Here is a 143,411-nt window from a genome sequence, read left to right as displayed (position 1 = left end):
ACGCACCGCGCATGCGCCGGTTGGGACCGCCAGTTTAATCTCGAGGCGCTCGGCGACCTTCTGGATCATCCAGGGGACCTCTGGTTTCATCTCTATGCTCTGGACGACCTTCTCTATCGTCTGGGTCGACTTTCGCTGTCATCTCGATGGTCTGCGGAGCCGCTCTATACTCCGGGAGGACTTCTCCTTGCAGCTCTATGGTCTGAAGGACAGTCTTTCTCATCGGGGAGGACTTTCTGGCTCATCTCTATGCTCTGGAGGACCTTCTCTGTCATCCGGGAGGACTGTGTCGGCTAGTTTGGTGCTTTGGACGAGTTCGGTTTTTGCCGCGCTGGGTTTTGCTTTTTACACTTTTGTGTGCTGTGTACAATTTTGTTTGAATGATTGTGTTTGCATTTCTCGTTGTTTATTGTTTCTTTTGTTTTGTAGGGGGTGCCAGAGAAATGTAACTGCTTTGAATAATTAGTTGATTCAGTTTCATAACAAGATGGTAATTGCCCTTCCATGTGGGAGGAATGAATTGTTATAGGAAGATGTGGTGTTACTAGTTTAATCATTGCTTCCTCCCACCTGGGAGGGTGTATGTATGTATTTGTATACATATTTATATAGTACAAAGGAAAAAAAAACCAAATAACAAACACTATAAAAAAAATGAACTAAAAAAAAATTAAAAAATGGTAAGGCTGGTGCAGCAGTAGCAACCAGCTCCTACCCTGGGAGTAATTTTTTTTTTAATTTAAATTAATTATGACTCCCAGGGATAATTGTCATAATTGTCATTTTGTTTTCATTTCTACATGTCTGCAAAGGAAAAATTTCAATTCCACCTGGAACCTGCAAAGAAACAAAGCACCCCCACACCATCATAAAAGGTTAGATACATTCCAAACGCACCGCTCATTCAGCTACCACCCAAACCACGCCTCGGTCTCGGCCGATCCGTTCCACCACCAGCACGCCACAACGGACCGTCGCCCTGCCTCTGCGGCGCTCCCTGGGAACGGTGTTCCCGAGGGCCTCAAAAAAAAAAATCGCCCTGCCTGAGAAAACCCCGGCCCGAGCCTGACCTCCGCCCAAACCTTGGCGATGATCATCGCCTCGCAGAGCAGCCGGGACCGGGGGAAAAAAAAACGCAGCGGGGGGGAGGGAAATGCCCCAGCTGGGGTTTTTTTATTCTATAGTATATATGAAATAAATTACTCTCAACATTACATACGACCTGCAATAAAATACTTCACACGTACAAGGTTAGGCACATTCAGGAACCGAACAATCCTTCAACCACCGCTCACTCAAACCACTACACTTACACCACCCAGCTGCCACTGCAGCACAGCCCCCCGGTTCCAGAGCTATCCCTGCAACTGCCTCGCCGCGCACCTCTAAACAACCTTGGGCTCCGTACGATTCCCAAGTTTCACCTTCCGCTACGGCAAGGCGAAGAAGACGCTTCGCTACGTGCGCCGGTCCAGCCTCCGGCACCCGCAAAACACAACAGAAGTAACTGCGGCACCTGTCTACAGCTGCTTGCCTCGAGATGGCCCGTACAATCTTTGCCTACAGATACTGTACAAATGGACGTATCACCGTGAGGCTATGCTACCCCCAACTCCAATATCGCAACGCTCCTGGGCAGAGCGGCTCCAACCCCGACACACAGACAGACACTGCACACAGATGCCACAAACGACGTGACCTCGAGACCCGAGAAGATCACGAGCGGGAACGACTCCGGTAGGGAAGACGCCTCCGGCACGGAACCCCTACGGTGCCTGCCGTGGCCCAGGAGATAAAACTACCATCTAAAAAAGATAAATGGATGCATGACAAGCCAGGATTTAAGACCTAAGACCATTAAGGAACCAGGGATGAAACCCCTGAAGACGACCGTAGAAACGTAACTCTCAAAAGCAGACCTGCGGAGACCGCCCGGCCGGCCACCGCAACAGACGATCCCTCGGAAACATCTGGAACGCGACGCTTCCCGGACACGTCCGTGCTTTAAGCTACGACGGCAAGATAAGCAGGGCTCAAGAAACGCTATGCCGATGAGGCGATGCGTTCGAGACGCCCTCGAGGTAAGCCTCCCGAGGGGCCCGATGATCACAAAGAGCTACGGAAACATCGAGACCTGAGAAAGCCATGGTACGAGACACAGAAGACAGACAGACTACGCAAAAGCAAAACGCACAGACACAGGATGGAACTGCCCTGCTCAGCAAACGTCAGCAGCGCGCTAACAACAGTAACCCGCTCCTTTGCCCTTCCCAAAGGAGACTGCTCCTGGACAGGCCTCTCCCCGACACCAACTTTATAACCCCTCCCTGCAATTCCTATCCTTGTTACCTCCTCAGCCCTGATCCCGCAACTGAGCTTTCAGAGGGCCAGGGATCTGAATCCACCCTCAAAAAAAAAAGAAAACCACCACACACCTAACTAGAACATTCCTGCACTCACCCAGTTCCTCTTCGTCATCTAAAACAAAACAAAAAAAACACAAAAACCACACAACAAAAAAAACAAAAAAAACCAAACCAAAACAAAAAACCACAGAAACCACGGAAACCACGGAAACCACGGAAACCACGGAAACCACAGAAACCACAGAAACCACAGAAACCACAGAAACCACAGAAACCACGGAAACCACGGAAACCACGGAAACCACGGAAACCACGGAAACCACGGAAACCACGGAAACCACGGAAACCACGGAAACCACGGAAACCACGGAAACCACAGAAACCACAGAAACCACAGAAACCACAGAAACCACAGAAACCACAGAAACCACAGAAACCACAGAAACCACAGAAAAAAAAACAAAACAAAAAAAAAAAAAAAAACAAAAACAAACAAAAAAAACAAAAAAAACCAAAACAAACAAAAAAACCAACACCAAACTCCCAACCCACAAACCCACAACCCACTAACAAACTAAAACACAGCGCTGGTATTCAGCATCGGTCTGGTTACTGCCAACCGCTTCTGCGACACCCTCCTCCTCAAAAGCACCCTACCGCTCCGCTCACCTGCTCCACGCCTATTCTAAAGAAAGATGCTGCGACTGTCACTCGGTGCGCCTAGGATGCCAGGAGACACAAAGTGCCCGTGGCGCTCGGGTGAAATAGCCAGCCCCGGGTGCCTCCCCTCTACAACCCAGCTCACCTCAAATTCTCAGCTGATTCTAAAGGCAGCCAGCACAGCTCCCACAAAACCAAAAGGTAAATGATTAATCAACGTGCCATTTCATACTTTACTATTAAATGATGACCCGGCTGACAACCACCTCGCCTCCTCCAACCGCTCCTCAGCGGGAAGCTACGCCCCCTCCGAGGCTGTTAAAAGGGAGGACCCTAAGGAAAGAGAAGAACTAACTGCAAACTAAAGACAGGGAACGGGATAAAAGCAAAAAAAAATTCAAGAGTGACGGGAATTAGGGCAACAAAGAGAAAAAAATGAAAAACAGGGACAGTGAACTAAAAGAGAGACGTAGGAAGAAAACGGACAAAGCAAAGGTCCTAATAGAGACAAGGAAGAATTAAAAAAATGGAAACGGCAGACGGAATACAAGTCGACAGAAGCTTTTGTCGTGGTTTAACCCCAGCCAGCAGCCAAGCACCACGCAGCCGCTACGCGGGAGAAAATTGCAAGGGTGGAAGTCAGAAAACTCGGGGGTTAAGGTAAGAACAGTTTAACAATTGAAGGAAAAGACAACAGAATAGTAGTAACACTAGTAGTAGCAGTAGTAGCAGTAATAAACCAATAAGAGTATACAAAGCAAGCGCTTCACTAGACAGGGGCTCACCACTCGCCGACCGATGCCAAGCACGTCCCCGAGCTGCCATCGCTGACTCCTGGCCAACGCCCCCCCAGTTTCCATACCGAGCGTGACGTCCCACGGTAGGGAATAGCGCTGCGGCCGGTCTGGGGCAGCTGAGCTGCCTGTGGCGCCTCCCAGCTTCTTGCGCACCGGGCAGAGCACGGGAAGCTGAAAGGTCCTTGAGTGGTGTCAGCGCTACTTAGCGACAAACAAAACGTCAGCGCGTTACCAACATGATGCTCATCCGAAATCCAAACGGCAGCACTGTGCCAGCTACTAGGAAGAACCTTAACTCTCTGCCAGCCGAAAGCAGGACGTTTGAACAGCAAGGGCGACGGAAGAAATAAGGAAAAAACTTAATAAATAGCGACAGGGAGCTCCATCGGGGAAGGAAAATTTAGAAAGCGAGGGCACTGAGGGAACACTAAGGGAAGAGAAGAAACAATTAAACCCAGCTAAACCCCCAGGGGAAAAGTCAACCTAGAACATGGAAAAAGCCACAGGGATTAGGGAAATAAATGGGAAAATTAAAAAACAGGACAGCGAACTAGAGGGACGGAGAAGGAAGATTCAAAAAACGAGGGCCCTAAGGAAAGACAAGAAAGAATTAAAACAGAAATACAGGGGAATAAAGGCAGCAGCAAAGAGGAGAAAAGGAGTCAGGAAAGTGTTTAAAGGAAGCGGCGATTAAGAACATCGGGAAGTGATTTAAAAACCCGCATGGGTGAACTAAAACGGAGACGGAAAAAAGGGAAAAAGACAGAAAATTATTTTTTAATAATTTATATAATACAGCAGATACAGGTTTGTATTTTGAAATCCTCCTTTTTAAAAACTTATTGACTGAAAAAGCACACAGCTTTTATGACAAAAACAAAGCCTGTTTCTTCTGAACTCTTGCAAACATTGCCTTTCCTCTTTTCGGATAAAATTGTTTTCCCGATATCCTTTCCTAGTAAGCGCACAGAAACACAAGATTGCGCTTTCGGGAAGGCAAAATAAACGGAGGGAAGCCGACTTTGCACAGGCGTTAACACGCTCCAGCGCAGACCTTCTTTGACTTTTAGTATCTGCCTTAAAACAGTTCCTAGAAAAACTACAGAAGGAAGGAGAGCCGGCACATTCTTGACGTTAACTTTGAAGTCCGTACTACAAGCGCCTTAGGAAAAACGCGGACACGCATCGCGGACGTACCTTGTACTCGCAGACCGCTATGGAGCCTTTCCGTCCGTCTTGCACTTTCACGGCAGAAGAAAGGGCGACCACGGTGAAACGGCGGCAGCTGACACTCTGCTGAGAGAGGAAAAAAAAAAAACCCGTAGCATAAAGCTGGGTAGGAGTCCCAAGCTTCCTGGTTTTGTGAAGTTTTGCAAAGACTACAACCGAGGGAAGGAAAAAATAGCCGTTTGGAACATGTTGCCAAACAACATTTGGCCGTAAAACTCGGATGCGTTTGACACGCGCCCATTTTTTGGGAACTTGCTATTTGCTTCCCGTTATCGTTGTTCTTCCTTCAGAACCTCTGCTTGTAGCCAACTTGATTTGCTACCGGTTCAAGCGCTTCCCTTCCCGGTATTACTGGCACACGGACCCAGGCAAGTCACTGAACCGCTCTTCTGAACTTCTCCAAACGACAATTACAGCCACGAAAGAGGAGTTCAAGAGAGGAAAAGGAGAGGTCGGGCAGCAAAAGAGCCCTGCAGGCTGCCACCAGTCAACACTGCGCTCTTTTTTTTCTTTTAAATCCACCCCCCCCCCCGCCCCCAAATACAAACAAAACCAACCCCCACGACCTTGTATTTTTTGCCTTTGGGAGCTCATCCCTGTCTCAGCACGAAGCGCAGACGACCTGTATCCCGATTTGCACGTGACGAATCCGTGTTCGGAAGAAATAGGCCAGATCCGTAAGACTGGTGTTATTTTGCGGGTTTTAACAATCGCAACGCAATCGCATCGACCGACGCGTTTGTGACAAAACTCATTAACTTCTAAACGTAGCACCTCCTTGGGTAAAAAAACGTGTTTGAGACTGAAAACAAAATGATGATTCAGAGCTCCCGCTCCTGATGGAGCCGTGGGGGAAGGAAGGAAAGTGAAGACAAACAGCAGCAACATCAAGTGAAATTCGCCTCCAATTCCGAGCACGTGCCTAAGAGACTCTGCAAGTCCACACCTCAATCCTAGGAGCGACTAGCCCTTTTCTGGAAGGACAAACTTCCTTACTTCAAAGTCCTAGACCGAAGGCTCCACGGAACAGAACGTGGACCGAGCCACAGGACACCGTGCCATCCACGCCCGTACGGCAGAGAAAAATCACGGAAAACTAAATTTAAGTATCAGTTCCCATCGAGCTTCATTCCTTACGTTTCCACTGGCACCTGGGTGCTCAAAAATGAACTCTACTGACACCGCGTATTACTAACAATTGACTTCTGCGTATCAAAACAAAAGGCTATTTCCAGCTCGCCCATCCAATTAGCACGACCAACCAGAAGTGAAACACCGGACCCTAAAGAAGGGAACAGGCAGCTCTTCATTTCTCCTAAGGCAAAGTCTGTTCTTTTGCCTGGAAGGCAAACATCCGTAACTCCCAAGGGAGCACTGCAGGAACGAGGTGCGCTCTCTTACCTGCAGTTTGTCCTCGGCTTTTCTGCACGGGCAGCAGATTTGCCTTTCCTCTGGCTTTGATGTGGCGCACCCGTGGCGTCCTTGAACCGGCAAGTGTTTCTCCCCGCTCCCGCAGCCCCAGACGCGCCATTACCTGAGCAGCGAGCGGAATCAAGCACGCAGGATTTTCTGCACGGGACGCAGAAGGTGACACTGGAAAGGAGGAGGCAAAAAGAGAAGCGGTTTGCCCGGCAGCCACGACCATAGAAACTACACCTGCCGGCACGGCCCGGGGAACCAACGTGGCCGACCAAAAGCCCCGGGCTCCAAGATGCCGCGAGACGCAGCCCTCCCTGCTTTTGACCCTGCGGGGACACCGTTCCCCACGCCATCGCCGCACGTGGAAGCCCCGCCGAGCCCCCAGCGCGGCTCCGGGCAGCCCCCGCCACCGGCTCCGGCCGGCCTCCCACCACCGGCGCCGACCCGCCGACCCCCGCCGCCCGGCCCCGAAGCGGCGCGGTGCCCCCCGCCGCCCGGCCCCGGAGCGGCGCGGCGCAGCGCCTCCCCGCCGCCCGGCCCCGGAGCGGCGCGGCGCGGCGCCTCCCCGCCGCCCGGCCCCGGAGCGGCGCGGCGCGGCGCCCGGCCCCGGAGCGGCTCGGCGCGGCGCGGCGCCTCCCCGCCGCCCGGCCCCGGAGCGGCGCGGCCCCCCCCCCCGCCGCCCGGCCCCGGAGCGGCGCGGCTCGGCGCGGCGCCTCCCCGCCGCCCGGCCCCGGAGCGGCGCGGCTCGGCGCCCGGCCCCGGAGCGGCGCGGCTCGGCGCCCCCCCCGCCGCCCGGCCCCGGAGCGGCGCGGCTCGGCGCCCGGCCCCGGAGCGGCGCGGCGCCTCCCCGCCGCCCGGCCCCGGAGCGGCACGGCTCCCCCCCGCCGCCAGGCCCCGGAGCGGCACGGCTCCCCCCCCCGCCGCCAGGCCCCGGAGCGGCGCGGCTCGGCTCGGCGCCCCCCCGCCGCCCGGCCCCCGAGCGGAGCGGCGCGGCGCCCCCGGCCCCGACCGGCTCCAGGAAGCTCCGCCCGCCGGCTCCCACACGGCACCGCACCTTCCCCGCTCCGTGCCTCCCGCCGGCCCGGCCGCTCCCCCGCAGGCACCGCCGTCCTCCTCGGGGCTTTCCCCGCTCACCTCCTCGCTGCCTGCAGCCGCAGCCCAACGACCGCGCCGCTCCGCTCCGCGCGGGGAACCTCCGCCCACCGCCCCATGCCCGCCCCCGACGCACCGCGCATGCGCCGGTTGGGACCGCCAGTTTAATCTCGAGGCGCTCGGCGACCTTCTGGATCATCCAGGGGACCTCTGGTTTCATCTCTATGCTCTGGACGACCTTCTCTATCGTCTGGGTCGACTTTCGCTGTCATCTCGATGGTCTGCGGAGCCGCTCTATACTCCGGGAGGACTTCTCCTTGCAGCTCTATGGTCTGAAGGACAGTCTTTCTCATCGGGGAGGACTTTCTGGCTCATCTCTATGCTCTGGAGGACCTTCTCTGTCATCCGGGAGGACTGTGTCGGCTAGTTTGGTGCTTTGGACGAGTTCGGTTTTTGCCGCGCTGGGTTTTGCTTTTTACACTTTTGTGTGCTGTGTACAATTTTGTTTGAATGATTGTGTTTGCATTTCTCGTTGTTTATTGTTTCTTTTGTTTTGTAGGGGGTGCCAGAGAAATGTAACTGCTTTGAATAATTAGTTGATTCAGTTTCATAACAAGATGGTAATTGCCCTTCCATGTGGGAGGAATGAATTGTTATAGGAAGATGTGGTGTTACTAGTTTAATCATTGCTTCCTCCCACCTGGGAGGGTGTATGTATGTATTTGTATACATATTTATATAGTACAAAGGAAAAAAAAACCAAATAACAAACACTATAAAAAAAATGAACTAAAAAAAAATTAAAAAATGGTAAGGCTGGTGCAGCAGTAGCAACCAGCTCCTACCCTGGGAGTAATTTTTTTTTTAATTTAAATTAATTATGACTCCCAGGGATAATTGTCATAATTGTCATTTTGTTTTCATTTCTACATGTCTGCAAAGGAAAAATTTCAATTCCACCTGGAACCTGCAAAGAAACAAAGCACCCCCACACCATCATAAAAGGTTAGATACATTCCAAACGCACCGCTCATTCAGCTACCACCCAAACCACGCCTCGGTCTCGGCCGATCCATTCCACCACCAGCACGCCACAACGGACCGTCGCCCTGCCTCTGCGGCGCTCCCTGGGAACGGTGTTCCCGAGGGCCTCAAAAAAAAAAAAAAAAAAAAAAAAATCGCCCTGCCTGAGAAAACCCCGGCCCGAGCCTGACCTCCGCCCAAACCTTGGCGATGATCATCGCCTCGCAGAGCAGCCGGGACCGGGGGAAAAAAAACGCAGCGGGGGGGAGGGAAATGCCCCAGCTGGGGTTTTTTTATTCTATAGTATATATGAAATAAATTACTCTCAACATTACATACGACCTGCAATAAAATACTTCACACGTACAAGGTTAGGCACATTCAGGAACCGAACAATCCTTCAACCACCGCTCACTCAAACCACTACACTTACACCACCCAGCTGCCACTGCAGCACAGCCCCCCGGTTCCAGAGCTATCCCTGCAACTGCCTCGCCGCGCACCTCTAAACAACCTTGGGCTCCGTACGATTCCCAAGTTTCACCTTCCGCTACGGCAAGGCGAAGAAGACGCTTCGCTACGTGCGCCGGTCCAGCCTCCGGCACCCGCAAAACACAACAGAAGTAACTGCGGCACCTGTCTACAGCTGCTTGCCTTGAGATGGCCCGTACAATCTTTGCCTACAGATACTGTACAAATGGACGTATCACCGTGAGGCTATGCTACCCCCAACTCCAATATCGCAACGCTCCTGGGCAGAGCGGCTCCAACCCCGACACACAGACAGACACTGCACACAGATGCCACAAACGACGTGACCTCGAGACCCGAGAAGATCACGAGCGGGAACGACTCCGGTAGGGAAGACGCCTCCGGCACGGAACCCCTACGGTGCCTGCCGTGGCCCAGGAGATAAAACTACCATCTAAAAAAGATAAATGGATGCATGACAAGCCAGGATTTAAGACCTAAGACCATTAAGAAACCAGGGATGAAACCCCTGAAGACGACCGTAGAAACGTAACTCTCAAAAGCAGACCTGCGGAGACCGCCCGGCCGGCCACCGCAACAGACGATCCCTCGGAAACATCTGGAACGCGACGCTTCCCGGACACGTCCGTGCTTTAAGCTACGACGGCAAGATAAGCAGGACTCAAGAAACGCTATGCCGATGAGGCGATGCGTTCGAGACGCCCTCGAGGTAAGCCTCCCGAGGGGCCCGATGATCACAAAGAGCTACGGAAACATCGAGACCTGAGAAAGCCATGGTACGAGACACAGAAGACAGACAGACTACGCAAAAGCAAAACGCACAGACACAGGATGGAACTGCCCTGCTCAGCAAACGTCAGCAGCACGCTAACAACAGTAACCCGCTCCTTTGCCCTTCCCAAAGGAGACTGCTCCTGGACAGGCCTCTCCCCGACACCAACTTTATAACCCCTCCCTGCAATTCCTATCCTTGTTACCTCCTCAGCCCTGATCCCGCAACTGAGCTTTCAGAGGGCCAGGGATCTGAATCCACCCTCAAAAAAAAAAGAAAACCACCACACACCTAACTAGAACATTCCTGCACTCACCCAGTTCCTCTTCGTCATCTAAAACAAAACAAAAAAAACACAAAAACCACACAACAAAAAAAACAAAAAAAACCAAAACAAAAAACCACAGAAACCACAGAAACCACAGAAACCACAGAAACCACAGAAACCACAGAAACCACAGAAACCACAGAAAAAAAAAAAAAAAAAAAAACCAAAAAACAAACAAAAAACAAAAAAAAACAAAACAAACAAAAAAACCAACACCAAACTCCCAACCCACAAACCCACAACCCACTAACAAACTAAAACACAGCGCTGGTATTCAGCATCGGTCTGGTTACTGCCAACCGCTTCTGCGACACCCTCCTCCTCAAAAGCACCCTACCGCTCCGCTCACCTGCTCCACGCCTATTCTAAAGAAAGATGCTGCGACTGTCACTCGGTGCGCCTAGGATGCCAGGAGACACAAAGTGCCCGTGGCGCTCGGGTGAAATAGCCAGCCCTGGGTGCCTCCCCTCTACAACCCAGCTCACCTCAAATTCTCAGCTGATTCTAAAGGCAGCCAGCACAGCTCCCACAAAACCAAAAGGTAAATGATTAATCAACGTGCCATTTCATACTTTACTATTAAATGATGACCCGGCTGACAACCACCTCGCCTCCTCCAACCGCTCCTCAGCGGGAAGCTACGCCCCCTCCGAGGCTGTTAAAAGGGAGGACCCTAAGGAAAGAGAAGAACTAACTGCAAACTAAAGACAGGGAACGGGATAAAAGCAAAAAAAAATTCAAGAGTGACGGGAATTAGGGCAACAAAGAGAAAAAAATGAAAAACAGGGACAGTGAACTAAAAGAGAGACGTAGGAAGAAAACGGACAAAGCAAAGGTCCTAATAGAGACAAGGAAGAATTAAAAAAATGGAAACGGCAGACGGAATACAAGTCGACAGAAGCTTTTGTCGTGGTTTAACCCCAGCCAGCAGCCAAGCACCACGCAGCCGCTACGCGGGAGAAAATTGCAAGGGTCGAAGTCAGAAAACTCGGGGGTTAAGGTAAGAACAGTTTAACAATTGAAGGAAAAGACAACAGAATAGTAGTAACACTAGTAGTAGCAGTAGTAGCAGTAATAAACCAATAAGAGTATACAAAGCAAGCGCTTCACTAGACAGGGGCTCACCACTCGCCGACCGATGCCAAGCACGTCCCCGAGCTGCCATCGCTGACTCCTGGCCAACGCCCCCCCAGTTTCCATACCGAGCGTGACGTCCCACGGTAGGGAATAGCGCTGCGGCCGGTCTGGGGCAGCTGAGCTGCCTGTGGCGCCTCCCAGCTTCTTGCGCACCGGGCAGAGCACGGGAAGCTGAAAGGTCCTTGAGTGGTGTCAGCGCTACTTAGCGACAAACAAAACGTCAGCGCGTTACCAACATGATGCTCATCCGAAATCCAAACGGCAGCACTGTGCCAGCTACTAGGAAGAACCTTAACTCTCTGCCAGCCGAAAGCAGGACGTTTGAACAGCAAGGGCGACGGAAGAAATAAGGAAAAAACTTAATAAATAGCGACAGGGAGCTCCATCGGGGAAGGAAAATTTAGAAAGCGAGGGCACTGAGGGAACACTAAGGGAAGAGAAGAAACAATTAAACCCAGCTAAACCCCCAGGGGAAAAGTCAACCTAGAACATGGAAAAAGCCACAGGGATTAGGGAAATAAATGGGAAAATTAAAAAACAGGACAGCGAACTAGAGGGACGGAGAAGGAAGATTCAAAAAACGAGGGCCCTAAGGAAAGACAAGAAAGAATTAAAACAGAAATACAGGGGAATAAAGGCAGCAGCAAAGAGGAGAAAAGGAGTCAGGAAAGTGTTTAAAGGAAGCGGCGATTAAGAACATCGGGAAGTGATTTAAAAACCCGCATGGGTGAACTAAAACGGAGACGGAAAAAAGGGAAAAAGACAGAAAATTATTTTTTAATAATTTATATAATACAGCAGATACAGGTTTGTATTTTGAAATCCTCCTTTTTAAAAACTTATTGACTGAAAAAGCACACAGCTTTTATGACAAAAACAAAGCCTGTTTCTTCTGAACTCTTGCAAACATTGCCTTTCCTCTTTTCGGATAAAATTGTTTTCCCGATATCCTTTCCTAGTAAGCGCACAGAAACACAAGATTGCGCTTTCGGGAAGGCAAAATAAACGGAGGGAAGCCGACTTTGCACAGGCGTTAACACGCTCCAGCGCAGACCTTCTTTGACTTTTAGTATCTGCCTTAAAACAGTTCCTAGAAAAACTACAGAAGGAAGGAGAGCCGGCACATTCTTGACGTTAACTTTGAAGTCCGTACTACAAGCGCCTTCGGAAAAACGCGGACACGCATCGCGGACGTACCTTGTACTCGCAGACCGCTATGGAGCCTTTCCGTCCGTCTTGCACTTTCACGGCAGAAGAAAGGGCGACCACGGTGAAACGGCGGCAGCTGACACTCTGCTGAGAGAGGAAAAAAAAAAACCCGTAGCATAAAGCTGGGTAGGAGTCCCAAGCTTCCTGGTTTTGTGAAGTTTTGCAAAGACTACAACCGAGGGAAGGAAAAAATAGCCGTTTGGAACATATTGCCAAACAACATTTGGCCGTAAAACTCGGATGCGTTTGACACGCGCCCATTTTTTGGGAACTTGCTATTTGCTTCCCGTTATCGTTGTTCTTCCTTCAGAACCTCTGCTTGTAGCCAACTTGATTTGCTACCGGTTCAAGCGCTTCCCTTCCCGGTATTACTGGCACACGGACCCAGGCAAGTCACTGAACCGCTCTTCTGAACTTCTCCAAACGACAATTACAGCCACGAAAGAGGAGTTCAAGAGAGGAAAAGGAGAGGTCGGGCAGCAAAAGAGCCCTGCAGGCTGCCACCAATTTAAGTATCAGTTCCCATCGAGCTTCATTCCTTACGTTTCCACTGGCACCTGGGTGCTCAAAAATGAACTCTACTGACACCGCGTATTACTAACAATTGACTTCTGCGTATCAAAACAAAAGGCTATTTCCAGCTCGCCCATCCAATTAGCACGACCAACCAGAAGTGAAACACCGGACCCTAAAGAAGGGAACAGGCAGCTCTTCATTTCTCCTAAGGCAAAGTCTGTTCTTTTGCCTGGAAGGCAAACATCCGTAACGCCCAAGGGAGCACTGCAGGAACGAGGTGCGCTCTCTTACCTGCAGTTTGTCCTCGGCTTTTCTGCACGGGCAGCAGATTTGCCTTTCCTCTGGCTTTGATGTGGCGCACCCGTGGCGTCCTTGAACCGGCAAGTGTTTCTCCCCGCTCCCGCAGCCCCAGACGCGCCATTACCTGAGCAGCGAGCGGAATCAAGCACGCAGGATTTTCTGCACGGGACGCAGAAGGTGACACTGGAAAGGAGGAGGCAAAAGAGAAGCGGTTTGCCCGGCAGCCACGACCATAGAAACTACACCTGCCGGCACGGCCCGGGGAACCAACGTGGCCGACCAAAAGCCCCGGGCTCCAAAATGCCGCGAGACGCAGCCCTCCCTGCTTTTGGACCCTGCGGGGACACCGTTCCCCACGCCACCGCCGCACGTGGAAGCCCCGCCGAGCCCCCAGCACGGCTCCGGGCAGCCCCCGCCACCGGCTCCGGCCGGCCTCCCACCACCGGCGCCGACCCGCCGACCCCCGGCCCCAAAGCGGCGCGGTGCCCCCCGCCGCCCGGCCCCGGAGCGGCGCGGCGCAGCGCCCCCCCGCCGCCCGGCCCCGGAGCGGCGCGGCCCCCCCCCCCGCCGCCCGGCCCCGGAGCGGCGCGGCGCCTCCCCGCCGCCCGGCCCCGGAGCGGCACGGCTCCCCCCCGCCGCCAGGCCCCGGAGCGGCACGGCTCCCCCCCCGCCGCCAGGCCCCGGAGCGGCGCGGCTCGGCTCGGCGCCCCCCCCGCCGCCCGGCCCCCGAGCGGAGCGGCGCGGCGCCCCCGGCCCCGACCGGCTCCAGGAAGCTCCGCCCGCCGGCTCCCACACGGCACCGCACCTTCCCCGCTCCGTGCCTCCCGCCGGCCCGGCCGCTCCCCCGCAGGCACCGCCGTCCTCCTCGGGGCTTTCCCCGCTCACCTCCTCGCTGCCTGCAGCCGCAGCCCAACGACCGCGCCGCTCCGCTCCGCGCGGGGAACCTCCGCCCACCGCCCCATGCCCGCCCCCGACGCACCGCGCATGCGCCGGTTGGGACCGCCAGTTTAATCTCGAGGCGCTCGGCGACCTTCTGGATCATCCAGGGGACCTCTGGTTTCATCTCTATGCTCTGGACGACCTTCTCTATCGTCTGGGTCGACTTTCGCTGTCATCTCGATGGTCTGCGGAGCCGCTCTATACTCCGGGAGGACTTCTCCTTGCAGCTCTATGGTCTGAAGGACAGTCTTTCTCATCGGGGAGGACTTTCTGGCTCATCTCTATGCTCTGGAGGACCTTCTCTGTCATCCGGGAGGACTGTGTCGGCTAGTTTGGTGCTTTGGACGAGTTCGGTTTTTGCCGCGCTGGGTTTTGCTTTTTACACTTTTGTGTGCTGTGTACAATTTTGTTTGAATGATTGTGTTTGCATTTCTCGTTGTTTATTGTTTCTTTTGTTTTGTAGGGGGTGCCAGAGAAATGTAACTGCTTTGAATAATTAGTTGATTCAGTTTCATAACAAGATGGTAATTGCCCTTCCATGTGGGAGGAATGAATTGTTATAGGAAGATGTGGTGTTACTAGTTTAATCATTGCTTCCTCCCACCTGGGAGGGTGTATGTATGTATTTGTATACATATTTATATAGTACAAAGGAAAAAAAAACCAAATAACAAACACTATAAAAAAAATGAACTAAAAAAAAATTAAAAAATGGTAAGGCTGGTGCAGCAGTAGCAACCAGCTCCTACCCTGGGAGTAATTTTTTTTTTAATTTAAATTAATTATGACTCCCAGGGATAATTGTCATAATTGTCATTTTGTTTTCATTTCTACATGTCTGCAAAGGAAAAATTTCAATTCCACCTGGAACCTGCAAAGAAACAAAGCACCCCCACACCATCATAAAAGGTTAGATACATTCCAAACGCACCGCTCATTCAGCTACCACCCAAACCACGCCTCGGTCTCGGCCGATCCGTTCCACCACCAGCACGCCACAACGGACCGTCGCCCTGCCTCTGCGGCGCTCCCTGGGAACGGTGTTCCCGAGGGCCTCAAAAAAAAAAATCGCCCTGCCTGAGAAAACCCCGGCCCGAGCCTGACCTCCGCCCAAACCTTGGCGATGATCATCGCCTCGCAGAGCAGCCGGGACCGGGGGAAAAAAAACGCAGCGGGGGGGAGGGAAATGCCCCAGCTGGGGTTTTTTTATTCTATAGTATATATGAAATAAATTACTCTCAACATTACATACGACCTGCAATAAAATACTTCACACGTACAAGGTTAGGCACATTCAGGAACCGAACAATCCTTCAACCACCGCTCACTCAAACCACTACACTTACACCACCCAGCTGCCACTGCAGCACAGCCCCCCGGTTCCAGAGCTATCCCTGCAACTGCCTCGCCGCGCACCTCTAAACAACCTTGGGCTCCGTACGATTCCCAAGTTTCACCTTCCGCTACGGCAAGGCGAAGAAGACGCTTCGCTACGTGCGCCGGTCCAGCCTCCGGCACCCGCAAAACACAACAGAAGTAACTGCGGCACCTGTCTACAGCTGCTTGCCTCGAGATGGCCCGTACAATCTTTGCCTACAGATACTGTACAAATGGACGTATCACCGTGAGGCTATGCTACCCCCAACTCCAATATCGCAACGCTCCTGGGCAGAGCGGCTCCAACCCCGACACACAGACAGACACTGCACACAGATGCCACAAACGACGTGACCTCGAGACCCGAGAAGATCACGAGCGGGAACGACTCCGGTAGGGAAGACGCCTCCGGCACGGAACCCCTACGGTGCCTGCCGTGGCCCAGGAGATAAAACTACCATCTAAAAAAGATAAATGGATGCATGACAAGCCAGGATTTAAGACCTAAGACCATTAAGGAACCAGGGATGAAACCCCTGAAGACGACCGTAGAAACGTAACTCTCAAAAGCAGACCTGCGGAGACCGCCCGGCCGGCCACCGCAACAGACGATCCCTCGGACACATCTGGAACGCGACGCTTCCCGGACACGTCCGTGCTTTAAGCTACGACGGCAAGATAAGCAGGGCTCAAGAAACGCTATGCCGATGAGGCGATGCGTTCGAGACGCCCTCGAGGTAAGCCTCCCGAGGGGCCCGATGATCACAAAGAGCTACGGAAACATCGAGACCTGAGAAAGCCATGGTACGAGACACAGAAGACAGACAGACTACGCAAAAGCAAAACGCACAGACACAGGATGGAACTGCCCTGCTCAGCAAACGTCAGCAGCGCGCTAACAACAGTAACCCGCTCCTTTGCCCTTCCCAAAGGAGACTGCTCCTGGACAGGCCTCTCCCCGACACCAACTTTATAACCCCTCCCTGCAATTCCTACCCTTGTTACCTCCTCAGCCCTGATCCCGCAACTGAGCTTTCAGAGGGCCAGGGATCTGAATCCACCCTCAAAAAAAAAAGAAAACCACCACACACCTAACTACAACATTCCTGCACTCACCCAGTTCCTCTTCGTCATCTAAAACAAAACAAAAAAAACACAAAAACCACACAACAAAAAAAACAAAAAAAACCAAAACAAAAAACCACAGAAACCACAGAAACCACAGAAACCACAGAAACCACAGAAACCACAGAAACCACACAACAACAAAAAAAAAAAAAAAAAAAAAAAAAAAAAACCAAACAAAAAACAAAAAAAACCAAAACAAACAAAAAAACCAACACCAAACTCCCAACCCACAAACCCACAACCCACTAACAAACTAAAACACAGCGCTGGTATTCAGCATCGGTCTGGTTACTGCCAACCGCTTCTGCGACACCCTCCTCCTCAAAAGCACCCTACCGCTCCGCTCACCTGCTCCACGCCTATTCTAAAGAAAGATGCTGCGACTGTCACTCGGTGCACCTAGGATGCCAGGAGACACAAAGTGCCCGTGGCGCTCGGGTGAAATAGCCAGCCCTGGGTGCCTCCCCTCTACAACCCAGCTCACCTCAAATTCTCAGCTGATTCTAAAGGCAGCCAGCACAGCTCCCACAAAACCAAAAGGTAAATGATTAATCAACGTGCCATTTCATACTTTACTATTAAATGATGACCCGGCTGACAACCACCTCGCCTCCTCCAACCGCTCCTCAGCGGGAAGCTACGCCCCCTCCGAGGCTGTTAAAAGGGAGGACCCTAAGGAAAGAGAAGAACTAACTGCAAACTAAAGACAGGGAACGGGATAAAAGCAAAAAAAAATTCAAGAGTGACGGGAATTAGGGCAACAAAGAGAAAAAAATGAAAAACAGGGACAGTGAACTAAAAGAGAGACGTAGGAAGAAAACGGACAAAGCAAAGGTCCTAATAGAGACAAGGAAGAATTAAAAAAATGGAAACGGCAGACGGAATACAAGTCGACAGAAGCTTTTGTCGTGGTTTAACCCCAGCCAGCAGCCAAGCACCACGCAGCCGCTACGCGGGAGAAAATTGCAAGGGTCGAAGTCAGAAAACTCGGGGGTTAAGGTAAGAACAGTTTAACAATTGAAGGAAAAGACAACAGAATAGTAGTAACACTAGTAGTAGCAGTAGTAGCAGTAATAAACCAATAAGAGTATACAAAGCAAGCGCTTCACTAGACAGGGGCTCACCACTCGCCGACCGATGCCAAGCACGTCCCCGAGCTGCCATCGCTGACTCCTGGCCAACGCCCCCCCAGTTTCCATACCGAGCGTGACGTCCCACGGTAGGGAATAGCGCTGCGGCCGGTCTGGGGCAGCTGAGCTGCCTGTGGCGCCTCCCAGCTTCTTGCGCACCGGGCAGAGCACGGGAAGCTGAAAGGTCCTTGAGTGGTGTCAGCGCTACTTAGCGACAAACAAAACGTCAGCGCGTTACCAACATGATGCTCATCCGAAATCCAAACGGCAGCACTGTGCCAGCTACTAGGAAGAACCTTAACTCTCTGCCAGCCGAAAGCAGGACGTTTGAACAGCAAGGGCGACGGAAGAAATAAGGAAAAAACTTAATAAATAGCGACAGGGAGCTCCATCGGGGAAGGAAAATTTAGAAAGCGAGGGCACTGAGGGAACACTAAGGGAAGAGAAGAAACAATTAAACCCAGCTAAACCCCCAGGGGAAAAGTCAACCTAGAACATGGAAAAAGCCACAGGGATTAGGGAAATAAATGGGAAAATTAAAAAACAGGACAGCGAACTAGAGGGACGGAGAAGGAAGATTCAAAAAACGAGGGCCCTAAGGAAAGACAAGAAAGAATTAAAACAGAAATACAGGGGAATAAAGGCAGCAGCAAAGAGGAGAAAAGGAGTCAGGAAAGTGTTTAAAGGAAGCGGCGATTAAGAACATCGGGAAGTGATTTAAAAACCCGCATGGGTGAACTAAAACGGAGACGGAAAAAAGGGAAAAAGACAGAAAATTATTTTTTAATAATTTATATAATACAGCAGATACAGGTTTGTATTTTGAAATCCTCCTTTTTAAAAACTTATTGACTGAAAAAGCACACAGCTTTTATGACAAAAACAAAGCCTGTTTCTTCTGAACTCTTGCAAACATTGCCTTTCCTCTTTTCGGATAAAATTGTTTTCCCGATATCCTTTCCTAGTAAGCGCACAGAAACACAAGATTGCGCTTTCGGGAAGGCAAAATAAACGGAGGGAAGCCGACTTTGCACAGGCGTTAACACGCTCCAGCGCAGACCTTCTTTGACTTTTAGTATCTGCCTTAAAACAGTTCCTAGAAAAACTACAGAAGGAAGGAGAGCCGGCACATTCTTGACGTTAACTTTGAAGTCCGTACTACAAGCACCTTAGGAAAAACGCGGACACGCATCGCGGACGTACCTTGTACTCGCAGACCGCTATGGAGCCTTTCCGTCCGTCTTGCACTTTCACGGCAGAAGAAAGGGCGACCACGGTGAAACGGCGGCAGCTGACACTCTGCTGAGAGAGGAAAAAAAAAAAACCCGTAGCATAAAGTTGGGTAGGAGTCCCAAGCTTCCTGGTTTTGTGAAGTTTTGCAAAGACTACAACCGAGGGAAGGAAAAAATAGCCGTTTGGAACATGTTGCCAAACAACATTTGGCCGTAAAACTCGGATGCGTTTGACACGCGCCCATTTTTTGGGAACTTGCTATTTGCTTCCCGTTATCGTTGTTCTTCCTTCAGAACCTCTGCTTGTAGCCAACTTGATTTGCTACCGGTTCAAGCGCTTCCCTTCCCGGTATTACTGGCACACGGACCCAGGCAAGTCACTGAACCGCTCTTCTGAACTTCTCCAAACGACAATTACAGCCACGAAAGAGGAGTTCAAGAGAGGAAAAGGAGAGGTCGGGCAGCAAAAGAGCTCTGCAGGCTGCCACCAGTCAACACTGCGCTCTTTTTTTTCTTTTAAATCCACCCCCCCCCGCCCCCAAATACAAACAAAACCAACCCCCACGACCTTGTATTTTTTGCCTTTGGGAGCTCATCCCTGTCTCAGCACGAAGCGCAGACGACCCGTATCCCGATTTGCACGTGACGAATCCGTGTTCGGAAGAAATAGGCCAGATCCGTAAGACTGGTGTTATTTTGCGGGTTTTAACAATCGCAACGCAATCGCATCGACCGACGCGTTTGTGACAAAACTCATTAACTTCTAAACGTAGCACCTCCTTGGGTAAAAAAACGTGTTTGAGACTGAAAACAAAATGATGATTCAGAGCTCCCGCTCCTGATGGAGCCGTGGGGGAAGGAAGGAAAGTGAAGACAAACAGCAGCAACATCAAGTGAAATTCGCCTCCAATTCCGAGCACGTGCCTAAGAGACTCTGCAAGTCCACACCTCAATCCTAGGAGCGACTAGCCCTTTTCTGGAAGGACAAACTTCCTTACTTCAAAGTCCTAGACCGAAGGCTCCACGGAACAGAACGTGGACCGAGCCACAGGACACCGTGCCATCCACGCCCGAACGGCAGAGAAAAATCACGGAAAACTAAACTTAAGTATCAGTTCCCATCGAGCTTCATTCCTTACGTTTCCACTGGCACCTGGGTGCTCAAAAATGAACTCTACTGACACCGCGTATTACTAACAATTTACTTCTGCGTATCAAAACAAAAGGCTATTTCCAGCTCGCCCATCCAATTAGCACGACCAACCAGAAGTGAAACACCGGACCCTAAAGAAGGGAACAGGCAGCTCTTCATTTCTCCTAGAGCAAAGTCTGTTCTTTTGCCTGGAAGGCAAACATCCGTAACGCCCAAGGGAGCACTGCAGGAACGAGGTGCGCTCTCTTACCTGCAGTTTGTCCTCGGCTTTTCTGCACGGGCAGCAGATTTGCCTTTCCTCTGGCTTTGATGTGGCGCACCCGTGGCGTCCTTGAACCGGCAAGTGTTTCTCCCCGCTCCCGCAGCCCCAGACGCGCCATTACCTGAGCAGCGAGCGGAATCAAGCACGCAGGATTTTCTGCACGGGACGCAGAAGGTGACACTGGAAAGGAGGAGGCAAAAGAGAAGCGGTTTGCCCGGCAGCCACGACCATAGAAACTACACCTGCCGGCACGGCCCGGGGAACCAACGTGGCCGACCAAAAGCCCCGGGCTCCAAGATGCCGCGAGACGCAGCCCTCCCTGCTTTTGACCCTGCGGGGACACCGTTCCCCACGCCATCGCCGCACGTGGAAGCCCCGCCGAGCCCCCAGCACGGCTCCGGGCAGCCCCCGCCACCGGCTCCGGCCGGCCTCCCACCACCGGCGCCGACCCCCGCCGCCCGGCCCCGAAGCGGCGCGGTGCCCCCCGCCGCCCGGCCCCGGAGCGGCGCGGCGCAGCGCCTCCCCGCCGCCCGGCCCCGGAGCGGCGCGGCTCGGCGCCTCCCCGCCGCCCGGCCCCGGAGCGGCGCGGCCCCCCCCCCCGCCGCCCGGCCCCGGAGCGGCGCGGCCCCCCCCCCGCCGCCCGGCCCCGGAGCGGTGCGGCTCGGCACCCCCCCCGCCGCCCGGCCCCGGAGCGGCGCGGCGCGGCGCCCGGCCCCGGAGCGGCGCGGCGCGGCGCCTCCCCGCCACCCGGCCCCGGAGCGGCGCGGCCCCCCCCCCCGCCGCCCGGCCCCGGAGCGGCGCGGCCCCCCCCCCGCCGCCCGGCCCCGGAGCGGTGCGGCTCGGCACCCCCCCCGCCGCCCGGCCCCGGAGCGGCGCGGCTCGGCGCCCGGCCCCGGAGCGGCGCGGCGCCTCCCCGCCGCCCGGCCCCGGAGCGGCACGGCTCCCCCCCGCCGCCAGGCCCCGGAGCGGCACGGCTCCCCCCCCCGCCGCCAGGCCCCGGAGCGGCGCGGCTCGGCTCGGCGCCCCCCCCGCCGCCCGGCCCCCGAGCGGAGCGGCGCGGCGCCCCCGGCCCCGACCGGCTCCAGGAAGCTCCGCCCGCCGGCTCCCACACGGCACCGCACCTTCCCCGCTCCGTGCCTCCCGCCGGCCCGGCCGCTCCCCCGCAGGCACCGCCGTCCTCCTCGGGGCTTTCCCCGCTCACCTCCTCGCTGCCTGCAGCCGCAGCTCAACGACCGCGCCGCTCCGCTCCGCGCGGGGAACCTCCGCCCACCGCCCCATGCCCGCCCCCGGCGCACCGCGCATGCGCCGGTTGGGACCGCCAGTTTAATCTCGAGGCGCTCGGCGACCTTCTGGATCATCCAGGGGACCTCTGGTTTCATCTCTATGCTCTGGACGACCTTCTCTATCGTCTGGGTCGACTTTCGCTGTCATCTCGATGGTCTGCGGAGCCGCTCTATACTCCGGGAGGACTTCTCCTTGCAGCTCTATGGTCTGAAGGACAGTCTTTCTCATCGGGGAGGACTTTCTGGCTCATCTCTATGCTCTGGAGGACCTTCTCTGTCATCCGGGAGGACTGTGTCGGCTAGTTTGGTGCTTTGGACGAGTTCGGTTTTTGCCGCGCTGGGTTTTGCTTTTTACACTTTTGTGTGCTGTGTACAATTTTGTTTGAATGATTGTGTTTGCATTTCTCGTTGTTTATTGTTTCTTTTGTTTTGTAGGGGGTGCCAGAGAAATGTAACTGCTTTGAATAATTAGTTGATTCAGTTTCATAACAAGATGGTAATTGCCCTTCCATGTGGGAGGAATGAATTGTTATAGGAAGATGTGGTGTTACTAGTTTAATCATTGCTTCCTCCCACCTGGGAGGGTGTATGTATGTATTTGTATACATATTTATATAGTACAAAGGAAAAAAAAACCAAATAACAAACACTATAAAAAAAATGAACTAAAAAAAAATTAAAAAATGGTAAGGCTGGTGCAGCAGTAGCAACCAGCTCCTACCCTGGGAGTAATTTTTTTTTTAATTTAAATTAATTATGACTCCCAGGGATAATTGTCATAATTGTCATTTTGTTTTCATTTCTACATGTCTGCAAAGGAAAAATTTCAATTCCACCTGGAACCTGCAAAGAAACAAAGCACCCCCACACCATCATAAAAGGTTAGATACATTCCAAACGCACCGCTCATTCAGCTACCACCCAAACCACGCCTCGGTCTCGGCCGATCCGTTCCACCACCAGCACGCCACAACGGACCGTCGCCCTGCCTCTGCGGCGCTCCCTGGGAACGGTGTTCCCGAGGGCCTCAAAAAAAAAAATCGCCCTGCCTGAGAAAACCCCGGCCCGAGCCTGACCTCCGCCCAAACCTTGGCGATGATCATCGCCTCGCAGAGCAGCCGGGACCGGGGGAAAAAAAACGCAGCGGGGGGGAGGGAAATGCCCCAGCTGGGGTTTTTTTATTCTATAGTATATATGAAATAAATTACTCTCAACATTACATACGACCTGCAATAAAATACTTCACACGTACAAGGTTAGGCACATTCAGGAACCGAACAATCCTTCAACCACCGCTCACTCAAACCACTACACTTACACCACCCAGCTGCCACTGCAGCACAGCCCCCCGGTTCCAGAGCTATCCCTGCAACTGCCTCGCCGCGCACCTCTAAACAACCTTGGGCTCCGTACGATTCCCAAGTTTCACCTTCCGCTACGGCAAGGCGAAGAAGACGCTTCGCTACGTGCGCCGGTCCAGCCTCCGGCACCCGCAAAACACAACAGAAGTAACTGCGGCACCTGTCTACAGCTGCTTGCCTTGAGATGGCCCGTACAATCTTTGCCTACAGATACTGTACAAATGGACGTATCACCGTGAGGCTATGCTACCCCCAACTCCAATATCGCAACGCTCCTGGGCAGAGCGGCTCCAACCCCGACACACAGACAGACACTGCACACAGATGCCACAAACGACGTGACCTCGAGACCCGAGAAGATCACGAGCGGGAACGACTCCGGTAGGGAAGACGCCTCCGGCACGGAACCCCTACGGTGCCTGCCGTGGCCCAGGAGATAAAACTACCATCTAAAAAAGATAAATGGATGCATGACAAGCCAGGATTTAAGACCTAAGACCATTAAGGAACCAGGGATGAAACCCCTGAAGACGACCGTAGAAACGTAACTCTCAAAAGCAGACCTGCGGAGACCGCCCGGCCGGCCACCGCAACAGACGATCCCTCGGACACATCTGGAACGCGACGCTTCCCGGACACGTCCGTGCTTTAAGCTACGACGGCAAGATAAGCAGGGCTCAAGAAACGCTATGCCGATGAGGCGATGCGTTCGAGACGCCCTCGAGGTAAGCCTCCCGAGGGGCCCGATGATCACAAAGAGCTACGGAAACATCGAGACCTGAGAAAGCCATGGTACGAGACACAGAAGACAGACAGACTACGCAAAAGCAAAACGCACAGACACAGGATGGAACTGCCCTGCTCAGCAAACGTCAGCAGCGCGCTAACAACAGTAACCCGCTCCTTTGCCCTTCCCAAAGGAGACTGCTCCTGGACAGGCCTCTCCCCGACACCAACTTTATAACCCCTCCCTGCAATTCCTACCCTTGTTACCTCCTCAGCCCTGATCCCGCAACTGAGCTTTCAGAGGGCCAGGGATCTGAATCCACCCTCAAAAAAAAAAGAAAACCACCACACACCTAACTACAACATTCCTGCACTCACCCAGTTCCTCTTCGTCATCTAAAACAAAACAAAAAAAACACAAAAACCACACAACAAAAAAAACCAAAACAAAAAACCACAGAAGCCACAGAAGCCACAGAAGCCACAGAAGCCACAGAAGCCACAGAAGCCACAGAAGCCACAGAAAAAAAAAAAAACAAAAAAAAAAAAAACAAAAAAAAAAAAACAAAAAACAAACAAAAAAACAAAAAAAAACAAAACAAACAAAAAAACCAACACCAAACTCCCAACCCACAAACCCACAACCCACTAACAAACTAAAACACAGCGCTGGTATTCAGCATCGGTCTGGTTACTGCCAACCGCTTCTGCGACACCCTCCTCCTCAAAAGCACCGTACCGCTCCGCTCACCTGCTCCACGCCTATTCTAAAGAAAGATGCTGCGACTGTCACTCGGTGCACCTAGGATGCCAGGAGACACAAAGTGCCCGTGGCGCTCGGGTGAAATAGCCAGCCCTGGGTGCCTCCCCTCTACAACCCAGCTCACCTCAAATTCTCAGCTGATTCTAAAGGCAGCCAGCACAGCTCCCACAAAACCAAAAGGTAAATGATTAATCAACGTGCCATTTCATACTTTACTATTAAATGATGACCCGGCTGACAACCACCTCGCCTCCTCCAACCGCTCCTCAGCGGGAAGCTACGCCCCCTCCGAGGCTGTTAAAAGGGAGGACCCTAAGGAAAGAGAAGAACTAACTGCAAACTAAAGACAGGGAACGGGATAAAAGCAAAAAAAAATTCAAGAGTGACGGGAATTAGGGCAACAAAGAGAAAAAAATGAAAAACAGGGACAGTGAACTAAAAGAGAGACGTAGGAAGAAAACGGACAAAGCAAAGGTCCTAATAGAGACAAGGAAGAATTAAAAAAATGGAAACGGCAGACGGAATACAAGTCGACAGAAGCTTTTGTCGTGGTTTAACCCCAGCCAGCAGCCAAGCACCACGCAGCCGCTACGCGGGAGAAAATTGCAAGGGTCGAAGTCAGAAAACTCGGGGGTTAAGGTAAGAACAGTTTAACAATTGAAGGAAAAGACAACAGAATAGTAGTAACACTAGTAGTAGCAGTAGTAGCAGTAATAAACCAATAAGAGTATACAAAGCAAGCGCTTCACTAGACAGGGGCTCACCACTCGCCGACCGATGCCAAGCACGTCCCCGAGCTGCCATCGCTGACTCCTGGCCAACGCCCCCCCAGTTTCCATACCGAGCGTGACGTCCCACGGTAGGGAATAGCGCTGCGGCCGGTCTGGGGCAGCTGAGCTGCCTGTGGCGCCTCCCAGCTTCTTGCGCACCGGGCAGAGCACGGGAAGCTGAAAGGTCCTTGAGTGGTGTCAGCGCTACTTAGCGACAAACAAAACGTCAGCGCGTTACCAACATGATGCTCATCCGAAATCCAAACGGCAGCACTGTGCCAGCTACTAGGAAGAACCTTAACTCTCTGCCAGCCGAAAGCAGGACGTTTGAACAGCAAGGGCGACGGAAGAAATAAGGAAAAAACTTAATAAATAGCGACAGGGAGCTCCATCGGGGAAGGAAAATTTAGAAAGCGAGGGCACTGAGGGAACACTAAGGGAAGAGAAGAAACAATTAAACCCAGCTAAACCCCCAGGGGAAAAGTCAACCTAGAACATGGAAAAAGCCACAGGGATTAGGGAAATAAATGGGAAAATTAAAAAACAGGACAGCGAACTAGAGGGACGGAGAAGGAAGATTCAAAAAACGAGGGCCCTAAGGAAAGACAAGAAAGAATTAAAACAGAAATACAGGGGAATAAAGGCAGCAGCAAAGAGGAGAAAAGGAGTCAGGAAAGTGTTTAAAGGAAGCGGCGATTAAGAACATCGGGAAGTGATTTAAAAACCCGCATGGGTGAACTAAAACGGAGACGGAAAAAAGGGAAAAAGACAGAAAATTATTTTTTAATAATTTATATAATACAGCAGATACAGGTTTGTATTTTGAAATCCTCCTTTTTAAAAACTTATTGACTGAAAAAGCACACAGCTTTTATGACAAAAACAAAGCCTGTTTCTTCTGAACTCTTGCAAACATTGCCTTTCCTCTTTTCGGATAAAATTGTTTTCCCGATATCCTTTCCTAGTAAGCGCACAGAAACACAAGATTGCGCTTTCGGGAAGGCAAAATAAACGGAGGGAAGCCGACTTTGCACAGGCGTTAACACGCTCCAGCGCAGACCTTCTTTGACTTTTAGTATCTGCCTTAAAACAGTTCCTAGAAAAACTACAGAAGGAAGGAGAGCCGGCACATTCTTGACGTTAACTTTGAAGTCCGTACTACAAGCGCCTTAGGAAAAACGCGGACACGCATCGCGGACGTACCTTGTACTCGCAGACCGCTATGGAGCCTTTCCGTCCGTCTTGCACTTTCACGGCAGAAGAAAGGGCGACCACGGTGAAACGGCGGCAGCTGACACTCTGCTGAGAGAGGAAAAAAAAAAACCCGTAGCATAAAGCTGGGTAGGAGTCCCAAGCTTCCTGGTTTTGTGAAGTTTTGCAAAGACTACAACCGAGGGAAGGAAAAAATAGCCGTTTGGAACATGTTGCCAAACAACATTTGGCCGTAAAACTCGGATGCGTTTGACACGCGCCCATTTTTTGGGAACTTGCTATTTGCTTCCCGTTATCGTTGTTCTTCCTTCAGAACCTCTGCTTGTAGCCAACTTGATTTGCTACCGGTTCAAGCGCTTCCCTTCCCGGTATTACTGGCACACGGACCCAGGCAAGTCACTGAACCGCTCTTCTGAACTTCTCCAAACGACAATTACAGCCACGAAAGAGGAGTTCAAGAGAGGAAAAGGAGAGGTCGGGCAGCAAAAGAGCCCTGCAGGCTGCCACCAATTTAAGTATCAGTTCCCATCGAGCTTCATTCCTTACGTTTCCACTGGCACCTGGGTGCTCAAAAATGAACTCTACTGACACCGCGTATTACTAACAATTGACTTCTGCGTATCAAAACAAAAGGCTATTTCCAGCTCGCCCATCCAATTAGCACGACCAACCAGAAGTGAAACACCGGAGCCTAAAGAAGGGAACAGGCAGCTCTTCATTTCTCCTAGAGCAAAGTCTGTTCTTTTGCCTGGAAGGCAAACATCCGTAACGCCCAAGGGAGCACTGCAGGAACGAGGTGCGCTCTCTTACCTGCAGTTTGTCCTCGGCTTTTCTGCACGGGCAGCAGATTTGCCTTTCCTCTGGCTTTGATGTGGCGCACCCGTGGCGTCCTTGAACCGGCAAGTGTTTCTCCCCGCTCCCGCAGCCCCAGACGCGCCATTACCTGAGCAGCGAGCGGAATCAAGCACGCAGGATTTTCTGCACGGGACGCAGAAGGTGACACTGGAAAGGAGGAGGCAAAAGAGAAGCGGTTTGCCCGGCAGCCACGACCATAGAAACTACACCTGCCGGCACGGCCCGGGGAACCAACGTGGCCGACCAAAAGCCCCAGGCTCCAAAATGCCGCGAGACGCAGCCCTCCCTGCTTTTGGACCCTGCGGGGACACCGTTCCCCACGCCACCGCCGCACGTGGAAGCCCCGCCGAGCCCCCAGCGCGGCTCCGGGCAGCCCCCGCCACCGGCTCCGGCCGGCGCCCCCCCACCGGCACCGACCCGGCGCCCCCCCGCCGCGCGGCCCCGGAGCGGAGCGGCTCGGCGCGGCGCCCCCCCCGCCGCGCGGCCCCGGAGCGGAGCGGCTCGGCGCGGCGCCCCCCCCGCCGCGCGGCCCCGGAGCGGAGCGGCTCGGCGCGGCGCCCCCCCCGCCGCGCGGCACAAGCGGCGCGGCGCGGCGCGGCTCGGCGCCCCCCCCGCCGCGCGGCCCCGGAGCGGAGCGGCTCGGCGCGGCGCCCCCCCCGCCGCGCGGCCCCGGAGCGGAGCGGCTCGGCGCGGCGCCCCCCCGCCGCGCGGCCCCGGAGCGGAGCGGCTCGGCGCGGCGCCCCCCCCGCCGCCCGGCCCCGGAGCGGAGCGGCTCGGCGCGGCGCCCCCCCCGCCGCCCGGCCCCGGAGCGGAGCGGCTCGGCGCGGCGCCCCCCCGCCGCCCGGCCCCGGAGCGGAGCGGCTCGGCGCGGCGCCCCCCCGCCGCCCGGCCCCGGAGCGGAGCGGAGCGGCTCGGCGCGGCGCCCCCCCGCCGCCCGGCCCCGGAGCGGAGCGGAGCGGCTCGGCGCGGCGCCCCCCCCGCCGCCCGGCCCCGGAGCGGAGCGGAGCGGCTCGGCGCGGCGCCCCCCCCGCCGCCCGGCCCCGGAGCTCAGCGGCTCGGCGCGGCGCCCCCCCCGCCGCCCGGCCCCGGAGCTCAGCGGCTCGGCGCGGCGCCCCCCCGCCGCCCGGCCCCGGAGCTCAGCGGCTCGGCGCGGCGCCCCCCCGCCGCCCGGCCCCGGAGCTCAGCGGCTCGGCGCGGCGCCCCCCCGCCGCCCGGCCCCGGAGCTCAGCGGCTCGGCGCGGCGCCCCCCCCGCCGCCCGGCCCCGGAGCTCAGCGGCTCGGCGCGGCGCCCCCCCCGCCGCCCGGCCCCGGAGCTCAGCGGCTCGGCGCGGCGCCCCCCCCGCCGCCCGGCCCCGGAGCTCAGCGGCTCGGCGCGGCGCCCCCCCCGCCGCGCGGCCCCCGGAGCTCAGCGGCTCGGCGCGGCGCCCCCCCCGCCGCCCGGCCCCGGAGCTCAGCGGCTCGGCGCGGCGCCCCCCCCGCCGCCCGGCCCCGGAGCGGAGCGGCTCGGCGCGGCGCCCCCCCGCCGCCCGGCCCCGGAGCGGAGCGGCTCGGCGCGGCGCCCCCCCCGCCGCGCGGCCCCGGAGCGGAGCGGCTCGGCGCGGCGCCCCCCCCGCCGCGCGGCCCCGGAGCGGCGCGGCTCGGCGCGGCGCCCCCCCGCCGCCCGGCCCCGGAGCTCAGCGGCTCGGCGCGGCGCCCCCCCGCCGCCCGGCCCCGGAGCGGCGCGGCGCGGCGCCCCCCCGGACCGGCTCCAGGAAGCTCCGCCCGCCCGGCTCCCACACGGCACCGCACCCTCCCCGCTCCGTGCCTCCCGCCGCCCTCCTCGGGGCTTTCCCCGCTCACCTCCTCGCTGCCTGCAGCCGCAGCCCAACGACCGCTCCGCTCCCCTCCGCCCCGGGCTCACCCCGGCCCCTCCGCGCGGGGAACCTCCGCCCACCGTGCGATTCCCGCCCCCGACGCACCGCGCATGCGCTGGCGAAGCTCCGCCCTCCCCGCGGCAAACCCCGCCCTCTGCAGCAAAGCTCCGCCCTGCACACACCACGCATGCGCCAGCGAAGCTCCGCCCTCCCCGCGGCAAGGCTCCGCCCCACGCGGCAAAGCTCCGCCCTGACACATCGCGCATGCGCCCGTGGAGCTCCGCCCTCACACGGCAAAGCTCCGCCTTACCACCGCAACGCTCCGCCCCCCGCGGCTAAGCTCCGCCCCCGACACAGCACGCATGCGCCAGCGAAGCTCCGCCCTCCCCGCGGCAAGGCTCCGCCCCACGCCGCAAAGCTCCGCCCCGACACAGCGCGCATGCGCCCGTGGAGCTCCGCCCTCACACGGCAGCGCTCCGCCCCCCGCGGCTAAGCTCCGCCCCTGACACAGCACGCATGCTCGGCCAAAGCTCCGCCCTTCAGGGCAAAGCTCCGCCCTCCCACTGCAAAGCTCCGCCCCCCCATGCACTGCGCATGCGCTGGTGAGGCCCCGCCCCCACGCGGCAAAGCTCCGCCTTACCACCGCAAGGCTCCGCCCCCCGCGGCTAAGCCCCGCCCCTGACACAGCGCGCATGCTCGGCCAAAGCTCCGCCCTTCAGGGCAAAGCTCCGCCCTCCCACTGCAAAGCTCCGCCCCCCGTGCACTGCGCATGCGCCGGTGAGGCCCCGCCCCCACGCGGCAAAGCTCCGCCTTACCACCGCAAGGCCCCGCCCCACGCGGCTAAGCTCCGCCCCCGACACAGCGCGCATGCTCGGCCAAAGCTCCGCCCTTCAGGGCAAAGCTCCGCCCCCCCGCGGCAAGGCTCCGCCCCCTACGCACCGCGCATGCGCCGGTGAAGCTCCGCCCTCACATGGCAAAGCTCCGCCTTAGCACCGCAAGGCTCCGCCCCCCGCGGCTAAGCTCCGCCCTGACACACCGCACGGGGTGGTCTCCAGGGGCGGGGCCTGTCGCTAGGGGTGGTGCCCTTCCCCTGCCGGGGAGCTCCAGGGGCGGGGCCCGTCCCTAGGGGCGGGGCCGCTCCACACCAGGACGGGGGCGTGGGCCGGGGCGGGGCTGCAGCGGAGGCCGAGGCAGCCGTGCCAGCAGCAGCCAGCACCTCCCGGGCGGCGAGAGCGGCGCTTCCTTACCGGGAGGCAGCAACGGCTGCGGCGGCATCGCCCCGCGGGCGCCGCGCTGTCGCATGCCCGGTACCGGCCACCGGCACCGGGGATCACGTGCACGCCACCGCCCCTGCGCGGCTCCCGGCCTGCAGTACCCGCTTTTGGACGCCAGGCGGCAGCACCGAGGCACGGCCAAAACGCCCCACCGCCCCCGGGCGCCACCCGAGCTGCAGTACCCGCTTTTGGACGCCAGGCGGCAGCACCACACCGAGCCCCGCGCCCCGAGCGCTCCCCGCGGGGACAAAGGACTCGCACCCCGGCCCGCCTTGGGCCGCCCGCAGCCGCCGCCGCCGCCTTACGGGGGGGGGGGGGGGCCCCAAGCCTCGCCCTTCTCTGCCCCTGCTCCCGCTCACAGCCCACGCAGCCAGAGCCATTGCCTCGCCCCCAAAAAGCACCCAAGCGGCTCGAGCATTTCAGTCCTCTGCGCTTGACAGCTCGCAGAGGGCTGCTGGCCCTTTCTCTCCGCGCCCCTCACCCCAGGACCCAGCCGGGGGAAGCAGCGCAGGGAACCTGGTCAATACCTTTGCCTTGGCTCGGCTTTTTTGCCCCCAGAGTAAGCCCCCGGGATTGCTGGATTCATCTGCAGGTGGCATCAGGGGTGGGAGAGTGACACCAGCGAGCCAACAGACCCTGGAGAGATTTTATTAAAAAAAAAGAAAAAAAAAGCGACACTGATGACATCCTGAAGGCACGCGAGGAGATACTGAAAGCTGCTTTGTGTGAGAGGGGCAGCTACGATTATCAGGAAGCGGTGCACGCGAGCAGACCGCCGGCAAGCGCGCGATCTGCGAGCGAGCGATACGCCGGTGACCCTCGGGCTCTGCCGCGGTGCCCTCCGCTCATCCTGCGCCGCCCCGGGCTTCCCGCGCAGGGCTTGCCACTTAAATAAGACCTGCGCGATGTTACTTACCACCCTGCCCTGCGGCACGCAAAGGAATTAGACGTGAAACAGGGAAAGCAAAGAGGCCCGTCGGCTGGCCGCACCAGATGGCCCTAGAGCCCTGCCGGTTCCCTCGCCGCTCTGGACGGCAGCGCAGCTCTGCGCTCCCTGCCGCTCCCGCCAGCGAGCGCGGCGCCTGCGCTTTGACCGCCTGCGGCGCGCCAGACTCGGGAGGCTGGAGGGGCTGGTCCACCAAGGCAGCTGAGCCGCTCGCTTCCTTCGGCTGCCTCATTTGCCGCCTTCAAACAACCACTTCCACGCTCCCTGTCTTTGTTTCAGACCCCTCTCAACATCTCCTGGCCTGCAAGCCATTTGCAGCAAGCAACACGGCTGAAATACCGTGCTGCTAGAGACCTAGCTGTCATCTTGCTCCCACGTCCAAAGGCTTTGGGAACCTGAACCCCCTGCTTGTTTTGGCATCGAGACTGCGAGGCGAGAAACACGCCTGGACTCCAACAAGCCAGACGCCTGCCCCGTCGCTCAGCACAGTGCTACGCGGCTGCCCGACCGACACCTTCTGCCGCTAAAACCAGAGCGCGGTTCCCTTCTGAAGAGCCACCGGCAGCGCGGAGAGGCCCTCGCCTTTCCCTGCGCCAGGTCCCCCGGGAACAGCGTCTCGCTCGGACCAGAGCGTGCGGCAGCCTCCGGTCGTCCCAGCCCCTCGCCCGTCCAGAAAGCGCCTGCCTGTAGCAGCGGCAGAACCGCTGCTGCCCAGGGGGGAAAGGAACGGCTCGGGGTGAAGCTCCCCAGGCTGCCCGTGGCCCGTGCGGAGCTGGGGGTCCAGAAGCAAAGGGGTTAGGGGAGGGGTGGAGCAGGGGAGCGGGGGCGCGAGACTGGAGGGCAGGGGACGCGGGGGGCACGGCCCAGGGAAAAAAAAAAAAAAAAACCGCACGGGGGGAAAAACCTTGTGTGGGGGGACGTTCGGGTGGAGAGCACTCGGGAGGGCGGAGAGACACGCAGAGGAGGACAGGGGGGAGGAGACGGACACGGACGGACGGACGGACGGCGGCTATGTGTGGGTACAAAGGTGCACGGGGGGACACGGGTGGGGATGACCTACACCAGGGGGTCCACCCGGCATAATCCACAGCAGATAACTCACCTGGGATAACCCGCAACGGATATTCCGCTCCGGAGAAGGAATCCACGCCAGATAATCCCCAGCAATGCCCCTCAAACTGTCCGTGGTTCACCCCAGATTTGGCCCAAATTGGCGCCGGTTTTTCGTTTGGGGTTTTTTTGTTTGTTGTTGTTCTTCTTTTTTGTTTTTTCTTTTACGTCATACAAAACTTGGGGGTTTCTGCTTTTCCAAAATATTCAGTTCTGGGGTTCTCCGGCGCTTTTCCACATCATAACAATGGGTCATTTTTGGTTTTCTGCGTTAAAATGCGGGGGGGCGGGGGGGTGTGAGTGTGTGCGTGTGCGGTGTGGTGTGTTTGTGCTTGCTTTCCAGCTGCACAAATCCAGGCGGATCCAGCTTTCCTGGGAGCCCCAAACTGTGTTGCTCTTGGATATTGGATATTTTGCTCTTGGACTTGCATATTTTGACACTTTGATATCTTCGACTTCTCTCTTTAGACTTCGGTATCTACTTACAATCCTACCTCTTTAGACTTAGTTATCTGTTTACACTTCCATAGAACCTTTACTTCGATTACACGGGATACCTACTTAGGCTTACTCGGTGACACAGGGTAAGCGTAGGTACTTCTACCTATCCAGACTGACTTCTGGTTTAAATTCCTTCACCTACATCATCTCTTTTTGCATTTTAAACTCCTTTATTTCTTAACATAGAGACAAGTTCTTTTTTATTTTAAAACCCTATCTATCTCCATTGAGATTTTTTAATAATTTCTATAACATAGCAGGTACAGGTTTGTATTTTGAAATCCTTTTACATATATATATATACACACACATAAAAACGAATATTATTTTTCAATATATATATATATAAAGGCGAGAGATTTTTTTCTACTGCAATGCCTCGCACCCGTATTTCCAGTTCTTCACATGGTTAATCACACACACACACACACACACGAGTTTTCAGGCATTTTGGGACTGTGACCCCCCTTCTCTGGGGGGAAACCTCCCCGTGACACCTTCATCCCCCACTCACCTGCTCCTCTGTTTCATCATCACGCCCCCGCCCCCCGTGACGTTGGGGGGCCCCAAATGACATCATCACCCCCCAGGCCCCTCCACACTTTTTAATCACCCCCCCCAAAAAGGCACAGAACAAGGAAAACAGCTACTTTAATAATGCCATTTACATATGTAGGCGCCCCCCCGAAAAGGGGAGCTCCGCCAGAAAAATAAAATGGGGGCAGCCCCCCCAAACGGCTGCAGCCCCCCCCGGCCCCCGGCCCGCAAGCCGGCGGCTGCCCCACGCCGCGGGGGGAGCCTGCCGGGGGACGGTGCCGCACCTCTCGCTCAGGCTCTGCTCTGCCGTGCTCCCCCTCCGTTCCCGCGCTGGGACGGGCTCCCCGGGGCAACGAACCTCCCCGCTCCCTCTTGGCCCGGGACTCGCCCCACCACGCAGCCCTCGCTGCCGCACCCGCGGGGCACCCGCCGGAGACAGAGCCGGGAGCCTCCAGGCACGGGGCCGGCCCCTTACCCTCGGGACGCTTCACGACAGGCAGGCCAACCTGGGCCGGGGGGTACCTAGCAAGCACCACGAGACGCTTGCAACAAGACACCTGAAAAACAAAAAGCCCAAGCGATATTTCAGCATGTGAAAAAAATAGCACAGCAGCGAGTACAGGAATTCAGTCAGAGCAAGGGAGAGGAGAGCAGCTGAGCTCAAGGAGGATTCGAGGTAAGCAGGTCAGCTCCAAATACAAGACATCCTTTAAAAGCTAGAGCGACCTGAACGCTTCCCATCAGCATTAAGACTAACCGGTACGATTCCGAACATGTTCTTCGCATACAAGCACACGCTCTTGCCGGCGTTGGAAAACGTCTCACCCCTTCCTTACGGCACGGCTGCAGGGAGACGACCCTGCGAGGCTGCAGGACGAGGGCGTACCGCAATCAGAATCTACGCTTACAGGTCCGCCGCAACAGCTACGGCCCTCGCAGCTGCTGCTGCACATCTTGCTGGCTCGGTCGACAAAGCTGGAAGCGAAGCGTAACGCTTTCGAGGGGAAAAGGAAAAGCAAAGGACAAATCGCAGCAATTCGCTTCATACTAAAAAAGCTGTGCGTGTGTTTATAAACATCCAATAAAAATACTTCTGCTGGAGAAGGACTGGATTTTCCTTTGGCGTTAATTTAACTTGCACAGCTGTGAATCGATACCAGTAGATTATCTGTCTCCAAGATACGCAGTTATCATTTGACCAGGGGTTTTTTGCGCCTTACGTCATTAGGAGCAACATCTGGCCAGCCGCGCCGCCCAAGAGAGATGCTGCTGAACTGCCAGGGAAACGCACCCTTGAAAGCCAGACAGAAAGAAAGTACTTCAGAGCACTCCGTCAAAAGAGCGGGGGGGAAAACACCCCGTAACGTTCAGTTGCCTCTCCTGGTCAACGTTCAGAACAAATACCTAACTGCTTAAACACACCTAAGCAATTGTACGCCACAGCTAGTTGGCAGTTACAGCTGAAACAACGCAAGGCAGTTTGTAGATCCAATTTTAACTTTTTTTTCCTAAAGCTACATCTAGGAGAGAAAAATCCGTGAGAGAAGAGATCCCCCATACGGTTTTACTTTGGGGGCAGAATCCAATCCCCGGGGCTGCAACGCGTAAGGCTACCAAAAAGGACCGGCAGATTTGCTAACGCTTTTGGCTGCGCCGAAGCACGCAGAGGAACGCGTGTTGATGACATCTCGGCTGTTGCAACTGAGAACCAGCGATGCCATCAACTTCTGGAAGACGCGCTGTGCTCGGGTCTTTGGAAGCAAACGGACTTTTTTTTTTTTTTTTTTTTTTAAGAGAGTGGAAAGTCTTGCTGCTGCTGACTTCCACTGCCAAGCGCATCATCTCTGAAGATCCCCACTCTGATGGGGAGCTCATAAAACACAACTTCTTTGAATGAGAAAGATTTCCATTCTGGAAAATCTCTTTCCAGCTGAAGTAAGAAATCACACGCTGTAGGTTAAGAAAAAAGGATGCTGCCGAAGCAGTAACTCACCGAAACCACGTCAGGACTCGCTGTCGCTACTTACAAGGCTGGCAATGCTTCTCGGGAAAGCGACGCCGATTCCTCCTCTTTTGCCCACGTCTCTCCTTGGACCTTGATCGCTTTTAGTACGGACGCTAGTATCGCAGTAAGCTTTTCGAGACCTACTGTAAGATATTTTAAAAACTTATTGACTGAAAAAGCACACAGCTTTTATGACAAAAACAAAGCCTGTTTCTTCCGAACGCCTGAACTCTCACAAACATTGTCTTTCCTCTTTTAGGATAAAATTGTTTTCCCGATATCCTTTCCTAGTAAGCGCACAGAAACACAAGATTGCGCTTTCGGGAAGGCAAAATAAACGGAGGGAAGCCGACTTTGCACAGGCGTTAACACGCTCCAGCGCAGACCTTCTTTGACTTTTAGTATCTGCCTTAAAACAGTTCCTAGAAAAACTACAGAAGGAAGGAGAGCCGGCACATTCTTGACGTTAACTTTGAAGTCCGTACTACAAGCGCCTTAGGAAAAACGCGGACACGCATCGCGGACGTACCTTGTACTCGCAGACCGCTATGGAGCCTTTCCGTCCGTCTTGCACTTTCACGGCAGAAGAAAGGGCGACCACGGTGAAACGGCGGCAGCTGACACTCTGCTGAGAGAGGAAAAAAAAAAAACCCGTAGCATAAAGTTGGGTAGGAGTCCCAAGCTTCCTGGTTTTGTGAAGTTTTGCAAAGACTACAACCGAGGGAAGGAAAAAATAGCCGTTTGGAACATGTTGCCAAACAACATTTGGCCGTAAAACTCGGATGCGTTTGACACGCGCCCATTTTTTGGGAACTTGCTATTTGCTTCCCGTTATCGTTGTTCTTCCTTCAGAACCTCTGCTTGTAGCCAACTTGATTTGCTACCGGTTCAAGCGCTTCCCTTCCCGGTATTACTGGCACACGGACCCAGGCAAGTCACTGAACCGCTCTTCTGAACTTCTCCAAACGACAATTACAGCCACGAAAGAGGAGTTCAAGAGAGGAAAAGGAGAGGTCGGGCAGCAAAAGAGCCCTGCAGGCTGCCACCAGTCAACACTGCGCTCTTTTTTTTCTTTTAAATCCACCCCCCCCCCCGCCCCCAAATACAAACAAAACCAACCCCCACGACCTTGTATTTTTTGCCTTTGGGAGCTCATCCCTGTCTCAGCACGAAGCGCAGACGACCCGTATCCCGATTTGCACGTGACGAATCCGTGTTCGGAAGAAATAGGCCAGATCCGTAAGACTGGTGTTATTTTGCGGGTTTTAACAATCGCAACGCAATCGCATCGACCGACGCGTTTGTGACAAAACTCATTAACTTCTAAACGTAGCACCTCCTTGGGTAAAAAAACGTGTTTGAGACTGAAAACAAAATGATGATTCAGAGCTCCCGCTCCTGATGGAGCCGTGGGGGAAGGAAGGAAAGTGAAGACAAACAGCAGCAACATCAAGTGAAATTCGCCTCCAATTCCGAGCACGTGCCTAAGAGACTCTGCAAGTCCACACCTCAATCCTAGGAGCGACTAGCCCTTTTCTGGAAGGACAAACTTCCTTACTTCAAAGTCCTAGACCGAAGGCTCCACGGAACAGAACGTGGACCGAGCCACAGGACACCGTGCCATCCACGCCCGAACGGCAGAGAAAAATCACGGAAAACTAAATTTAAGTATCAGTTCCCATCGAGCTTCATTCCTTACGTTTCCACTGGCACCTAGGTGCTCAAAAATGAACTCTACTGACACCGCGTATTACTAACAATTTACTTCTGCGTATCAAAACAAAAGGCTATTTCCAGCTCGCCCATCCAATTAGCACGACCAACAGAAGTGAAACACCGGACCCTAAAGAAGGGAACAGGCAGCTCTTCATTTCTCCTAGAGCAAAGTCTGTTCTTTTGCCTGGAAGGCAAACATCCGTAACGCCCAAGGGAGCACTGCAGGAACGAGGTGCGCTCTCTTACCTGCAGTTTGTCCTCGGCTTTTCTGCACGGGCAGCAGATTTGCCTTTCCTCTGGCTTTGATGTGGCGCACCCGTGGCGTCCTTGAACCGGCAAGTGTTTCTCCCCGCTCCCGCAGCCCCAGACGCGCCATTACCTGAGCAGCGAGCGGAATCAAGCACGCAGGATTTTCTGCACGGGACGCAGAAGGTGACACTGGAAAGGAGGAGGCAAAAGAGAAGCGGTTTGCCCGGCAGCCACGACCATAGAAACTACACCTGCCGGCACGGCCCGGGGAACCAACGTGGCCGACCAAAAGCCCCGGGCTCCAAGATGCCGCGAGACGCAGCCCTCCCTGCTTTTGACCCTGCGGGGACACCGTTCCCCACGCCATCGCCGCACGTGGAAGCCCCGCCGAGCCCCCAGCACGGCTCCGGGCAGCCCCCGCCACCGGCTCCGGCCGGCCTCCCACCACCGGCGCCGACCCGCCGACCCCCGGCCCCAAAGCGGCGCGGTGCCCCCCGCCGCCCGGCCCCGGAGCGGCGCGGCGCAGCGCCTCCCCGCCGCCCGGCCCCGGAGCGGCGCGGCGCCTCCCCGCCGCCCGGCCCCGGAGCGGCGCGGCTCGGCGCCCGGCCCCGGAGCGGCTCGGCGCGGCGCGGCGCCTCCCCGCCGCCCGGCCCCGGAGCGGCGCGGCTCGGCGCGGCGCCTCCCCGCCGCGCGGCCCCGGAGCGGCGCGGCTCGGCGCCCCCAGCCCCGACCGGCTCCAGGAAGCTCCGCCCGCCGGCTCCCACACGGCACCGCACCTTCCCCGCTCCGTGCCTCCCGCCGGCCCGGCCGCTCCCCCGCAGGCACCGCCGTCCTCCTCGGGGCTTTCCCCGCTCACCTCCTCGCTGCCTGCAGCCGCAGCCCAACGACCGCGCCGCTCCGCTCCGCGCGGGGAACCTCCGCCCACCGCCCCATGCCCGCCCCCGGCGCACCGCGCATGCGCCGGTTGGGACCGCCAGTTTAATCTCGAGGCGCTCGGCGACCTTCTGGATCATCCAGGGGACCTCTGGTTCATCTCTATGCTCTGGACGACCTTCTCTATCGTCTGGGTCGACTTTCGCTGTCATCTCGATGGTCTGCGGAGCCGCTCTATACTCCGGGAGGACTTCTCCTTGCAGCTCTATGGTCTGAAGGACAGTCTTTCTCATCGGGGAGGACTTTCTGGCTCATCTCTATGCTCTGGAGGACCTTCTCTGTCATCCGGGAGGACTGTGTCGGCTAGTTTGGTGCTTTGGACGAGTTCGGTTTTTGCCGCGCTGGGTTTTGCTTTTTACACTTTTGTGTGCTGTGTACAATTTTGTTTGAATGATTGTGTTTGCATTTCTCGTTGTTTATTGTTTCTTTTGTTTTGTAGGGGGTGCCAGAGAAATGTAACTGCTTTGAATAATTAGTTGATTCAGTTTCATAACAAGATGGTAATTGCCCTTCCATGTGGGAGGAATGAATTGTTATAGGAATATGTGGTGTTACTATTTTAATCATTGCTTCCTCCCACCTGGGAGGGTGTATGTATGTATTTGTATACATATTTATATAGTACAAAGGAAAAAAAAAACCAAATAACAAACACTATAAAAAAAATGAACTAAAAAAAAATTAAAAAATGGTAAGGCTGGTGCAGCAGTAGCAACCAGCTCCTACCCTGGGAGTAATTTTTTTTTTAATTTAAATTAATTATGACTCCCAGGGATAATTGTCATAATTGTCATTTTGTTTTCATTTCTACATGTCTGCAAAGGAAAAATTTCAATTCCACCTGGAACCTGCAAAGAAACAAAGCACCCCCACACCATCATAAAAGGTTAGATACATTCCAAACGCACCGCTCATTCAGCTACCACCCAAACCACGCCTCGGTCTCGGCCGATCCATTCCACCACCAGCACGCCACAACGGACCGTCGCCCTGCCTCTGCGGCGCTCCCTGGGAACGGTGTTCCCGAGGGCCTCAAAAAAAAAAAAAAAAAAAAAAAATCGCCCTGCCTGAGAAAACCCCGGCCCGAGCCTGACCTCCGCCCAAACCTTGGCGATGATCATCGCCTCGCAGAGCAGCCGGGACCGGGGGAAAAAAAACGCAGCGGGGGGGAGGGAAATGCCCCAGCTGGGGTTTTTTTATTCTATAGTATATATGAAATAAATTACTCTCAACATTACATACGACCTGCAATAAAATACTTCACACGTACAAGGTTAGGCACATTCAGGAACCGAACAATCCTTCAACCACCGCTCACTCAAACCACTACACTTACACCACCCAGCTGCCACTGCAGCACAGCCCCCCGGTTCCAGAGCTATCCCTGCAACTGCCTCGCCGCGCACCTCTAAACAACCTTGGGCTCCGTACGATTCCCAAGTTTCACCTTCCGTAACGGCAAGGCGAAGAAGACGCTTCGCTACGTGCGCCGGTCCAGCCTCCGGCACCCGCAAAACACAACAGAAGTAACTGCGGCACCTGTCTACAGCTGCTTGCCTTGAGATGGCCCGTACAATCTTTGCCTACAGATACTGTACAAATGGACGTATCACCGTGAGGCTATGCTACCCCCAACTCCAATATCGCAACGCTCCTGGGCAGAGCGGCTCCAACCCCGACACACAGACAGACACTGCACACAGATGCCACAAACGACGTGACCTCGAGACCCGAGAAGATCACGAGCGGGAACGACTCCGGTAGGGAAGACGCCTCCGGCACGGAACCCCTACGGTGCCTGCCGTGGCCCAGGAGATAAAACTACCATCTAAAAAAGATAAATGGATGCATGACAAGCCAGGATTTAAGACCTAAGACCATTAAGGAACCAGGGATGAAACCCCTGAAGACGACCGTAGAAACGTAACTCTCAAAAGCAGACCTGCGGAGACCGCCCGGCCGGCCACCGCAACAGACGATCCCTCGGAAACATCTGGAACGCGACGCTTCCCGGACACGTCCGTGCTTTAAGCTACGACGGCAAGATAAGCAGGACTCAAGAAACGCTATGCCGATGAGGCGATGCGTTCGAGACGCCCTCGAGGTAAGCCTCCCGAGGGGCCCGATGATCACAAAGAGCTACGGAAACATCGAGACCTGAGAAAGCCATGGTACGAGACACAGAAGACAGACAGACTACGCAAAAGCAAAACGCACAGACACAGGATGGAACTGCCCTGCTCAGCAAACGTCAGCAGCGCGCTAACAACAGTAACCCGCTCCTTTGCCCTTCCCAAAGGAGACTGCTCCTGGACAGGCCTCTCCCCGACACCAACTTTATAACCCCTCCCTGCAATTCCTACCCTTGTTACCTCCTCAGCCCTGATCCCGCAACTGAGCTTTCAGAGGGCCAGGGATCTGAATCCACCCTCAAAAAAAAAAGAAAACCACCACACACCTAACTAGAACATTCCTGCACTCACCCAGTTCCTCTTCGTCATCTAAAACAAAACAAAAAAAACACAAAAACCACACAACAAAAAAAACAAAAAAAACCAAAACAAAAAACCACAGAAACCACAGAAACCACAGAAACCACAGAAACCACAGAAACCACAGAAACCACACAACAAAAAAAAAAAAAAAAAAAAAAAAAAAAAAAAAAAAAAACAAACAAACAAACAAAAAAAAACAAAACAAACAAAAAAACCAACACCAAACTCCCAACCCACAAACCCACAACCCACTAACAAACTAAAACACAGCGCTGGTATTCAGCATCGGTCTGGTTACTGCCAACCGCTTCTGCGACACCCTCCTCCTCAAAAGCACCCTACCGCTCCGCTCACCTGCTCCACGCCTATTCTAAAGAAAGATGCTGCGACTGTCACTCGGTGCGCCTAGGATGCCAGGAGACACAAAGTGCCCGTGGCGCTCGGGTGAAATAGCCAGCTCCGGGTGCCTCCCCTCTACAACCCAGCTCACCTCAAATTCTCAGCTGATTCTAAAGGCAGCCAGCACAGCTCCCACAAAACCAAAAGGTAAATGATTAATCAACGTGCCATTTCATACTTTACTATTAAATGATGACCTGGCTGACAACCACCTCGCCTCCTCCAACCGCTCCTCAGCGGGAAGCTACACCCCCTCCGAGGCTGTTAAAAGGGAGGACCCTAAGGAAAGAGAAGAACTAACTGCAAACTAAAGACAGGGAACGGGATAAAAGCAAAAAAAAATTCAAGAGTGACGGGAATTAGGGCAACAAAGAGAAAAAAATGAAAAACAGGGACAGTGAACTAAAAGAGAGACGTAGGAAGAAAACGGACAAAGCAAAGGTCCTAATAGAGACAAGGAAGAATTAAAAAATGGAAACGGCAGACGGAATACAAGTCGACAGAAGCTTTTGTCGTGGTTTAACCCCAGCCAGCAGCCAAGCACCACGCAGCCGCTACGCGGGAGAAAATTGCAAGGGTCGAAGTCAGAAAACTCGGGGGTTAAGGTAAGAACAGTTTAACAATTGAAGGAAAAGACAACAGAATAGTAGTAACACTAGTAGTAGCAGTAGTAGCAGTAATAAACCAATAAGAGTATACAAAGCAAGCGCTTCACTAGACAGGGGCTCACCACTCGCCGACCGATGCCAAGCACGTCCCCGAGCTGCCATCGCTGACTCCTGGCCAACGCCCCCCCAGTTTCCATACCGAGCGTGACGTCCCACGGTAGGGAATAGCGCTGCGGCCGGTCTGGGGCAGCTGAGCTGCCTGTGGCGCCTCCCAGCTTCTTGCGCACCGGGCAGAGCACGGGAAGCTGAAAGGTCCTTGAGTGGTGTCAGCGCTACTTAGCGACAAACAAAACGTCAGCGCGTTACCAACATGATGCTCATCCGAAATCCAAACGGCAGCACTGTGCCAGCTACTAGGAAGAACCTTAACTCTCTGCCAGCCGAAAGCAGGACGTTTGAACAGCAAGGGCGACGGAAGAAATAAGGAAAAAACTTAATAAATAGCGACAGGGAGCTCCATCGGGGAAGGAAAATTTAGAAAGCGAGGGCACTGAGGGAACACTAAGGGAAGAGAAGAAACAATTAAACCCAGCTAAACCCCCAGGGGAAAAGTCAACCTAGAACATGGAAAAAGCCACAGGGATTAGGGAAATAAATGGGAAAATTAAAAAACAGGACAGCGAACTAGAGGGACGGAGAAGGAAGATTCAAAAAACGAGGGCCCTAAGGAAAGACAAGAAAGAATTAAAACAGAAATACAGGGGAATAAAGGCAGCAGCAAAGAGGAGAAAAGGAGTCAGGAAAGTGTTTAAAGGAAGCGGCGATTAAGAACATCGGGAAGTGATTTAAAAACCCGCATGGGTGAACTAAAACGGAGACGGAAAAAAGGGAAAAAGACAGAAAATTATTTTTTAATAATTTATATAATACAGCAGATACAGGTTTGTATTTTGAAATCCTCCTTTTTAAAAACTTATTGACTGAAAAAGCACACAGCTTTTATGACAAAAACAAAGCCTGTTTCTTCTGAACTCTTGCAAACATTGCCTTTCCTCTTTTCGGATAAAATTGTTTTCCCGATATCCTTTCCTAGTAAGCGCACAGAAACACAAGATTGCGCTTTCGGGAAGGCAAAATAAACGGAGGGAAGCCGACTTTGCACAGGCGTTAACACGCTCCAGCGCAGACCTTCTTTGACTTTTAGTATCTGCCTTAAAACAGTTCCTAGAAAAACTACAGAAGGAAGGAGAGCCGGCACATTCTTGACGTTAACTTTGAAGTCCGTACTACAAGCGCCTTAGGAAAAACGCGGACACGCATCGCGGACGTACCTTGTACTCGCAGACCGCTATGGAGCCTTTCCGTCCGTCTTGCACTTTCACGGCAGAAGAAAGGGCGACCACGGTGAAACGGCGGCAGCTGACACTCTGCTGAGAGAGGAAAAAAAAAAAACCCGTAGCATAAAGTTGGGTAGGAGTCCCAAGCTTCCTGGTTTTGTGAAGTTTTGCAAAGACTACAACCGAGGGAAGGAAAAAATAGCCGTTTGGAACATGTTGCCAAACAACATTTGGCCGTAAAACTCGGATGCGTTTGACACGCGCCCATTTTTTGGGAACTTGCTATTTGCTTCCCGTTATCGTTGTTCTTCCTTCAGAACCTCTGCTTGTAGCCAACTTGATTTGCTACCGGTTCAAGCGCTTCCCTTCCCGGTATTACTGGCACACGGACCCAGGCAAGTCACTGAACCGCTCTTCTGAACTTCTCCAAACGACAATTACAGCCACGAAAGAGGAGTTCAAGAGAGGAAAAGGAGAGGTCGGGCAGCAAAAGAGCTCTGCAGGCTGCCACCAGTCAACACTGCGCTCTTTTTTTTCTTTTAAATCCACCCCCCCCCCCGCCCCCAAATACAAACAAAACCAACCCCCACGACCTTGTATTTTTTGCCTTTGGGAGCTCATCCCTGTCTCAGCACGAAGCGCAGACGACCCGTATCCCGATTTGCACGTGACGAATCCGTGTTCGGAAGAAATAGGCCAGATCCGTAAGACTGGTGTTATTTTGCGGGTTTTAACAATCGCAACGCAATCGCATCGACCGACGCGTTTGTGACAAAACTCATTAACTTCTAAACGTAGCACCTCCTTGGGTAAAAAAACGTGTTTGAGACTGAAAACAAAATGATGATTCAGAGCTCCCGCTCCTGATGGAGCCGTGGGGGAAGGAAGGAAAGTGAAGACAAACAGCAGCAACATCAAGTGAAATTCGCCTCCAATTCCGAGCACGTGCCTAAGAGACTCTGCAAGTCCACACCTCAATCCTAGGAGCGACTAGCCCTTTTCTGGAAGGACAAACTTCCTTACTTCAAAGTCCTAGACCGAAGGCTCCACGGAACAGAACGTGGACCGAGCCACAGGACACCGTGCCATCCACGCCCGAACGGCAGAGAAAAATCACGGAAAACTAAACTTAAGTATCAGTTCCCATCGAGCTTCATTCCTTACGTTTCCACTGGCACCTGGGTGCTCAAAAATGAACTCTACTGACACCGCGTATTACTAACAATTTACTTCTGCGTATCAAAACAAAAGGCTATTTCCAGCTCGCCCATCCAATTAGCACGACCAACCAGAAGTGAAACACCGGACCCTAAAGAAGGGAACAGGCAGCTCTTCATTTCTCCTAGAGCAAAGTCTGTTCTTTTGCCTGGAAGGCAAACATCCGTAACGCCCAAGGGAGCACTGCAGGAACGAGGTGCGCTCTCTTACCTGCAGTTTGTCCTCGGCTTTTCTGCACGGGCAGCAGATTTGCCTTTCCTCTGGCTTTGATGTGGCGCACCCGTGGCGTCCTTGAACCGGCAAGTGTTTCTCCCCGCTCCCGCAGCCCCAGACGCGCCATTACCTGAGCAGCGAGCGGAATCAAGCACGCAGGATTTTCTGCACGGGACGCAGAAGGTGACACTGGAAAGGAGGAGGCAAAAGAGAAGCGGTTTGCCCGGCAGCCACGACCATAGAAACTACACCTGCCGGCACGGCCCGGGGAACCAACGTGGCCGACCAAAAGCCCCGGGCTCCAAGATGCCGCGAGACGCAGCCCTCCCTGCTTTTGACCCTGCGGGGACACCGTTCCCCACGCCATCGCCGCACGTGGAAGCCCCGCCGAGCCCCCAGCACGGCTCCGGGCAGCCCCCGCCACCGGCTCCGGCCGGCCTCCCACCACCGGCGCCGACCCCCGCCGCCCGGCCCCGAAGCGGCGCGGTGCCCCCCGCCGCCCGGCCCCGGAGCGGCGCGGCGCAGCGCCTCCCCGCCGCCCGGCCCCGGAGCGGCGCGGCGCAGCGCCCCCCCGCCGCCCGGCCCCGGAGCGGCGCGGCCCCCCCCCCCGCCGCCCGGCCCCGGAGCGGCGCGGCGCCTCCCCGCCGCCCGGCCCCGGAGCGGCACGGCTCCCCCCCGCCGCCAGGCCCCGGAGCGGCACGGCTCCCCCCCCGCCGCCAGGCCCCGGAGCGGCGCGGCTCGGCTCGGCGCCCCCCCCGCCGCCCGGCCCCCGAGCGGAGCGGCGCGGCGCCCCCGGCCCCGACCGGCTCCAGGAAGCTCCGCCCGCCGGCTCCCACACGGCACCGCACCTTCCCCGCTCCGTGCCTCCCGCCGGCCCGGCCGCTCCCCCGCAGGCACCGCCGTCCTCCTCGGGGCTTTCCCCGCTCACCTCCTCGCTGCCTGCAGCCGCAGCTCAACGACCGCGCCGCTCCGCTCCGCGCGGGGAACCTCCGCCCACCGCCCCATGCCCGCCCCCGGCGCACCGCGCATGCGCCGGTTGGGACCGCCAGTTTAATCTCGAGGCGCTCGGCGACCTTCTGGATCATCCAGGGGACCTCTGGTTTCATCTCTATGCTCTGGACGACCTTCTCTATCGTCTGGGTCGACTTTCGCTGTCATCTCGATGGTCTGCGGAGCCGCTCTATACTCCGGGAGGACTTCTCCTTGCAGCTCTATGGTCTGAAGGACAGTCTTTCTCATCGGGGAGGACTTTCTGGCTCATCTCTATGCTCTGGAGGACCTTCTCTGTCATCCGGGAGGACTGTGTCGGCTAGTTTGGTGCTTTGGACGAGGTCGTTTTTTGCCGCGCTGGGTTTTGCTTTTTACACTTTTGTGTGCTGTGTACAATTTTGTTTGAATGATTGTGTTTGCATTTCTCGTTGTTTATTGTTTCTTTTGTTTTGTAGGGGGTGCCAGAGAAATGTAACTGCTTTGAATAATTAGTTGATTCAGTTTCATAACAAGATGGTAATTGCCCTTCCATGTGGGAGGAATGAATTGTTATAGGAAGATGTGGTGTTACTAGTTTAATCATTGCTTCCTCCCACCTGGGAGGGTGTATGTATGTATTTGTATACATATTTATATAGTACAAAGGAAAAAAAAACCAAATAACAAACACTATAAAAAAAATGAACTAAAAAAAAATTAAAAAATGGTAAGGCTGGTGCAGCAGTAGCAACCAGCTCCTACCCTGGGAGTAATTTTTTTTTTAATTTAAATTAATTATGACTCCCAGGGATAATTGTCATAATTGTCATTTTGTTTTCATTTCTACATGTCTGCAAAGGAAAAATTTCAATTCCACCTGGAACCTGCAAAGAAACAAAGCACCCCCACACCATCATAAAAGGTTAGATACATTCCAAACGCACCGCTCATTCAGCTACCACCCAAACCACGCCTCGGTCTCGGCCGATCCGTTCCACCACCAGCACGCCACAACGGACCGTCGCCCTGCCTCTGCGGCGCTCCCTGGGAACGGTGTTCCCGAGGGCCTCAAAAAAAAAAATCGCCCTGCCTGAGAAAACCCCGGCCCGAGCCTGACCTCCGCCCAAACCTTGGCGATGATCATCGCCTCGCAGAGCAGCCGGGACCGGGGGAAAAAAAACGCAGCGGGGGGGAGGGAAATGCCCCAGCTGGGGTTTTTTTATTCTATAGTATATATGAAATAAATTACTCTCAACATTACATACGACCTGCAATAAAATACTTCACACGTACAAGGTTAGGCACATTCAGGAACCGAACAATCCTTCAACCACCGCTCACTCAAACCACTACACTTACACCACCCAGCTGCCACTGCAGCACAGCCCCCCGGTTCCAGAGCTATCCCTGCAACTGCCTCGCCGCGCACCTCTAAACAACCTTGGGCTCCGTACGATTCCCAAGTTTCACCTTCCGCTACGGCAAGGCGAAGAAGACGCTTCGCTACGTGCGCCGGTCCAGCCTCCGGCACCCGCAAAACACAACAGAAGTAACTGCGGCACCTGTCTACAGCTGCTTGCCTTGAGATGGCCCGTACAATCTTTGCCTACAGATACTGTACAAATGGACGTATCACCGTGAGGCTATGCTACCCCCAACTCCAATATCGCAACGCTCCTGGGCAGAGCGGCTCCAACCCCGACACACAGACAGACACTGCACACAGATGCCACAAACGACGTGACCTCGAGACCCGAGAAGATCACGAGCGGGAACGACTCCGGTAGGGAAGACGCCTCCGGCACGGAACCCCTACGGTGCCTGCCGTGGCCCAGGAGATAAAACTACCATCTAAAAAAGATAAATGGATGCATGACAAGCCAGGATTTAAGACCTAAGACCATTAAGGAACCAGGGATGAAACCCCTGAAGACGACCGTAGAAACGTAACTCTCAAAAGCAGACCTGCGGAGACCGCCCGGCCGGCCACCGCAACAGACGATCCCTCGGACACATCTGGAACGCGACGCTTCCCGGACACGTCCGTGCTTTAAGCTACGACGGCAAGATAAGCAGGGCTCAAGAAACGCTATGCCGATGAGCCGATGCGTTCGAGACGCCCTCGAGGTAAGCCTCCCGAGGGGCCCGATGATCACAAAGAGCTACGGAAACATCGAGACCTGAGAAAGCCATGGTACGAGACACAGAAGACAGACAGACTACGCAAAAGCAAAACGCACAGACACAGGATGGAACTGCCCTGCTCAGCAAACGTCAGCAGCGCGCTAACAACAGTAACCCGCTCCTTTGCCCTTCCCAAAGGAGACTGCTCCTGGACAGGCCTCTCCCCGACACCAACTTTATAACCCCTCCCTGCAATTCCTACCCTTGTTACCTCCTCAGCCCTGATCCCGCAACTGAGCTTTCAGAGGGCCAGGGATCTGAATCCACCCTCAAAAAAAAAAGAAAACCACCACACACCTAACTACAACATTCCTGCACTCACCCAGTTCCTCTTCGTCATCTAAAACAAAACAAAAAAAACACAAAAACCACACAACAAAAAAAACAAAAAAAACCAAAACAAAAAACCACAGAAGCCACAGAAGCCACAGAAGCCACAGAAGCCACAGAAAAAAAAAAAAACAAAAAAAAAAAACAAAAAACAAACAAAAAAACAAAAAAAAACAAAACAAACAAAAAAACCAACACCAAACTCCCAACCCACAAACCCACAACCCACTAACAAACTAAAACACAGCGCTGGTATTCAGCATCGGTCTGGTTACTGCCAACCGCTTCTGCGACACCCTCCTCCTCAAAAGCACCGTACCGCTCCGCTCACCTGCTCCACGCCTATTCTAAAGAAAGATGCTGCGACTGTCACTCGGTGCACCTAGGATGCCAGGAGACACAAAGTGCCCGTGGCGCTCGGGTGAAATAGCCAGCCCTGGGTGCCTCCCCTCTACAACCCAGCTCACCTCAAATTCTCAGCTGATTCTAAAGGCAGCCAGCACAGCTCCCACAAAACCAAAAGGTAAATGATTAATCAACGTGCCATTTCATACTTTACTATTAAATGATGACCCGGCTGACAACCACCTCGCCTCCTCCAACCGCTCCTCAGCGGGAAGCTACGCCCCCTCCGAGGCTGTTAAAAGGGAGGACCCTAAGGAAAGAGAAGAACTAACTGCAAACTAAAGACAGGGAACGGGATAAAAGCAAAAAAAAATTCAAGAGTGACGGGAATTAGGGCAACAAAGAGAAAAAAATGAAAAACAGGGACAGTGAACTAAAAGAGAGACGTAGGAAGAAAACGGACAAAGCAAAGGTCCTAATAGAGACAAGGAAGAATTAAAAAAATGGAAACGGCAGACGGAATACAAGTCGACAGAAGCTTTTGTCGTGGTTTAACCCCAGCCAGCAGCCAAGCACCACGCAGCCGCTACGCGGGAGAAAATTGCAAGGGTCGAAGTCAGAAAACTCGGGGGTTAAGGTAAGAACAGTTTAACAATTGAAGGAAAAGACAACAGAATAGTAGTAACACTAGTAGTAGCAGTAGTAGCAGTAATAAACCAATAAGAGTATACAAAGCAAGCGCTTCACTAGACAGGGGCTCACCACTCGCCGACCGATGCCAAGCACGTCCCCGAGCTGCCATCGCTGACTCCTGGCCAACGCCCCCCCAGTTTCCATACCGAGCGTGACGTCCCACGGTAGGGAATAGCGCTGCGGCCGGTCTGGGGCAGCTGAGCTGCCTGTGGCGCCTCCCAGCTTCTTGCGCACCGGGCAGAGCACGGGAAGCTGAAAGGTCCTTGAGTGGTGTCAGCGCTACTTAGCGACAAACAAAACGTCAGCGCGTTACCAACATGATGCTCATCCGAAATCCAAACGGCAGCACTGTGCCAGCTACTAGGAAGAACCTTAACTCTCTGCCAGCCGAAAGCAGGACGTTTGAACAGCAAGGGCGACGGAAGAAATAAGGAAAAAACTTAATAAATAGCGACAGGGAGCTCCATCGGGGAAGGAAAATTTAGAAAGCGAGGGCACTGAGGGAACACTAAGGGAAGAGAAGAAACAATTAAACCCAGCTAAACCCCCAGGGGAAAAGTCAACCTAGAACATGGAAAAAGCCACAGGGATTAGGGAAATAAATGGGAAAATTAAAAAACAGGACAGCGAACTAGAGGGACGGAGAAGGAAGATTCAAAAAACGAGGGCCCTAAGGAAAGACAAGAAAGAATTAAAACAGAAATACAGGGGAATAAAGGCAGCAGCAAAGAGGAGAAAAGGAGTCAGGAAAGTGTTTAAAGGAAGCGGCGATTAAGAACATCGGGAAGTGATTTAAAAACCCGCATGGGTGAACTAAAACGGAGACGGAAAAAAGGGAAAAAGACAGAAAATTATTTTTTAATAATTTATATAATACAGCAGATACAGGTTTGTATTTTGAAATCCTCCTTTTTAAAAACTTATTGACTGAAAAAGCACACAGCTTTTATGACAAAAACAAAGCCTGTTTCTTCTGAACTCTTGCAAACATTGCCTTTCCTCTTTTCGGATAAAATTGTTTTCCCGATATCCTTTCCTAGTAAGCGCACAGAAACACAAGATTGCGCTTTCGGGAAGGCAAAATAAACGGAGGGAAGCCGACTTTGCACAGGCGTTAACACGCTCCAGCGCAGACCTTCTTTGACTTTTAGTATCTGCCTTAAAACAGTTCCTAGAAAAACTACAGAAGGAAGGAGAGCCGGCACATTCTTGACGTTAACTTTGAAGTCCGTACTACAAGCGCCTTAGGAAAAACGCGGACACGCATCGCGGACGTACCTTGTACTCGCAGACCGCTATGGAGCCTTTCCGTCCGTCTTGCACTTTCACGGCAGAAGAAAGGGCGACCACGGTGAAACGGCGGCAGCTGACACTCTGCTGAGAGAGGAAAAAAAAAAACCCGTAGCATAAAGCTGGGTAGGAGTCCCAAGCTTCCTGGTTTTGTGAAGTTTTGCAAAGACTACAACCGAGGGAAGGAAAAAATAGCCGTTTGGAACATGTTGCCAAACAACATTTGGCCGTAAAACTCGGATGCGTTTGACACGCGCCCATTTTTTGGGAACTTGCTATTTGCTTCCCGTTATCGTTGTTCTTCCTTCAGAACCTCTGCTTGTAGCCAACTTGATTTGCTACCGGTTCAAGCGCTTCCCTTCCCGGTATTACTGGCACACGGACCCAGGCAAGTCACTGAACCGCTCTTCTGAACTTCTCCAAACGACAATTACAGCCACGAAAGAGGAGTTCAAGAGAGGAAAAGGAGAGGTCGGGCAGCAAAAGAGCCCTGCAGGCTGCCACCAATTTAAGTATCAGTTCCCATCGAGCTTCATTCCTTACGTTTCCACTGGCACCTGGGTGCTCAAAAATGAACTCTACTGACACCGCGTATTACTAACAATTGACTTCTGCGTATCAAAACAAAAGGCTATTTCCAGCTCGCCCATCCAATTAGCACGACCAACCAGAAGTGAAACACCGGAGCCTAAAGAAGGGAACAGGCAGCTCTTCATTTCTCCTAGAGCAAAGTCTGTTCTTTTGCCTGGAAGGCAAACATCCGTAACGCCCAAGGGAGCACTGCAGGAACGAGGTGCGCTCTCTTACCTGCAGTTTGTCCTCGGCTTTTCTGCACGGGCAGCAGATTTGCCTTTCCTCTGGCTTTGATGTGGCGCACCCGTGGCGTCCTTGAACCGGCAAGTGTTTCTCCCCGCTCCCGCAGCCCCAGACGCGCCATTACCTGAGCAGCGAGCGGAATCAAGCACGCAGGATTTTCTGCACGGGACGCAGAAGGTGACACTGGAAAGGAGGAGGCAAAAGAGAAGCGGTTTGCCCGGCAGCCACGACCATAGAAACTACACCTGCCGGCACGGCCCGGGGAACCAACGTGGCCGACCAAAAGCCCCGGGCTCCAAAATGCCGCGAGACGCAGCCCTCCCTGCTTTTGGACCCTGCGGGGACACCGTTCCCCACGCCACCGCCGCACGTGGAAGCCCCGCCGAGCCCCCAGCGCGGCTCCGGGCAGCCCCCGCCACCGGCTCCGGCCGGCGCCCCCCCACCGGCACCGACCCGGCGCCCCCCCGCCGCGCGGCCCCGGAGCGGAGCGGCTCGGCGCGGCGCCCCCCCCGCCGCGCGGCCCCGGAGCGGAGCGGCTCGGCGCGGCGCCCCCCCGCCGCGCGGCCCCGGAGCGGAGCGGCTCGGCGCGGCGCCCCCCCGCCGCGCGGCACAAGCGGCGCGGCGCGGCGCGGCGCGGCTCGGCGCCCCCCCGCCGCGCGGCCCCGGAGCGGAGCGGCTCGGCGCGGCGCCCCCCCGCCGCGCGGCCCCGGAGCGGAGCGGCTCGGCGCGGCGCCCCCCCCGCCGCGCGGCCCCGGAGCGGAGCGGCTCGGCGCGGCGCCCCCCCCGCCGCCCGGCCCCGGAGCGGAGCGGCTCGGCGCGGCGCCCCCCCGCCGCCCGGCCCCGGAGCGGAGCGGCTCGGCGCGGCGCCCCCCCGCCGCCCGGCCCCGGAGCGGAGCGGCTCGGCGCGGCGCCCCCCCCGCCGCCCGGCCCCGGAGCGGAGCGGAGCGGCTCGGCGCGGCGCCCCCCCCGCCGCCCGGCCCCGGAGCGGAGCGGAGCGGCTCGGCGCGGCGCCCCCCCCGCCGCCCGGCCCCGGAGCGGAGCGGAGCGGCTCGGCGCGGCGCCCCCCCGCCGCCCGGCCCCGGAGCTCAGCGGCTCGGCGCGGCGCCCCCCCCGCCGCCCGGCCCCGGAGCTCAGCGGCTCGGCGCGGCGCCCCCCCCGCCGCCCGGCCCCGGAGCTCAGCGGCTCGGCGCGGCGCCCCCCCCGCCGCCCGGCCCCGGAGCTCAGCGGCTCGGCGCGGCGCCCCCCCCGCCGCGCGGCCCCGGAGCTCAGCGGCTCGGCGCGGCGCCCCCCCCGCCGCCCGGCCCCGGAGCTCAGCGGCTCGGCGCGGCGCCCCCCCGCCGCCCGGCCCCGGAGCGGAGCGGCTCGGCGCGGCGCCCCCCCCGCCGCGCGGCCCCGGAGCGGAGCGGCTCGGCGCGGCGCCCCCCCCGCCGCGCGGCCCCGGAGCGGAGCGGCTCGGCGCGGCGCCCCCCCCGCCGCGCGGCCCCGGAGCGGCGCGGCTCGGCGCGGCGCCCCCCCGCCGCCCGGCCCCGGAGCTCAGCGGCTCGGCGCGGCGCCCCCCCCGCCGCCCGGCCCCGGAGCGGCGCGGCGCGGCGCCCCCCCGGACCGGCTCCAGGAAGCTCCGCCCGCCCGGCTCCCACACGGCACCGCACCCTCCCCGCTCCGTGCCTCCCGCCGCCCTCCTCGGGGCTTTCCCCGCTCACCTCCTCGCTGCCTGCAGCCGCAGCCCAACGACCGCTCCGCTCCCCTCCGCCCCGGGCTCACCCCGGCCCCTCCGCGCGGGGAACCTCCGCCCACCGCGCGATTCCCGCCCCCGACGCACCGCGCATGCGCTGGCGAAGCTCCGCCCTCCCCGCGGCAAACCCCGCCCTCTGCAGCAAAGCTCCGCCCTGCACACACCACGCATGCGCCAGCGAAGCTCCGCCCTCCCCGCGGCAAGGCTCCGCCCCACGCGGCAAAGCTCCGCCCTGACACATCGCGCATGCGCCCGTGGAGCTCCGCCCTCACACGGCAAAGCTCCGCCTTACCACCGCAACGCTCCGCCCCCCGCGGCTAAGCTCCGCCCCCGACACAGCACGCATGCGCCAGCGAAGCTCCGCCCTCCCCGCGGCAAGGCTCCGCCCCACGCCGCAAAGCTCCGCCCCGACACAGCGCGCATGCGCCCGTGGAGCTCCGCCCTCACACGGCAGCGCTCCGCCCCCCGCGGCTAAGCTCCGCCCCTGACACAGCACGCATGCTCGGCCAAAGCTCCGCCCTTCAGGGCAAAGCTCCGCCCTCCCACTGCAAAGCTCCGCCCCCCATGCACTGCGCATGCGCTGGTGAGGCCCCGCCCCCACGCGGCAAAGCTCCGCCTTACCACCGCAAGGCTCCGCCCCCCGCGGCTAAGCCCCGCCCCTGACACAGCGCGCATGCTCGGCCAAAGCTCCGCCCTTCAGGGCAAAGCTCCGCCCTCCCACTGCAAAGCTCCGCCCCCCGTGCACTGCGCATGCGCCGGTGAGGCCCCGCCCCCACGCGGCAAAGCTCCGCCTTACCACCGCAAGGCCCCGCCCCACGCGGCTAAGCTCCGCCCCCGACACAGCGCGCATGCTCGGCCAAAGCTCCGCCCTTCAGGGCAAAGCTCCGCCCCCCCGCGGCAAGGCTCCGCCCCCTACGCACCGCGCATGCGCCGGTGAAGCTCCGCCCTCACATGGCAAAGCTCCGCCTTAGCACCGCAAGGCTCCGCCCCCCGCGGCTAAGCTCCGCCCTGACACACCGCACGGGGTGGTCTCCAGGGGCGGGGCCTGTCGCTAGGGGTGGTGCCCTTCCCCTGCCGGGGAGCTCCAGGGGCGGGGCCCGTCCCTAGGGGCGGGGCCGCTCCACACCAGGACGGGGGCGTGGGCCGGGGCGGGGCTGCAGCGGAGGCCGAGGCAGCCGTGCCAGCAGCAGCCAGCACCTCCCGGGCGGCGAGAGCGGCGCTTCCTTACCGGGAGGCAGCAACGGCTGCGGCGGCATCGCCCCGCGGGCGCCGCGCTGTCGCATGCCCGGTACCGGCCACCGGCACCGGGGATCACGTGCACGCCACCGCCCCTGCGCGGCTCCCGGCCTGCAGTACCCGCTTTTGGACGCCAGGCGGCAGCACCGAGGCACGGCCAAAACGCCCCACCGCCCCCGGGCGCCACCCGAGCTGCAGTACCCGCTTTTGGACGCCAGGCGGCAGCACCACACCGAGCCCCGCGCCCCGAGCGCTCCCCGCGGGGACAAAGGACTCGCACCCCGGCCCGCCTTGGGCCGCCCGCAGCCGCCGCCGCCGCCTTACGGGGGGGGGGGGGGGCCCCAAGCCTCGCCCTTCTCTGCCCCTGCTCCCGCTCACAGCCCACGCAGCCAGAGCCATTGCCTCGCCCCCAAAAAGCACCCAAGCGGCTCGAGCATTTCAGTCCTCTGCGCTTGACAGCTCGCAGAGGGCTGCTGGCCCTTTCTCTCCGCGCCCCTCACCCCAGGACCCAGCCGGGGGAAGCAGCGCAGGGAACCTGGTCAATACCTTTGCCTTGGCTCGGCTTTTTTGCCCCCAGAGTAAGCCCCCGGGATTGCTGGATTCATCTGCAGGTGGCATCAGGGGTGGGAGAGTGACACCAGCGAGCCAACAGACCCTGGAGAGATTTTATTAAAAAAAAAGAAAAAAAAAGCGACACTGATGACATCCTGAAGGCACGCGAGGAGATACTGAAAGCTGCTTTGTGTGAGAGGGGCAGCTACGATTATCAGGAAGCGGTGCACGCGAGCAGACCGCCGGCAAGCGCGCGATCTGCGAGCGAGCGATACGCCGGTGACCCTCGGGCTCTGCCGCGGTGCCCTCCGCTCATCCTGCGCCGCCCCGGGCTTCCCGCGCAGGGCTTGCCACTTAAATAAGACCTGCGCGATGTTACTTACCACCCTGCCCTGCGGCACGCAAAGGAATTAGACGTGAAACAGGGAAAGCAAAGAGGCCCGTCGGCTGGCCGCACCAGATGGCCCTAGAGCCCTGCCGGTTCCCTCGCCGCTCTGGACGGCAGCGCAGCTCTGCGCTCCCTGCCGCTCCCGCCAGCGAGCGCGGCGCCTGCGCTTTGACCGCCTGCGGCGCGCCAGACTCGGGAGGCTGGAGGGGCTGGTCCACCAAGGCAGCTGAGCCGCTCGCTTCCTTCGGCTGCCTCATTTGCCGCCTTCAAACAACCACTTCCACGCTCCCTGTCTTTGTTTCAGACCCCTCTCAACATCTCCTGGCCTGCAAGCCATTTGCAGCAAGCAACACGGCTGAAATACCGTGCTGCTAGAGACCTAGCTGTCATCTTGCTCCCACGTCCAAAGGCTTTGGGAACCTGAACCCCCTGCTTGTTTTGGCATCGAGACTGCGAGGCGAGAAACACGCCTGGACTCCAACAAGCCAGACGCCTGCCCCGTCGCTCAGCACAGTGCTACGCGGCTGCCCGACCGACACCTTCTGCCGCTAAAACCAGAGCGCGGTTCCCTTCTGAAGAGCCACCGGCAGCGCGGAGAGGCCCTCGCCTTTCCCTGCGCCAGGTCCCCCGGGAACAGCGTCTCGCTCGGACCAGAGCGTGCGGCAGCCTCCGGTCGTCCCAGCCCCTCGCCCGTCCAGAAAGCGCCTGCCTGTAGCAGCGGCAGAACCGCTGCTGCCCAGGGGGGAAAGGAACGGCTCGGGGTGAAGCTCCCCAGGCTGCCCGTGGCCCGTGCGGAGCTGGGGGTCCAGAAGCAAAGGGGTTAGGGGAGGGGTGGAGCAGGGGAGCGGGGGCGCGAGACTGGAGGGCAGGGGACGCGGGGGGCACGGCCCAGGGAAAAAAAAAAAAAAAAACCGCACGGGGGGAAAAACCTTGTGTGGGGGGACGTTCGGGTGGAGAGCACTCGGGAGGGCGGAGAGACACGCAGAGGAGGACAGGGGGGAGGAGACGGACACGGACGGACGGACGGACGGCGGCTATGTGTGGGTACAAAGGTGCACGGGGGGACACGGGTGGGGATGACCTACACCAGGGGGTCCACCCGGCATAATCCACAGCAGATAACTCACCTGGGATAACCCGCAACGGATATTCCGCTCCGGAGAAGGAATCCACGCCAGATAATCCCCAGCAATGCCCCTCAAACTGTCCGTGGTTCACCCCAGATTTGGCCCAAATTGGCGCCGGTTTTTCGTTTGGGGTTTTTTTGTTTGTTGTTGTTCTTCTTTTTTGTTTTTTCTTTTACGTCATACAAAACTTGGGGGTTTCTGCTTTTCCAAAATATTCAGTTCTGGGGTTCTCCGGCGCTTTTCCACATCATAACAATGGGTCATTTTTGGTTTTCTGCGTTAAAATGCGGGGGGGCGGGGGGGTGTGAGTGTGTGCGTGTGCGGTGTGGTGTGTTTGTGCTTGCTTTCCAGCTGCACAAATCCAGGCGGATCCAGCTTTCCTGGGAGCCCCAAACTGTGTTGCTCTTGGATATTGGATATTTTGCTCTTGGACTTGCATATTTTGACACTTTGATATCTTCGACTTCTCTCTTTAGACTTCGGTATCTACTTACAATCCTACCTCTTTAGACTTAGTTATCTGTTTACACTTCCATAGAACCTTTACTTCGATTACACGGGATACCTACTTAGGCTTACTCGGTGACACAGGGTAAGCGTAGGTACTTCTACCTATCCAGACTGACTTCTGGTTTAAATTCCTTCACCTACATCATCTCTTTTTGCATTTTAAACTCCTTTATTTCTTAACATAGAGACAAGTTCTTTTTTATTTTAAAACCCTATCTATCTCCATTGAGATTTTTTAATAATTTCTATAACATAGCAGGTACAGGTTTGTATTTTGAAATCCTTTTACATATATATATATACACACACATAAAAACGAATATTATTTTTCAATATATATATATATAAAGGCGAGAGATTTTTTTCTACTGCAATGCCTCGCACCCGTATTTCCAGTTCTTCACATGGTTAATCACACACACACACACACACACGAGTTTTCAGGCATTTTGGGACTGTGACCCCCCTTCTCTGGGGGGAAACCTCCCCGTGACACCTTCATCCCCCACTCACCTGCTCCTCTGTTTCATCATCACGCCCCCGCCCCCCGTGACGTTGGGGGGCCCCAAATGACATCATCACCCCCCAGGCCCCTCCACACTTTTTAATCACCCCCCCCAAAAAGGCACAGAACAAGGAAAACAGCTACTTTAATAATGCCATTTACATATGTAGGCGCCCCCCCGAAAAGGGGAGCTCCGCCAGAAAAATAAAATGGGGGCAGCCCCCCCAAACGGCTGCAGCCCCCCCCGGCCCCCGGCCCGCAAGCCGGCGGCTGCCCCACGCCGCGGGGGGAGCCTGCCGGGGGACGGTGCCGCACCTCTCGCTCAGGCTCTGCTCTGCCGTGCTCCCCCTCCGTTCCCGCGCTGGGACGGGCTCCCCGGGGCAACGAACCTCCCCGCTCCCTCTTGGCCCGGGACTCGCCCCACCACGCAGCCCTCGCTGCCGCACCCGCGGGGCACCCGCCGGAGACAGAGCCGGGAGCCTCCAGGCACGGGGCCGGCCCCTTACCCTCGGGACGCTTCACGACAGGCAGGCCAACCTGGGCCGGGGGGTACCTAGCGAGCACCACGAGACGCTTGCAACAAGACACCTGAAAAACAAAAAGCCCAAGCGATATTTCAGCATGTGAAAAAAATAGCACAGCAGCGAGTACAGGAATTCAGTCAGAGCAAGGGAGAGGAGAGCAGCTGAGCTCAAGGAGGATTCGAGGTAAGCAGGTCAGCTCCAAATACAAGACATCCTTTAAAAGCTAGAGCGACCTGAACGCTTCCCATCAGCATTAAGACTAACCGGTACGATTCCGAACATGTTCTTCGCATACAAGCACACGCTCTTGCCGGCGTTGGAAAACGTCTCACCCCTTCCTTACGGCACGGCTGCAGGGAGACGACCCTGCGAGGCTGCAGGACGAGGGCGTACCGCAATCAGAATCTACGCTTACAGGTCCGCCGCAACAGCTACGGCCCTCGCAGCTGCTGCTGCACATCTTGCTGGCTCGGTCGACAAAGCTGGAAGCGAAGCGTAACGCTTTCGAGGGGAAAAGGAAAAGCAAAGGACAAATCGCAGCAATTCGCTTCATACTAAAAAAGCTGTGCGTGTGTTTATAAACATCCAATAAAAATACTTCTGCTGGAGAAGGACTGGATTTTCCTTTGGCGTTAATTTAACTTGCACAGCTGTGAATCGATACCAGTAGATTATCTGTCTCCAAGATACGCAGTTATCATTTGACCAGGGGTTTTTTGCGCCTTACGTCATTAGGAGCAACATCTGGCCAGCCGCGCCGCCCAAGAGAGATGCTGCTGAACTGCCAGGGAAACGCACCCTTGAAAGCCAGACAGAAAGAAAGTACTTCAGAGCACTCCGTCAAAAGAGCGGGGGGGAAAACACCCCGTAACGTTCAGTTGCCTCTCCTGGTCAACGTTCAGAACAAATACCTAACTGCTTAAACACACCTAAGCAATTGTACGCCACAGCTAGTTGGCAGTTACAGCTGAAACAACGCAAGGCAGTTTGTAGATCCAATTTTAACTTTTTTTTCCTAAAGCTACATCTAGGAGAGAAAAATCCGTGAGAGAAGAGATCCCCCATACGGTTTTACTTTGGGGGCAGAATCCAATCCCCGGGGCTGCAACGCGTAAGGCTACCAAAAAGGACCGGCAGATTTGCTAACGCTTTTGGCTGCGCCGAAGCACGCAGAGGAACGCGTGTTGATGACATCTCGGCTGTTGCAACTGAGAACCAGCGATGCCATCAACTTCTGGAAGACGCGCTGTGCTCGGGTCTTTGGAAGCAAACGGACTTTTTTTTTTTTTTTTTTTTTTAAGAGAGTGGAAAGTCTTGCTGCTGCTGACTTCCACTGCCAAGCGCATCATCTCTGAAGATCCCCACTCTGATGGGGAGCTCATAAAACACAACTTCTTTGAATGAGAAAGATTTCCATTCTGGAAAATCTCTTTCCAGCTGAAGTAAGAAATCACACGCTGTAGGTTAAGAAAAAAGGATGCTGCCGAAGCAGTAACTCACCGAAACCACGTCAGGACTCGCTGTCGCTACTTACAAGGCTGGCAATGCTTCTCGGGAAAGCGACGCCGATTCCTCCTCTTTTGCCCACGTCTCTCCTTGGACCTTGATCGCTTTTAGTACGGACGCTAGTATCGCAGTAAGCTTTTCGAGACCTACTGTAAGATATTTTAAAAACTTATTGACTGAAAAAGCACACAGCTTTTATGACAAAAACAAAGCCTGTTTCTTCCGAACGCCTGAACTCTCACAAACATTGTCTTTCCTCTTTTAGGATAAAATTGTTTTCCCGATATCCTTTCCTAGTAAGCGCACAGAAACACAAGATTGCGCTTTCGGGAAGGCAAAATAAACGGAGGGAAGCCGACTTTGCACAGGCGTTAACACGCTCCAGCGCAGACCTTCTTTGACTTTTAGTATCTGCCTTAAAACAGTTCCTAGAAAAACTACAGAAGGAAGGAGAGCCGGCACATTCTTGACGTTAACTTTGAAGTCCGTACTACAAGCGCCTTAGGAAAAACGCGGACACGCATCGCGGACGTACCTTGTACTCGCAGACCGCTATGGAGCCTTTCCGTCCGTCTTGCACTTTCACGGCAGAAGAAAGGGCGACCACGGTGAAACGGCGGCAGCTGACACTCTGCTGAGAGAGGAAAAAAAAAAAACCCGTAGCATAAAGTTGGGTAGGAGTCCCAAGCTTCCTGGTTTTGTGAAGTTTTGCAAAGACTACAACCGAGGGAAGGAAAAAATAGCCGTTTGGAACATGTTGCCAAACAACATTTGGCCGTAAAACTCGGATGCGTTTGACACGCGCCCATTTTTTGGGAACTTGCTATTTGCTTCCCGTTATCGTTGTTCTTCCTTCAGAACCTCTGCTTGTAGCCAACTTGATTTGCTACCGGTTCAAGCGCTTCCCTTCCCGGTATTACTGGCACACGGACCCAGGCAAGTCACTGAACCGCTCTTCTGAACTTCTCCAAACGACAATTACAGCCACGAAAGAGGAGTTCAAGAGAGGAAAAGGAGAGGTCGGGCAGCAAAAGAGCCCTGCAGGCTGCCACCAGTCAACACTGCGCTCTTTTTTTTCTTTTAAATCCACCCCCCCCCCCGCCCCCAAATACAAACAAAACCAACCCCCACGACCTTGTATTTTTTGCCTTTGGGAGCTCATCCCTGTCTCAGCACGAAGCGCAGACGACCCGTATCCCGATTTGCACGTGACGAATCCGTGTTCGGAAGAAATAGGCCAGATCCGTAAGACTGGTGTTATTTTGCGGGTTTTAACAATCGCAACGCAATCGCATCGACCGACGCGTTTGTGACAAAACTCATTAACTTCTAAACGTAGCACCTCCTTGGGTAAAAAAACGTGTTTGAGACTGAAAACAAAATGATGATTCAGAGCTCCCGCTCCTGATGGAGCCGTGGGGGAAGGAAGGAAAGTGAAGACAAACAGCAGCAACATCAAGTGAAATTCGCCTCCAATTCCGAGCACGTGCCTAAGAGACTCTGCAAGTCCACACCTCAATCCTAGGAGCGACTAGCCCTTTTCTGGAAGGACAAACTTCCTTACTTCAAAGTCCTAGACCGAAGGCTCCACGGAACAGAACGTGGACCGAGCCACAGGACACCGTGCCATCCACGCCCGAACGGCAGAGAAAAATCACGGAAAACTAAATTTAAGTATCAGTTCCCATCGAGCTTCATTCCTTACGTTTCCACTGGCACCTAGGTGCTCAAAAATGAACTCTACTGACACCGCGTATTACTAACAATTTACTTCTGCGTATCAAAACAAAAGGCTATTTCCAGCTCGCCCATCCAATTAGCACGACCAACAGAAGTGAAACACCGGACCCTAAAGAAGGGAACAGGCAGCTCTTCATTTCTCCTAGAGCAAAGTCTGTTCTTTTGCCTGGAAGGCAAACATCCGTAACGCCCAAGGGAGCACTGCAGGAACGAGGTGCGCTCTCTTACCTGCAGTTTGTCCTCGGCTTTTCTGCACGGGCAGCAGATTTGCCTTTCCTCTGGCTTTGATGTGGCGCACCCGTGGCGTCCTTGAACCGGCAAGTGTTTCTCCCCGCTCCCGCAGCCCCAGACGCGCCATTACCTGAGCAGCGAGCGGAATCAAGCACGCAGGATTTTCTGCACGGGACGCAGAAGGTGACACTGGAAAGGAGGAGGCAAAAGAGAAGCGGTTTGCCCGGCAGCCACGACCATAGAAACTACACCTGCCGGCACGGCCCGGGGAACCAACGTGGCCGACCAAAAGCCCCGGGCTCCAAGATGCCGCGAGACGCAGCCCTCCCTGCTTTTGACCCTGCGGGGACACCGTTCCCCACGCCATCGCCGCACGTGGAAGCCCCGCCGAGCCCCCAGCACGGCTCCGGGCAGCCCCCGCCACCGGCTCCGGCCGGCCTCCCACCACCGGCGCCGACCCGCCGACCCCCGGCCCCAAAGCGGCGCGGTGCCCCCCGCCGCCCGGCCCCGGAGCGGCGCGGCGCAGCGCCTCCCCGCCGCCCGGCCCCGGAGCGGCGCGGCGCCTCCCCGCCGCCCGGCCCCGGAGCGGCGCGGCTCGGCGCCCGGCCCCGGAGCGGCTCGGCGCGGCGCGGCGCCTCCCCGCCGCCCGGCCCCGGAGCGGCGCGGCTCGGCGCGGCGCCTCCCCGCCGCGCGGCCCCGGAGCGGCGCGGCTCGGCGCCCCCAGCCCCGACCGGCTCCAGGAAGCTCCGCCCGCCGGCTCCCACACGGCACCGCACCTTCCCCGCTCCGTGCCTCCCGCCGGCCCGGCCGCTCCCCCGCAGGCACCGCCGTCCTCCTCGGGGCTTTCCCCGCTCACCTCCTCGCTGCCTGCAGCCGCAGCCCAACGACCGCGCCGCTCCGCTCCGCGCGGGGAACCTCCGCCCACCGCCCCATGCCCGCCCCCGGCGCACCGCGCATGCGCCGGTTGGGACCGCCAGTTTAATCTCGAGGCGCTCGGCGACCTTCTGGATCATCCAGGGGACCTCTGGTTCATCTCTATGCTCTGGACGACCTTCTCTATCGTCTGGGTCGACTTTCGCTGTCATCTCGATGGTCTGCGGAGCCGCTCTATACTCCGGGAGGACTTCTCCTTGCAGCTCTATGGTCTGAAGGACAGTCTTTCTCATCGGGGAGGACTTTCTGGCTCATCTCTATGCTCTGGAGGACCTTCTCTGTCATCCGGGAGGACTGTGTCGGCTAGTTTGGTGCTTTGGACGAGTTCGGTTTTTGCCGCGCTGGGTTTTGCTTTTTACACTTTTGTGTGCTGTGTACAATTTTGTTTGAATGATTGTGTTTGCATTTCTCGTTGTTTATTGTTTCTTTTGTTTTGTAGGGGGTGCCAGAGAAATGTAACTGCTTTGAATAATTAGTTGATTCAGTTTCATAACAAGATGGTAATTGCCCTTCCATGTGGGAGGAATGAATTGTTATAGGAATATGTGGTGTTACTATTTTAATCATTGCTTCCTCCCACCTGGGAGGGTGTATGTATGTATTTGTATACATATTTATATAGTACAAAGGAAAAAAAAAACCAAATAACAAACACTATAAAAAAAATGAACTAAAAAAAAATTAAAAAATGGTAAGGCTGGTGCAGCAGTAGCAACCAGCTCCTACCCTGGGAGTAATTTTTTTTTTAATTTAAATTAATTATGACTCCCAGGGATAATTGTCATAATTGTCATTTTGTTTTCATTTCTACATGTCTGCAAAGGAAAAATTTCAATTCCACCTGGAACCTGCAAAGAAACAAAGCACCCCCACACCATCATAAAAGGTTAGATACATTCCAAACGCACCGCTCATTCAGCTACCACCCAAACCACGCCTCGGTCTCGGCCGATCCATTCCACCACCAGCACGCCACAACGGACCGTCGCCCTGCCTCTGCGGCGCTCCCTGGGAACGGTGTTCCCGAGGGCCTCAAAAAAAAAAAAAAAAAAAAAAAATCGCCCTGCCTGAGAAAACCCCGGCCCGAGCCTGACCTCCGCCCAAACCTTGGCGATGATCATCGCCTCGCAGAGCAGCCGGGACCGGGGGAAAAAAAACGCAGCGGGGGGGAGGGAAATGCCCCAGCTGGGGTTTTTTTATTCTATAGTATATATGAAATAAATTACTCTCAACATTACATACGACCTGCAATAAAATACTTCACACGTACAAGGTTAGGCACATTCAGGAACCGAACAATCCTTCAACCACCGCTCACTCAAACCACTACACTTACACCACCCAGCTGCCACTGCAGCACAGCCCCCCGGTTCCAGAGCTATCCCTGCAACTGCCTCGCCGCGCACCTCTAAACAACCTTGGGCTCCGTACGATTCCCAAGTTTCACCTTCCGTAACGGCAAGGCGAAGAAGACGCTTCGCTACGTGCGCCGGTCCAGCCTCCGGCACCCGCAAAACACAACAGAAGTAACTGCGGCACCTGTCTACAGCTGCTTGCCTTGAGATGGCCCGTACAATCTTTGCCTACAGATACTGTACAAATGGACGTATCACCGTGAGGCTATGCTACCCCCAACTCCAATATCGCAACGCTCCTGGGCAGAGCGGCTCCAACCCCGACACACAGACAGACACTGCACACAGATGCCACAAACGACGTGACCTCGAGACCCGAGAAGATCACGAGCGGGAACGACTCCGGTAGGGAAGACGCCTCCGGCACGGAACCCCTACGGTGCCTGCCGTGGCCCAGGAGATAAAACTACCATCTAAAAAAGATAAATGGATGCATGACAAGCCAGGATTTAAGACCTAAGACCATTAAGGAACCAGGGATGAAACCCCTGAAGACGACCGTAGAAACGTAACTCTCAAAAGCAGACCTGCGGAGACCGCCCGGCCGGCCACCGCAACAGACGATCCCTCGGAAACATCTGGAACGCGACGCTTCCCGGACACGTCCGTGCTTTAAGCTACGACGGCAAGATAAGCAGGACTCAAGAAACGCTATGCCGATGAGGCGATGCGTTCGAGACGCCCTCGAGGTAAGCCTCCCGAGGGGCCCGATGATCACAAAGAGCTACGGAAACATCGAGACCTGAGAAAGCCATGGTACGAGACACAGAAGACAGACAGACTACGCAAAAGCAAAACGCACAGACACAGGATGGAACTGCCCTGCTCAGCAAACGTCAGCAGCGCGCTAACAACAGTAACCCGCTCCTTTGCCCTTCCCAAAGGAGACTGCTCCTGGACAGGCCTCTCCCCGACACCAACTTTATAACCCCTCCCTGCAATTCCTACCCTTGTTACCTCCTCAGCCCTGATCCCGCAACTGAGCTTTCAGAGGGCCAGGGATCTGAATCCACCCTCAAAAAAAAAAGAAAACCACCACACACCTAACTAGAACATTCCTGCACTCACCCAGTTCCTCTTCGTCATCTAAAACAAAACAAAAAAAACACAAAAACCACACAACAAAAAAAACAAAAAAAACCAAAACAAAAAACCACAGAAACCACAGAAACCACAGAAACCACAGAAACCACAGAAACCACAGAAACCACACAACAAAAAAAAAAAAAAAAAAAAAAAAAAAAAAAAAAAAAAAAAACAAACAAACAAACAAAAAAAAACAAAACAAACAAAAAAACCAACACCAAACTCCCAACCCACAAACCCACAACCCACTAACAAACTAAAACACAGCGCTGGTATTCAGCATCGGTCTGGTTACTGCCAACCGCTTCTGCGACACCCTCCTCCTCAAAAGCACCCTACCGCTCCGCTCACCTGCTCCACGCCTATTCTAAAGAAAGATGCTGCGACTGTCACTCGGTGCGCCTAGGATGCCAGGAGACACAAAGTGCCCGTGGCGCTCGGGTGAAATAGCCAGCTCCGGGTGCCTCCCCTCTACAACCCAGCTCACCTCAAATTCTCAGCTGATTCTAAAGGCAGCCAGCACAGCTCCCACAAAACCAAAAGGTAAATGATTAATCAACGTGCCATTTCATACTTTACTATTAAATGATGACCTGGCTGACAACCACCTCGCCTCCTCCAACCGCTCCTCAGCGGGAAGCTACACCCCCTCCGAGGCTGTTAAAAGGGAGGACCCTAAGGAAAGAGAAGAACTAACTGCAAACTAAAGACAGGGAACGGGATAAAAGCAAAAAAAAATTCAAGAGTGACGGGAATTAGGGCAACAAAGAGAAAAAAATGAAAAACAGGGACAGTGAACTAAAAGAGAGACGTAGGAAGAAAACGGACAAAGCAAAGGTCCTAATAGAGACAAGGAAGAATTAAAAAATGGAAACGGCAGACGGAATACAAGTCGACAGAAGCTTTTGTCGTGGTTTAACCCCAGCCAGCAGCCAAGCACCACGCAGCCGCTACGCGGGAGAAAATTGCAAGGGTCGAAGTCAGAAAACTCGGGGGTTAAGGTAAGAACAGTTTAACAATTGAAGGAAAAGACAACAGAATAGTAGTAACACTAGTAGTAGCAGTAGTAGCAGTAATAAACCAATAAGAGTATACAAAGCAAGCGCTTCACTAGACAGGGGCTCACCACTCGCCGACCGATGCCAAGCACGTCCCCGAGCTGCCATCGCTGACTCCTGGCCAACGCCCCCCCAGTTTCCATACCGAGCGTGACGTCCCACGGTAGGGAATAGCGCTGCGGCCGGTCTGGGGCAGCTGAGCTGCCTGTGGCGCCTCCCAGCTTCTTGCGCACCGGGCAGAGCACGGGAAGCTGAAAGGTCCTTGAGTGGTGTCAGCGCTACTTAGCGACAAACAAAACGTCAGCGCGTTACCAACATGATGCTCATCCGAAATCCAAACGGCAGCACTGTGCCAGCTACTAGGAAGAACCTTAACTCTCTGCCAGCCGAAAGCAGGACGTTTGAACAGCAAGGGCGACGGAAGAAATAAGGAAAAAACTTAATAAATAGCGACAGGGAGCTCCATCGGGGAAGGAAAATTTAGAAAGCGAGGGCACTGAGGGAACACTAAGGGAAGAGAAGAAACAATTAAACCCAGCTAAACCCCCAGGGGAAAAGTCAACCTAGAACATGGAAAAAGCCACAGGGATTAGGGAAATAAATGGGAAAATTAAAAAACAGGACAGCGAACTAGAGGGACGGAGAAGGAAGATTCAAAAAACGAGGGCCCTAAGGAAAGACAAGAAAGAATTAAAACAGAAATACAGGGGAATAAAGGCAGCAGCAAAGAGGAGAAAAGGAGTCAGGAAAGTGTTTAAAGGAAGCGGCGATTAAGAACATCGGGAAGTGATTTAAAAACCCGCATGGGTGAACTAAAACGGAGACGGAAAAAAGGGAAAAAGACAGAAAATTATTTTTTAATAATTTATATAATACAGCAGATACAGGTTTGTATTTTGAAATCCTCCTTTTTAAAAACTTATTGACTGAAAAAGCACACAGCTTTTATGACAAAAACAAAGCCTGTTTCTTCTGAACTCTTGCAAACATTGCCTTTCCTCTTTTCGGATAAAATTGTTTTCCCGATATCCTTTCCTAGTAAGCGCACAGAAACACAAGATTGCGCTTTCGGGAAGGCAAAATAAACGGAGGGAAGCCGACTTTGCACAGGCGTTAACACGCTCCAGCGCAGACCTTCTTTGACTTTTAGTATCTGCCTTAAAACAGTTCCTAGAAAAACTACAGAAGGAAGGAGAGCCGGCACATTCTTGACGTTAACTTTGAAGTCCGTACTACAAGCGCCTTAGGAAAAACGCGGACACGCATCGCGGACGTACCTTGTACTCGCAGACCGCTATGGAGCCTTTCCGTCCGTCTTGCACTTTCACGGCAGAAGAAAGGGCGACCACGGTGAAACGGCGGCAGCTGACACTCTGCTGAGAGAGGAAAAAAAAAAAACCCGTAGCATAAAGTTGGGTAGGAGTCCCAAGCTTCCTGGTTTTGTGAAGTTTTGCAAAGACTACAACCGAGGGAAGGAAAAAATAGCCGTTTGGAACATGTTGCCAAACAACATTTGGCCGTAAAACTCGGATGCGTTTGACACGCGCCCATTTTTTGGGAACTTGCTATTTGCTTCCCGTTATCGTTGTTCTTCCTTCAGAACCTCTGCTTGTAGCCAACTTGATTTGCTACCGGTTCAAGCGCTTCCCTTCCCGGTATTACTGGCACACGGACCCAGGCAAGTCACTGAACCGCTCTTCTGAACTTCTCCAAACGACAATTACAGCCACGAAAGAGGAGTTCAAGAGAGGAAAAGGAGAGGTCGGGCAGCAAAAGAGCTCTGCAGGCTGCCACCAGTCAACACTGCGCTCTTTTTTTTCTTTTAAATCCACCCCCCCCCCCGCCCCCAAATACAAACAAAACCAACCCCCACGACCTTGTATTTTTTGCCTTTGGGAGCTCATCCCTGTCTCAGCACGAAGCGCAGACGACCCGTATCCCGATTTGCACGTGACGAATCCGTGTTCGGAAGAAATAGGCCAGATCCGTAAGACTGGTGTTATTTTGCGGGTTTTAACAATCGCAACGCAATCGCATCGACCGACGCGTTTGTGACAAAACTCATTAACTTCTAAACGTAGCACCTCCTTGGGTAAAAAAACGTGTTTGAGACTGAAAACAAAATGATGATTCAGAGCTCCCGCTCCTGATGGAGCCGTGGGGGAAGGAAGGAAAGTGAAGACAAACAGCAGCAACATCAAGTGAAATTCGCCTCCAATTCCGAGCACGTGCCTAAGAGACTCTGCAAGTCCACACCTCAATCCTAGGAGCGACTAGCCCTTTTCTGGAAGGACAAACTTCCTTACTTCAAAGTCCTAGACCGAAGGCTCCACGGAACAGAACGTGGACCGAGCCACAGGACACCGTGCCATCCACGCCCGAACGGCAGAGAAAAATCACGGAAAACTAAACTTAAGTATCAGTTCCCATCGAGCTTCATTCCTTACGTTTCCACTGGCACCTGGGTGCTCAAAAATGAACTCTACTGACACCGCGTATTACTAACAATTTACTTCTGCGTATCAAAACAAAAGGCTATTTCCAGCTCGCCCATCCAATTAGCACGACCAACCAGAAGTGAAACACCGGACCCTAAAGAAGGGAACAGGCAGCTCTTCATTTCTCCTAGAGCAAAGTCTGTTCTTTTGCCTGGAAGGCAAACATCCGTAACGCCCAAGGGAGCACTGCAGGAACGAGGTGCGCTCTCTTACCTGCAGTTTGTCCTCGGCTTTTCTGCACGGGCAGCAGATTTGCCTTTCCTCTGGCTTTGATGTGGCGCACCCGTGGCGTCCTTGAACCGGCAAGTGTTTCTCCCCGCTCCCGCAGCCCCAGACGCGCCATTACCTGAGCAGCGAGCGGAATCAAGCACGCAGGATTTTCTGCACGGGACGCAGAAGGTGACACTGGAAAGGAGGAGGCAAAAGAGAAGCGGTTTGCCCGGCAGCCACGACCATAGAAACTACACCTGCCGGCACGGCCCGGGGAACCAACGTGGCCGACCAAAAGCCCCGGGCTCCAAGATGCCGCGAGACGCAGCCCTCCCTGCTTTTGACCCTGCGGGGACACCGTTCCCCACGCCATCGCCGCACGTGGAAGCCCCGCCGAGCCCCCAGCACGGCTCCGGGCAGCCCCCGCCACCGGCTCCGGCCGGCCTCCCACCACCGGCGCCGACCCCCGCCGCCCGGCCCCGAAGCGGCGCGGTGCCCCCCGCCGCCCGGCCCCGGAGCGGCGCGGCGCAGCGCCTCCCCGCCGCCCGGCCCCGGAGCGGCGCGGCTCGGCGCCTCCCCGCCGCCCGGCCCCGGAGCGGCGCGGCGCGGCGCCCGGCCCCGGAGCGGCGCGGCGCGGCGCCTCCCCGCCACCCGGCCCCGGAGCGGCGCGGCCCCCCCCCCCGCCGCCCGGCCCCGGAGCGGCGCGGCCCCCCCCCCCGCCGCCCGGCCCCGGAGCGGCGCGGCTCGGCGCCCGGCCCCGGAGCGGCGCGGCGCCTCCCCGCCGCCCGGCCCCGGAGCGGCACGGCTCCCCCCCGCCGCCAGGCCCCGGAGCGGCACGGCTCCCCCCCCGCCGCCAGGCCCCGGAGCGGCGCGGCTCGGCTCGGCGCCCCCCCGCCGCCCGGCCCCCGAGCGGAGCGGCGCGGCGCCCCCGGCCCCGACCGGCTCCAGGAAGCTCCGCCCGCCGGCTCCCACACGGCACCGCACCTTCCCCGCTCCGTGCCTCCCGCCGGCCCGGCCGCTCCCCCGCAGGCACCGCCGTCCTCCTCGGGGCTTTCCCCGCTCACCTCCTCGCTGCCTGCAGCCGCAGCTCAACGACCGCGCCGCTCCGCTCCGCGCGGGGAACCTCCGCCCACCGCCCCATGCCCGCCCCCGGCGCACCGCGCATGCGCCGGTTGGGACCGCCAGTTTAATCTCGAGGCGCTCGGCGACCTTCTGGATCATCCAGGGGACCTCTGGTTTCATCTCTATGCTCTGGACGACCTTCTCTATCGTCTGGGTCGACTTTCGCTGTCATCTCGATGGTCTGCGGAGCCGCTCTATACTCCGGGAGGACTTCTCCTTGCAGCTCTATGGTCTGAAGGACAGTCTTTCTCATCGGGGAGGACTTTCTGGCTCATCTCTATGCTCTGGAGGACCTTCTCTGTCATCCGGGAGGACTGTGTCGGCTAGTTTGGTGCTTTGGACGAGGTCGTTTTTTGCCGCGCTGGGTTTTGCTTTTTACACTTTTGTGTGCTGTGTACAATTTTGTTTGAATGATTGTGTTTGCATTTCTCGTTGTTTATTGTTTCTTTTGTTTTGTAGGGGGTGCCAGAGAAATGTAACTGCTTTGAATAATTAGTTGATTCAGTTTCATAACAAGATGGTAATTGCCCTTCCATGTGGGAGGAATGAATTGTTATAGGAAGATGTGGTGTTACTAGTTTAATCATTGCTTCCTCCCACCTGGGAGGGTGTATGTATGTATTTGTATACATATTTATATAGTACAAAGGAAAAAAAAACCAAATAACAAACACTATAAAAAAAATGAACTAAAAAAAAATTAAAAAATGGTAAGGCTGGTGCAGCAGTAGCAACCAGCTCCTACCCTGGGAGTAATTTTTTTTTTAATTTAAATTAATTATGACTCCCAGGGATAATTGTCATAATTGTCATTTTGTTTTCATTTCTACATGTCTGCAAAGGAAAAATTTCAATTCCACCTGGAACCTGCAAAGAAACAAAGCACCCCCACACCATCATAAAAGGTTAGATACATTCCAAACGCACCGCTCATTCAGCTACCACCCAAACCACGCCTCGGTCTCGGCCGATCCGTTCCACCACCAGCACGCCACAACGGACCGTCGCCCTGCCTCTGCGGCGCTCCCTGGGAACGGTGTTCCCGAGGGCCTCAAAAAAAAAAATCGCCCTGCCTGAGAAAACCCCGGCCCGAGCCTGACCTCCGCCCAAACCTTGGCGATGATCATCGCCTCGCAGAGCAGCCGGGACCGGGGGAAAAAAAACGCAGCGGGGGGGAGGGAAATGCCCCAGCTGGGGTTTTTTTATTCTATAGTATATATGAAATAAATTACTCTCAACATTACATACGACCTGCAATAAAATACTTCACACGTACAAGGTTAGGCACATTCAGGAACCGAACAATCCTTCAACCACCGCTCACTCAAACCACTACACTTACACCACCCAGCTGCCACTGCAGCACAGCCCCCCGGTTCCAGAGCTATCCCTGCAACTGCCTCGCCGCGCACCTCTAAACAACCTTGGGCTCCGTACGATTCCCAAGTTTCACCTTCCGCTACGGCAAGGCGAAGAAGACGCTTCGCTACGTGCGCCGGTCCAGCCTCCGGCACCCGCAAAACACAACAGAAGTAACTGCGGCACCTGTCTACAGCTGCTTGCCTTGAGATGGCCCGTACAATCTTTGCCTACAGATACTGTACAAATGGACGTATCACCGTGAGGCTATGCTACCCCCAACTCCAATATCGCAACGCTCCTGGGCAGAGCGGCTCCAACCCCGACACACAGACAGACACTGCACACAGATGCCACAAACGACGTGACCTCGAGACCCGAGAAGATCACGAGCGGGAACGACTCCGGTAGGGAAGACGCCTCCGGCACGGAACCCCTACGGTGCCTGCCGTGGCCCAGGAGATAAAACTACCATCTAAAAAAGATAAATGGATGCATGACAAGCCAGGATTTAAGACCTAAGACCATTAAGGAACCAGGGATGAAACCCCTGAAGACGACCGTAGAAACGTAACTCTCAAAAGCAGACCTGCGGAGACCGCCCGGCCGGCCACCGCAACAGACGATCCCTCGGACACATCTGGAACGCGACGCTTCCCGGACACGTCCGTGCTTTAAGCTACGACGGCAAGATAAGCAGGGCTCAAGAAACGCTATGCCGATGAGCCGATGCGTTCGAGACGCCCTCGAGGTAAGCCTCCCGAGGGGCCCGATGATCACAAAGAGCTACGGAAACATCGAGACCTGAGAAAGCCATGGTACGAGACACAGAAGACAGACAGACTACGCAAAAGCAAAACGCACAGACACAGGATGGAACTGCCCTGCTCAGCAAACGTCAGCAGCGCGCTAACAACAGTAACCCGCTCCTTTGCCCTTCCCAAAGGAGACTGCTCCTGGACAGGCCTCTCCCCGACACCAACTTTATAACCCCTCCCTGCAATTCCTACCCTTGTTACCTCCTCAGCCCTGATCCCGCAACTGAGCTTTCAGAGGGCCAGGGATCTGAATCCACCCTCAAAAAAAAAAGAAAACCACCACACACCTAACTACAACATTCCTGCACTCACCCAGTTCCTCTTCGTCATCTAAAACAAAACAAAAAAAACACAAAAACCACACAACAAAAAAAACAAAAAAAACCAAAACAAAAAACCACAGAAGCCACAGAAGCCACAGAAGCCACAGAAGCCACAGAAAAAAAAAAAAACAAAAAAAAAAAAACAAAAAACAAACAAAAAAACAAAAAAAAACAAAACAAACAAAAAAACCAACACCAAACTCCCAACCCACAAACCCACAACCCACTAACAAACTAAAACACAGCGCTGGTATTCAGCATCGGTCTGGTTACTGCCAACCGCTTCTGCGACACCCTCCTCCTCAAAAGCACCCTACCGCTCCGCTCACCTGCTCCACGCCTATTCTAAAGAAAGATGCTGCGACTGTCACTCGGTGCACCTAGGATGCCAGGAGACACAAAGTGCCCGTGGCGCTCGGGTGAAATAGCCAGCCCTGGGTGCCTCCCCTCTACAACCCAGCTCACCTCAAATTCTCAGCTGATTCTAAAGGCAGCCAGCACAGCTCCCACAAAACCAAAAGGTAAATGATTAATCAACGTGCCATTTCATACTTTACTATTAAATGATGACCCGGCTGACAACCACCTCGCCTCCTCCAACCGCTCCTCAGCGGGAAGCTACGCCCCCTCCGAGGCTGTTAAAAGGGAGGACCCTAAGGAAAGAGAAGAACTAACTGCAAACTAAAGACAGGGAACGGGATAAAAGCAAAAAAAAATTCAAGAGTGACGGGAATTAGGGCAACAAAGAGAAAAAAATGAAAAACAGGGACAGTGAACTAAAAGAGAGACGTAGGAAGAAAACGGACAAAGCAAAGGTCCTAATAGAGACAAGGAAGAATTAAAAAAATGGAAACGGCAGACGGAATACAAGTCGACAGAAGCTTTTGTCGTGGTTTAACCCCAGCCAGCAGCCAAGCACCACGCAGCCGCTACGCGGGAGAAAATTGCAAGGGTCGAAGTCAGAAAACTCGGGGGTTAAGGTAAGAACAGTTTAACAATTGAAGGAAAAGACAACAGAATAGTAGTAACACTAGTAGTAGCAGTAGTAGCAGTAATAAACCAATAAGAGTATACAAAGCAAGCGCTTCACTAGACAGGGGCTCACCACTCGCCGACCGATGCCAAGCACGTCCCCGAGCTGCCATCGCTGACTCCTGGCCAACGCCCCCCCAGTTTCCATACCGAGCGTGACGTCCCACGGTAGGGAATAGCGCTGCGGCCGGTCTGGGGCAGCTGAGCTGCCTGTGGCGCCTCCCAGCTTCTTGCGCACCGGGCAGAGCACGGGAAGCTGAAAGGTCCTTGAGTGGTGTCAGCGCTACTTAGCGACAAACAAAACGTCAGCGCGTTACCAACATGATGCTCATCCGAAATCCAAACGGCAGCACTGTGCCAGCTACTAGGAAGAACCTTAACTCTCTGCCAGCCGAAAGCAGGACGTTTGAACAGCAAGGGCGACGGAAGAAATAAGGAAAAAACTTAATAAATAGCGACAGGGAGCTCCATCGGGGAAGGAAAATTTAGAAAGCGAGGGCACTGAGGGAACACTAAGGGAAGAGAAGAAACAATTAAACCCAGCTAAACCCCCAGGGGAAAAGTCAACCTAGAACATGGAAAAAGCCACAGGGATTAGGGAAATAAATGGGAAAATTAAAAAACAGGACAGCGAACTAGAGGGACGGAGAAGGAAGATTCAAAAAACGAGGGCCCTAAGGAAAGACAAGAAAGAATTAAAACAGAAATACAGGGGAATAAAGGCAGCAGCAAAGAGGAGAAAAGGAGTCAGGAAAGTGTTTAAAGGAAGCGGCGATTAAGAACATCGGGAAGTGATTTAAAAACCCGCATGGGTGAACTAAAACGGAGACGGAAAAAAGGGAAAAAGACAGAAAATTATTTTTTAATAATTTATATAATACAGCAGATACAGGTTTGTATTTTGAAATCCTCCTTTTTAAAAACTTATTGACTGAAAAAGCACACAGCTTTTATGACAAAAACAAAGCCTGTTTCTTCTGAACTCTTGCAAACATTGCCTTTCCTCTTTTCGGATAAAATTGTTTTCCCGATATCCTTTCCTAGTAAGCGCACAGAAACACAAGATTGCGCTTTCGGGAAGGCAAAATAAACGGAGGGAAGCCGACTTTGCACAGGCGTTAACACGCTCCAGCGCAGACCTTCTTTGACTTTTAGTATCTGCCTTAAAACAGTTCCTAGAAAAACTACAGAAGGAAGGAGAGCCGGCACATTCTTGACGTTAACTTTGAAGTCCGTACTACAAGCGCCTTAGGAAAAACGCGGACACGCATCGCGGACGTACCTTGTACTCGCAGACCGCTATGGAGCCTTTCCGTCCGTCTTGCACTTTCACGGCAGAAGAAAGGGCGACCACGGTGAAACGGCGGCAGCTGACACTCTGCTGAGAGAGGAAAAAAAAAAACCCGTAGCATAAAGCTGGGTAGGAGTCCCAAGCTTCCTGGTTTTGTGAAGTTTTGCAAAGACTACAACCGAGGGAAGGAAAAAATAGCCGTTTGGAACATGTTGCCAAACAACATTTGGCCGTAAAACTCGGATGCGTTTGACACGCGCCCATTTTTTGGGAACTTGCTATTTGCTTCCCGTTATCGTTGTTCTTCCTTCAGAACCTCTGCTTGTAGCCAACTTGATTTGCTACCGGTTCAAGCGCTTCCCTTCCCGGTATTACTGGCACACGGACCCAGGCAAGTCACTGAACCGCTCTTCTGAACTTCTCCAAACGACAATTACAGCCACGAAAGAGGAGTTCAAGAGAGGAAAAGGAGAGGTCGGGCAGCAAAAGAGCCCTGCAGGCTGCCACCAATTTAAGTATCAGTTCCCATCGAGCTTCATTCCTTACGTTTCCACTGGCACCTGGGTGCTCAAAAATGAACTCTACTGACACCGCGTATTACTAACAATTGACTTCTGCGTATCAAAACAAAAGGCTATTTCCAGCTCGCCCATCCAATTAGCACGACCAACCAGAAGTGAAACACCGGAGCCTAAAGAAGGGAACAGGCAGCTCTTCATTTCTCCTAGAGCAAAGTCTGTTCTTTTGCCTGGAAGGCAAACATCCGTAACGCCCAAGGGAGCACTGCAGGAACGAGGTGCGCTCTCTTACCTGCAGTTTGTCCTCGGCTTTTCTGCACGGGCAGCAGATTTGCCTTTCCTCTGGCTTTGATGTGGCGCACCCGTGGCGTCCTTGAACCGGCAAGTGTTTCTCCCCGCTCCCGCAGCCCCAGACGCGCCATTACCTGAGCAGCGAGCGGAATCAAGCACGCAGGATTTTCTGCACGGGACGCAGAAGGTGACACTGGAAAGGAGGAGGCAAAAGAGAAGCGGTTTGCCCGGCAGCCACGACCATAGAAACTACACCTGCCGGCACGGCCCGGGGAACCAACGTGGCCGACCAAAAGCCCCGGGCTCCAAAATGCCGCGAGACGCAGCCCTCCCTGCTTTTGGACCCTGCGGGGACACCGTTCCCCACGCCACCGCCGCACGTGGAAGCCCCGCCGAGCCCCCAGCGCGGCTCCGGGCAGCCCCCGCCACCGGCTCCGGCCGGCGCCCCCCCACCGGCACCGACCCGGCGCCCCCCCCGCCGCGCGGCCCCGGAGCGGAGCGGCTCGGCGCGGCGCCCCCCCCGCCGCGCGGCCCCGGAGCGGAGCGGCTCGGCGCGGCGCCCCCCCCGCCGCGCGGCACAAGCGGCGCGGCGCGGCGCGGCGCGGCTCGGCGCCCCCCCCGCCGCGCGGCCCCGGAGCGGAGCGGCTCGGCGCGGCGCCCCCCCCGCCGCGCGGCCCCGGAGCGGAGCGGCTCGGCGCGGCGCCCCCCCCGCCGCGCGGCCCCGGAGCGGAGCGGCTCGGCGCGGCGCCCCCCCCGCCGCCCGGCCCCGGAGCGGAGCGGCTCGGCGCGGCGCCCCCCCCGCCGCCCGGCCCCGGAGCGGAGCGGCTCGGCGCGGCGCCCCCCCCGCCGCCCGGCCCCGGAGCGGAGCGGCTCGGCGCGGCGCCCCCCCCGCCGCCCGGCCCCGGAGCGGAGCGGAGCGGCTCGGCGCGGCGCCCCCCCCGCCGCCCGGCCCCGGAGCGGAGCGGAGCGGCTCGGCGCGGCGCCCCCCCCGCCGCCCGGCCCCGGAGCGGAGCGGAGCGGCTCGGCGCGGCGCCCCCCCGCCGCCCGGCCCCGGAGCTCAGCGGCTCGGCGCGGCGCCCCCCCCGCCGCCCGGCCCCGGAGCTCAGCGGCTCGGCGCGGCGCCCCCCCCGCCGCCCGGCCCCGGAGCTCAGCGGCTCGGCGCGGCGCCCCCCCCGCCGCCCGGCCCCGGAGCTCAGCGGCTCGGCGCGGCGCCCCCCCCGCCGCGCGGCCCCGGAGCTCAGCGGCTCGGCGCGGCGCCCCCCCCGCCGCCCGGCCCCGGAGCTCAGCGGCTCGGCGCGGCGCCCCCCCGCCGCCCGGCCCCGGAGCGGAGCGGCTCGGCGCGGCGCCCCCCCCGCCGCGCGGCCCCGGAGCGGAGCGGCTCGGCGCGGCGCCCCCCCCGCCGCGCGGCCCCGGAGCGGAGCGGCTCGGCGCGGCGCCCCCCCCGCCGCGCGGCCCCGGAGCGGCGCGGCTCGGCGCGGCGCCCCCCCGCCGCCCGGCCCCGGAGCTCAGCGGCTCGGCGCGGCGCCCCCCCGCCGCCCGGCCCCGGAGCGGCGCGGCGCGGCGCCCCCCCGGACCGGCTCCAGGAAGCTCCGCCCGCCCGGCTCCCACACGGCACCGCACCCTCCCCGCTCCGTGCCTCCCGCCGCCCTCCTCGGGGCTTTCCCCGCTCACCTCCTCGCTGCCTGCAGCCGCAGCCCAACGACCGCTCCGCTCCCCTCCGCCCCGGGCTCACCCCGGCCCCTCCGCGCGGGGAACCTCCGCCCACCGCGCGATTCCCGCCCCCGACGCACCGCGCATGCGCTGGCGAAGCTCCGCCCTCCCCGCGGCAAACCCCGCCCTCTGCAGCAAAGCTCCGCCCTGCACACACCACGCATGCGCCAGCGAAGCTCCGCCCTCCCCGCGGCAAGGCTCCGCCCCACGCGGCAAAGCTCCGCCCTGACACATCGCGCATGCGCCCGTGGAGCTCCGCCCTCACACGGCAAAGCTCCGCCTTACCACCGCAACGCTCCGCCCCCCGCGGCTAAGCTCCGCCCCCGACACAGCACGCATGCGCCAGCGAAGCTCCGCCCTCCCCGCGGCAAGGCTCCGCCCCACGCCGCAAAGCTCCGCCCCGACACAGCGCGCATGCGCCCGTGGAGCTCCGCCCTCACACGGCAGCGCTCCGCCCCCCGCGGCTAAGCTCCGCCCCTGACACAGCACGCATGCTCGGCCAAAGCTCCGCCCTTCAGGGCAAAGCTCCGCCCTCCCACTGCAAAGCTCCGCCCCCCCATGCACTGCGCATGCGCTGGTGAGGCCCCGCCCCCACGCGGCAAAGCTCCGCCTTACCACCGCAAGGCTCCGCCCCCCGCGGCTAAGCCCCGCCCCTGACACAGCGCGCATGCTCGGCCAAAGCTCCGCCCTTCAGGGCAAAGCTCCGCCCTCCCACTGCAAAGCTCCGCCCCCCGTGCACTGCGCATGCGCCGGTGAGGCCCCGCCCCCACGCGGCAAAGCTCCGCCTTACCACCGCAAGGCCCCGCCCCACGCGGCTAAGCTCCGCCCCCGACACAGCGCGCATGCTCGGCCAAAGCTCCGCCCTTCAGGGCAAAGCTCCGCCCCCCCGCGGCAAGGCTCCGCCCCCTACGCACCGCGCATGCGCCGGTGAAGCTCCGCCCTCACATGGCAAAGCTCCGCCTTACCACCGCAAGGCTCCGCCCCCCGCGGCTAAGCTCCGCCCTGACACACCGCACGGGGTGGTCTCCAGGGGCGGGGCCTGTCGCTAGGGGTGGTGCCCTTCCCCTGCCGGGGAGCTCCAGGGGCGGGGCCCGTCCCTAGGGGCGGGGCCGCTCCACACCAGGACGGGGGCGTGGGCCGGGGCGGGGCTGCAGCGGAGGCCGAGGCAGCCGTGCCAGCAGCAGCCAGCACCTCCCGGGCGGCGAGAGCGGCGCTTCCTTACCGGGAGGCAGCAACGGCTGCGGCGGCATCGCCCCGCGGGCGCCGCGCTGTCGCATGCCCGGTACCGGCCACCGGCACCGGGGATCACGTGCACGCCACCGCCCCTGCGCGGCTCCCGGCCTGCAGTACCCGCTTTTGGACGCCAGGCGGCAGCACCGAGGCACGGCCAAAACGCCCCACCGCCCCCGGGCGCCACCCGAGCTGCAGTACCCGCTTTTGGACGCCAGGCGGCAGCACCACACCGAGCCCCGCGCCCCGAGCGCTCCCCGCGGGGACAAAGGACTCGCACCCCGGCCCGCCTTGGGCCGCCCGCAGCCGCCGCCGCCGCCTTACGGGGGGGGGGGGGGGCCCCAAGCCTCGCCCTTCTCTGCCCCTGCTCCCGCTCACAGCCCACGCAGCCAGAGCCATTGCCTCGCCCCCAAAAAGCACCCAAGCGGCTCGAGCATTTCAGTCCTCTGCGCTTGACAGCTCGCAGAGGGCTGCTGGCCCTTTCTCTCCGCGCCCCTCACCCCAGGACCCAGCCGGGGGAAGCAGCGCAGGGAACCTGGTCAATACCTTTGCCTTGGCTCGGCTTTTTTGCCCCCAGAGTAAGCCCCCGGGATTGCTGGATTCATCTGCAGGTGGCATCAGGGGTGGGAGAGTGACACCAGCGAGCCAACAGACCCTGGAGAGATTTTATTAAAAAAAAAGAAAAAAAAAGCGACACTGATGACATCCTGAAGGCACGCGAGGAGATACTGAAAGCTGCTTTGTGTGAGAGGGGCAGCTACGATTATCAGGAAGCGGTGCACGCGAGCAGACCGCCGGCAAGCGCGCGATCTGCGAGCGAGCGATACGCCGGTGACCCTCGGGCTCTGCCGCGGTGCCCTCCGCTCATCCTGCGCCGCCCCGGGCTTCCCGCGCAGGGCTTGCCACTTAAATAAGACCTGCGCGATGTTACTTACCACCCTGCCCTGCGGCACGCAAAGGAATTAGACGTGAAACAGGGAAAGCAAAGAGGCCCGTCGGCTGGCCGCACCAGATGGCCCTAGAGCCCTGCCGGTTCCCTCGCCGCTCTGGACGGCAGCGCAGCTCTGCGCTCCCTGCCGCTCCCGCCAGCGAGCGCGGCGCCTGCGCTTTGACCGCCTGCGGCGCGCCAGACTCGGGAGGCTGGAGGGGCTGGTCCACCAAGGCAGCTGAGCCGCTCGCTTCCTTCGGCTGCCTCATTTGCCGCCTTCAAACAACCACTTCCACGCTCCCTGTCTTTGTTTCAGACCCCTCTCAACATCTCCTGGCCTGCAAGCCATTTGCAGCAAGCAACACGGCTGAAATACCGTGCTGCTAGAGACCTAGCTGTCATCTTGCTCCCACGTCCAAAGGCTTTGGGAACCTGAACCCCCTGCTTGTTTTGGCATCGAGACTGCGAGGCGAGAAACACGCCTGGACTCCAACAAGCCAGACGCCTGCCCCGTCGCTCAGCACAGTGCTACGCGGCTGCCCGACCGACACCTTCTGCCGCTAAAACCAGAGCGCGGTTCCCTTCTGAAGAGCCACCGGCAGCGCGGAGAGGCCCTCGCCTTTCCCTGCGCCAGGTCCCCCGGGAACAGCGTCTCGCTCGGACCAGAGCGTGCGGCAGCCTCCGGTCGTCCCAGCCCCTCGCCCGTCCAGAAAGCGCCTGCCTGTAGCAGCGGCAGAACCGCTGCTGCCCAGGGGGGAAAGGAACGGCTCGGGGTGAAGCTCCCCAGGCTGCCCGTGGCCCGTGCGGAGCTGGGGGTCCAGAAGCAAAGGGGTTAGGGGAGGGGTGGAGCAGGGGAGCGGGGGCGCGAGACTGGAGGGCAGGGGACGCGGGGGGCACGGCCCAGGGAAAAAAAAAAAAAAAAACCGCACGGGGGGAAAAACCTTGTGTGGGGGGACGTTCGGGTGGAGAGCACTCGGGAGGGCGGAGAGACACGCAGAGGAGGACAGGGGGGAGGAGACGGACACGGACGGACGGACGGACGGCGGCTATGTGTGGGTACAAAGGTGCACGGGGGGACACGGGTGGGGATGACCTACACCAGGGGGTCCACCCGGCATAATCCACAGCAGATAACTCACCTGGGATAACCCGCAACGGATATTCCGCTCCGGAGAAGGAATCCACGCCAGATAATCCCCAGCAATGCCCCTCAAACTGTCCGTGGTTCACCCCAGATTTGGCCCAAATTGGCGCCGGTTTTTCGTTTGGGGTTTTTTTGTTTGTTGTTGTTCTTCTTTTTTGTTTTTTCTTTTACGTCATACAAAACTTGGGGGTTTCTGCTTTTCCAAAATATTCAGTTCTGGGGTTCTCCGGCGCTTTTCCACATCATAACAATGGGTCATTTTTGGTTTTCTGCGTTAAAATGCGGGGGGGCGGGGGGGTGTGAGTGTGTGCGTGTGCGGTGTGGTGTGTTTGTGCTTGCTTTCCAGCTGCACAAATCCAGGCGGATCCAGCTTTCCTGGGAGCCCCAAACTGTGTTGCTCTTGGATATTGGATATTTTGCTCTTGGACTTGCATATTTTGACACTTTGATATCTTCGACTTCTCTCTTTAGACTTCGGTATCTACTTACAATCCTACCTCTTTAGACTTAGTTATCTGTTTACACTTCCATAGAACCTTTACTTCGATTACACGGGATACCTACTTAGGCTTACTCGGTGACACAGGGTAAGCGTAGGTACTTCTACCTATCCAGACTGACTTCTGGTTTAAATTCCTTCACCTACATCATCTCTTTTTGCATTTTAAACTCCTTTATTTCTTAACATAGAGACAAGTTCTTTTTTATTTTAAAACCCTATCTATCTCCATTGAGATTTTTTAATAATTTCTATAACATAGCAGGTACAGGTTTGTATTTTGAAATCCTTTTACATATATATATATACACACACATAAAAACGAATATTATTTTTCAATATATATATATATAAAGGCGAGAGATTTTTTTCTACTGCAATGCCTCGCACCCGTATTTCCAGTTCTTCACATGGTTAATCACACACACACACACACACACGAGTTTTCAGGCATTTTGGGACTGTGACCCCCCTTCTCTGGGGGGAAACCTCCCCGTGACACCTTCATCCCCCACTCACCTGCTCCTCTGTTTCATCATCACGCCCCCGCCCCCCGTGACGTTGGGGGGCCCCAAATGACATCATCACCCCCCAGGCCCCTCCACACTTTTTAATCACCCCCCCCAAAAAGGCACAGAACAAGGAAAACAGCTACTTTAATAATGCCATTTACATATGTAGGCGCCCCCCCGAAAAGGGGAGCTCCGCCAGAAAAATAAAATGGGGGCAGCCCCCCCAAACGGCTGCAGCCCCCCCCGGCCCCCGGCCCGCAAGCCGGCGGCTGCCCCACGCCGCGGGGGGAGCCTGCCGGGGGACGGTGCCGCACCTCTCGCTCAGGCTCTGCTCTGCCGTGCTCCCCCTCCGTTCCCGCGCTGGGACGGGCTCCCCGGGGCAACGAACCTCCCCGCTCCCTCTTGGCCCGGGACTCGCCCCACCACGCAGCCCTCGCTGCCGCACCCGCGGGGCACCCGCCGGAGACAGAGCCGGGAGCCTCCAGGCACGGGGCCGGCCCCTTACCCTCGGGACGCTTCACGACAGGCAGGCCAACCTGGGCCGGGGGGTACCTAGCGAGCACCACGAGACGCTTGCAACAAGACACCTGAAAAACAAAAAGCCCAAGCGATATTTCAGCATGTGAAAAAAATAGCACAGCAGCGAGTACAGGAATTCAGTCAGAGCAAGGGAGAGGAGAGCAGCTGAGCTCAAGGAGGATTCGAGGTAAGCAGGTCAGCTCCAAATACAAGACATCCTTTAAAAGCTAGAGCGACCTGAACGCTTCCCATCAGCATTAAGACTAACCGGTACGATTCCGAACATGTTCTTCGCATACAAGCACACGCTCTTGCCGGCGTTGGAAAACGTCTCACCCCTTCCTTACGGCACGGCTGCAGGGAGACGACCCTGCGAGGCTGCAGGACGAGGGCGTACCGCAATCAGAATCTACGCTTACAGGTCCGCCGCAACAGCTACGGCCCTCGCAGCTGCTGCTGCACATCTTGCTGGCTCGGTCGACAAAGCTGGAAGCGAAGCGTAACGCTTTCGAGGGGAAAAGGAAAAGCAAAGGACAAATCGCAGCAATTCGCTTCATACTAAAAAAGCTGTGCGTGTGTTTATAAACATCCAATAAAAATACTTCTGCTGGAGAAGGACTGGATTTTCCTTTGGCGTTAATTTAACTTGCACAGCTGTGAATCGATACCAGTAGATTATCTGTCTCCAAGATACGCAGTTATCATTTGACCAGGGGTTTTTTGCGCCTTACGTCATTAGGAGCAACATCTGGCCAGCCGCGCCGCCCAAGAGAGATGCTGCTGAACTGCCAGGGAAACGCACCCTTGAAAGCCAGACAGAAAGAAAGTACTTCAGAGCACTCCGTCAAAAGAGCGGGGGGGAAAACACCCCGTAACGTTCAGTTGCCTCTCCTGGTCAACGTTCAGAACAAATACCTAACTGCTTAAACACACCTAAGCAATTGTACGCCACAGCTAGTTGGCAGTTACAGCTGAAACAACGCAAGGCAGTTTGTAGATCCAATTTTAACTTTTTTTTCCTAAAGCTACATCTAGGAGAGAAAAATCCGTGAGAGAAGAGATCCCCCATACGGTTTTACTTTGGGGGCAGAATCCAATCCCCGGGGCTGCAACGCGTAAGGCTACCAAAAAGGACCGGCAGATTTGCTAACGCTTTTGGCTGCGCCGAAGCACGCAGAGGAACGCGTGTTGATGACATCTCGGCTGTTGCAACTGAGAACCAGCGATGCCATCAACTTCTGGAAGACGCGCTGTGCTCGGGTCTTTGGAAGCAAACGGACTTTTTTTTTTTTTTTTTTTTTTAAGAGAGTGGAAAGTCTTGCTGCTGCTGACTTCCACTGCCAAGCGCATCATCTCTGAAGATCCCCACTCTGATGGGGAGCTCATAAAACACAACTTCTTTGAATGAGAAAGATTTCCATTCTGGAAAATCTCTTTCCAGCTGAAGTAAGAAATCACACGCTGTAGGTTAAGAAAAAAGGATGCTGCCGAAGCAGTAACTCACCGAAACCACGTCAGGACTCGCTGTCGCTACTTACAAGGCTGGCAATGCTTCTCGGGAAAGCGACGCCGATTCCTCCTCTTTTGCCCACGTCTCTCCTTGGACCTTGATCGCTTTTAGTACGGACGCTAGTATCGCAGTAAGCTTTTCGAGACCTACTGTAAGATATTTTAAAAACTTATTGACTGAAAAAGCACACAGCTTTTATGACAAAAACAAAGCCTGTTTCTTCCGAACGCCTGAACTCTCACAAACATTGTCTTTCCTCTTTTAGGATAAAATTGTTTTCCCGATATCCTTTCCTAGTAAGCGCACAGAAACACAAGATTGCGCTTTCGGGAAGGCAAAATAAACGGAGGGAAGCCGACTTTGCACAGGCGTTAACACGCTCCAGCGCAGACCTTCTTTGACTTTTAGTATCTGCCTTAAAACAGTTCCTAGAAAAACTACAGAAGGAAGGAGAGCCGGCACATTCTTGACGTTAACTTTGAAGTCCGTACTACAAGCGCCTTAGGAAAAACGCGGACACGCATCGCGGACGTACCTTGTACTCGCAGACCGCTATGGAGCCTTTCCGTCCGTCTTGCACTTTCACGGCAGAAGAAAGGGCGACCACGGTGAAACGGCGGCAGCTGACACTCTGCTGAGAGAGGAAAAAAAAAAAACCCGTAGCATAAAGTTGGGTAGGAGTCCCAAGCTTCCTGGTTTTGTGAAGTTTTGCAAATACTACAACCGAGGGAAGGAAAAAATAGCCGTTTGGAACATGTTGCCAAACAACATTTGGCCGTAAAACTCGGATGCGTTTGACACGCGCCCATTTTTTGGGAACTTGCTATTTGCTTCCCGTTATCGTTGTTCTTCCTTCAGAACCTCTGCTTGTAGCCAACTTGATTTGCTACCGGTTCAAGCGCTTCCCTTCCCGGTATTACTGGCACACGGACCCAGGCAAGTCACTGAACCGCTCTTCTGAACTTCTCCAAACGACAATTACAGCCACGAAAGAGGAGTTCAAGAGAGGAAAAGGAGAGGTCGGGCAGCAAAAGAGCCCTGCAGGCTGCCACCAGTCAACACTGCGCTCTTTTTTTTCTTTTAAATCCACCCCCCCCCCCGCCCCCAAATACAAACAAAACCAACCCCCACGACCTTGTATTTTTTGCCTTTGGGAGCTCATCCCTGTCTCAGCACGAAGCGCAGACGACCCGTATCCCGATTTGCACGTGACGAATCCGTGTTCGGAAGAAATAGGCCAGATCCGTAAGACTGGTGTTATTTTGCGGGTTTTAACAATCGCAACGCAATCGCATCGACCGACGCGTTTGTGACAAAACTCATTAACTTCTAAACGTAGCACCTCCTTGGGTAAAAAAACGTGTTTGAGACTGAAAACAAAATGATGATTCAGAGCTCCCGCTCCTGATGGAGCCGTGGGGGAAGGAAGGAAAGTGAAGACAAACAGCAGCAACATCAAGTGAAATTCGCCTCCAATTCCGAGCACGTGCCTAAGAGACTCTGCAAGTCCACACCTCAATCCTAGGAGCGACTAGCCCTTTTCTGGAAGGACAAACTTCCTTACTTCAAAGTCCTAGACCGAAGGCTCCACGGAACAGAACGTGGACCGAGCCACAGGACACCGTGCCATCCACGCCCGAACGGCAGAGAAAAATCACGGAAAACTAAATTTAAGTATCAGTTCCCATCGAGCTTCATTCCTTACGTTTCCACTGGCACCTAGGTGCTCAAAAATGAACTCTACTGACACCGCGTATTACTAACAATTTACTTCTGCGTATCAAAACAAAAGGCTATTTCCAGCTCGCCCATCCAATTAGCACGACCAACAGAAGTGAAACACCGGAGCCTAAAGAAGGGAACAGGCAGCTCTTCATTTCTCCTAGAGCAAAGTCTGTTCTTTTGCCTGGAAGGCAAACATCCGTAACGCCCAAGGGAGCACTGCAGGAACGAGGTGCGCTCTCTTACCTGCAGTTTGTCCTCGGCTTTTCTGCACGGGCAGCAGATTTGCCTTTCCTCTGGCTTTGATGTGGCGCACCCGTGGCGTCCTTGAACCGGCAAGTGTTTCTCCCCGCTCCCGCAGCCCCAGACGCGCCATTACCTGAGCAGCGAGCGGAATCAAGCACGCAGGATTTTCTGCACGGGACGCAGAAGGTGACACTGGAAAGGAGGAGGCAAAAGAGAAGCGGTTTGCCCGGCAGCCACGACCATAGAAACTACACCTGCCGGCACGGCCCGGGGAACCAACGTGGCCGACCAAAAGCCCCGGGCTCCAAGATGCCGCGAGACGCAGCCCTCCCTGCTTTTGACCCTGCGGGGACACCGTTCCCCACGCCATCGCCGCACGTGGAAGCCCCGCCGAGCCCCCAGCACGGCTCCGGGCAGCCCCCGCCACCGGCTCCGGCCGGCCTCCCACCACCGGCGCCGACCCGCCGACCCCCGGCCCCAAAGCGGCGCGGTGCCCCCCGCCGCCCGGCCCCGGAGCGGCGCGGCGCAGCGCCTCCCCGCCGCCCGGCCCCGGAGCGGCGCGGCGCCTCCCCGCCGCCCGGCCCCGGAGCGGCGCGGCTCGGCGCCCGGCCCCGGAGCGGCTCGGCGCGGCGCGGCGCCTCCCCGCCGCCCGGCCCCGGAGCGGCGCGGCTCGGCGCGGCGCCTCCCCGCCGCGCGGCCCCGGAGCGGCGCGGCTCGGCGCCCCCAGCCCCGACCGGCTCCAGGAAGCTCCGCCCGCCGGCTCCCACACGGCACCGCACCTTCCCCGCTCCGTGCCTCCCGCCGGCCCGGCCGCTCCCCCGCAGGCACCGCCGTCCTCCTCGGGGCTTTCCCCGCTCACCTCCTCGCTGCCTGCAGCCGCAGCCCAACGACCGCGCCGCTCCGCTCCGCGCGGGGAACCTCCGCCCACCGCCCCATGCCCGCCCCCGGCGCACCGCGCATACGCCGGTTGGGACCGCCAGTTTAATCTCGAGGCGCTCGGCGACCTTCTGGATCATCCAGGGGACCTCTGGTTCATCTCTATGCTCTGGACGACCTTCTCTATCGTCTGGGTCGACTTTCGCTGTCATCTCGATGGTCTGCGGAGCCGCTCTATACTCCGGGAGGACTTCTCCTTGCAGCTCTATGGTCTGAAGGACAGTCTTTCTCATCGGGGAGGACTTTCTGGCTCATCTCTATGCTCTGGAGGACCTTCTCTGTCATCCGGGAGGACTGTGTCGGCTAGTTTGGTGCTTTGGACGAGTTCGGTTTTTGCCGCGCTGGGTTTTGCTTTTTACACTTTTGTGTGCTGTGTACAATTTTGTTTGAATGATTGTGTTTGCATTTCTCGTTGTTTATTGTTTCTTTTGTTTTGTAGGGGGTGCCAGAGAAATGTAACTGCTTTGAATAATTAGTTGATTCAGTTTCATAACAAGATGGTAATTGCCCTTCCATGTGGGAGGAATGAATTGTTATAGGAATATGTGGTGTTACTATTTTAATCATTGCTTCCTCCCACCTGGGAGGGTGTATGTATGTATTTGTATACATATTTATATAGTACAAAGGAAAAAAAAAACCAAATAACAAACACTATAAAAAAAATGAACTAAAAAAAAATTAAAAAATGGTAAGGCTGGTGCAGCAGTAGCAACCAGCTCCTACCCTGGGAGTAATTTTTTTTTTAATTTAAATTAATTATGACTCCCAGGGATAATTGTCATAATTGTCATTTTGTTTTCATTTCTACATGTCTGCAAAGGAAAAATTTCAATTCCACCTGGAACCTGCAAAGAAACAAAGCACCCCCACACCATCATAAAAGGTTAGATACATTCCAAACGCACCGCTCATTCAGCTACCACCCAAACCACGCCTCGGTCTCGGCCGATCCATTCCACCACCAGCACGCCACAACGGACCGTCGCCCTGCCTCTGCGGCGCTCCCTGGGAACGGTGTTCCCGAGGGCCTCAAAAAAAAAAAAAAAAAAAAAAAATCGCCCTGCCTGAGAAAACCCCGGCCCGAGCCTGACCTCCGCCCAAACCTTGGCGATGATCATCGCCTCGCAGAGCAGCCGGGACCGGGGGAAAAAAAACGCAGCGGGGGGGAGGGAAATGCCCCAGCTGGGGTTTTTTTATTCTATAGTATATATGAAATAAATTACTCTCAACATTACATACGACCTGCAATAAAATACTTCACACGTACAAGGTTAGGCACATTCAGGAACCGAACAATCCTTCAACCACCGCTCACTCAAACCACTACACTTACACCACCCAGCTGCCACTGCAGCACAGCCCCCCGGTTCCAGAGCTATCCCTGCAACTGCCTCGCCGCGCACCTCTAAACAACCTTGGGCTCCGTACGATTCCCAAGTTTCACCTTCCGTAACGGCAAGGCGAAGAAGACGCTTCGCTACGTGCGCCGGTCCAGCCTCCGGCACCCGCAAAACACAACAGAAGTAACTGCGGCACCTGTCTACAGCTGCTTGCCTTGAGATGGCCCGTACAATCTTTGCCTACAGATACTGTACAAATGGACGTATCACCGTGAGGCTATGCTACCCCCAACTCCAATATCGCAACGCTCCTGGGCAGAGCGGCTCCAACCCCGACACACAGACAGACACTGCACACAGATGCCACAAACGACGTGACCTCGAGACCCGAGAAGATCACGAGCGGGAACGACTCCGGTAGGGAAGACGCCTCCGGCACGGAACCCCTACGGTGCCTGCCGTGGCCCAGGAGATAAAACTACCATCTAAAAAAGATAAATGGATGCATGACAAGCCAGGATTTAAGACCTAAGACCATTAAGGAACCAGGGATGAAACCCCTGAAGACGACCGTAGAAACGTAACTCTCAAAAGCAGACCTGCGGAGACCGCCCGGCCGGCCACCGCAACAGACGATCCCTCGGAAACATCTGGAACGCGACGCTTCCCGGACACGTCCGTGCTTTAAGCTACGACGGCAAGATAAGCAGGACTCAAGAAACGCTATGCCGATGAGGCGATGCGTTCGAGACGCCCTCGAGGTAAGCCTCCCGAGGGGCCCGATGATCACAAAGAGCTACGGAAACATCGAGACCTGAGAAAGCCATGGTACGAGACACAGAAGACAGACAGACTACGCAAAAGCAAAACGCACAGACACAGGATGGAACTGCCCTGCTCAGCAAACGTCAGCAGCGCGCTAACAACAGTAACCCGCTCCTTTGCCCTTCCCAAAGGAGACTGCTCCTGGACAGGCCTCTCCCCGACACCAACTTTATAACCCCTCCCTGCAATTCCTACCCTTGTTACCTCCTCAGCCCTGATCCCGCAACTGAGCTTTCAGAGGGCCAGGGATCTGAATCCACCCTCAAAAAAAAAAGAAAACCACCACACACCTAACTAGAACATTCCTGCACTCACCCAGTTCCTCTTCGTCATCTAAAACAAAACAAAAAAAACACAAAAACCACACAACAAAAAAAACAAAAAAAACCAAACCAAAACAAAAAACCACAGAAACCACAGAAACCACAGAAACCACACAACAAAAAAAAAACAAAAAAAAAAAAAAAAAAAACAAAAAACAAACAAAAAAAAACAAAAAAAAACAAAACAAACAAAAAAACCAACACCAAACTCCCAACCCACAAACCCACAACCCACTAACAAACTAAAACACAGCGCTGGTATTCAGCATCGGTCTGGTTACTGCCAACCGCTTCTGCGACACCCTCCTCCTCAAAAGCACCCTACCGCTCCGCTCACCTGCTCCACGCCTATTCTAAAGAAAGATGCTGCGACTGTCACTCGGTGCACCTAGGATGCCAGGAGACACAAAGTGCCCGTGGCGCTCGGGTGAAATAGCCAGCCCCGGGTGCCTCCCCTCTACAACCCAGCTCACCTCAAATTCTCAGCTGATTCTAAAGGCAGCCAGCACAGCTCCCACAAAACCAAAAGGTAAATGATTAATCAACGTGCCATTTCATACTTTACTATTAAATGATGACCCGGCTGACAACCACCTCGCCTCCTCCAACCGCTCCTCAGCGGGAAGCTACGCCCCCTCCGAGGCTGTTAAAAGGGAGGACCCTAAGGAAAGAGAAGAACTAACTGCAAACTAAAGACAGGGAACGGGATAAAAGCAAAAAAAAATTCAAGAGTGACGGGAATTAGGGCAACAAAGAGAAAAAAATGAAAAACAGGGACAGTGAACTAAAAGAGAGACGTAGGAAGAAAACGGACAAAGCAAAGGTCCTAATAGAGACAAGGAAGAATTAAAAAATGGAAACGGCAGACGGAATACAAGTCGACAGAAGCTTTTGTCGTGGTTTAACCCCAGCCAGCAGCCAAGCACCACGCAGCCGCTACGCGGGAGAAAATTGCAAGGGTGGAAGTCAGAAAACTCGGGGGTTAAGGTAAGAACAGTTTAACAATTGAAGGAAAAGACAACAGAATAGTAGTAACACTAGTAGTAGCAGTAGTAGCAGTAATAAACCAATAAGAGTATACAAAGCAAGCGCTTCACTAGACAGGGGCTCACCACTCGCCGACCGATGCCAAGCACGTCCCCGAGCTGCCATCGCTGACTCCTGGCCAACGCCCCCCCAGTTTCCATACCGAGCGTGACGTCCCACGGTAGGGAATAGCGCTGCGGCCGGTCTGGGGCAGCTGAGCTGCCTGTGGCGCCTCCCAGCTTCTTGCGCACCGGGCAGAGCACGGGAAGCTGAAAGGTCCTTGAGTGGTGTCAGCGCTACTTAGCGACAAACAAAACGTCAGCGCGTTACCAACATGATGCTCATCCGAAATCCAAACGGCAGCACTGTGCCAGCTACTAGGAAGAACCTTAACTCTCTGCCAGCCGAAAGCAGGACGTTTGAACAGCAAGGGCGACGGAAGAAATAAGGAAAAAACTTAATAAATAGCGACAGGGAGCTCCATCGGGGAAGGAAAATTTAGAAAGCGAGGGCACTGAGGGAACACTAAGGGAAGAGAAGAAACAATTAAACCCAGCTAAACCCCCAGGGGAAAAGTCAACCTAGAACATGGAAAAAGCCACAGGGATTAGGGAAATAAATGGGAAAATTAAAAAACAGGACAGCGAACTAGAGGGACGGAGAAGGAAGATTCAAAAAACGAGGGCCCTAAGGAAAGACAAGAAAGAATTAAAACAGAAATACAGGGGAATAAAGGCAGCAGCAAAGAGGAGAAAAGGAGTCAGGAAAGTGTTTAAAGGAAGCGGCGATTAAGAACATCGGGAAGTGATTTAAAAACCCGCATGGGTGAACTAAAACGGAGACGGAAAAAAGGGAAAAAGACAGAAAATTATTTTTTAATAATTTATATAATACAGCAGATACAGGTTTGTATTTTGAAATCCTCCTTTTTAAAAACTTATTGACTGAAAAAGCACACAGCTTTTATGACAAAAACAAAGCCTGTTTCTTCTGAACTCTTGCAAACATTGCCTTTCCTCTTTTCGGATAAAATTGTTTTCCCGATATCCTTTCCTAGTAAGCGCACAGAAACACAAGATTGCGCTTTCGGGAAGGCAAAATAAACGGAGGGAAGCCGACTTTGCACAGGCGTTAACACGCTCCAGCGCAGACCTTCTTTGACTTTTAGTATCTGCCTTAAAACAGTTCCTAGAAAAACTACAGAAGGAAGGAGAGCCGGCACATTCTTGACGTTAACTTTGAAGTCCGTACTACAAGCGCCTTAGGAAAAACGCGGACACGCATCGCGGACGTACCTTGTACTCGCAGACCGCTATGGAGCCTTTCCGTCCGTCTTGCACTTTCACGGCAGAAGAAAGGGCGACCACGGTGAAACGGCGGCAGCTGACACTCTGCTGAGAGAGGAAAAAAAAAAACCCGTAGCATAAAGCTGGGTAGGAGTCCCAAGCTTCCTGGTTTTGTGAAGTTTTGCAAAGACTACAACCGAGGGAAGGAAAAAATAGCCGTTTGGAACATGTTGCCAAACAACATTTGGCCGTAAAACTCGGATGCGTTTGACACGCGCCCATTTTTTGGGAACTTGCTATTTGCTTCCCGTTATCGTTGTTCTTCCTTCAGAACCTCTGCTTGTAGCCAACTTGATTTGCTACCGGTTCAAGCGCTTCCCTTCCCGGTATTACTGGCACACGGACCCAGGCAAGTCACTGAACCGCTCTTCTGAACTTCTCCAAACGACAATTACAGCCACGAAAGAGGAGTTCAAGAGAGGAAAAGGAGAGGTCGGGCAGCAAAAGAGCCCTGCAGGCTGCCACCAATTTAAGTATCAGTTCCCATCGAGCTTCATTCCTTACGTTTCCACTGGCACCTGGGTGCTCAAAAATGAACTCTACTGACACCGCGTATTACTAACAATTGACTTCTGCGTATCAAAACAAAAGGCTATTTCCAGCTCGCCCATCCAATTAGCACGACCAACCAGAAGTGAAACACCGGAGCCTAAAGAAGGGAACAGGCAGCTCTTCATTTCTCCTAGAGCAAAGTCTGTTCTTTTGCCTGGAAGGCAAACATCCGTAACGCCCAAGGGAGCACTGCAGGAACGAGGTGCGCTCTCTTACCTGCAGTTTGTCCTCGGCTTTTCTGCACGGGCAGCAGATTTGCCTTTCCTCTGGCTTTGATGTGGCGCACCCGTGGCGTCCTTGAACCGGCAAGTGTTTCTCCCCGCTCCCGCAGCCCCAGACGCGCCATTACCTGAGCAGCGAGCGGAATCAAGCACGCAGGATTTTCTGCACGGGACGCAGAAGGTGACACTGGAAAGGAGGAGGCAAAAGAGAAGCGGTTTGCCCGGCAGCCACGACCATAGAAACTACACCTGCCGGCACGGCCCGGGGAACCAACGTGGCCGACCAAAAGCCCCGGGCTCCAAAATGCCGCGAGACGCAGCCCTCCCTGCTTTTGGACCCTGCGGGGACACCGTTCCCCACGCCACCGCCGCACGTGGAAGCCCCGCCGAGCCCCCAGCGCGGCTCCGGGCAGCCCCCGCCACCGGCTCCGGCCGGCGCCCCCCCACCGGCACCGACCCGGCGCCCCCCCGCCGCCCGGCCCCGGAGCTCAGCGGCTCGGCGCGGCGCCCCCCCGCCGCCCGGCCCCGGAGCTCAGCGGCTCGGCGCGGCGCCCCCCCCGCCGCCCGGCCCCGGAGCTCAGCGGCTCGGCGCGGCGCCCCCCCCGCCGCGCGGCCCCGGAGCTCAGCGGCTCGGCGCGGCGCCCCCCCGCCGCCCGGCCCCGGAGCTCAGCGGCTCGGCGCGGCGCCCCCCCGCCGCCCGGCCCCGGAGCGGAGCGGAGCGGAGCGGCTCGGCGCGGCGCCCCCCCGCCGCGCGGCCCCGGAGCGGAGCGGCTCGGCGCGGCGCCCCCCCGCCGCGCGGCCCCGGAGCGGAGCGGCTCGGCGCGGCGCCCCCCCCGCCGCGCGGCCCCGGAGCGGCGCGGCTCGGCGCGGCGCCCCCCCGCCGCCCGGCCCCGGAGCTCAGCGGCTCGGCGCGGCGCCCCCCCCGCCGCCCGGCCCCGGAGCGGCGCGGCGCGGCGCCCCCCCGGACCGGCTCCAGGAAGCTCCGCCCGCCCGGCTCCCACACGGCACCGCACCCTCCCCGCTCCGTGCCTCCCGCCGCCCTCCTCGGGGCTTTCCCCGCTCACCTCCTCGCTGCCTGCAGCCGCAGCCCAACGACCGCTCCGCTCCCCTCCGCCCCGGGCTCACCCCGGCCCCTCCGCGCGGGGAACCTCCGCCCACCGCGCGATTCCCGCCCCCGACGCACCGCGCATGCGCTGGCGAAGCTCCGCCCTCCCCGCGGCAAACCCCGCCCTCTGCAGCAAAGCTCCGCCCTGCACACACCACGCATGCGCCAGCGAAGCTCCGCCCTCCCCGCGGCAAGGCTCCGCCCCACGCGGCAAAGCTCCGCCCTGACACATCGCGCATGCGCCCGTGGAGCTCCGCCCTCACACGGCAAAGCTCCGCCTTACCACCGCAACGCTCCGCCCCCCGCGGCTAAGCTCCGCCCCCGACACAGCACGCATGCGCCAGCGAAGCTCCGCCCTCCCCGCGGCAAGGCTCCGCCCCACGCCGCAAAGCTCCGCCCCGACACAGCGCGCATGCGCCCGTGGAGCTCCGCCCTCACACGGCAGCGCTCCGCCCCCCGCGGCTAAGCTCCGCCCCTGACACAGCACGCATGCTCGGCCAAAGCTCCGCCCTTCAGGGCAAAGCTCCGCCCTCCCACTGCAAAGCTCCGCCCCCCCATGCACTGCGCATGCGCTGGTGAGGCCCCGCCCCCACGCGGCAAAGCTCCGCCTTACCACCGCAAGGCTCCGCCCCCCGCGGCTAAGCCCCGCCCCTGACACAGCGCGCATGCTCGGCCAAAGCTCCGCCCTTCAGGGCAAAGCTCCGCCCTCCCACTGCAAAGCTCCGCCCCCCGTGCACTGCGCATGCGCCGGTGAGGCCCCGCCCCCACGCGGCAAAGCTCCGCCTTACCACCGCAAGGCCCCGCCCCACGCGGCTAAGCTCCGCCCCCGACACAGCGCGCATGCTCGGCCAAAGCTCCGCCCTTCAGGGCAAAGCTCCGCCCCCCCGCGGCAAGGCTCCGCCCCCTACGCACCGCGCATGCGCCGGTGAAGCTCCGCCCTCACATGGCAAAGCTCCGCCTTAGCACCGCAAGGCTCCGCCCCCCGCGGCTAAGCTCCGCCCTGACACACCGCACGGGGTGGTCTCCAGGGGCGGGGCCTGTCGCTAGGGGTGGTGCCCTTCCCCTGCCGGGGAGCTCCAGGGGCGGGGCCCGTCCCTAGGGGCGGGGCCGCTCCACACCAGGACGGGGGCGTGGGCCGGGGCGGGGCTGCAGCGGAGGCCGAGGCAGCCGTGCCAGCAGCAGCCAGCACCTCCCGGGCGGCGAGAGCGGCGCTTCCTTACCGGGAGGCAGCAACGGCTGCGGCGGCATCGCCCCGCGGGCGCCGCGCTGTCGCATGCCCGGTACCGGCCACCGGCACCGGGGATCACGTGCACGCCACCGCCCCTGCGCGGCTCCCGGCCTGCAGTACCCGCTTTTGGACGCCAGGCGGCAGCACCGAGGCACGGCCAAAACGCCCCACCGCCCCCGGGCGCCACCCGAGCTGCAGTACCCGCTTTTGGACGCCAGGCGGCAGCACCACACCGAGCCCCGCGCCCCGAGCGCTCCCCGCGGGGACAAAGGACTCGCACCCCGGCCCGCCTTGGGCCGCCCGCAGCCGCCGCCGCCGCCTTACGGGGGGGGGGGGGGGCCCCAAGCCTCGCCCTTCTCTGCCCCTGCTCCCGCTCACAGCCCACGCAGCCAGAGCCATTGCCTCGCCCCCAAAAAGCACCCAAGCGGCTCGAGCATTTCAGTCCTCTGCGCTTGACAGCTCGCAGAGGGCTGCTGGCCCTTTCTCTCCGCGCCCCTCACCCCAGGACCCAGCCGGGGGAAGCAGCGCAGGGAACCTGGTCAATACCTTTGCCTTGGCTCGGCTTTTTTGCCCCCAGAGTAAGCCCCCGGGATTGCTGGATTCATCTGCAGGTGGCATCAGGGGTGGGAGAGTGACACCAGCGAGCCAACAGACCCTGGAGAGATTTTATTAAAAAAAAAGAAAAAAAAAGCGACACTGATGACATCCTGAAGGCACGCGAGGAGATACTGAAAGCTGCTTTGTGTGAGAGGGGCAGCTACGATTATCAGGAAGCGGTGCACGCGAGCAGACCGCCGGCAAGCGCGCGATCTGCGAGCGAGCGATACGCCGGTGACCCTCGGGCTCTGCCGCGGTGCCCTCCGCTCATCCTGCGCCGCCCCGGGCTTCCCGCGCAGGGCTTGCCACTTAAATAAGACCTGCGCGATGTTACTTACCACCCTGCCCTGCGGCACGCAAAGGAATTAGACGTGAAACAGGGAAAGCAAAGAGGCCCGTCGGCTGGCCGCACCAGATGGCCCTAGAGCCCTGCCGGTTCCCTCGCCGCTCTGGACGGCAGCGCAGCTCTGCGCTCCCTGCCGCTCCCGCCAGCGAGCGCGGCGCCTGCGCTTTGACCGCCTGCGGCGCGCCAGACTCGGGAGGCTGGAGGGGCTGGTCCACCAAGGCAGCTGAGCCGCTCGCTTCCTTCGGCTGCCTCATTTGCCGCCTTCAAACAACCACTTCCACGCTCCCTGTCTTTGTTTCAGACCCCTCTCAACATCTCCTGGCCTGCAAGCCATTTGCAGCAAGCAACACGGCTGAAATACCGTGCTGCTAGAGACCTAGCTGTCATCTTGCTCCCACGTCCAAAGGCTTTGGGAACCTGAACCCCCTGCTTGTTTTGGCATCGAGACTGCGAGGCGAGAAACACGCCTGGACTCCAACAAGCCAGACGCCTGCCCCGTCGCTCAGCACAGTGCTACGCGGCTGCCCGACCGACACCTTCTGCCGCTAAAACCAGAGCGCGGTTCCCTTCTGAAGAGCCACCGGCAGCGCGGAGAGGCCCTCGCCTTTCCCTGCGCCAGGTCCCCCGGGAACAGCGTCTCGCTCGGACCAGAGCGTGCGGCAGCCTCCGGTCGTCCCAGCCCCTCGCCCGTCCAGAAAGCGCCTGCCTGTAGCAGCGGCAGAACCGCTGCTGCCCAGGGGGGAAAGGAACGGCTCGGGGTGAAGCTCCCCAGGCTGCCCGTGGCCCGTGCGGAGCTGGGGGTCCAGAAGCAAAGGGGTTAGGGGAGGGGTGGAGCAGGGGAGCGGGGGCGCGAGACTGGAGGGCAGGGGACGCGGGGGGCACGGCCCAGGGAAAAAAAAAAAAAAAAACCGCACGGGGGGAAAAACCTTGTGTGGGGGGACGTTCGGGTGGAGAGCACTCGGGAGGGCGGAGAGACACGCAGAGGAGGACAGGGGGGAGGAGACGGACACGGACGGACGGACGGACGGCGGCTATGTGTGGGTACAAAGGTGCACGGGGGGACACGGGTGGGGATGACCTACACCAGGGGGTCCACCCGGCATAATCCACAGCAGATAACTCACCTGGGATAACCCGCAACGGATATTCCGCTCCGGAGAAGGAATCCACGCCAGATAATCCCCAGCAATGCCCCTCAAACTGTCCGTGGTTCACCCCAGATTTGGCCCAAATTGGCGCCGGTTTTTCGTTTGGGGTTTTTTTGTTTGTTGTTGTTCTTCTTTTTTGTTTTTTCTTTTACGTCATACAAAACTTGGGGGTTTCTGCTTTTCCAAAATATTCAGTTCTGGGGTTCTCCGGCGCTTTTCCACATCATAACAATGGGTCATTTTTGGTTTTCTGCGTTAAAATGCGGGGGGGCGGGGGGGTGTGAGTGTGTGCGTGTGCGGTGTGGTGTGTTTGTGCTTGCTTTCCAGCTGCACAAATCCAGGCGGATCCAGCTTTCCTGGGAGCCCCAAACTGTGTTGCTCTTGGATATTGGATATTTTGCTCTTGGACTTGCATATTTTGACACTTTGATATCTTCGACTTCTCTCTTTAGACTTCGGTATCTACTTACAATCCTACCTCTTTAGACTTAGTTATCTGTTTACACTTCCATAGAACCTTTACTTCGATTACACGGGATACCTACTTAGGCTTACTCGGTGACACAGGGTAAGCGTAGGTACTTCTACCTATCCAGACTGACTTCTGGTTTAAATTCCTTCACCTACATCATCTCTTTTTGCATTTTAAACTCCTTTATTTCTTAACATAGAGACAAGTTCTTTTTTATTTTAAAACCCTATCTATCTCCATTGAGATTTTTTAATAATTTCTATAACATAGCAGGTACAGGTTTGTATTTTGAAATCCTTTTACATATATATATATACACACACATAAAAACGAATATTATTTTTCAATATATATATATATAAAGGCGAGAGATTTTTTTCTACTGCAATGCCTCGCACCCGTATTTCCAGTTCTTCACATGGTTAATCACACACACACACACACACACGAGTTTTCAGGCATTTTGGGACTGTGACCCCCCTTCTCTGGGGGGAAACCTCCCCGTGACACCTTCATCCCCCACTCACCTGCTCCTCTGTTTCATCATCACGCCCCCGCCCCCCGTGACGTTGGGGGGCCCCAAATGACATCATCACCCCCCAGGCCCCTCCACACTTTTTAATCACCCCCCCCAAAAAGGCACAGAACAAGGAAAACAGCTACTTTAATAATGCCATTTACATATGTAGGCGCCCCCCCGAAAAGGGGAGCTCCGCCAGAAAAATAAAATGGGGGCAGCCCCCCCAAACGGCTGCAGCCCCCCCCGGCCCCCGGCCCGCAAGCCGGCGGCTGCCCCACGCCGCGGGGGGAGCCTGCCGGGGGACGGTGCCGCACCTCTCGCTCAGGCTCTGCTCTGCCGTGCTCCCCCTCCGTTCCCGCGCTGGGACGGGCTCCCCGGGGCAACGAACCTCCCCGCTCCCTCTTGGCCCGGGACTCGCCCCACCACGCAGCCCTCGCTGCCGCACCCGCGGGGCACCCGCCGGAGACAGAGCCGGGAGCCTCCAGGCACGGGGCCGGCCCCTTACCCTCGGGACGCTTCACGACAGGCAGGCCAACCTGGGCCGGGGGGTACCTAGCGAGCACCACGAGACGCTTGCAACAAGACACCTGAAAAACAAAAAGCCCAAGCGATATTTCAGCATGTGAAAAAAATAGCACAGCAGCGAGTACAGGAATTCAGTCAGAGCAAGGGAGAGGAGAGCAGCTGAGCTCAAGGAGGATTCGAGGTAAGCAGGTCAGCTCCAAATACAAGACATCCTTTAAAAGCTAGAGCGACCTGAACGCTTCCCATCAGCATTAAGACTAACCGGTACGATTCCGAACATGTTCTTCGCATACAAGCACACGCTCTTGCCGGCGTTGGAAAACGTCTCACCCCTTCCTTACGGCACGGCTGCAGGGAGACGACCCTGCGAGGCTGCAGGACGAGGGCGTACCGCAATCAGAATCTACGCTTACAGGTCCGCCGCAACAGCTACGGCCCTCGCAGCTGCTGCTGCACATCTTGCTGGCTCGGTCGACAAAGCTGGAAGCGAAGCGTAACGCTTTCGAGGGGAAAAGGAAAAGCAAAGGACAAATCGCAGCAATTCGCTTCATACTAAAAAAGCTGTGCGTGTGTTTATAAACATCCAATAAAAATACTTCTGCTGGAGAAGGACTGGATTTTCCTTTGGCGTTAATTTAACTTGCACAGCTGTGAATCGATACCAGTAGATTATCTGTCTCCAAGATACGCAGTTATCATTTGACCAGGGGTTTTTTGCGCCTTACGTCATTAGGAGCAACATCTGGCCAGCCGCGCCGCCCAAGAGAGATGCTGCTGAACTGCCAGGGAAACGCACCCTTGAAAGCCAGACAGAAAGAAAGTACTTCAGAGCACTCCGTCAAAAGAGCGGGGGGGAAAACACCCCGTAACGTTCAGTTGCCTCTCCTGGTCAACGTTCAGAACAAATACCTAACTGCTTAAACACACCTAAGCAATTGTACGCCACAGCTAGTTGGCAGTTACAGCTGAAACAACGCAAGGCAGTTTGTAGATCCAATTTTAACTTTTTTTTCCTAAAGCTACATCTAGGAGAGAAAAATCCGTGAGAGAAGAGATCCCCCATACGGTTTTACTTTGGGGGCAGAATCCAATCCCCGGGGCTGCAACGCGTAAGGCTACCAAAAAGGACCGGCAGATTTGCTAACGCTTTTGGCTGCGCCGAAGCACGCAGAGGAACGCGTGTTGATGACATCTCGGCTGTTGCAACTGAGAACCAGCGATGCCATCAACTTCTGGAAGACGCGCTGTGCTCGGGTCTTTGGAAGCAAACGGACTTTTTTTTTTTTTTTTTTTTTTAAGAGAGTGGAAAGTCTTGCTGCTGCTGACTTCCACTGCCAAGCGCATCATCTCTGAAGATCCCCACTCTGATGGGGAGCTCATAAAACACAACTTCTTTGAATGAGAAAGATTTCCATTCTGGAAAATCTCTTTCCAGCTGAAGTAAGAAATCACACGCTGTAGGTTAAGAAAAAAGGATGCTGCCGAAGCAGTAACTCACCGAAACCACGTCAGGACTCGCTGTCGCTACTTACAAGGCTGGCAATGCTTCTCGGGAAAGCGACGCCGATTCCTCCTCTTTTGCCCACGTCTCTCCTTGGACCTTGATCGCTTTTAGTACGGACGCTAGTATCGCAGTAAGCTTTTCGAGACCTACTGTAAGATATTTTAAAAACTTATTGACTGAAAAAGCACACAGCTTTTATGACAAAAACAAAGCCTGTTTCTTCCGAACGCCTGAACTCTCACAAACATTGTCTTTCCTCTTTTAGGATAAAATTGTTTTCCCGATATCCTTTCCTAGTAAGCGCACAGAAACACAAGATTGCGCTTTCGGGAAGGCAAAATAAACGGAGGGAAGCCGACTTTGCACAGGCGTTAACACGCTCCAGCGCAGACCTTCTTTGACTTTTAGTATCTGCCTTAAAACAGTTCCTAGAAAAACTACAGAAGGAAGGAGAGCCGGCACATTCTTGACGTTAACTTTGAAGTCCGTACTACAAGCGCCTTAGGAAAAACGCGGACACGCATCGCGGACGTACCTTGTACTCGCAGACCGCTATGGAGCCTTTCCGTCCGTCTTGCACTTTCACGGCAGAAGAAAGGGCGACCACGGTGAAACGGCGGCAGCTGACACTCTGCTGAGAGAGGAAAAAAAAAAAACCCGTAGCATAAAGTTGGGTAGGAGTCCCAAGCTTCCTGGTTTTGTGAAGTTTTGCAAATACTACAACCGAGGGAAGGAAAAAATAGCCGTTTGGAACATGTTGCCAAACAACATTTGGCCGTAAAACTCGGATGCGTTTGACACGCGCCCATTTTTTGGGAACTTGCTATTTGCTTCCCGTTATCGTTGTTCTTCCTTCAGAACCTCTGCTTGTAGCCAACTTGATTTGCTACCGGTTCAAGCGCTTCCCTTCCCGGTATTACTGGCACACGGACCCAGGCAAGTCACTGAACCGCTCTTCTGAACTTCTCCAAACGACAATTACAGCCACGAAAGAGGAGTTCAAGAGAGGAAAAGGAGAGGTCGGGCAGCAAAAGAGCCCTGCAGGCTGCCACCAGTCAACACTGCGCTCTTTTTTTTCTTTTAAATCCACCCCCCCCCCCGCCCCCAAATACAAACAAAACCAACCCCCACGACCTTGTATTTTTTGCCTTTGGGAGCTCATCCCTGTCTCAGCACGAAGCGCAGACGACCCGTATCCCGATTTGCACGTGACGAATCCGTGTTCGGAAGAAATAGGCCAGATCCGTAAGACTGGTGTTATTTTGCGGGTTTTAACAATCGCAACGCAATCGCATCGACCGACGCGTTTGTGACAAAACTCATTAACTTCTAAACGTAGCACCTCCTTGGGTAAAAAAACGTGTTTGAGACTGAAAACAAAATGATGATTCAGAGCTCCCGCTCCTGATGGAGCCGTGGGGGAAGGAAGGAAAGTGAAGACAAACAGCAGCAACATCAAGTGAAATTCGCCTCCAATTCCGAGCACGTGCCTAAGAGACTCTGCAAGTCCACACCTCAATCCTAGGAGCGACTAGCCCTTTTCTGGAAGGACAAACTTCCTTACTTCAAAGTCCTAGACCGAAGGCTCCACGGAACAGAACGTGGACCGAGCCACAGGACACCGTGCCATCCACGCCCGAACGGCAGAGAAAAATCACGGAAAACTAAATTTAAGTATCAGTTCCCATCGAGCTTCATTCCTTACGTTTCCACTGGCACCTAGGTGCTCAAAAATGAACTCTACTGACACCGCGTATTACTAACAATTTACTTCTGCGTATCAAAACAAAAGGCTATTTCCAGCTCGCCCATCCAATTAGCACGACCAACAGAAGTGAAACACCGGAGCCTAAAGAAGGGAACAGGCAGCTCTTCATTTCTCCTAGAGCAAAGTCTGTTCTTTTGCCTGGAAGGCAAACATCCGTAACGCCCAAGGGAGCACTGCAGGAACGAGGTGCGCTCTCTTACCTGCAGTTTGTCCTCGGCTTTTCTGCACGGGCAGCAGATTTGCCTTTCCTCTGGCTTTGATGTGGCGCACCCGTGGCGTCCTTGAACCGGCAAGTGTTTCTCCCCGCTCCCGCAGCCCCAGACGCGCCATTACCTGAGCAGCGAGCGGAATCAAGCACGCAGGATTTTCTGCACGGGACGCAGAAGGTGACACTGGAAAGGAGGAGGCAAAAGAGAAGCGGTTTGCCCGGCAGCCACGACCATAGAAACTACACCTGCCGGCACGGCCCGGGGAACCAACGTGGCCGACCAAAAGCCCCGGGCTCCAAGATGCCGCGAGACGCAGCCCTCCCTGCTTTTGACCCTGCGGGGACACCGTTCCCCACGCCATCGCCGCACGTGGAAGCCCCGCCGAGCCCCCAGCACGGCTCCGGGCAGCCCCCGCCACCGGCTCCGGCCGGCCTCCCACCACCGGCGCCGACCCGCCGACCCCCGGCCCCAAAGCGGCGCGGTGCCCCCCGCCGCCCGGCCCCGGAGCGGCGCGGCGCAGCGCCTCCCCGCCGCCCGGCCCCGGAGCGGCGCGGCGCCTCCCCGCCGCCCGGCCCCGGAGCGGCGCGGCTCGGCGCCCGGCCCCGGAGCGGCTCGGCGCGGCGCGGCGCCTCCCCGCCGCCCGGCCCCGGAGCGGCGCGGCTCGGCGCGGCGCCTCCCCGCCGCGCGGCCCCGGAGCGGCGCGGCTCGGCGCCCCCAGCCCCGACCGGCTCCAGGAAGCTCCGCCCGCCGGCTCCCACACGGCACCGCACCTTCCCCGCTCCGTGCCTCCCGCCGGCCCGGCCGCTCCCCCGCAGGCACCGCCGTCCTCCTCGGGGCTTTCCCCGCTCACCTCCTCGCTGCCTGCAGCCGCAGCCCAACGACCGCGCCGCTCCGCTCCGCGCGGGGAACCTCCGCCCACCGCCCCATGCCCGCCCCCGGCGCACCGCGCATACGCCGGTTGGGACCGCCAGTTTAATCTCGAGGCGCTCGGCGACCTTCTGGATCATCCAGGGGACCTCTGGTTCATCTCTATGCTCTGGACGACCTTCTCTATCGTCTGGGTCGACTTTCGCTGTCATCTCGATGGTCTGCGGAGCCGCTCTATACTCCGGGAGGACTTCTCCTTGCAGCTCTATGGTCTGAAGGACAGTCTTTCTCATCGGGGAGGACTTTCTGGCTCATCTCTATGCTCTGGAGGACCTTCTCTGTCATCCGGGAGGACTGTGTCGGCTAGTTTGGTGCTTTGGACGAGTTCGGTTTTTGCCGCGCTGGGTTTTGCTTTTTACACTTTTGTGTGCTGTGTACAATTTTGTTTGAATGATTGTGTTTGCATTTCTCGTTGTTTATTGTTTCTTTTGTTTTGTAGGGGGTGCCAGAGAAATGTAACTGCTTTGAATAATTAGTTGATTCAGTTTCATAACAAGATGGTAATTGCCCTTCCATGTGGGAGGAATGAATTGTTATAGGAAGATGTGGTGTTACTATTTTAATCATTGCTTCCTCCCACCTGGGAGGGTGTATGTATGTATTTGTATACATATTTATATAGTACAAAGGAAAAAAAAAACCAAATAACAAACACTATAAAAAAAATGAACTAAAAAAAAATTAAAAAATGGTAAGGCTGGTGCAGCAGTAGCAACCAGCTCCTACCCTGGGAGTAATTTTTTTTTTAATTTAAATTAATTATGACTCCCAGGGATAATTGTCATAATTGTCATTTTGTTTTCATTTCTACATGTCTGCAAAGGAAAAATTTCAATTCCACCTGGAACCTGCAAAGAAACAAAGCACCCCCACACCATCATAAAAGGTTAGATACATTCCAAACGCACCGCTCATTCAGCTACCACCCAAACCACGCCTCGGTCTCGGCCGATCCATTCCACCACCAGCACGCCACAACGGACCGTCGCCCTGCCTCTGCGGCGCTCCCTGGGAACGGTGTTCCCGAGGGCCTCAAAAAAAAAAAAAAAAAAAAAAATCGCCCTGCCTGAGAAAACCCCGGCCCGAGCCTGACCTCCGCCCAAACCTTGGCGATGATCATCGCCTCGCAGAGCAGCCGGGACCGGGGGAAAAAAAACGCAGCGGGGGGGAGGGAAATGCCCCAGCTGGGGTTTTTTTATTCTATAGTATATATGAAATAAATTACTCTCAACATTACATACGACCTGCAATAAAATACTTCACACGTACAAGGTTAGGCACATTCAGGAACCGAACAATCCTTCAACCACCGCTCACTCAAACCACTACACTTACACCACCCAGCTGCCACTGCAGCACAGCCCCCCGGTTCCAGAGCTATCCCTGCAACTGCCTCGCCGCGCACCTCTAAACAACCTTGGGCTCCGTACGATTCCCAAGTTTCACCTTCCGTAACGGCAAGGCGAAGAAGACGCTTCGCTACGTGCGCCGGTCCAGCCTCCGGCACCCGCAAAACACAACAGAAGTAACTGCGGCACCTGTCTACAGCTGCTTGCCTTGAGATGGCCCGTACAATCTTTGCCTACAGATACTGTACAAATGGACGTATCACCGTGAGGCTATGCTACCCCCAACTCCAATATCGCAACGCTCCTGGGCAGAGCGGCTCCAACCCCGACACACAGACAGACACTGCACACAGATGCCACAAACGACGTGACCTCGAGACCCGAGAAGATCACGAGCGGGAACGACTCCGGTAGGGAAGACGCCTCCGGCACGGAACCCCTACGGTGCCTGCCGTGGCCCAGGAGATAAAACTACCATCTAAAAAAGATAAATGGATGCATGACAAGCCAGGATTTAAGACCTAAGACCATTAAGGAACCAGGGATGAAACCCCTGAAGACGACCGTAGAAACGTAACTCTCAAAAGCAGACCTGCGGAGACCGCCCGGCCGGCCACCGCAACAGACGATCCCTCGGAAACATCTGGAACGCGACGCTTCCCGGACACGTCCGTGCTTTAAGCTACGACGGCAAGATAAGCAGGACTCAAGAAACGCTATGCCGATGAGGCGATGCGTTCGAGACGCCCTCGAGGTAAGCCTCCCGAGGGGCCCGATGATCACAAAGAGCTACGGAAACATCGAGACCTGAGAAAGCCATGGTACGAGACACAGAAGACAGACAGACTACGCAAAAGCAAAACGCACAGACACAGGATGGAACTGCCCTGCTCAGCAAACGTCAGCAGCGCGCTAACAACAGTAACCCGCTCCTTTGCCCTTCCCAAAGGAGACTGCTCCTGGACAGGCCTCTCCCCGACACCAACTTTATAACCCCTCCCTGCAATTCCTACCCTTGTTACCTCCTCAGCCCTGATCCCGCAACTGAGCTTTCAGAGGGCCAGGGATCTGAATCCACCCTCAAAAAAAAAAGAAAACCACCACACACCTAACTAGAACATTCCTGCACTCACCCAGTTCCTCTTCGTCATCTAAAACAAAACAAAAAAAACACAAAAACCACACAACAAAAAAAACAAAAAAAACCAAACCAAAACAAAAAACCACAGAAACCACAGAAACCACAGAAACCACACAACAAAAAAAAAACAAAAAAAAAAAAAAAAAAAAACAAAAAACAAACAAAAAAAAACAAAAAAAAACAAAACAAACAAAAAAACCAACACCAAACTCCCAACCCACAAACCCACAACCCACTAACAAACTAAAACACAGCGCTGGTATTCAGCATCGGTCTGGTTACTGCCAACCGCTTCTGCGACACCCTCCTCCTCAAAAGCACCCTACCGCTCCGCTCACCTGCTCCACGCCTATTCTAAAGAAAGATGCTGCGACTGTCACTCGGTGCACCTAGGATGCCAGGAGACACAAAGTGCCCGTGGCGCTCGGGTGAAATAGCCAGCCCCGGGTGCCTCCCCTCTACAACCCAGCTCACCTCAAATTCTCAGCTGATTCTAAAGGCAGCCAGCACAGCTCCCACAAAACCAAAAGGTAAATGATTAATCAACGTGCCATTTCATACTTTACTATTAAATGATGACCCGGCTGACAACCACCTCGCCTCCTCCAACCGCTCCTCAGCGGGAAGCTACGCCCCCTCCGAGGCTGTTAAAAGGGAGGACCCTAAGGAAAGAGAAGAACTAACTGCAAACTAAAGACAGGGAACGGGATAAAAGCAAAAAAAAATTCAAGAGTGACGGGAATTAGGGCAACAAAGAGAAAAAAATGAAAAACAGGGACAGTGAACTAAAAGAGAGACGTAGGAAGAAAACGGACAAAGCAAAGGTCCTAATAGAGACAAGGAAGAATTAAAAAATGGAAACGGCAGACGGAATACAAGTCGACAGAAGCTTTTGTCGTGGTTTAACCCCAGCCAGCAGCCAAGCACCACGCAGCCGCTACGCGGGAGAAAATTGCAAGGGTCGAAGTCAGAAAACTCGGGGGTTAAGGTAAGAACAGTTTAACAATTGAAGGAAAAGACAACAGAATAGTAGTAACACTAGTAGTAGCAGTAGTAGCAGTAATAAACCAATAAGAGTATACAAAGCAAGCGCTTCACTAGACAGGGGCTCACCACTCGCCGACCGATGCCAAGCACGTCCCCGAGCTGCCATCGCTGACTCCTGGCCAACGCCCCCCCAGTTTCCATACCGAGCGTGACGTCCCACGGTAGGGAATAGCGCTGCGGCCGGTCTGGGGCAGCTGAGCTGCCTGTGGCGCCTCCCAGCTTCTTGCGCACCGGGCAGAGCACGGGAAGCTGAAAGGTCCTTGAGTGGTGTCAGCGCTACTTAGCGACAAACAAAACGTCAGCGCGTTACCAACATGATGCTCATCCGAAATCCAAACGGCAGCACTGTGCCAGCTACTAGGAAGAACCTTAACTCTCTGCCAGCCGAAAGCAGGACGTTTGAACAGCAAGGGCGACGGAAGAAATAAGGAAAAAACTTAATAAATAGCGACAGGGAGCTCCATCGGGGAAGGAAAATTTAGAAAGCGAGGGCACTGAGGGAACACTAAGGGAAGAGAAGAAACAATTAAACCCAGCTAAACCCCCAGGGGAAAAGTCAACCTAGAACATGGAAAAAGCCACAGGGATTAGGGAAATAAATGGGAAAATTAAAAAACAGGACAGCGAACTAGAGGGACGGAGAAGGAAGATTCAAAAAACGAGGGCCCTAAGGAAAGACAAGAAAGAATTAAAACAGAAATACAGGGGAATAAAGGCAGCAGCAAAGAGGAGAAAAGGAGTCAGGAAAGTGTTTAAAGGAAGCGGCGATTAAGAACATCGGGAAGTGATTTAAAAACCCGCATGGGTGAACTAAAACGGAGACGGAAAAAAGGGAAAAAGACAGAAAATTATTTTTTAATAATTTATATAATACAGCAGATACAGGTTTGTATTTTGAAATCCTCCTTTTTAAAAACTTATTGACTGAAAAAGCACACAGCTTTTATGACAAAAACAAAGCCTGTTTCTTCTGAACTCTTGCAAACATTGCCTTTCCTCTTTTCGGATAAAATTGTTTTCCCGATATCCTTTCCTAGTAAGCGCACAGAAACACAAGATTGCGCTTTCGGGAAGGCAAAATAAACGGAGGGAAGCCGACTTTGCACAGGCGTTAACACGCTCCAGCGCAGACCTTCTTTGACTTTTAGTATCTGCCTTAAAACAGTTCCTAGAAAAACTACAGAAGGAAGGAGAGCCGGCACATTCTTGACGTTAACTTTGAAGTCCGTACTACAAGCGCCTTAGGAAAAACGCGGACACGCATCGCGGACGTACCTTGTACTCGCAGACCGCTATGGAGCCTTTCCGTCCGTCTTGCACTTTCACGGCAGAAGAAAGGGCGACCACGGTGAAACGGCGGCAGCTGACACTCTGCTGAGAGAGGAAAAAAAAAAACCCGTAGCATAAAGCTGGGTAGGAGTCCCAAGCTTCCTGGTTTTGTGAAGTTTTGCAAAGACTACAACCGAGGGAAGGAAAAAATAGCCGTTTGGAACATGTTGCCAAACAACATTTGGCCGTAAAACTCGGATGCGTTTGACACGCGCCCATTTTTTGGGAACTTGCTATTTGCTTCCCGTTATCGTTGTTCTTCCTTCAGAACCTCTGCTTGTAGCCAACTTGATTTGCTACCGGTTCAAGCGCTTCCCTTCCCGGTATTACTGGCACACGGACCCAGGCAAGTCACTGAACCGCTCTTCTGAACTTCTCCAAACGACAATTACAGCCACGAAAGAGGAGTTCAAGAGAGGAAAAGGAGAGGTCGGGCAGCAAAAGAGCCCTGCAGGCTGCCACCAATTTAAGTATCAGTTCCCATCGAGCTTCATTCCTTACGTTTCCACTGGCACCTGGGTGCTCAAAAATGAACTCTACTGACACCGCGTATTACTAACAATTGACTTCTGCGTATCAAAACAAAAGGCTATTTCCAGCTCGCCCATCCAATTAGCACGACCAACCAGAAGTGAAACACCGGAGCCTAAAGAAGGGAACAGGCAGCTCTTCATTTCTCCTAGAGCAAAGTCTGTTCTTTTGCCTGGAAGGCAAACATCCGTAACGCCCAAGGGAGCACTGCAGGAACGAGGTGCGCTCTCTTACCTGCAGTTTGTCCTCGGCTTTTCTGCACGGGCAGCAGATTTGCCTTTCCTCTGGCTTTGATGTGGCGCACCCGTGGCGTCCTTGAACCGGCAAGTGTTTCTCCCCGCTCCCGCAGCCCCAGACGCGCCATTACCTGAGCAGCGAGCGGAATCAAGCACGCAGGATTTTCTGCACGGGACGCAGAAGGTGACACTGGAAAGGAGGAGGCAAAAGAGAAGCGGTTTGCCCGGCAGCCACGACCATAGAAACTACACCTGCCGGCACGGCCCGGGGAACCAACGTGGCCGACCAAAAGCCCCGGGCTCCAAAATGCCGCGAGACGCAGCCCTCCCTGCTTTTGGACCCTGCGGGGACACCGTTCCCCACGCCACCGCCGCACGTGGAAGCCCCGCCGAGCCCCCAGCGCGGCTCCGGGCAGCCCCCGCCACCGGCTCCGGCCGGCGCCCCCCCACCGGCACCGACCCGGCGCCCCCCCGCCGCGCGGCCCCGGAGCGGAGCGGCTCGGCGCGGCGCCCCCCCCGCCGCGCGGCCCCGGAGCGGAGCGGCTCGGCGCGGCGCCCCCCCGCCGCGCGGCCCCGGAGCGGAGCGGCTCGGCGCGGCGCCCCCCCCGCCGCCCGGCCCCGGAGCGGAGCGGCTCGGCGCGGCGCCCCCCCGCCGCCCGGCCCCGGAGCGGAGCGGCTCGGCGCGGCGCCCCCCCGCCGCCCGGCCCCGGAGCGGAGCGGAGCGGCTCGGCGCGGCGCCCCCCCCGCCGCCCGGCCCCGGAGCTCAGCGGCTCGGCGCGGCGCCCCCCCGCCGCCCGGCCCCGGAGCTCAGCGGCTCGGCGCGGCGCCCCCCCCGCCGCCCGGCCCCGGAGCTCAGCGGCTCGGCGCGGCGCCCCCCCCGCCGCGCGGCCCCGGAGCTCAGCGGCTCGGCGCGGCGCCCCCCCCGCCGCCCGGCCCCGGAGCTCAGCGGCTCGGCGCGGCGCCCCCCCGCCGCCCGGCCCCGGAGCGGAGCGGAGCGGCTCGGCGCGGCGCCCCCCCCGCCGCGCGGCCCCGGAGCGGAGCGGCTCGGCGCGGCGCCCCCCCGCCGCGCGGCCCCGGAGCGGAGCGGCTCGGCGCGGCGCCCCCCCCGCCGCGCGGCCCCGGAGCGGCGCGGCTCGGCGCGGCGCCCCCCCCGCCGCCCGGCCCCGGAGCTCAGCGGCTCGGCGCGGCGCCCCCCCGCCGCCCGGCCCCGGAGCGGCGCGGCGCGGCGCCCCCCCGGACCGGCTCCAGGAAGCTCCGCCCGCCCGGCTCCCACACGGCACCGCACCCTCCCCGCTCCGTGCCTCCCGCCGCCCTCCTCGGGGCTTTCCCCGCTCACCTCCTCGCTGCCTGCAGCCGCAGCCCAACGACCGCTCCGCTCCCCTCCGCCCCGGGCTCACCCCGGCCCCTCCGCGCGGGGAACCTCCGCCCACCGCGCGATTCCCGCCCCCGACGCACCGCGCATGCGCTGGCGAAGCTCCGCCCTCCCCGCGGCAAACCCCGCCCTCTGCAGCAAAGCTCCGCCCTGCACACACCACGCATGCGCCAGCGAAGCTCCGCCCTCCCCGCGGCAAGGCTCCGCCCCACGCGGCAAAGCTCCGCCCTGACACATCGCGCATGCGCCCGTGGAGCTCCGCCCTCACACGGCAAAGCTCCGCCTTACCACCGCAACGCTCCGCCCCCCGCGGCTAAGCTCCGCCCCCGACACAGCACGCATGCGCCAGCGAAGCTCCGCCCTCCCCGCGGCAAGGCTCCGCCCCACGCCGCAAAGCTCCGCCCCGACACAGCGCGCATGCGCCCGTGGAGCTCCGCCCTCACACGGCAGCGCTCCGCCCCCCGCGGCTAAGCTCCGCCCCTGACACAGCACGCATGCTCGGCCAAAGCTCCGCCCTTCAGGGCAAAGCTCCGCCCTCCCACTGCAAAGCTCCGCCCCCCCATGCACTGCGCATGCGCTGGTGAGGCCCCGCCCCCACGCGGCAAAGCTCCGCCTTACCACCGCAAGGCTCCGCCCCCCGCGGCTAAGCCCCGCCCCTGACACAGCGCGCATGCTCGGCCAAAGCTCCGCCCTTCAGGGCAAAGCTCCGCCCTCCCACTGCAAAGCTCCGCCCCCCGTGCACTGCGCATGCGCCGGTGAGGCCCCGCCCCCACGCGGCAAAGCTCCGCCTTACCACCGCAAGGCCCCGCCCCACGCGGCTAAGCTCCGCCCCCGACACAGCGCGCATGCTCGGCCAAAGCTCCGCCCTTCAGGGCAAAGCTCCGCCCCCCCGCGGCAAGGCTCCGCCCCCTACGCACCGCGCATGCGCCGGTGAAGCTCCGCCCTCACATGGCAAAGCTCCGCCTTACCACCGCAAGGCTCCGCCCCCCGCGGCTAAGCTCCGCCCTGACACACCGCACGGGGTGGTCTCCAGGGGCGGGGCCTGTCGCTAGGGGTGGTGCCCTTCCCCTGCCGGGGAGCTCCAGGGGCGGGGCCCGTCCCTAGGGGCGGGGCCGCTCCACACCAGGACGGGGGCGTGGGCCGGGGCGGGGCTGCAGCGGAGGCCGAGGCAGCCGTGCCAGCAGCAGCCAGCACCTCCCGGGCGGCGAGAGCGGCGCTTCCTTACCGGGAGGCAGCAACGGCTGCGGCGGCATCGCCCCGCGGGCGCCGCGCTGTCGCATGCCCGGTACCGGCCACCGGCACCGGGGATCACGTGCACGCCACCGCCCCTGCGCGGCTCCCGGCCTGCAGTACCCGCTTTTGGACGCCAGGCGGCAGCACCGAGGCACGGCCAAAACGCCCCACCGCCCCCGGGCGCCACCCGAGCTGCAGTACCCGCTTTTGGACGCCAGGCGGCAGCACCACACCGAGCCCCGCGCCCCGAGCGCTCCCCGCGGGGACAAAGGACTCGCACCCCGGCCCGCCTTGGGCCGCCCGCAGCCGCCGCCGCCGCCTTACGGGGGGGGGGGGGGGCCCCAAGCCTCGCCCTTCTCTGCCCCTGCTCCCGCTCACAGCCCACGCAGCCAGAGCCATTGCCTCGCCCCCAAAAAGCACCCAAGCGGCTCGAGCATTTCAGTCCTCTGCGCTTGACAGCTCGCAGAGGGCTGCTGGCCCTTTCTCTCCGCGCCCCTCACCCCAGGACCCAGCCGGGGGAAGCAGCGCAGGGAACCTGGTCAATACCTTTGCCTTGGCTCGGCTTTTTTGCCCCCAGAGTAAGCCCCCGGGATTGCTGGATTCATCTGCAGGTGGCATCAGGGGTGGGAGAGTGACACCAGCGAGCCAACAGACCCTGGAGAGATTTTATTAAAAAAAAAGAAAAAAAAAGCGACACTGATGACATCCTGAAGGCACGCGAGGAGATACTGAAAGCTGCTTTGTGTGAGAGGGGCAGCTACGATTATCAGGAAGCGGTGCACGCGAGCAGACCGCCGGCAAGCGCGCGATCTGCGAGCGAGCGATACGCCGGTGACCCTCGGGCTCTGCCGCGGTGCCCTCCGCTCATCCTGCGCCGCCCCGGGCTTCCCGCGCAGGGCTTGCCACTTAAATAAGACCTGCGCGATGTTACTTACCACCCTGCCCTGCGGCACGCAAAGGAATTAGACGTGAAACAGGGAAAGCAAAGAGGCCCGTCGGCTGGCCGCACCAGATGGCCCTAGAGCCCTGCCGGTTCCCTCGCCGCTCTGGACGGCAGCGCAGCTCTGCGCTCCCTGCCGCTCCCGCCAGCGAGCGCGGCGCCTGCGCTTTGACCGCCTGCGGCGCGCCAGACTCGGGAGGCTGGAGGGGCTGGTCCACCAAGGCAGCTGAGCCGCTCGCTTCCTTCGGCTGCCTCATTTGCCGCCTTCAAACAACCACTTCCACGCTCCCTGTCTTTGTTTCAGACCCCTCTCAACATCTCCTGGCCTGCAAGCCATTTGCAGCAAGCAACACGGCTGAAATACCGTGCTGCTAGAGACCTAGCTGTCATCTTGCTCCCACGTCCAAAGGCTTTGGGAACCTGAACCCCCTGCTTGTTTTGGCATCGAGACTGCGAGGCGAGAAACACGCCTGGACTCCAACAAGCCAGACGCCTGCCCCGTCGCTCAGCACAGTGCTACGCGGCTGCCCGACCGACACCTTCTGCCGCTAAAACCAGAGCGCGGTTCCCTTCTGAAGAGCCACCGGCAGCGCGGAGAGGCCCTCGCCTTTCCCTGCGCCAGGTCCCCCGGGAACAGCGTCTCGCTCGGACCAGAGCGTGCGGCAGCCTCCGGTCGTCCCAGCCCCTCGCCCGTCCAGAAAGCGCCTGCCTGTAGCAGCGGCAGAACCGCTGCTGCCCAGGGGGGAAAGGAACGGCTCGGGGTGAAGCTCCCCAGGCTGCCCGTGGCCCGTGCGGAGCTGGGGGTCCAGAAGCAAAGGGGTTAGGGGAGGGGTGGAGCAGGGGAGCGGGGGCGCGAGACTGGAGGGCAGGGGACGCGGGGGGCACGGCCCAGGGAAAAAAAAAAAAAAAAACCGCACGGGGGGAAAAACCTTGTGTGGGGGGACGTTCGGGTGGAGAGCACTCGGGAGGGCGGAGAGACACGCAGAGGAGGACAGGGGGGAGGAGACGGACACGGACGGACGGACGGACGGCGGCTATGTGTGGGTACAAAGGTGCACGGGGGGACACGGGTGGGGATGACCTACACCAGGGGGTCCACCCGGCATAATCCACAGCAGATAACTCACCTGGGATAACCCGCAACGGATATTCCGCTCCGGAGAAGGAATCCACGCCAGATAATCCCCAGCAATGCCCCTCAAACTGTCCGTGGTTCACCCCAGATTTGGCCCAAATTGGCGCCGGTTTTTCGTTTGGGGTTTTTTTGTTTGTTGTTGTTCTTCTTTTTTGTTTTTTCTTTTACGTCATACAAAACTTGGGGGTTTCTGCTTTTCCAAAATATTCAGTTCTGGGGTTCTCCGGCGCTTTTCCACATCATAACAATGGGTCATTTTTGGTTTTCTGCGTTAAAATGCGGGGGGGCGGGGGGGTGTGAGTGTGTGCGTGTGCGGTGTGGTGTGTTTGTGCTTGCTTTCCAGCTGCACAAATCCAGGCGGATCCAGCTTTCCTGGGAGCCCCAAACTGTGTTGCTCTTGGATATTGGATATTTTGCTCTTGGACTTGCATATTTTGACACTTTGATATCTTCGACTTCTCTCTTTAGACTTCGGTATCTACTTACAATCCTACCTCTTTAGACTTAGTTATCTGTTTACACTTCCATAGAACCTTTACTTCGATTACACGGGATACCTACTTAGGCTTACTCGGTGACACAGGGTAAGCGTAGGTACTTCTACCTATCCAGACTGACTTCTGGTTTAAATTCCTTCACCTACATCATCTCTTTTTGCATTTTAAACTCCTTTATTTCTTAACATAGAGACAAGTTCTTTTTTATTTTAAAACCCTATCTATCTCCATTGAGATTTTTTAATAATTTCTATAACATAGCAGGTACAGGTTTGTATTTTGAAATCCTTTTACATATATATATATACACACACATAAAAACGAATATTATTTTTCAATATATATATATATAAAGGCGAGAGATTTTTTTCTACTGCAATGCCTCGCACCCGTATTTCCAGTTCTTCACATGGTTAATCACACACACACACACACACACGAGTTTTCAGGCATTTTGGGACTGTGACCCCCCTTCTCTGGGGGGAAACCTCCCCGTGACACCTTCATCCCCCACTCACCTGCTCCTCTGTTTCATCATCACGCCCCCGCCCCCCGTGACGTTGGGGGGCCCCAAATGACATCATCACCCCCCAGGCCCCTCCACACTTTTTAATCACCCCCCCCAAAAAGGCACAGAACAAGGAAAACAGCTACTTTAATAATGCCATTTACATATGTAGGCGCCCCCCCGAAAAGGGGAGCTCCGCCAGAAAAATAAAATGGGGGCAGCCCCCCCAAACGGCTGCAGCCCCCCCCGGCCCCCGGCCCGCAAGCCGGCGGCTGCCCCACGCCGCGGGGGGAGCCTGCCGGGGGACGGTGCCGCACCTCTCGCTCAGGCTCTGCTCTGCCGTGCTCCCCCTCCGTTCCCGCGCTGGGACGGGCTCCCCGGGGCAACGAACCTCCCCGCTCCCTCTTGGCCCGGGACTCGCCCCACCACGCAGCCCTCGCTGCCGCACCCGCGGGGCACCCGCCGGAGACAGAGCCGGGAGCCTCCAGGCACGGGGCCGGCCCCTTACCCTCGGGACGCTTCACGACAGGCAGGCCAACCTGGGCCGGGGGGTACCTAGCAAGCACCACGAGACGCTTGCAACAAGACACCTGAAAAACAAAAAGCCCAAGCGATATTTCAGCATGTGAAAAAAATAGCACAGCAGCGAGTACAGGAATTCAGTCAGAGCAAGGGAGAGGAGAGCAGCTGAGCTCAAGGAGGATTCGAGGTAAGCAGGTCAGCTCCAAATACAAGACATCCTTTAAAAGCTAGAGCGACCTGAACGCTTCCCATCAGCATTAAGACTAACCGGTACGATTCCGAACATGTTCTTCGCATACAAGCACACGCTCTTGCCGGCGTTGGAAAACGTCTCACCCCTTCCTTACGGCACGGCTGCAGGGAGACGACCCTGCGAGGCTGCAGGACGAGGGCGTACCGCAATCAGAATCTACGCTTACAGGTCCGCCGCAACAGCTACGGCCCTCGCAGCTGCTGCTGCACATCTTGCTGGCTCGGTCGACAAAGCTGGAAGCGAAGCGTAACGCTTTCGAGGGGAAAAGGAAAAGCAAAGGACAAATCGCAGCAATTCGCTTCATACTAAAAAAGCTGTGCGTGTGTTTATAAACATCCAATAAAAATACTTCTGCTGGAGAAGGACTGGATTTTCCTTTGGCGTTAATTTAACTTGCACAGCTGTGAATCGATACCAGTAGATTATCTGTCTCCAAGATACGCAGTTATCATTTGACCAGGGGTTTTTTGCGCCTTACGTCATTAGGAGCGACATCTGGCCAGCCGCGCCGCCCAAGAGAGATGCTGCTGAACTGCCAGGGAAACGCACCCTTGAAAGCCAGACAGAAAGAAAGTACTTCAGAGCACTCCGTCAAAAGAGCGGGGGGGAAAACACCCCGTAACGTTCAGTTGCCTCTCCTGGTCAACGTTCAGAACAAATACCTAACTGCTTAAACACACCTAAGCAATTGTACGCCACAGCTAGTTGGCAGTTACAGCTGAAACAACGCAAGGCAGTTTGTAGATCCAATTTTAACTTTTTTTTCCTAAAGCTACATCTAGGAGAGAAAAATCCGTGAGAGAAGAGATCCCCCATACAGTTTTACTTTGGGGGCAGAATCCAATCCCCGGGGCTGCAACGCGTAAGGCTACCAAAAAGGACCGGCAGATTTGCTAACGCTTTTGGCTGCGCCGAAGCACGCAGAGGAACGCGTGTTGATGACATCTCGGCTGTTGCAACTGAGAACCAGCGATGCCATCAACTTCTGGAAGACGCGCTGTGCTCGGGTCTTTGGAAGCAAACGGACTTTTTTTTTTTTTTTTTTTTTTAAGAGAGTGGAAAGTCTTGCTGCTGCTGACTTCCACTGCCAAGCGCATCATCTCTGAAGATCCCCACTCTGATGGGGAGCTCATAAAACACAACTTCTTTGAATGAGAAAGATTTCCATTCTGGAAAATCTCTTTCCAGCTGAAGTAAGAAATCACACGCTGTAGGTTAAGAAAAAAGGATGCTGCCGAAGCAGTAACTCACCGAAACCACGTCAGGACTCGCTGTCGCTACTTACAAGGCTGGCAATGCTTCTCGGGAAAGCGACGCCGATTCCTCCTCTTTTGCCCACGTCTCTCCTTGGACCTTGATCGCTTTTAGTACGGACGCTAGTATCGCAGTAAGCTTTTCGAGACCTACTGTAAGATATTTTAAAAACTTATTGACTGAAAAAGCACACAGCTTTTATGACAAAAACAAAGCCTGTTTCTTCCGAACGCCTGAACTCTCACAAACATTGTCTTTCCTCTTTTAGGATAAAATTGTTTTCCCGATATCCTTTCCTAGTAAGCGCACAGAAACACAAGATTGCGCTTTCGGGAAGGCAAAATAAACGGAGGGAAGCCGACTTTGCACAGGCGTTAACACGCTCCAGCGCAGACCTTCTTTGACTTTTAGTATCTGCCTTAAAACAGTTCCTAGAAAAACTACAGAAGGAAGGAGAGCCGGCACATTCTTGACGTTAACTTTGAAGTCCGTACTACAAGCGCCTTAGGAAAAACGCGGACACGCATCGCGGACGTACCTTGTACTCGCAGACCGCTATGGAGCCTTTCCGTCCGTCTTGCACTTTCACGGCAGAAGAAAGGGCGACCACGGTGAAACGGCGGCAGCTGACACTCTGCTGAGAGAGGAAAAAAAAAAAACCCGTAGCATAAAGTTGGGTAGGAGTCCCAAGCTTCCTGGTTTTGTGAAGTTTTGCAAAGACTACAACCGAGGGAAGGAAAAAATAGCCGTTTGGAACATGTTGCCAAACAACATTTGGCCGTAAAACTCGGATGCGTTTGACACGCGCCCATTTTTTGGGAACTTGCTATTTGCTTCCCGTTATCGTTGTTCTTCCTTCAGAACCTCTGCTTGTAGCCAACTTGATTTGCTACCGGTTCAAGCGCTTCCCTTCCCGGTATTACTGGCACACGGACCCAGGCAAGTCACTGAACCGCTCTTCTGAACTTCTCCAAACGACAATTACAGCCACGAAAGAGGAGTTCAAGAGAGGAAAAGGAGAGGTCGGGCAGCAAAAGAGCCCTGCAGGCTGCCACCAGTCAACACTGCGCTCTTTTTTTTCTTTTAAATCCACCCCCCCCCCCGCCCCCAAATACAAACAAAACCAACCCCCACGACCTTGTATTTTTTGCCTTTGGGAGCTCATCCCTGTCTCAGCACGAAGCGCAGACGACCCGTATCCCGATTTGCACGTGACGAATCCGTGTTCGGAAGAAATAGGCCAGATCCGTAAGACTGGTGTTATTTTGCGGGTTTTAACAATCGCAACGCAATCGCATCGACCGACGCGTTTGTGACAAAACTCATTAACTTCTAAACGTAGCACCTCCTTGGGTAAAAAAACGTGTTTGAGACTGAAAACAAAATGATGATTCAGAGCTCCCGCTCCTGATGGAGCCGTGGGGGAAGGAAGGAAAGTGAAGACAAACAGCAGCAACATCAAGTGAAATTCGCCTCCAATTCCGAGCACGTGCCTAAGAGACTCTGCAAGTCCACACCTCAATCCTAGGAGCGACTAGCCCTTTTCTGGAAGGACAAACTTCCTTACTTCAAAGTCCTAGACCGAAGGCTCCACGGAACAGAACGTGGACCGAGCCACAGGACACCGTGCCATCCACGCCCGAACGGCAGAGAAAAATCACGGAAAACTAAATTTAAGTATCAGTTCCCATCGAGCTTCATTCCTTACGTTTCCACTGGCACCTAGGTGCTCAAAAATGAACTCTACTGACACCGCGTATTACTAACAATTTACTTCTGCGTATCAAAACAAAAGGCTATTTCCAGCTCGCCCATCCAATTAGCACGACCAACAGAAGTGAAACACCGGACCCTAAAGAAGGGAACAGGCAGCTCTTCATTTCTCCTAGAGCAAAGTCTGTTCTTTTGCCTGGAAGGCAAACATCCGTAACGCCCAAGGGAGCACTGCAGGAACGAGGTGCGCTCTCTTACCTGCAGTTTGTCCTCGGCTTTTCTGCACGGGCAGCAGATTTGCCTTTCCTCTGGCTTTGATGTGGCGCACCCGTGGCGTCCTTGAACCGGCAAGTGTTTCTCCCCGCTCCCGCAGCCCCAGACGCGCCATTACCTGAGCAGCGAGCGGAATCAAGCACGCAGGATTTTCTGCACGGGACGCAGAAGGTGACACTGGAAAGGAGGAGGCAAAAGAGAAGCGGTTTGCCCGGCAGCCACGACCATAGAAACTACACCTGCCGGCACGGCCCGGGGAACCAACGTGGCCGACCAAAAGCCCCGGGCTCCAAGATGCCGCGAGACGCAGCCCTCCCTGCTTTTGACCCTGCGGGGACACCGTTCCCCACGCCATCGCCGCACGTGGAAGCCCCGCCGAGCCCCCAGCACGGCTCCGGGCAGCCCCCGCCACCGGCTCCGGCCGGCCTCCCACCACCGGCGCCGACCCGCCGACCCCCGGCCCCAAAGCGGCGCGGTGCCCCCCGCCGCCCGGCCCCGGAGCGGCGCGGCGCAGCGCCTCCCCGCCGCCCGGCCCCGGAGCGGCTCGGCGCCCGGCCCCGGAGCGGCTCGGCGCGGCGCGGCGCCTCCCCGCCGCCCGGCCCCGGAGCGGCGCGGCTCGGCGCGGCGCCTCCCCGCCGCGCGGCCCCGGAGCGGCGCGGCTCGGCGCCCCCAGCCCCGACCGGCTCCAGGAAGCTCCGCCCGCCGGCTCCCACACGGCACCGCACCTTCCCCGCTCCGTGCCTCCCGCCGGCCCGGCCGCTCCCCCGCAGGCACCGCCGTCCTCCTCGGGGCTTTCCCCGCTCACCTCCTCGCTGCCTGCAGCCGCAGCCCAACGACCGCGCCGCTCCGCTCCGCGCGGGGAACCTCCGCCCACCGCCCCATGCCCGCCCCCGGCGCACCGCGCATGCGCCGGTTGGGACCGCCAGTTTAATCTCGAGGCGCTCGGCGACCTTCTGGATCATCCAGGGGACCTCTGGTTTCATCTCTATGCTCTGGACGACCTTCTCTATCGTCTGGGTCGACTTTCGCTGTCATCTCGATGGTCTGCAGAGCCGCTCTATACTCCGGGAGGACTTCTCCTTGCAGCTCTATGGTCTGAAGGACAGTCTTTCTCATCGGGGAGGACTTTCTGGCTCATCTCTATGCTCTGGAGGACCTTCTCTGTCATCCGGGAGGACTGTGTCGGCTAGTTTGGTGCTTTGGACGAGTTCGGTTTTTGCCGCGCTGGGTTTTGCTTTTTACACTTTTGTGTGCTGTGTACAATTTTGTTTGAATGATTGTGTTTGCATTTCTCGTTGTTTATTGTTTCTTTTGTTTTGTAGGGGGTGCCAGAGAAATGTAACTGCTTTGAATAATTAGTTGATTCAGTTTCATAACAAGATGGTAATTGCCCTTCCATGTGGGAGGAATGAATTGTTATAGGAATATGTGGTGTTACTAGTTTAATCATTGCTTCCTCCCACCTGGGAGGGTGTATGTATGTATTTGTATACATATTTATATAGTACAAAGGAAAAAAAAAACCAAATAACAAACACTATAAAAAAAATGAACTAAAAAAAAATTAAAAAATGGTAAGGCTGGTGCAGCAGTAGCAACCAGCTCCTACCCTGGGAGTAATTTTTTTTTTAATTTAAATTAATTATGACTCCCAGGGATAATTGTCATAATTGTCATTTTGTTTTCATTTCTACATGTCTGCAAAGGAAAAATTTCAATTCCACCTGGAACCTGCAAAGAAACAAAGCACCCCCACACCATCATAAAAGGTTAGATACATTCCAAACGCACCGCTCATTCAGCTACCACCCAAACCACGCCTCGGTCTCGGCCGATCCATTCCACCACCAGCACGCCACAACGGACCGTCGCCCTGCCTCTGCGGCGCTCCCTGGGAACGGTGTTCCCGAGGGCCTCAAAAAAAAAAAAAAAAAAAAAAATCGCCCTGCCTGAGAAAACCCCGGCCCGAGCCTGACCTCCGCCCAAACCTTGGCGATGATCATCGCCTCGCAGAGCAGCCGGGACCGGGGGAAAAAAAACGCAGCGGGGGGGAGGGAAATGCCCCAGCTGGGGTTTTTTTATTCTATAGTATATATGAAATAAATTACTCTCAACATTACATACGACCTGCAATAAAATACTTCACACGTACAAGGTTAGGCACATTCAGGAACCGAACAATCCTTCAACCACCGCTCACTCAAACCACTACACTTACACCACCCAGCTGCCACTGCAGCACAGCCCCCCGGTTCCAGAGCTATCCCTGCAACTGCCTCGCCGCGCACCTCTAAACAACCTTGGGCTCCGTACGATTCCCAAGTTTCACCTTCCGTTACGGCAAGGCGAAGAAGACGCTTCGCTACGTGCGCCGGTCCAGCCTCCGGCACCCGCAAAACACAACAGAAGTAACTGCGGCACCTGTCTACAGCTGCTTGCCTTGAGATGGCCCGTACAATCTTTGCCTACAGATACTGTACAAATGGACGTATCACCGTGAGGCTATGCTACCCCCAACTCCAATATCGCAACGCTCCTGGGCAGAGCGGCTCCAACCCCGACACACAGACAGACACTGCACACAGATGCCACAAACGACGTGACCTCGAGACCCGAGAAGATCACGAGCGGGAACGACTCCGGTAGGGAAGACGCCTCCGGCACGGAACCCCTACGGTGCCTGCCGTGGCCCAGGAGATAAAACTACCATCTAAAAAAGATAAATGGATGCATGACAAGCCAGGATTTAAGACCTAAGACCATTAAGGAACCAGGGATGAAACCCCTGAAGACGACCGTAGAAACGTAACTCTCAAAAGCAGACCTGCGGAGACCGCCCGGCCGGCCACCGCAACAGACGATCCCTCGGAAACATCTGGAACGCGACGCTTCCCGGACACGTCCGTGCTTTAAGCTACGACGGCAAGATAAGCAGGACTCAAGAAACGCTATGCCGATGAGGCGATGCGTTCGAGACGCCCTCGAGGTAAGCCTCCCGAGGGGCCCGATGATCACAAAGAGCTACGGAAACATCGAGACCTGAGAAAGCCATGGTACGAGACACAGAAGACAGACAGACTACGCAAAAGCAAAACGCACAGACACAGGATGGAACTGCCCTGCTCAGCAAACGTCAGCAGCGCGCTAACAACAGTAACCCGCTCCTTTGCCCTTCCCAAAGGAGACTGCTCCTGGACAGGCCTCTCCCCGACACCAACTTTATAACCCCTCCCTGCAATTCCTACCCTTGTTACCTCCTCAGCCCTGATCCCGCAACTGAGCTTTCAGAGGGCCAGGGATCTGAATCCACCCTCAAAAAAAAAAGAAAACCACCACACACCTAACTAGAACATTCCTGCACTCACCCAGTTCCTCTTCGTCATCTAAAACAAAACAAAAAAAACACAAAAACCACACAACAAAAAAAACAAAAAAAACCAAACCAAAACAAAAAACCACAGAAACCACAGAAACCACAGAAACCACACAACAAAAAAAAAAACAAAAAAAAAAAAAAAAAAACAAAAAACAAACAAAAAAAAACAAAAAAAAACAAAACAAACAAAAAAACCAACACCAAACTCCCAACCCACAAACCCACAACCCACTAACAAACTAAAACACAGCGCTGGTATTCAGCATCGGTCTGGTTACTGCCAACCGCTTCTGCGACACCCTCCTCCTCAAAAGCACCCTACCGCTCCGCTCACCTGCTCCACGCCTATTCTAAAGAAAGATGCTGCGACTGTCACTCGGTGCACCTAGGATGCCAGGAGACACAAAGTGCCCGTGGCGCTCGGGTGAAATAGCCAGCCCCGGGTGCCTCCCCTCTACAACCCAGCTCACCTCAAATTCTCAGCTGATTCTAAAGGCAGCCAGCACAGCTCCCACAAAACCAAAAGGTAAATGATTAATCAACGTGCCATTTCATACTTTACTATTAAATGATGACCCGGCTGACAACCACCTCGCCTCCTCCAACCGCTCCTCAGCGGGAAGCTACGCCCCCTCCGAGGCTGTTAAAAGGGAGGACCCTAAGGAAAGAGAAGAACTAACTGCAAACTAAAGACAGGGAACGGGATAAAAGCAAAAAAAAATTCAAGAGTGACGGGAATTAGGGCAACAAAGAGAAAAAAATGAAAAACAGGGACAGTGAACTAAAAGAGAGACGTAGGAAGAAAACGGACAAAGCAAAGGTCCTAATAGAGACAAGGAAGAATTAAAAAATGGAAACGGCAGACGGAATACAAGTCGACAGAAGCTTTTGTCGTGGTTTAACCCCAGCCAGCAGCCAAGCACCACGCAGCCGCTACGCGGGAGAAAATTGCAAGGGTGGAAGTCAGAAAACTCGGGGGTTAAGGTAAGAACAGTTTAACAATTGAAGGAAAAGACAACAGAATAGTAGTAACACTAGTAGTAGCAGTAGTAGCAGTAATAAACCAATAAGAGTATACAAAGCAAGCGCTTCACTAGACAGGGGCTCACCACTCGCCGACCGATGCCAAGCACGTCCCCGAGCTGCCATCGCTGACTCCTGGCCAACGCCCCCCCAGTTTCCATACCGAGCGTGACGTCCCACGGTAGGGAATAGCGCTGCGGCCGGTCTGGGGCAGCTGAGCTGCCTGTGGCGCCTCCCAGCTTCTTGCGCACCGGGCAGAGCACGGGAAGCTGAAAGGTCCTTGAGTGGTGTCAGCGCTACTTAGCGACAAACAAAACGTCAGCGCGTTACCAACATGATGCTCATCCGAAATCCAAACGGCAGCACTGTGCCAGCTACTAGGAAGAACCTTAACTCTCTGCCAGCCGAAAGCAGGACGTTTGAACAGCAAGGGCGACGGAAGAAATAAGGAAAAAACTTAATAAATAGCGACAGGGAGCTCCATCGGGGAAGGAAAATTTAGAAAGCGAGGGCACTGAGGGAACACTAAGGGAAGAGAAGAAACAATTAAACCCAGCTAAACCCCCAGGGGAAAAGTCAACCTAGAACATGGAAAAAGCCACAGGGATTAGGGAAATAAATGGGAAAATTAAAAAACAGGACAGCGAACTAGAGGGACGGAGAAGGAAGATTCAAAAAACGAGGGCCCTAAGGAAAGACAAGAAAGAATTAAAACAGAAATACAGGGGAATAAAGGCAGCAGCAAAGAGGAGAAAAGGAGTCAGGAAAGTGTTTAAAGGAAGCGGCGATTAAGAACATCGGGAAGTGATTTAAAAACCCGCATGGGTGAACTAAAACGGAGACGGAAAAAAGGGAAAAAGACAGAAAATTATTTTTTAATAATTTATATAATACAGCAGATACAGGTTTGTATTTTGAAATCCTCCTTTTTAAAAACTTATTGACTGAAAAAGCACACAGCTTTTATGACAAAAACAAAGCCTGTTTCTTCTGAACTCTTGCAAACATTGCCTTTCCTCTTTTCGGATAAAATTGTTTTCCCGATATCCTTTCCTAGTAAGCGCACAGAAACACAAGATTGCGCTTTCGGGAAGGCAAAATAAACGGAGGGAAGCCGACTTTGCACAGGCGTTAACACGCTCCAGCGCAGACCTTCTTTGACTTTTAGTATCTGCCTTAAAACAGTTCCTAGAAAAACTACAGAAGGAAGGAGAGCCGGCACATTCTTGACGTTAACTTTGAAGTCCGTACTACAAGCGCCTTAGGAAAAACGCGGACACGCATCGCGGACGTACCTTGTACTCGCAGACCGCTATGGAGCCTTTCCGTCCGTCTTGCACTTTCACGGCAGAAGAAAGGGCGACCACGGTGAAACGGCGGCAGCTGACACTCTGCTGAGAGAGGAAAAAAAAAAACCCGTAGCATAAAGCTGGGTAGGAGTCCCAAGCTTCCTGGTTTTGTGAAGTTTTGCAAAGACTACAACCGAGGGAAGGAAAAAATAGCCGTTTGGAACATGTTGCCAAACAACATTTGGCCGTAAAACTCGGATGCGTTTGACACGCGCCCATTTTTTGGGAACTTGCTATTTGCTTCCCGTTATCGTTGTTCTTCCTTCAGAACCTCTGCTTGTAGCCAACTTGATTTGCTACCGGTTCAAGCGCTTCCCTTCCCGGTATTACTGGCACACGGACCCAGGCAAGTCACTGAACCGCTCTTCTGAACTTCTCCAAACGACAATTACAGCCACGAAAGAGGAGTTCAAGAGAGGAAAAGGAGAGGTCGGGCAGCAAAAGAGCCCTGCAGGCTGCCACCAATTTAAGTATCAGTTCCCATCGAGCTTCATTCCTTACGTTTCCACTGGCACCTGGGTGCTCAAAAATGAACTCTACTGACACCGCGTATTACTAACAATTGACTTCTGCGTATCAAAACAAAAGGCTATTTCCAGCTCGCCCATCCAATTAGCACGACCAACCAGAAGTGAAACACCGGAGCCTAAAGAAGGGAACAGGCAGCTCTTCATTTCTCCTAGAGCAAAGTCTGTTCTTTTGCCTGGAAGGCAAACATCCGTAACGCCCAAGGGAGCACTGCAGGAACGAGGTGCGCTCTCTTACCTGCAGTTTGTCCTCGGCTTTTCTGCACGGGCAGCAGATTTGCCTTTCCTCTGGCTTTGATGTGGCGCACCCGTGGCGTCCTTGAACCGGCAAGTGTTTCTCCCCGCTCCCGCAGCCCCAGACGCGCCATTACCTGAGCAGCGAGCGGAATCAAGCACGCAGGATTTTCTGCACGGGACGCAGAAGGTGACACTGGAAAGGAGGAGGCAAAAGAGAAGCGGTTTGCCCGGCAGCCACGACCATAGAAACTACACCTGCCGGCACGGCCCGGGGAACCAACGTGGCCGACCAAAAGCCCCGGGCTCCAAAATGCCGCGAGACGCAGCCCTCCCTGCTTTTGGACCCTGCGGGGACACCGTTCCCCACGCCACCGCCGCACGTGGAAGCCCCGCCGAGCCCCCAGCGCGGCTCCGGGCAGCCCCCGCCACCGGCTCCGGCCGGCGCCCCCCCACCGGCACCGACCCGGCGCCCCCCCCGCCGCGCGGCCCCGGAGCGGAGCGGCTCGGCGCGGCGCCCCCCCCGCCGCGCGGCCCCGGAGCGGAGCGGCTCGGCGCGGCGCCCCCCCCGCCGCGCGGCCCCGGAGCGGAGCGGCTCGGCGCGGCGCCCCCCCGCCGCGCGGCACAAGCGGCGCGGCGCGGCTCGGCGCCCCCCCCGCCGCGCGGCCCCGGAGCGGAGCGGCTCGGCGCGGCGCCCCCCCGCCGCGCGGCCCCGGAGCGGAGCGGCTCGGCGCGGCGCCCCCCCCGCCGCGCGGCCCCGGAGCGGAGCGGCTCGGCGCGGCGCCCCCCCCGCCGCCCGGCCCCGGAGCGGAGCGGCTCGGCGCGGCGCCCCCCCCGCCGCCCGGCCCCGGAGCGGAGCGGCTCGGCGCGGCGCCCCCCCGCCGCCCGGCCCCGGAGCTCAGCGGCTCGGCGCGGCGCCCCCCCCGCCGCCCGGCCCCGGAGCGGAGCGGAGCGGAGCGGCTCGGCGCGGCGCCCCCCCCGCCGCCCGGCCCCGGAGCTCAGCGGCTCGGCGCGGCGCCCCCCCCGCCGCCCGGCCCCGGAGCTCAGCGGCTCGGCGCGGCGCCCCCCCCGCCGCCCGGCCCCGGAGCTCAGCGGCTCGGCGCGGCGCCCCCCCGCCGCGCGGCCCCGGAGCTCAGCGGCTCGGCGCGGCGCCCCCCCGCCGCCCGGCCCCGGAGCTCAGCGGCTCGGCGCGGCGCCCCCCCCGCCGCTCGGCCCCGGAGCGGAGCGGCTCGGCGCGGCGCCCCCCCGCCGCGCGGCCCCGGAGCGGAGCGGCTCGGCGCGGCGCCCCCCCCGCCGCGCGGCCCCGGAGCGGAGCGGCTCGGCGCGGCGCCCCCCCGCCGCCCGGCCCCGGAGCTCAGCGGCTCGGCGCGGCGCCCCCCCCGCCGCCCGGCCCCGGAGCGGCGCGGCGCGGCGCCCCCCCGGACCGGCTCCAGGAAGCTCCGCCCGCCCGGCTCCCACACGGCACCGCACCCTCCCCGCTCCGTGCCTCCCGCCGCCCTCCTCGGGGCTTTCCCCGCTCACCTCCTCGCTGCCTGCAGCCGCAGCCCAACAACCGCTCCGCTCCCCTCCGCCCCGGGCTCACCCCGGCCCCTCCGCGCGGGGAACCTCCGCCCACCGCGCGATTCCCGCCCCCGACGCACCGCGCATGCGCTGGCGAAGCTCCGCCCTCCCCGCGGCAAACCCCGCCCTCTGCAGCAAAGCTCCGCCCTGCACACACCACGCATGCGCCAGCGAAGCTCCGCCCTCCCCGCGGCAAGGCTCCGCCCCACGCGGCAAAGCTCCGCCCTGACACATCGCGCATGCGCCCGTGGAGCTCCGCCCTCACACGGCAAAGCTCCGCCTTACCACCGCAACGCTCCGCCCCCCGCGGCTAAGCTCCGCCCCCGACACAGCACGCATGCGCCAGCGAAGCTCCGCCCTCCCCGCGGCAAGGCTCCGCCCCACGCCGCAAAGCTCCGCCCCGACACAGCGCGCATGCGCCCGTGGAGCTCCGCCCTCACACGGCAGCGCTCCGCCCCCCGCGGCTAAGCTCCGCCCCTGACACAGCACGCATGCTCGGCCAAAGCTCCGCCCTTCAGGGCAAAGCTCCGCCCTCCCACTGCAAAGCTCCGCCCCCCCATGCACTGCGCATGCGCTGGTGAGGCCCCGCCCCCACGCGGCAAAGCTCCGCCTTACCACCGCAAGGCTCCGCCCCCCGCGGCTAAGCCCCGCCCCTGACACAGCGCGCATGCTCGGCCAAAGCTCCGCCCTTCAGGGCAAAGCTCCGCCCTCCCACTGCAAAGCTCCGCCCCCCGTGCACTGCGCATGCGCCGGTGAGGCCCCGCCCCCACGCGGCAAAGCTCCGCCTTACCACCGCAAGGCCCCGCCCCACGCGGCTAAGCTCCGCCCCCGACACAGCGCGCATGCTCGGCCAAAGCTCCGCCCTTCAGGGCAAAGCTCCGCCCCCCCGCGGCAAGGCTCCGCCCCCTACGCACCGCGCATGCGCCGGTGAAGCTCCGCCCTCACATGGCAAAGCTCCGCCTTAGCACCGCAAGGCTCCGCCCCCCGCGGCTAAGCTCCGCCCTGACACACCGCACGGGGTGGTCTCCAGGGGCGGGGCCTGTCGCTAGGGGTGGTGCCCTTCCCCTGCCGGGGAGCTCCAGGGGCGGGGCCCGTCCCTAGGGGCGGGGCCGCTCCACACCAGGACGGGGGCGTGGGCCGGGGCGGGGCTGCAGCGGAGGCCGAGGCAGCCGTGCCAGCAGCAGCCAGCACCTCCCGGGCGGCGAGAGCGGCGCTTCCTTACCGGGAGGCAGCAACGGCTGCGGCGGCATCGCCCCGCGGGCGCCGCGCTGTCGCATGCCCGGTACCGGCCACCGGCACCGGGGATCACGTGCACGCCACCGCCCCTGCGCGGCTCCCGGCCTGCAGTACCCGCTTTTGGACGCCAGGCGGCAGCACCGAGGCACGGCCAAAACGCCCCACCGCCCCCGGGCGCCACCCGAGCTGCAGTACCCGCTTTTGGACGCCAGGCGGCAGCACCACACCGAGCCCCGCGCCCCGAGCGCTCCCCGCGGGGACAAAGGACTCGCACCCCGGCCCGCCTTGGGCCGCCCGCAGCCGCCGCCGCCTGACGGGGGGGGGGGGGGCCCCAAGCCTCGCCCTTCTCTGCCCCTGCTCCCGCTCACAGCCCACGCAGCCAGAGCCATTGCCTCGCCCCCAAAAAGCACCCAAGCGGCTCGAGCATTTCAGTCCTCTGCGCTTGACAGCTCGCAGAGGGCTGCTGGCCCTTTCTCTCCGCGCCCCTCACCCCAGGACCCAGCCGGGGGAAGCAGCGCAGGGAACCTGGTCAATACCTTTGCCTTGGCTCGGCTTTTTTGCCCCCAGAGTAAGCCCCCGGGATTGCTGGATTCATCTGCAGGTGGCATCAGGGGTGGGAGAGTGACACCAGCGAGCCAACAGACCCTGGAGAGATTTTATTAAAAAAAAAGAAAAAAAAAGCGACACTGATGACATCCTGAAGGCACGCGAGGAGATACTGAAAGCTGCTTTGTGTGAGAGGGGCAGCTACGATTATCAGGAAGCGGTGCACGCGAGCAGACCGCCGGCAAGCGCGCGATCTGCGAGCGAGCGATACGCCGGTGACCCTCGGGCTCTGCCGCGGTGCCCTCCGCTCATCCTGCGCCGCCCCGGGCTTCCCGCGCAGGGCTTGCCACTTAAATAAGACCTGCGCGATGTTACTTACCACCCTGCCCTGCGGCACGCAAAGGAATTAGACGTGAAACAGGGAAAGCAAAGAGGCCCGTCGGCTGGCCGCACCAGATGGCCCTAGAGCCCTGCCGGTTCCCTCGCCGCTCTGGACGGCAGCGCAGCTCTGCGCTCCCTGCCGCTCCCGCCAGCGAGCGCGGCGCCTGCGCTTTGACCGCCTGCGGCGCGCCAGACTCGGGAGGCTGGAGGGGCTGGTCCACCAAGGCAGCTGAGCCGCTCGCTTCCTTCGGCTGCCTCATTTGCCGCCTTCAAACAACCACTTCCACGCTCCCTGTCTTTGTTTCAGACCCCTCTCAACATCTCCTGGCCTGCAAGCCATTTGCAGCAAGCAACACGGCTGAAATACCGTGCTGCTAGAGACCTAGCTGTCATCTTGCTCCCACGTCCAAAGGCTTTGGGAACCTGAACCCCCTGCTTGTTTTGGCATCGAGACTGCGAGGCGAGAAACACGCCTGGACTCCAACAAGCCAGACGCCTGCCCCGTCGCTCAGCACAGTGCTACGCGGCTGCCCGACCGACACCTTCTGCCGCTAAAACCAGAGCGCGGTTCCCTTCTGAAGAGCCACCGGCAGCGCGGAGAGGCCCTCGCCTTTCCCTGCGCCAGGTCCCCCGGGAACAGCGTCTCGCTCGGACCAGAGCGTGCGGCAGCCTCCGGTCGTCCCAGCCCCTCGCCCGTCCAGAAAGCGCCTGCCTGTAGCAGCGGCAGAACCGCTGCTGCCCAGGGGGGAAAGGAACGGCTCGGGGTGAAGCTCCCCAGGCTGCCCGTGGCCCGTGCGGAGCTGGGGGTCCAGAAGCAAAGGGGTTAGGGGAGGGGTGGAGCAGGGGAGCGGGGGCGCGAGACTGGAGGGCAGGGGACGCGGGGGGCACGGCCCAGGGAAAAAAAAAAAAAAAAACCGCACGGGGGGAAAAACCTTGTGTGGGGGGACGTTCGGGTGGAGAGCACTCGGGAGGGCGGAGAGACACGCAGAGGAGGACAGGGGGGAGGAGACGGACACGGACGGACGGACGGACGGCGGCTATGTGTGGGTACAAAGGTGCACGGGGGGACACGGGTGGGGATGACCTACACCAGGGGGTCCACCCGGCATAATCCACAGCAGATAACTCACCTGGGATAACCCGCAACGGATATTCCGCTCCGGAGAAGGAATCCACGCCAGATAATCCCCAGCAATGCCCCTCAAACTGTCCGTGGTTCACCCCAGATTTGGCCCAAATTGGCGCCGGTTTTTCGTTTGGGGTTTTTTTGTTTGTTGTTGTTCTTCTTTTTTGTTTTTTCTTTTACGTCATACAAAACTTGGGGGTTTCTGCTTTTCCAAAATATTCAGTTCTGGGGTTCTCCGGCGCTTTTCCACATCATAACAATGGGTCATTTTTGGTTTTCTGCGTTAAAATGCGGGGGGGCGGGGGGGTGTGAGTGTGTGCGTGTGCGGTGTGGTGTGTTTGTGCTTGCTTTCCAGCTGCACAAATCCAGGCGGATCCAGCTTTCCTGGGAGCCCCAAACTGTGTTGCTCTTGGATATTGGATATTTTGCTCTTGGACTTGCATATTTTGACACTTTGATATCTTCGACTTCTCTCTTTAGACTTCGGTATCTACTTACAATCCTACCTCTTTAGACTTAGTTATCTGTTTACACTTCCATAGAACCTTTACTTCGATTACACGGGATACCTACTTAGGCTTACTCGGTGACACAGGGTAAGCGTAGGTACTTCTACCTATCCAGACTGACTTCTGGTTTAAATTCCTTCACCTACATCATCTCTTTTTGCATTTTAAACTCCTTTATTTCTTAACATAGAGACAAGTTCTTTTTTATTTTAAAACCCTATCTATCTCCATTGAGATTTTTTAATAATTTCTATAACATAGCAGGTACAGGTTTGTATTTTGAAATCCTTTTACATATATATATATACACACACATAAAAACGAATATTATTTTTCAATATATATATATATAAAGGCGAGAGATTTTTTTCTACTGCAATGCCTCGCACCCGTATTTCCAGTTCTTCACATGGTTAATCACACACACACACACACACACACGAGTTTTCAGGCATTTTGGGACTGTGACCCCCCTTCTCTGGGGGGAAACCTCCCCGTGACACCTTCATCCCCCACTCACCTGCTCCTCTGTTTCATCATCACGCCCCCGCCCCCCGTGACGTTGGGGGGCCCCAAATGACATCATCACCCCCCAGGCCCCTCCACACTTTTTAATCACCCCCCCCAAAAAGGCACAGAACAAGGAAAACAGCTACTTTAATAATGCCATTTACATATGTAGGCGCCCCCCCGAAAAGGGGAGCTCCGCCAGAAAAATAAAATGGGGGCAGCCCCCCCAAACGGCTGCAGCCCCCCCCGGCCCCCGGCCCGCAAGCCGGCGGCTGCCCCACGCCGCGGGGGGAGCCTGCCGGGGGACGGTGCCGCACCTCTCGCTCAGGCTCTGCTCTGCCGTGCTCCCCCTCCGTTCCCGCGCTGGGACGGGCTCCCCGGGGCAACGAACCTCCCCGCTCCCTCTTGGCCCGGGACTCGCCCCACCACGCAGCCCTCGCTGCCGCACCCGCGGGGCACCCGCCGGAGACAGAGCCGGGAGCCTCCAGGCACGGGGCCGGCCCCTTACCCTCGGGACGCTTCACGACAGGCAGGCCAACCTGGGCCGGGGGGGTACCTAGCAAGCACCACGAGACGCTTGCAACAAGACACCTGAAAAACAAAAAGCCCAAGCGATATTTCAGCATGTGAAAAAAATAGCACAGCAGCGAGTACAGGAATTCAGTCAGAGCAAGGGAGAGGAGAGCAGCTGAGCTCAAGGAGGATTCGAGGTAAGCAGGTCAGCTCCAAATACAAGACATCCTTTAAAAGCTAGAGCGACCTGAACGCTTCCCATCAGCATTAAGAGTAACCGGTACGATTCCGAACATGTTCTTCGCATACAAGCACACGCTCTTGCCGGCGTTGGAAAACGTCTCACCCCTTCCTTACGGCACGGCTGCAGGGAGACGACCCTGCGAGGCTGCAGGACGAGGGCGTACCGCAATCAGAATCTACGCTTACAGGTCCGCCGCAACAGCTACGGCCCTCGCAGCTGCTGCTGCACATCTTGCTGGCTCGGTCGACAAAGCTGGAAGCGAAGCGTAACGCTTTCGAGGGGAAAAGGAAAAGCAAAGGACAAATCGCAGCAATTCGCTTCATACTAAAAAAGCTGTGCGTGTGTTTATAAACATCCAATAAAAATACTTCTGCTGGAGAAGGACTGGATTTTCCTTTGGCGTTAATTTAACTTGCACAGCTGTGAATCGATACCAGTAGATTATCTGTCTCCAAGATACGCAGTTATCATTTGACCAGGGGTTTTTTGCGCCTTACGTCATTAGGAGCAACATCTGGCCAGCCGCGCCGCCCAAGAGAGATGCTGCTGAACTGCCAGGGAAACGCACCCTTGAAAGCCAGACAGAAAGAAAGTACTTCAGAGCACTCCGTCAAAAGAGCGGGGGGGAAAACACCCCGTAACGTTCAGTTGCCTCTCCTGGTCAACGTTCAGAACAAATACCTAACTGCTTAAACACACCTAAGCAATTGTACGCCACAGCTAGTTGGCAGTTACAGCTGAAACAACGCAAGGCAGTTTGTAGATCCAATTTTAACTTTTTTTTCCTAAAGCTACATCTAGGAGAGAAAAATCCGTGAGAGAAGAGATCCCCCATACAGTTTTACTTTGGGGGCAGAATCCAATCCCCGGGGCTGCAACGCGTAAGGCTACCAAAAAGGACCGGCAGATTTGCTAACGCTTTTGGCTGCGCCGAAGCACGCAGAGGAACGCGTGTTGATGACATCTCGGCTGTTGCAACTGAGAACCAGCGATGCCATCAACTTCTGGAAGACGCGCTGTGCTCGGGTCTTTGGAAGCAAACGGACTTTTTTTTTTTTTTTTTTTTTAAGAGAGTGGAAAGTCTTGCTGCTGCTGACTTCCACTGCCAAGCGCATCATCTCTGAAGATCCCCACTCTGATGGGGAGCTCATAAAACACAACTTCTTTGAATGAGAAAGATTTCCATTCTGGAAAATCTCTTTCCAGCTGAAGTAAGAAATCACACGCTGTAGGTTAAGAAAAAAGGATGCTGCCGAAGCAGTAACTCACCGAAACCACGTCAGGACTCGCTGTCGCTACTTACAAGGCTGGCAATGCTTCTCGGGAAAGCGACGCCGATTCCTCCTCTTTTGCCCACGTCTCTCCTTGGACCTTGATCGCTTTTAGTACGGACGCTAGTATCGCAGTAAGCTTTTCGAGACCTACTGTAAGATATTTTAAAAACTTATTGACTGAAAAAGCACACAGCTTTTATGACAAAAACAAAGCCTGTTTCTTCCGAACGCCTGAACTCTCACAAACATTGTCTTTCCTCTTTTAGGATAAAATTGTTTTCCCGATATCCTTTCCTAGTAAGCGCACAGAAACACAAGATTGCGCTTTCGGGAAGGCAAAATAAACGGAGGGAAGCCGACTTTGCACAGGCGTTAACACGCTCCAGCGCAGACCTTCTTTGACTTTTAGTATCTGCTTTAAAACAGTTCCTAGAAAAACTACAGAAGGAAGGAGAGCCGGCACATTCTTGACGTTAACTTTGAAGTCCGTACTACAAGCGCCTTAGGAAAAACGCGGACACGCATCGCGGACGTACCTTGTACTCGCAGACCGCTATGGAGCCTTTCCGTCCGTCTTGCACTTTCACGGCAGAAGAAAGGGCGACCACGGTGAAACGGCGGCAGCTGACACTCTGCTGAGAGAGGAAAAAAAAAAAACCCGTAGCATAAAGTTGGGTAGGAGTCCCAAGCTTCCTGGTTTTGTGAAGTTTTGCAAAGACTACAACCGAGGGAAGGAAAAAATAGCCGTTTGGAACATGTTGCCAAACAACATTTGGCCGTAAAACTCGGATGCGTTTGACACGCGCCCATTTTTTGGGAACTTGCTATTTGCTTCCCGTTATCGTTGTTCTTCCTTCAGAACCTCTGCTTGTAGCCAACTTGATTTGCTACCGGTTCAAGCGCTTCCCTTCCCGGTATTACTGGCACACGGACCCAGGCAAGTCACTGAACCGCTCTTCTGAACTTCTCCAAACGACAATTACAGCCACGAAAGAGGAGTTCAAGAGAGGAAAAGGAGAGGTCGGGCAGCAAAAGAGCCCTGCAGGCTGCCACCAGTCAACACTGCGCTCTTTTTTTTCTTTTAAATCCACCCCCCCCCCCGCCCCCAAATACAAACAAAACCAACCCCCACGACCTTGTATTTTTTGCCTTTGGGAGCTCATCCCTGTCTCAGCACGAAGCGCAGACGACCCGTATCCCGATTTGCACGTGACGAATCCGTGTTCGGAAGAAATAGGCCAGATCCGTAAGACTGGTGTTATTTTGCGGGTTTTAACAATCGCAACGCAATCGCATCGACCGACGCGTTTGTGACAAAACTCATTAACTTCTAAACGTAGCACCTCCTTGGGTAAAAAAACGTGTTTGAGACTGAAAACAAAATGATGATTCAGAGCTCCCGCTCCTGATGGAGCCGTGGGGGAAGGAAGGAAAGTGAAGACAAACAGCAGCAACATCAAGTGAAATTCGCCTCCAATTCCGAGCACGTGCCTAAGAGACTCTGCAAGTCCACACCTCAATCCTAGGAGCGACTAGCCCTTTTCTGGAAGGACAAACTTCCTTACTTCAAAGTCCTAGACCGAAGGCTCCACGGAACAGAACGTGGACCGAGCCACAGGACACCGTGCCATCCACGCCCGAACGGCAGAGAAAAATCACGGAAAACTAAATTTAAGTATCAGTTCCCATCGAGCTTCATTCCTTACGTTTCCACTGGCACCTAGGTGCTCAAAAATGAACTCTACTGACACCGCGTATTACTAACAATTTACTTCTGCGTATCAAAACAAAAGGCTATTTCCAGCTCGCCCATCCAATTAGCACGACCAACAGAAGTGAAACACCGGACCCTAAAGAAGGGAACAGGCAGCTCTTCATTTCTCCTAGAGCAAAGTCTGTTCTTTTGCCTGGAAGGCAAACATCCGTAACGCCCAAGGGAGCACTGCAGGAACGAGGTGCGCTCTCTTACCTGCAGTTTGTCCTCGGCTTTTCTGCACGGGCAGCAGATTTGCCTTTCCTCTGGCTTTGATGTGGCGCACCCGTGGCGTCCTTGAACCGGCAAGTGTTTCTCCCCGCTCCCGCAGCCCCAGACGCGCCATTACCTGAGCAGCGAGCGGAATCAAGCACGCAGGATTTTCTGCACGGGACGCAGAAGGTGACACTGGAAAGGAGGAGGCAAAAGAGAAGCGGTTTGCCCGGCAGCCACGACCATAGAAACTACACCTGCCGGCACGGCCCGGGGAACCAACGTGGCCGACCAAAAGCCCCGGGCTCCAAGATGCCGCGAGACGCAGCCCTCCCTGCTTTTGACCCTGCGGGGACACCGTTCCCCACGCCATCGCCGCACGTGGAAGCCCCGCCGAGCCCCCAGCACGGCTCCGGGCAGCCCCCGCCACCGGCTCCGGCCGGCCTCCCACCACCGGCGCCGACCCGCCGACCCCCGGCCCCAAAGCGGCGCGGTGCCCCCCGCCGCCCGGCCCCGGAGCGGCGCGGCGCAGCGCCTCCCCGCCGCCCGGCCCCGGAGCGGCGCGGCGCGGCGCCTCCCCGCCGCCCGGCCCCGGAGCGGCGCGGCTCGGCGCCCGGCCCCGGAGCGGCTCGGCGCGGCGCGGCGCCTCCCCGCCGCCCGGCCCCGGAGCGGCGCGGCTCGGCGCGGCGCCTCCCCGCCGCGCGGCCCCGGAGCGGCGCGGCTCGGCGCCCCCAGCCCCGACCGGCTCCAGGAAGCTCCGCCCGCCGGCTCCCACACGGCACCGCACCTTCCCCGCTCCGTGCCTCCCGCCGGCCCGGCCGCTCCCCCGCAGGCACCGCCGTCCTCCTCGGGGCTTTCCCCGCTCACCTCCTCGCTGCCTGCAGCCGCAGCCCAACGACCGCGCCGCGCCGCTCCGCGCGGGGAACCTCCGCCCACCGCCCCATGCCCGCCCCCGGCGCACCGCGCATGCGCCGGTTGGGACCGCCAGTTTAATCTCGAGGCGCTCGGCGACCTTCTGGATCATCCAGGGGACCTCTGGTTCATCTCTATGCTCTGGACGACCTTCTCTATCGTCTGGGTCGACTTTCGCTGTCATCTCGATGGTCTGCGGAGCCGCTCTATACTCCGGGAGGACTTCTCCTTGCAGCTCTATGGTCTGAAGGACAGTCTTTCTCATCGGGGAGGACTTTCTGGCTCATCTCTATGCTCTGGAGGACCTTCTCTGTCATCCGGGAGGACTGTGTCGGCTAGTTTGGTGCTTTGGACGAGTTCGGTTTTTGCCGCGCTGGGTTTTGCTTTTTACACTTTTGTGTGCTGTGTACAATTTTGTTTGAATGATTGTGTTTGCATTTCTCGTTGTTTATTGTTTCTTTTGTTTTGTAGGGGGTGCCAGAGAAATGTAACTGCTTTGAATAATTAGTTGATTCAGTTTCATAACAAGATGGTAATTGCCCTTCCATGTAGGAGGAATGAATTGTTATAGGAAGATGTGGTGTTACTATTTTAATCATTGCTTCCTCCCACCTGGGAGGGTGTATGTATGTATTTGTATACATATTTATATAGTACAAAGGAAAAAAAAAACCAAATAACAAACACTATAAAAAAAATGAACTAAAAAAAAATTAAAAAATGGTAAGGCTGGTGCAGCAGTAGCAACCAGCTCCTACCCTGGGAGTAATTTTTTTTTTAATTTAAATTAATTATGACTCCCAGGGATAATTGTCATAATTGTCATTTTGTTTTCATTTCTACATGTCTGCAAAGGAAAAATTTCAATTCCACCTGGAACCTGCAAAGAAACAAAGCACCCCCACACCATCATAAAAGGTTAGATACATTCCAAACGCACCGCTCATTCAGCTACCACCCAAACCACGCCTCGGTCTCGGCCGATCCATTCCACCACCAGCACGCCACAACGGACCGTCGCCCTGCCTCTGCGGCGCTCCCTGGGAACGGTGTTCCCGAGGGCCTCAAAAAAAAAAAAAAAAAAAAAAATCGCCCTGCCTGAGAAAACCCCGGCCCGAGCCTGACCTCCGCCCAAACCTTGGCGATGATCATCGCCTCGCAGAGCAGCCGGGACCGGGGGAAAAAAAACGCAGCGGGGGGGAGGGAAATGCCCCAGCTGGGGTTTTTTTATTCTATAGTATATATGAAATAAATTACTCTCAACATTACATACGACCTGCAATAAAATACTTCACACGTACAAGGTTAGGCACATTCAGGAACCGAACAATCCTTCAACCACCGCTCACTCAAACCACTACACTTACACCACCCAGCTGCCACTGCAGCACAGCCCCCCGGTTCCAGAGCTATCCCTGCAACTGCCTCGCCGCGCACCTCTAAACAACCTTGGGCTCCGTACGATTCCCAAGTTTCACCTTCCGCTACGGCAAGGCGAAGAAGACGCTTCGCTACGTGCGCCGGTCCAGCCTCCGGCACCCGCAAAACACAACAGAAGTAACTGCGGCACCTGTCTACAGCTGCTTGCCTCGAGATGGCCCGTACAATCTTTGCCTACAGATACTGTACAAATGGACGTATCACCGTGAGGCTATGCTACCCCCAACTCCAATATCGCAACGCTCCTGGGCAGAGCGGCTCCAACCCCGACACACAGACAGACACTGCACACAGATGCCACAAACGACGTGACCTCGAGACCCGAGAAGATCACGAGCGGGAACGACTCCGGTAGGGAAGACGCCTCCGGCACGGAACCCCTACGGTGCCTGCCGTGGCCCAGGAGATAAAACTACCATCTAAAAAAGATAAATGGATGCATGACAAGCCAGGATTTAAGACCTAAGACCATTAAGGAACCAGGGATGAAACCCCTGAAGACGACCGTAGAAACGTAACTCTCAAAAGCAGACCTGCGGAGACCGCCCGGCCGGCCACCGCAACAGACGATCCCTCGGAAACATCTGGAACGCGACGCTTCCCGGACACGTCCGTGCTTTAAGCTACGACGGCAAGATAAGCAGGGCTCAAGAAACGCTATGCCGATGAGGCGATGCGTTCGAGACGCCCTCGAGGTAAGCCTCCCGAGGGGCCCGATGATCACAAAGAGCTACGGAAACATCGAGACCTGAGAAAGCCATGGTACGAGACACAGAAGACAGACAGACTACGCAAAAGCAAAACGCACAGACACAGGATGGAACTGCCCTGCTCAGCAAACGTCAGCAGCGCGCTAACAACAGTAACCCGCTCCTTTGCCCTTCCCAAAGGAGACTGCTCCTGGACAGGCCTCTCCCCGACACCAACTTTATAACCCCTCCCTGCAATTCCTACCCTTGTTACCTCCTCAGCCCTGATCCCGCAACTGAGCTTTCAGAGGGCCAGGGATCTGAATCCACCCTCAAAAAAAAAAGAAAACCACCACACACCTAACTACAACATTCCTGCACTCACCCAGTTCCTCTTCGTCATCTAAAACAAAACAAAAAAAACACAAAAACCACACAACAAAAAAAACAAAAAAAACCAAACCAAAACAAAAAACCACAGAAACCACAGAAACCACAGAAACCACACAACAAAAAAAAAACAAAACAAAAAAAAAAAACAAAAAACAAACAAAAAAAACAAAAAAAAACCAAAACAAACAAAAAAACCAACACCAAACTCCCAACCCACAAACCCACAACCCACTAACAAACTAAAACACAGCGCTGGTATTCAGCATCGGTCTGGTTACTGCCAACCGCTTCTGCGACACCCTCCTCCTCAAAAGCACCCTACCGCTCCGCTCACCTGCTCCACGCCTATTCTAAAGAAAGATGCTGCGACTGTCACTCGGTGCACCTAGGATGCCAGGAGACACAAAGTGCCCGTGGCGCTCGGGTGAAATAGCCAGCCCCGGGTGCCTCCCCTCTACAACCCAGCTCACCTCAAATTCTCAGCTGATTCTAAAGGCAGCCAGCACAGCTCCCACAAAACCAAAAGGTAAATGATTAATCAACGTGCCATTTCATACTTTACTATTAAATGATGACCCGGCTGACAACCACCTCGCCTCCTCCAACCGCTCCTCAGCGGGAAGCTACGCCCCCTCCGAGGCTGTTAAAAGGGAGGACCCTAAGGAAAGAGAAGAACTAACTGCAAACTAAAGACAGGGAACGGGATAAAAGCAAAAAAAATTCAAGAGTGACGGGAATTAGGGCAACAAAGAGAAAAAAATGAAAAACAGGGACAGTGAACTAAAAGAGAGACGTAGGAAGAAAACGGACAAAGCAAAGGTCCTAATAGAGACAAGGAAGAATTAAAAAATGGAAACGGCAGACGGAATACAAGTCGACAGAAGCTTTTGTCGTGGTTTAACCCCAGCCAGCAGCCAAGCACCACGCAGCCGCTACGCGGGAGAAAATTGCAAGGGTGGAAGTCAGAAAACTCGGGGGTTAAGGTAAGAACAGTTTAACAATTGAAGGAAAAGACAACAGAATAGTAGTAACACTAGTAGTAGCAGTAGTAGCAGTAATAAACCAATAAGAGTATACAAAGCAAGCGCTTCACTAGACAGGGGCTCACCACTCGCCGACCGATGCCAAGCACGTCCCCGAGCTGCCATCGCTGACTCCTGGCCAACGCCCCCCCAGTTTCCATACCGAGCGTGACGTCCCACGGTAGGGAATAGCGCTGCGGCCGGTCTGGGGCAGCTGAGCTGCCTGTGGCGCCTCCCAGCTTCTTGCGCACCGGGCAGAGCACGGGAAGCTGAAAGGTCCTTGAGTGGTGTCAGCGCTACTTAGCGACAAACAAAACGTCAGCGCGTTACCAACATGATGCTCATCCGAAATCCAAACGGCAGCACTGTGCCAGCTACTAGGAAGAACCTTAACTCTCTGCCAGCCGAAAGCAGGACGTTTGAACAGCAAGGGCGACGGAAGAAATAAGGAAAAAACTTAATAAATAGCGACAGGGAGCTCCATCGGGGAAGGAAAATTTAGAAAGCGAGGGCACTGAGGGAACACTAAGGGAAGAGAAGAAACAATTAAACCCAGCTAAACCCCCAGGGGAAAAGTCAACCTAGAACATGGAAAAAGCCACAGGGATTAGGGAAATAAATGGGAAAATTAAAAAACAGGACAGCGAACTAGAGGGACGGAGAAGGAAGATTCAAAAAACGAGGGCCCTAAGGAAAGACAAGAAAGAATTAAAACAGAAATACAGGGGAATAAAGGCAGCAGCAAAGAGGAGAAAAGGAGTCAGGAAAGTGTTTAAAGGAAGCGGCGATTAAGAACATCGGGAAGTGATTTAAAAACCCGCATGGGTGAACTAAAACGGAGACGGAAAAAAGGGAAAAAGACAGAAAATTATTTTTTAATAATTTATATAATACAGCAGATACAGGTTTGTATTTTGAAATCCTCCTTTTTAAAAACTTATTGACTGAAAAAGCACACAGCTTTTATGACAAAAACAAAGCCTGTTTCTTCTGAACTCTTGCAAACATTGCCTTTCCTCTTTTCGGATAAAATTGTTTTCCCGATATCCTTTCCTAGTAAGCGCACAGAAACACAAGATTGCGCTTTCGGGAAGGCAAAATAAACGGAGGGAAGCCGACTTTGCACAGGCGTTAACACGCTCCAGCGCAGACCTTCTTTGACTTTTAGTATCTGCCTTAAAACAGTTCCTAGAAAAACTACAGAAGGAAGGAGAGCCGGCACATTCTTGACGTTAACTTTGAAGTCCGTACTACAAGCGCCTTCGGAAAAACGCGGACACGCATCGCGGACGTACCTTGTACTCGCAGACCGCTATGGAGCCTTTCCGTCCGTCTTGCACTTTCACGGCAGAAGAAAGGGCGACCACGGTGAAACGGTGGCAGCTGACACTCTGCTGAGAGAGGAAAAAAAAAAACCCGTAGCATAAAGCTGGGTAGGAGTCCCAAGCTTCCTGGTTTTGTGAAGTTTTGCAAAGACTACAACCGAGGGAAGGAAAAAATAGCCGTTTGGAACATATTGCCAAACAACATTTGGCCGTAAAACTCGGATGCGTTTGACACGCGCCCATTTTTTGGGAACTTGCTATTTGCTTCCCGTTATCGTTGTTCTTCCTTCAGAACCTCTGCTTGTAGCCAACTTGATTTGCTACCGGTTCAAGCGCTTCCCTTCCCGGTATTACTGGCACACGGACCCAGGCAAGTCACTGAACCGCTCTTCTGAACTTCTCCAAACGACAATTACAGCCACGAAAGAGGAGTTCAAGAGAGGAAAAGGAGAGGTCGGGCAGCAAAAGAGCTCTGCAGGCTGCCACCAGTCAACACTGCGCTCTTTTTTTTCTTTTAAATCCACCCCCCCCCGCCCCCAAATACAAACAAAACCAACCCCCACGACCTTGTATTTTTTGCCTTTGGGAGCTCATCCCTGTCTCAGCACGAAGCGCAGACGACCCGTATCCCGATTTGCACGTGACGAATCCGTGTTCGGAAGAAATAGGCCAGATCCGTAAGACTGGTGTTATTTTGCGGGTTTTAACAATCGCAACGCAATCGCATCGACCGACGCGTTTGTGACAAAACTCATTAACTTCTAAACGTAGCACCTCCTTGGGTAAAAAAACGTGTTTGAGACTGAAAACAAAATGATGATTCAGAGCTCCCGCTCCTGATGGAGCCGTGGGGGAAGGAAGGAAAGTGAAGACAAACAGCAGCAACATCAAGTGAAATTCGCCTCCAATTCCGAGCACGTGCCTAAGAGACTCTGCAAGTCCACACCTCAATCCTAGGAGCGACTAGCCCTTTTCTGGAAGGACAAACTTCCTTACTTCAAAGTCCTAGACCGAAGGCTCCACGGAACAGAACGTGGACCGAGCCACAGGACACCGTGCCATCCACGCCCGAACGGCAGAGAAAAATCACGGAAAACTAAACTTAAGTATCAGTTCCCATCGAGCTTCATTCCTTACGTTTCCACTGGCACCTGGGTGCTCAAAAATGAACTCTACTGACACCGCGTATTACTAACAATTTACTTCTGCGTATCAAAACAAAAGGCTATTTCCAGCTCGCCCATCCAATTAGCACGACCAACCAGAAGTGAAACACCGGACCCTAAAGAAGGGAACAGGCAGCTCTTCATTTCTCCTAGAGCAAAGTCTGTTCTTTTGCCTGGAAGGCAAACATCCGTAACGCCCAAGGGAGCACTGCAGGAACGAGGTGCGCTCTCTTACCTGCAGTTTGTCCTCGGCTTTTCTGCACGGGCAGCAGATTTGCCTTTCCTCTGGCTTTGATGTGGCGCACCCGTGGCGTCCTTGAACCGGCAAGTGTTTCTCCCCGCTCCCGCAGCCCCAGACGCGCCATTACCTGAGCAGCGAGCGGAATCAAGCACGCAGGATTTTCTGCACGGGACGCAGAAGGTGACACTGGAAAGGAGGAGGCAAAAGAGAAGCGGTTTGCCCGGCAGCCACGACCATAGAAACTACACCTGCCGGCACGGCCCGGGGAACCAACGTGGCCGACCAAAAGCCCCGGGCTCCAAGATGCCGCGAGACGCAGCCCTCCCTGCTTTTGACCCTGCGGGGACACCGTTCCCCACGCCATCGCCGCACGTGGAAGCCCCGCCGAGCCCCCAGCACGGCTCCGGGCAGCCCCCGCCACCGGCTCCGGCCGGCCTCCCACCACCGGCGCCGACCCGCCGATCCCCGGCCCCGAAGCGGCGCGGTGCCCCCCGCCGCCCGGCCCCGGAGCGGCGCGGCGCAGCGCCTCCCCGCCGCCCGGCCCCGGAGCGGCGCGGCGCGGCGCGGCGCCCGGCCCCGGAGCGGCGCGGCGCGGCGCCTCCCCGCCACCCGGCCCCGGAGCGGCGCGGCTCGGCGCCCGGCCCCGGAGCGGCGCGGCCCCCCCCCCCGCCGCCCGGCCCCGGAGCGGCGCGGCTCGGCACCCCCCCGCCGCCCGGCCCCGGAGCGGCGCGGCTCGGCGCCCGGCCCCGGAGCGGCGCGGCGCCTCCCCGCCGCCCGGCCCCGGAGCGGCACGGCTCCCCCCCGCCGCCAGGCCCCGGAGCGGCGCGGCCCCCCCCCGCCGCCAGGCCCCGGAGCGGCGCGGCTCGGCTCGGCGCCCCCCCGCCGCCCGGCCCCCGAGCGGAGCGGCGCGGCGCCCCCGGCCCCGACCGGCTCCAGGAAGCTCCGCCCGCCGGCTCCCACACGGCACCGCACCTTCCCCGCTCCGTGCCTCCCGCCGGCCCGGCCGCTCCCCCGCAGGCACCGCCGTCCTCCTCGGGGCTTTCCCCGCTCACCTCCTCGCTGCCTGCAGCCGCAGCCCAACGACCGCGCCGCTCCGCTCCGCGCGGGGAACCTCCGCCCACCGCCCCATGCCCGCCCCCGACGCACCGCGCATGCGCCGGTTGGGACCGCCAGTTTAATCTCGAGGCGCTCGGCGACCTTCTGGATCATCCAGGGGACCTCTGGTTTCATCTCTATGCTCTGGACGACCTTCTCTATCGTCTGGGTCGACTTTCGCTGTCATCTCGATGGTCTGCGGAGCCGCTCTATACTCCGGGAGGACTTCTCCTTGCAGCTCTATGGTCTGAAGGACAGTCTTTCTCATCGGGGAGGACTTTCTGGCTCATCTCTATGCTCTGGAGGACCTTCTCTGTCATCCGGGAGGACTGTGTCGGCTAGTTTGGTGCTTTGGACGAGGTCGTTTTTTGCCGCGCTGGGTTTTGCTTTTTACACTTTTGTGTGCTGTGTACAATTTTGTTTGAATGATTGTGTTTGCATTTCTCGTTGTTTATTGTTTCTTTTGTTTTGTAGGGGGTGCCAGAGAAATGTAACTGCTTTGAATAATTAGTTGATTCAGTTTCATAACAAGATGGTAATTGCCCTTCCATGTGGGAGGAATGAATTGTTATAGGAAGATGTGGTGTTACTAGTTTAATCATTGCTTCCTCCCACCTGGGAGGGTGTATGTATGTATTTGTATACATATTTATATAGTACAAAGGAAAAAAAAACCAAATAACAAACACTATAAAAAAAATGAACTAAAAAAAAATTAAAAAATGGTAAGGCTGGTGCAGCAGTAGCAACCAGCTCCTACCCTGGGAGTAATTTTTTTTTTAATTTAAATTAATTATGACTCCCAGGGATAATTGTCATAATTGTCATTTTGTTTTCATTTCTACATGTCTGCAAAGGAAAAATTTCAATTCCACCTGGAACCTGCAAAGAAACAAAGCACCCCCACACCATCATAAAAGGT

This window comes from Platalea leucorodia (genome assembly GCF_965183815.1).
Source record: "Platalea leucorodia genome assembly, chromosome: 6".
NCBI classification, from domain to species: domain Eukaryota; kingdom Metazoa; phylum Chordata; class Aves; order Pelecaniformes; family Threskiornithidae; genus Platalea; species Platalea leucorodia.
Note: the sequence above shows the minus strand (reverse complement) of the source record.